Raw genomic sequence first — 144,179 nt, 5'->3', positions numbered from 1 at the left:
CTATTCTTTTTAAATATGGACTTATATCCTTCCTCACCAATTTCTCGGTGTCACAACCAAATGGTAGTATGTTGAAGGCATATTTCTTACCTCCAACAGCACCACTGCCAGGATCTCTCTTGTCCTCCACACCCCTGCTATCCCTATTACTATCCACTACTGCTATCCACTATATATTACTGCTATATTACTGCTATCCACTATCCCTATTACTTTGCTGATAGCACCTACTGTTGTATGTCCTTTCCTAAATCCAAATTGGAACTCGCTAAGGCCCCCTTTGAGCTCCAGCTCCTCCATCAGCCTCTTGACCAACAGCCGCTCAAATAGCTGTCTTAGTAGACAGCTAAGTAAACATAGCAAGCAAATACCAATAGGATCATACAAATCCTTCTCCCTTTTTCTCAGTAAGACTACTTTAGCCTTCTTCCACTCGCTCGGCAGGTATCCCTCCAATAGCATCTTATTAAACACTGCCAAGACCTGGAACGATACAACCTCACCTCTACAGTAGCCGCCACCACTTCATTTGGTACACCATCCAGGCCTGGTCTTTTCTTTACTGATAATCTCCTCACCGCCCAGAAAAGATCCTCCAAGGAGAACAGGGATATATATCCACTGCTGCAAATTCTCTTCTGCTTTGACAATGCTGTCTTGGAAAAAGAATCTTTATACATTCTCACCATTTTTCTTGACAACATGGGTAGTGCCCTCCCAAACTTAATAGTAAAAATTTTGTAGACACTACTCCAAATATCCTCTTCTAACTGATTACACACCTCCTTTCATTTTACTTTCTTACTCATCAAACTCTCGTTTCTGTATATTATTCTTTATTTCTTATATCATTTTGATTTCTGTATATCATTCTTATCTATACATCATGCTTTCTAATCTTGCCCCTGAATTTACGCAGGCATCTCTCTGAAGTTATCTTACCTTCACATGCACTCATCCTCTGTACCTGAATGGCACCAATCTTGAAGAGGACAGCTTCATGATTGCTCTCTTTCCCAAGTACTCTCCAACTCGTCTTCTGTGCCAACCCTGGTGAGATAAACATAATATCTACAAAAAAATTGCATTTGCCTACACCAAGGTCGGCACTTCACCTTGTTCAAGCAAACGAGGCCCAACTTGGCAAACATCTCCTCCAACACTCTTCTCTCAGTGGCCAGTAATGTCCCCACTCTTTGCATTGAATCCCCAGTCAATATCATGTTCTTCTTCTATAAGTGTAATACACCACCCAGATTTTCTATACAGTTCTCATAATCTCCCTACTGCAATTTGGGGAAATATACACACCCTAAATATAACAACCTCACTAAGCTCCAACCAAATGAAGGTCCTTTTCTTACCCACCAATAAAACTGCTTGATTATTTTTCACCACAAATATGGCAGCATTTCTGTACACCAACCGTCCTCCTCAATCATACTCTTGTTAGGCTTATCCACTAGGATGAACTCTACATCCAATCTCTTGGCCAATTATAAAAGGACTACACGAGAGGCAGCACTCCTATTTTTTTAGTTGCACGCAACTAACCATCCCTTAACTTACATTGGGCACTACCCATCTGATGGTCCATAACTCCACGCTTTAGACATTTAGGACTGACCTTATACACATTGGCAATGTTCCCTTTATCTCCACAATTAAAACATTTCTTTGATCTGTCGGGTCAATTATACCTCTAGCAGCGATTCTTTTCTTTGCCCAATGCAAATCTGCACAGTACCCAGCTCACAAGTATTCATCCTTTAGCTGTCACACTGGCCGCCACATTATGTAACGTGATCAGGGCACAAAACTAAGGATTTTGATATCCCACTCGATATATTCAGGAGGTGCCTCAGGGAGGGTCCTCAGGAGTGGTAGGGGGTAGGTAAAATGTACAAGTTTAAAACTGAGGTAAAACTTTCGGAGGGGGGTGATTGGGGTAAAATTTTGGGTTACCCCACAAAACTATGGGAAGCGACCCAAAACGTAAATAACCAGAAGGATAAGGCAAAACAAGGATCCAGAAAGGAGATATTAAAGAAGTTGATTCCCCTACAAATCTACTCTAGCACTTAGAAAATTCACAAACCCCATCAGCAGGATTGTTAACAACAAACTGCAAACACTTGCAGTTTGGACATGTAAAGCCTTAAGACATACCACAGTGACTCTTATAGCCAATGGCTATAAGGTTGATGAACAAACAAAGTACAATTCTATTTGATTTGATACTATATATTCTATTGGTAGATTATGTATTATATAATCCTTTTACACATTAAAAACATGCAATTAAAAACATAAGGCAATATAAGTAAAAAAATCATGAAAATCTGAAAAAGGCAAAAAGACTAACTTCTTTGGAATCTTACCACCATATTTAAATTATAAATACTAATATTTATTAAAACATAAGTTACTAACATATACAAAATCTACATAAAATTTATTGGAACAGACAATCTCATTATATTCCGCTAATCATTCAAACAATGCAAACTTAAGCAATCAGAACAATGCTAACACAGACTACACAGCACTATACTCTCACACAAAGTCTATCAAGATGCGTTGCACATGATAAAATACTTTGGTAAAGCAAATACAAGTATTACAGAATGCAGATAATGAACTCCTGTACAAATTTCATAACATAACAAAATAATTACGCTAAAATTAACAATTGTATCAAAAAAGAAGCATGATAAATTACAGAACACAGAACCATACAATGTAATGTACACATTATTAGACAAAATACCCAAATAATATTTCATTTACCCCACATATTTATAATTACTTAATGTAACATAAAAATGTACTTCACTCTCCCACTAACATTACTTTTGTAAACCACACATATATGGAAGTTTTACTCATAACCAATGAAATAGACAAACCTGACATTTTAAATAAGCTCTTCCAATTTTAATCAACACACTCAGACATCCATAAACAAAAAATTATTTTCAAACTCCACAGCTAATGTAGTTTGAATCCCATAACAATATTAGTCTCAGTGACAGTGTCTGAAAAAACTTAACATAGTGCAAAAGAAAGACTAACAAAAGTAATTCTTTCCCAACTTTCACTTGAAATTGTACTATAGTCTTTTTTAAAACCTTAGTTTTTAAAACATTACATCACGGATATCAAAATTCATAGTAATGACAAAAAGTATAAACACAGTAGTTATTAAGTATGAGCAAAATGTAACTAAATAGAAGTAGATATTTTATTCTATTGGACTATTGGTTTTTTTAATAACAATTACTATTTGCTTAATTATTTGTATATCTGCTAAATGTAATTAGTAAATTTTATTTATGGGTTGCTTGTAACAATTTATGTTTATTATAAACAGTGTAAAAAAAAATAGTTTATTAATTTTTAAAAGCATGTTTTTCTTCAAAAACTATATATATATATATATGTGTGTATATATTCCAAGATATAAGTTATAACAAATTTATTTTTTACTTTTTAGTACAAATTATTTTGTTTTATTTTAAGAAAAACATGCTAAAAACTTTAAAAAAATTTTTGATCTACTTTTTAGTTGTAATTAAATGAAATTATCAAATGTATATACTCACATATGTGTGTAGAATAAATAAATATATATGTACATGCAATTTACATGCAATTTACATTTTTATATTTTATTATTATTTTTTTTTATTAGATATATTTTTCTAATAAAACAAGCATACATTGCTTGTACTTTGGCAAAAAGCTTTAGACCCAGGTAGACAACAGTCTAGTCCACAGTATTACTTCCTTGCATTTTGTGTTTGTTGAGGCCCATTACAGTATACAGTATGGTAACATTTGGCATTCAGCAGTTCCATATCTGTACATACCAGGAAACTGAATGGCTTTTGGCTTTATTATGTGAATTCAATCTCTGCCAAAGTCTGTCTGAACTGATTGTATATCCTCCTTGTGTAGTTATGGAAATGCAGTCAGATAATTTGAATTGTATACTCCATCGCTCGCAATTCAATTCATGAAGTCGATACTGTGCTGTAAACTAATTTCATGTTCTTGTGGTGTCTCTAGTGCCCTACATTCTAAATAGCGCTGGCATTGATTTTCCAAGGGAACTTCATGTTCTTGAGGTGGTCTGTTGCAAAATTGCGATTTGCACTGCCATCAAAGTGCCGCTCAAAATTCATGCTGTTCTGGTAGCTTCCAATTGTGCTTTGTATTGGTTATGAATATCCAATCTTGCCTGCTTAAGTTGATCTTTGTTTGCTTTTTTTCTTTGTATTTTTGACGTGCTTTCACTGAGTCACTCTCTTTTTTCATCATTGTAGAATTTTGTTTCCTTTCCTATATGCTTGCTGAGATTTTTTATGTCTAAAGTAAACTGACAAGTAACTTTACTTTTAGTAGTTTTAATTCTTTAGCAAACAAAAAATATTTATATGCAATTTTTTTTCTGTATTATAACCTGGATAATTAGTTATCATTATTGTAAATGATACCAGTTATTTGTAACTAAATCAGATGATTAGTATACATAAATTTTAGAAGGTAAATTTACATATATAAGATCTATGATATAAGGTTATAATATAAGGTTATATGATCTATTCATACTGAATCAACAGTAAAAATCTTATGTGGACACTAGATGACTTCCTTCTATGCGTATTAAATTACATATACATTTTTTTAAAATTAAAAGTACATAAAATTTTATTAATAACTTTGATATTTTTTCATAATTTTTTTTATTGTTATTATTGAATTATTATTTATCATAATTTTTTTTTCAATCAGAGGTTAATAATTATTAATAAATCAGTATATTTAAATTGAAAAAAAAAGTTAAAAAAAAGGAAATGGTCTGATTCTAAGTCCCCTTGCAAATACTTCATTAATTAAAATTTTATTTGGTCATAACTGTGGAACCAATGAAAATAAATACCACTTATATATCATTGAAAAGCTTTCAACGAGGGCTTATTACTGCAGTTAAGAAAAAATTCAAAATCCAAATTTAGTTTGGATTTTGGGCTTTTTTTGGAAACTTTTGGTTTAGTTGACTGCAATCAAACTAGGAGGTGCACAACTAGACGTTACAACAGTCCTAAATCCAAAATTTCAACATCCTATGTCTAATTGTTTTTGAGTTATGCGAGATAAATACATACATACAGACATCACGCCGAAACTAGTCAAAATGGATTCAGGGGTGGTCAAAATGTATATTTCGGTTGAAATCCAAAACTTTTTGCAATCACAATACATCCTTTACTTTGTAGAAGGAAGTAAAAATCAATCTTGATTGATAGCTACATATTATCGATTCAACTCCCTTCAAGATTTTCCTGTTTTATTTCTAGAGTATATTTATTCATTAGTATAACTCAAAAACGATTAGCTGTAGGATGCTGAAATTTTGGATTTAGAGCTGTTGTAACGTCTAGTTGTGCAACCCCTCATTTTGATTGTAATTGACTGGACCAAAAGTGTCCAACCCAAAATCCAGTAAGAATTACATTTATATTTTATAAAACCACTCAATAGACAAAGAAACCCACTAAATTTTAGGTCACCACAGTCACCATAAAGTGATCTTGTAATACTTAACAGATTTCAAAATGTGTGACATACTTTTCTTATGTTTCCTTCATTCCTGTATCATTATACTGGTGTAAACTTATTTTAATTAACCAGCAATACTACCTTTAAGTTTTTTGAATTTCAATGTCCATGATAGAGATGAACTCTAGCTTTTGCAGTTATGTTTCAAGGATAATTTTTTATGGAAGAATAGTTAATAAATGGTAATATTACTTCATATTGTGCTAAGGTAAACATAGGTGTTGGAAGGTAATGTTTGTATTGTAAACATATAGATCTTTTCAGTTTTTATTGGAGTTTATTTAATAAATAATAATGTTGCCTATTAATGATTTTGTTATGAAATCTGATATCTCTGTATTATACAATTTATAATAAACTAAGCTGCACCCCTGGTCGCTCTTGATTCTCAGTGTTTTAAACCATTGCTCATTTCAGTAGATCAATTAGGTCTTGGGTTATTGCAATTTTCAAGTTTTTAGCATTTTTCTTACAATGTTACAGTATATGGAGAACCATTGTTTACTCATATCTTGACTTTAGTTGAGGAAAAATTTCGGGTGAGACCTCATTAGGTGTTCCTAGTCAATTAGGTCTTGAGATATTGTAATTTTTGTGTTTTCAGCATTTTTCTTACCATTTTATAATTTAGGGAGGATAGTTTCATTTAAAGTAAAATAATAAATCTGTAAAATAATTTATGTCTTCTTCACTTATCTACATTATTGTTTACTTTTTTACTTCAGGCATTACTTGCAGTAACCACAAAACCTATTAATTCAACCATTCCTCTCATATGTAAAGTTGCTATACAAACTAATCACAATGTCAGTGTGCAGCGAATTTTAGGTTTCATGTCACTTGATACCATTACAGCTAATCAGCTGTTTGCAAAGAGAGCAGAAATGAAATACAACAGTGTAAAAACGCAGATTATTGGAGGATCATCAGTTAATACTATTATTCCATTATTCTCACAAATCATTATACCTGAGAAAAATAAGGAAATACCAGCTGTGAGTATTTAAATAAGTTTGTATTATAGTATAATATTAATGACTGTAATGATAGTGTAGTAGTTATGTCCTGAATCTTTAATAATGTTAACTCACCCCTTAAAATATTTAGTTTTATAGCTTGTTTAAAAATTTTAATAAGACTTCTAGAAATATAAAAACACATCATTATTTTAACACATAATTTTGTAATATTTCATGTTCCCAGAACTATAAAAATGTAGAATTCAGTGAAACTTAGTGAATAACACTGATAAACATAAAATGTGGAACTGAAAAGGAAGGTATGTGTTCTATATATGCTGTATTGTATGCTGTATATATGCTGTACTGTATGTGTATTTTATATGCTGGATCTGAATATGCATTCCAAAACAACTTAAGTTACAACAACTTAAGTTCTTAAGTTACAACCCCTTAAATTTATTTGTTCTATCATTCGTGGAACAAACAATACAAATAAATTTGTATTTACAGACAAATAAGTCTGTATGTTTGCTTATTCACATCTGATTTATATTGTGATTCATGCTGTAGACCTGTATTTGATATATAATAATTGAATGATGTCATATCTCAAGCCAGACATGTCATTGAGTCAAGTAATGAGTAATTCAATGTGATGAAATTTTCTTTAGTATGAGTTCAGCTCTTTGTATGACTTGCTGTGTTCTTTAGTTGTGGTAGTGGTTTTATCATACATATATTATAAAGATTTTTCGTAAGTGACGCCATAAATTTAGTGAAAGATTTTTATGACAAAAAAAAAGATTTTTCTTTTTTTATAAAAAAGATTTTATTTCAATAAAAAATAACAATTTTGTTATTTTTTTATTGACCATCAAGATTTGTTAAGTTGTGTGTGTATGTATGAGCCCGAGCACGCGCGTGTGTTTTGCGCTGTGTTTTATTGCACTCCATGGTGAAACAATTTTAAGTAGTATTTTAAGTATTTATAAATTAAAACTTAATTATTTTTATAATTATTTGTGTAATTTTTGGTTTACTTTCATTCAATATAACAAGTTGAATTTCACAATAAATAAAAATCGGGCTTGTAAAAATTCCCCAAATATCTCTTGTTATGTTTGTGGAGAATTCACCATGAGAAGTCAATAAAAACCAGTATCAAATCTACTGAAAACTGCTTACAAATACTATTTTGACCATCCCTTGGGAGACCAAGATAAATCCTGGGCTCCATGTGGTAGCATGTATCAAGTGTATGTTAAACTAACCCAGTGGTTAAAAGGAAAAAAGAGCATTTGCCTTTTGGTGTACCTATGATTTGGCAAGAGCCTTCTAACCATTATGATGACTGCTATTTTTATTTATCGAACGTTACTGGTTTCAATTCAAACAATAAAAGCAGTATTGCATACCCAAGTGTTCATTCAAGAGACCAATACTTCATGCTGTTGATTTACATATTACGATTGGTCCAACTTCTTTGAAAGAAATTTCTGATTCCCCAGAAAGTCAGCCGATGAATCCTCAACCTCAATAGATATTAATTATATTCCAGAACAATCAATACTGAACCTTACCTCTTCACACAAGCAGAACTGAGCGACCTAATCTGTGACTTGTATATTTGTTAAAACAACATGCAGAACTCCTTGGTTCACGTGTTAAAGAATGGTATTTATTAAACAAGGATCAAAAATTTCAGTATATAGAAAGACACATATGAAAGTACATAAAAAATGTTAAAAGCTAGTACTAAATTAAAAAAAAAAGTACATAAAAAAAAGTTGGCAAATCATTGCTGACCTGAAAGTAATAGGGCTATTTCTTGGTCTCCATAGTGGCTTTACAGAATATGTGTTTCTTGTATTTGTGGGATAGTCAGGCTACAGATAAACACTATGCAAATCTGTTTACTCTAGGAAAGGAAAATGTTGTTAACATTCCCCTTGTCAAAGCAGATTGTATTATTTTACCACCAGTACACATGAAGATAGTCTTGACGAAGAAATTTTTAAAAGCATTAGATAAAGATGAAGAAGAAGGCTTTAAATATTTAGCTGAGGTTTATTCATAATTAAGTGACGACAAATTAAAACAGGGAATATTCATTGGGCCACAAATAAGAAAATTAATTCATGAAAATATATTTGATAGCAAACTGAATCCTAAAGAACTAATAGCATGAAAGTCATTCAAAGTTATTGTTACTGGTTTTCTTCTAAACAAAAAAGCTGAAAACCATGATCAGCTTATAAATGAACTCTTAATGAACTATAAAAATCTAGGCCGCAGAATGTTACTGAAAATTCATTTTTTATATTCTCATTTGGATTTTTCCCTTTAAACTTGTGTGAAATCAGCGACGAACAAAGAGAAAGGTTACACCAAAATATATTACAGATGGAACAATGTTATCAAAGCAGAATGGATGAATCTATGATGAGTGACTACTGCTGGATCATAAAAAGAGAAGACTTCACTGAACACAAAGTAAAATAAGAAATAAGAAAAACAAATTAAGATATATGGAAATGTCTGCAAAAAAGGTAGGAATTTTAATTGTAATTATTTTTTTCTATTATTTAAGAAGTTTCTCAATATTTTAAAGGGTCACAACTAAAAATCTGAGGGTGATGAAGAAAGATTGATTTCATTTTAAGATTCAGCATAAAAAATATATTCTAATTAGTCTACTTTTATCTCCGTTGGAAATTATTGTTTTTTGTTGACCTGTGTAAATCAGTCCTGAAATTGAGGATTTTTAATATCAGTTAGTAATGTAAATCTATATACAAGACAGATGAGATGAAAGACATATTACGTTATGCAGTTATTATTTATGATCTAGCTAATTGAAATCATTCTGCTGTAGGATTTTCAGTCTGATCCCTGTTTAACGAAATCCCTTCTAACATACAGATATGTAAAAAGTGTTGTAAATACATACAGAGGCCTTCTATCCAACCCATATCTTTTTCTTTTTCATTATTGTAATAAGGAAATAATTAGCACTATTAATTTTTGTGACAGTTTAGTTTTAATTACAGATTTGGAAATTCCAAATGAACATAGTAGTCTGAAGAGAATTAGAAGGTTGAGAAGCGGCATAAATGGGGTTTTCTACAAATATCTCATAAATTATTGAGTTTTGCAGAAATATTGTTCATTATTTTTTAAAACTTACAAATTCCCTCCAATTTGGTTTCTGTTTTTCTCAGCATTATAAAAAATAACTACCCTATGTTTGATATTTATCATTTTTTTAAAAAATGACTAGGGAAAGAGTGTTTCTCATGATAACCTTATACATTTAATCTTCTAACTGTAGACTGTGGAAGTAATTTTGAAATAAAACTTATAGAAGCATTAGTTTCCTACAGTATTTTCTTCTTTACTGTACCTTCAAATCTGACCAAGTAACAGACAAAATATACAAGATCAATCTTTTCTTAAAAATATAATTTTTAGAATAACATAATTATGGTGAGTTTGATAAAAAAACTGTTAAGTTTTTTTTTTTTTAAAGTAAGGAATTGTCCCATATTAAGGCAGTATATGTGTATGTTATAATACCATGTTGCTTGACAGAAAGGGAACATCAGCTGCTGCTTTATACTTTCTGTCTCAGTTTTTCTTATGGCTTTGAATCACTTAAACTACAAAAGGCACTAGTCAATAGTATTTTCTTTGAGGGTGATAACAGGACAATAAGACAATAAATAAAAATCTGATTTGAACAATATATGACTTCCTTGTACATCTATTAAATTACTTAGACATGTTTTTACAATCAGAGGTTAATAATTATTAATAAATCAATATATTTAAATTGCAATAAAAATGGGAGGTGACAACTAGTTGTTACAAAGAGACCTAAATTCAAAATTTCAATATTCTATGGCTAATAGTTTTTTAGTACTAATGTACAGATGTCATGCTGAAACTAGTCAAAATGGATTCAGGGATGGTCAAAATGGATATTTCTGTTGAAATTTAAAAACCAAAATTTTTCGCGATCTCAATACTTCCTGTACTTCATACATGGAAGTAAAAATTGTTACCATCAGAACAAAACACATGAAAAATATAACAGTAAGTGATCAATTTTATTTTTTATTAACTTTAAATTTTTAGTTTGGATGTTAATGTAGTGAAATAAGTTAAATTTATCTTACCGTGTACAACATACTAGACAAAAATAAAATTTTTTTTTTTTTTGAAATTATTGAAAAATATCTATTTATATTTTATTACTGATTGTTTATCATGGGATAAGTTAATCTAGCACATACATACATAACATGGGATTGTTTTATGGAGTTTTTTCTCAAAAAAAAAAAATCTTCAAAGAAGTTTTAATATGCAGAATTTTCAATTTGTAAAATGTAGAAAACAAAGTAAAAGAGCAAAAATAATATTTTTGCTCTTTACTTATATTAACAATTTCTAAGATCTGTTAATGATTAAGAGAGTTTAAAATGTGTTAACTAAATTTGCTAGAAAAGTTAATTTTACTCTTACCAAATTTTAGAACATTTGATAATCATCAGTTGAAAACTTTAAAAATAGTTTTCTTCTAACAGATTTACAGAAAAAAAAGAAAAATTGTAGCAATTTATAAGATGGTTTTAGTAGCTGGGGAAAAAAACTGAAATTATTACAATAAATTCATTTAAAAACATTTCAGTTAAAAGCCTACAATATAGCATAGAAGTATTTGGCTTGCACATACATGCTCAAAATAAAAATATTCAGGATCACTTAAAAATGCATGTTCTGTTAAAGCAAATTTTATCACTTTGTTTCACAAAATAATTTTAATATGCTTGTATTTAGGATTCTGCATTAACTTAAGTACAGTACATGTACATCTTTTTGCAAACTTATATATGATAACTTTATTTATTTTATTATAAAGAAACTTATAACATTAAAATACATTATATATTATTTTGTAATAATATTAAATTTTAATAAGAATCATAAGCATTCCAAACAGCTTGAAAAAGATAACCAAACAAATTTTGGTTTTAAAAATTTAGTTAAAAATTCCTTTACTTCTCATAGTCATTATCCCATAAGAATTCAATAATTATTGAAAAATTCTACTCATAAGAAAATAAGTAAATTAAAAATAAAATATTAAGATGTTTCTTTATTAGAAATAATACTTTAGATACTGGAGCTTGGTCATATCCTGTGTGCTGCAGGATTATTTTCTCCACATCACTAGTTTTTGTAAGATTGGCAAAAACTGGAGAATAAAATGTTAAAAATTGCTCAGTTCTGTAGGCATTAATTTTATGCTGGTTGTCTGAGAATGACTGAATTGTGTTGAATTCCAGTTCTGGAAGTGGTTCATCACTTTTGAACTATTTGTCTGCATGATTACTAGGTAGTAAAGTTTATTAACAAACTTTAACACACTGCACAGTCTGCAGACAGAAGGATATTACCTGCTCAAGCAGACACAGTCCTGTAGGCACAGCTGTGCTCCTTTTCATCTAATCTACATACAGTTTTTCAGTCACAGCAAGCATAGGAAATGTATATTCTGCTTAAACCACTGGGAATCTAATAATTTAAATAAGTCTGCTGTAGTTCAGTAAAATGCATGCTCAAAGAAACTGGAAATTTTGAAAGTTGTGTTGGTAGCCGTGGGCGATTGGTACCACTTGATAAGTGGCGCCAGCCTCTCTAACCTAACCTGCCATTTAGTTGTCATGGATGCTTGGAGTGGTGCGCAACGTGCATTTGCTATCAAAGCGTTTTACAAAAACAATGACAGTGTGGAGGGAGCTCGTAGAGAATTTCGCCGACCGTGTTCCATCAGCATATGCAATTAAAACATGGATATCTAATTTTGAGGAAACTGGATCGGCAATGAAAAAGAAACGTCCAGGCCGTGAGCGAACCGTCCGTACAGCACAGAATGTTCAAGCTTTACAAGATGCTGTCACACGAAGTCCACATCGGTCAATCCGTCGTCTCTCAGCATCTTTACAATTGCATAGTTAAAGTGTTCGAAGAATGTTAGTGAAGGACTTGCAATACCATCCATACAAGTTGCAGATCGTCCAGGAACTGAAACCGAACAATGCAGTTGTGCGAGCACAATTCTGTAATGTAATGCTTCAGAAGATAAATGATAACGAAGAGTTTGTTCACGAACTGTGGATGTCAGACGAAGCGCATTTCCACCTCAGTGGATTTGTGTTAACAAGCAAAATTTCTAGGCACAAGAAAATCCTACGCAGCTACACCAGCGTCCGTTGCACAGCCAGAAAGTGACCGTGTGGTGTGCTATGTCATCTTACGGGTGTTATTTTTTAAGGCCCTTATTTTTTTGAGGATGACAACGGTCTTGCGATTACAGTGACGTCGGCTCGTTAAGTAGCCATGCTTGAAACCTTTGTTGTGGAACAACAAAAGAGATTTCCACCAATTCTTTACACCCCTGGTTTCAACAAGACGGAGCAACGTCACATACTGCACGAATATCGATGGCAGCTGTACGCCGATTGTTTGGACAACGTGTCATTTCACGAAATTGTGACATTAGATGACCTCCCAGATCGCCTGATCTCTCAGCTTGCGATTACTTTTTGTGGGGGTCACCTTAAAAGCAAAGTGTTCCACAGTAGACCTGCTACAACGGAAGAACTGAAGGCAAAGATCCGAGAAGCAATTGCGGAAATTCCACGAACAATTTAACGAAGAGACTTCGTGAGTGTTTACGTAGAAGAGGAGGTCACCTGCAAGATGTCATCTTTAAAAAATAAACTAAAATGTATGTATCCTAAAATGGCAACATTTATACAATTACATGAAATAAAATTCATTTTCTAAAAAAAAAATTTCATTAACGTTATTTAATTTTTTTTAATTTCCCGTTTCTTTGAATCGCTCTGTATATCCCAACTTCACAAATATTTCTCAGGAGTCTTTTTTTTTTGACATTTAATATAAATTTTTGTTTTAGATTTGTTAACTTATTAACTAAGTGAAATTTCATAGAGGTAGAATCAGACTTTTAAGAAAGATTATGAGCTGATTATTATAACAAAGATTATGAGCTGTACTGTAGCTATAACTCTTACTTTTACCAGAACTAATTACAAAATGTTCAAACAAAAAAAAGTTATTCTGCTATTACAGACCATCAATTATAAGTGTTTGTTTTACAGGCTGATATAAAAAAGTTAACTGAAGATGTTAGAAAATCAAATGAAAGTCACTTACTAGAATTGAAGGCTCCTTTAGCAACAGCTGCTGCTGTTTCTAAATTTGTTGTATTATTAGCAAATGTTATTAAAGGAGAAGAGATAAAAGAATGTGTCTTTGTGGCAACAGAGTCTTTTCCTGGAATTACATATATATGTGGAACAGCACAGCTAGGACCAGCTGGTGTGGAACAAATGCTTCCTTTTCCAGATTTATCAGAATATGAAAAATTACTGGTTGATAGTCTTGAATTTTACCTAAAGCCTGATATAAAGAGAGGTGAAGATTATGCTGAATCTTTTTTAAGAAATGAATGCAATTAACTATTTAAATTCAATTACTTAAATTTACAAAAATTATTTGTAATTAGTAAATAGAAAATATATTCAATGTCTAACTGTAAGTTTATTGAGTTTTAGTTTTGACAATTATTAAACTATTATGTAAATCTAATAAATGAAAATATCTACAAATCAAGAACTGAATTAAATAATAATGACATATGAAAAAATGTTAAATTAATAGAAAAAGATTCCTAAAAATAAACAATAAAAAAAAAGTATGTTATTTATTTTACCTTTATAAAAGAATAATTTTCATAATTTACACTGCAATTATTTGTTCTTTCTGTTATAATTTTTTTAATTTCATTCTTTAATTGAAATTTAATAACTTTAATTTCTGGAATTTAAAGAAAATAATCAATTATCTCATTTCATTGACTACCTTGGAAAAATGGTGATATTAAAAAACTGAAAATATTAAAAACACATTACACTAATATTCACGAAAAAAAAGAATATTAATAGAAAAAAAGAATATAAAAATCGCTATTCAGTAAACCAGGATGTCTAGCCTAGACTCGGTACATATGTTGGCGTAGGGACTGAAAGCCTACATACTAGCATTTTGCATGCAATGGCTTCTGTTATAAGCAAACTAAAAACATTATTATTTAAGTCTTTTGTGGTATGAAACACTGAAAACAGGTTTCATAAACTTACTCGTACACACGCTACAGCAACTGTTGAGTTCTAGTCTAAATTATATATTGATGTTATGATCTAGGCCTACTTTCCTTCGGTTTGCTACAGGTGCTTTCCTTCGGCTTGCTATAGGTGGCGTTAGATCGAGCCCTGTCATAAGAATCCTTATTGACTGTGATGAGCCGTCACTTTGAGATAGATAGAACCAGGTTTTAGCATCTTATTTTACCAGTCTTAAGGGAAAGCCAAATCACCCAGCTTTTGATGCAGTCCTTGGATATCCTTATTTTCAAAGGTATGAGGAGGGCTGTTCACATTGTACTGGACCTGTAGGTATTCGTAACAGACGTTTACTGCAACTTCTGAATGTTGATGCACCTTCTATTTTTCCCAATATATCCTCCATGCAGAATCAAACTTATAAATTTTATGTTGGATGCGCATTTATTGTTAATGACCAAACCTATATGTTTGGTCTACCAGGTATTACGAGTGTCTTTACTACTGAATTATACGCTATAAATAAGATTTTGAATATCATTAACCCTAAGTACCGTCATATCCTTATTTATAACGACTCATGTAGTGCTCTCCCAGCCTTAGAAAATTCTTATTCGAGACATCCTATCATCACCGAAATCTACAATGCAATCGCCAAGTTGAATCATCGCAACGCACAATTGAGTTTCTGCTGGATCCCTAACCACTTGGGGATTCCGAGTAATGAACGTGCAAATTCCTCTGCTAAAGACATATGTCCTTCAAGACAACCATCCTTCACTACCCGTGTTACTGCATCGACTTTATTAGGTATGTAAAACTCACTCTTCGCGCAGTGGCAGGATGACTGGACGGCTACAGTAGATAACAAACTCTAGCACATTAACGGTTCTGTGTTGCCATGGGATTCCTCATACAGGAAAATTCGACGTGAAGAAGTGGTCCTCTGGCAATTGCGGATAGGACATACCAGAGCTACTCACGGGTATCTGATGTTAGCAGTAAACGCACCAGTATGCAATACAATGCGACTGACGCTTGACTGTGCGCCACATCCTTGTGGATTGCGTGGGTTATGCGGCCTTGCGTCGAAAATTTAAATAGCCCAGGAACATTGGTCGGATCCTGGGCAATGACAAAGAAGTTTTGAGCCGGGTGTTTTTACTTCTTCGAAGTGTTGGTATTTTAGATAGTGTTTTAGTAGTGTTGTTTTATATTTTTACTTCCTTTTTATGCTGTTATGAATTTCATTTAAAATTTTTATTTTTTCTGTTAAGGTTTTATTTCGTTTTTGTATTTCATGTTTTAATTTTGTTTCTAAATTTCTAGTGTAAGTTTTTATTTTGTTTTAATTCTTGTTGCTGCTTTATTAATTTTTATATTTTTGTTTTCTAAGCAATGATAACGTAAAAACGTTTATTTTTTTTTGGGGGGGGGGGGCGAAAAAATTTAACCGTACACGACTTAATTTGTTATTTATAAATTGTTGTAAACACAACACGCAATTCTAAGAATTTCATTTACTTATTTTTAATCTACTCTAATCATTGCGCTGTGAAGAATCATATGTCACACATCGCTTGTGATTATGTTCTAGAAGTGGTTATTACATTTATTGCGGTGTATATTTTTTACTTAATGAAGTGAATAACTGTTAAGAGATTTATTTTTACAATTTGTTGTGCTATTTTCATTTAAGGCTTTGTCATAAATTCATTCATGTATATCTTTAATATTTCAATACAGTTATTTTCTTAAAATGCCCGAGGATGATCTCCAGATACGAGTAAAGATGGAAAGCCAACTGACGGAAAAGATTCAAAAGGAGATCTCTTCAAAGTGCCAAGGGGTGGATGTGTCTTTGGGAGGAAGGCAAGGGAGGATGATCCACGTCCTTCTCAAGGAAATCGATGAGATCACTACGGTTGAGGAAATAGAACAAGGTCTCCAGTCAGTCATCCGCGACAGTAGTCTCTATCAGGCCTGCTTTTGGAGCCACCAAGGTGGCAATGATTGCAATCACTGCAGGATTTGCAGATAATTTGTTGAAGGCTAGACGAGTCAGGATTGACTGGGTATCATGTAGGGTCACGTTGTGTTCGAAGGAGGAATAATGCTTCAGATGTTGGTCCTCTAAGCATCGGGTGGCTACCTGTGAGGGTCCTGATAGGACTAAATTGTGTTTTAATTGTGGAGAGGAGGGACACCAGAAGAAGGACTGAGGGAACACCACTAGATGCCCTGTCGGCAGAACAGAAGGACAATTTTCGAAGGACGTAACTGCAGGGCTTCATCTCAAGTATGAAGGTCTTGCAGATAAACGCTACGAGGAGCCCTGTTGTCCTCGATGAGATTGCTGCTGTCGCTTTGGATCATGAGGTGGATTTTATGGTTGAGGTAGAACCAGCCGTTAGGTAATCATAACAGCGGACCGTGTCTATACAGGCAACAGGGTGCAGCAATCATGGATATGAGTGGCCGCTTTTCTTTTCGAAGGACAGGAGCAGGAACAGGAACAGGTTTTGTTTGAATGGAGTTGACGGACGTGGTTGTGGTCGGCTATGGCTTCTCACCATTCTTCATGGATGTTTTTCAAACATCCATGAACTCCAACGCTTCGTACATGATGTAGACCCGATTTGTATATGTCTGCAAGAAACGCATTTCAGCCGAAATGAAAATTTTAAATTAAAAGGATACGATATATTTCGGCGAGATCAACCGCCAAATGTAAGAGTTAGAGATGGAGTAGCCATATTAACATCGTCCAGAACTACCACCGAAGCGGTTGTTCTAAATACAAACCTACAAGCGATCGCCATTAGAATGAAGGCGTCCGCTTCAAATCACTGTCTGCAGCATATACTTACCGGATTTTGATTGGAAGGAGGATGACATAGCGCGATTAATTTCTGAGCTTCCCCCACCTGTTTTACTGGTGGGTGACTTTAATGCTCATAATTCTCTTTGGGGATCGGATCGAGTAGACCCCCGCAAAAGAGAATTGGAAAGGTTCCTGATGAATTCTGAACTTATAAGCGGATCGATAGCACCGAGGTACACCTTCCATGTTTTAGACAATTTGCATGGAAGCGATCATTTCCCGGTGCAAATTGTAACTGATGTTACAAGAAAAACATATCCCATCTCTAAAAGATGGTTGTTTGATAAGGCAGATTGGACGAGCTTCACAGCTAGAACGATACTCCCTGAAACAACTGGAGTTATCGGAGACGATGTCGACGCTATAACTAATGCGATACTTGAGTCGGCATCGAGATACATTCCCAAAACATCTGGGAAACTTACGAAGAAACCCGTTCCATGGTGGAACGATGAAATTAGTGAAGCTATTAAAAGAAAGAAAAGAGCGTATAACGCCTTTAAGAAACAACCTACCACAGACAATCTTATTGCCTTTAAAAAATACAGGACTTATGCAAAAGTCTCATGATAGATTCAAAGAAACGATCCTGGCAGCAATACGTGTTATCCATTGACAGAACTACTAAGGCGATTTGTGGGCGTAAAAACTTTGCTCCAAAGATGAAATTAAGGACACTCCAAACTAAATCGCAGAGTTATTATCCAGTCACTTCGAGAAGGCCAGCAAAATGGCTAACTATAAAGAAGATTTTCGGTGGAAAAAAGAAGAACTTGAAGATCTACTACATTTCAGAACTGAGTATAATTACTCATATAATGTACCATTTAAAATGGAAGAATTCGTGAAAGCGTTGGAGAAAGCAGGCAATACAGCTGCTGGTCCGGATGAAATCCATTATAATATGATCAGGCAGCTGAATACCACTGCAAAACGCAGATTATTAGAACTATATAATCAAATATGGGCGGGATGGAATGTACCCGCAGCAGTAGAAAAAAGCACATGTTACAGTACCGAAGAAAAAAAAATGTAACAGATCCCAATAGCTATCGTCCTATTTCCTTGACGTGCGCTATGGGGAAAATACTCGAAAAAATGATTATTAATCGGTTCATTTGGGTTTTAGAAAAGGAAAACCTGATATCACCATATCAAGCAGGTTTTCGACAATACCATTCTACCACCGATCAAATGATCAACTTAGAGAACATTATATATAACAGCTTTATTACAATGAAGCATTGCTTTTTGGAGTCTTCTTCGATCTGCAGAAGGCTTTTTATTTGACCTAGCGACATGGAGTAATGCTCCAGATACATGAATGGGGCATTCGTGGCAATCTGCCAGTATTGCTCAGCAACTATATGAATGACCACCGTACCTTCCAAGTACGTGTCAACAATGAATATTCATCTGAAAGAATCTTGGAAAATGGCATACCACAAGGTTCACCGCTGAGCGGTACCTTGTTTACCATCACCATTAATAAATTGATCTTAGCCATTCCAGTAGAAATCAGCAAAAGCGTCTATTTTGATGATTTGGCAATTGTGTATGCCAGCAACAAGACTGCTATGGTGAAATACAAATTGCAACGAGCGATGAACACTCTAATGAAGTTGAAAAGAATAATGGATTCCAATTTTCACCAGAAAAAACATGCTGTGTACACTTCTGTAGGAAGAGAATTCCTCTTCAAAGTCCTACGTTGACAATTGGCGATAATGTGAGATTTTTAGGACTAGTATTGGATAAATCCCTTACGTGGGGATTATATATACAGGACTGGAGTGATAGATGCAAAAAAGTCCTAAACATTATAAAATGTTTATCAAACATCAATTGGGGCTCAGATAAAGACATTTTATTGAGATTGTATAAGGCGTTAGTTCAATCAAAACTAAACTACGGATGTATTGTATATTCATCCGCTAGGAAGTCACATTTAAGAAAGTTAGACGTAATTCATAATAGCGGAATAAGATATGCGGCAGGCGCTTTCCGCACAAGTCCGGCGGCTAGTCTGATGTCCGAAGCCGGAATAATGCAACTATATTATAGAAGAGAGATTCTTTTGTTAAGATATGCAGCAAACGTATGGGCTTTTCCTGCTCATATAAATAACAAAATTTTTACGAATCATCCTATGGCTGCATTAAACGAACATCGTGCTACCTATTCCAGATCAGCCGGAATTAGGTACCACGAATTAAGAGAAGAAAACCCGAAATTGCTATTCCTGAGACACTAGCAATTTCCACAAGAGAAATACCGCCATGGCTCTTGTCGGCGGTAAATACAAGGTTGGATCTCTCTCAGGAAGAAATAAAAAAGAAGCCAGCAGTGATCATCCAACAGGAATTTTTAGCCACCGTCAGTAACTACGAAGAACATATCAGAATTTATACTGACGGCTCTAAAACCGAACATGGTGTTGGATGCTCCATATATGTAAATGGCTAATATGTTCCGATTCTCTAAGTGCACTTGTTGCAATTCGGAACAAAAAAATTAAGGATGTCCTAATTTCAAACATCCTATCCATTTTATACGTTTTAAATCGAGGACAGCGATGAGTATTTGTATGGACTCCAGGGCATGCTGGTATTATAGGTAATGAAAGCGCAGACGAAGTTGCCAGAAAGTCAACAGTCTGCGATGATTTGGATGCATTTCCTGTAAGAGTGGCAGATGTTAAAAACTGTCTAACGAACATAGTAAGAAACAAGTGGAATACTGATTGGAGGAGTTTAAATACAAAATTAAACTCAATAAAAACTCCTCCATATAAATGGAAAAGCGACGTGAAGTTGACTCGCCGTGAACAAGTAGCTGTATTCGAGTGGAAGTTTTTGTTGCGGTCGGACGTTGTTGTGCGCTCTGTCTTATACTGGTGTTTTTCAGATCAACGGTTTTTATATCTGATTTTTCGAATTGGGGATCGACGGTGGAAGGTTTTCGGGGGTGTTTGGTATAATTTGGTGATTTTTGGTTGCAGACTGAACTTTTTATTTGAGTTTTTTGTTTGAGTGGCCTTATTGCTATTGGCAATAAGGTTCATAGTTGACTGCTGGTCGCAGTGGTTAGTGGGAGTTAGGGGTGGTTATCTTGAGTTGTTTTCAATTCGGGTGTAGCTTATCTTTACTGGATGGCATAGACAATTGTAACTGTCGATAATATTGTTTATTATTTTTCAAATTGATAAACTTTTGATACTGGAGTTAATTTAATTAATTTCAGTTGTTGTTATCTCTTGATAAGATAGACTGCTGTAACTTAGTTTATCAAGCTATAATTTTTTTTTTGGGCCCCTACCCCGTTGTACTTAGGGTCGGTCCCTGAGTCTACGGGAATACATGATGCATAGAAGAGGGTCTCTTCCACTAGAGGGTACATCATCACAAAGTACCAGATCTCAGAAGATGGCAGGTACCAAAAAGACTGAGGCAAAAGGTAAGAAGAGGGCCCGGCAGGGGTCCTCTGAAGAAGACGTCTCACCAGACACTCTGGGGAGTCTTATTTACCAGTTTGGTATAGCTATGCTCTCCTTAAAACAACATATGGGGCCAGGTTTGGCCAAGTATATAGGAACTCATGAACAAGAGTTGAAAAAGATCTATGAGGGACTAAATGCTCTTACTGAGCTGTCATCCCCTCTTGAAAAAATCACACAGGCCACACAGACAGACATAGTGGTCGCAGAGAGTGATTTAGAGCAAATACTGGTGAAAGAGTTAGAAGAGGATGAATTATTAGACTTGTTACCAAGAAAATGGCCTAACTTCTTGAGAGAAAAACTGAAATCTGTTACAGAGTTGCCCTCAGAGGTGGGTGACACATGTAGTATTAGCGATATAAATAAAATGAATACAGGAGAAGATACTGAAACACGGAGGCCAAGATATAAAGCTGGCGAAATCCTTCGTGATGAGTTAACAATTATTGGTGACAATTTGTTCGATGTAAGGAAATGTAAATATAAAATTTTTTACGATTCATCAGACTCTGATAGTCACAATGGGTGTTGTTTTAAGAGCCATAAAAAAGGTTATTGCACAATCAAGCAATGTATCATTTATATTGCCTAATAATAATATAGGCAATTATGCTAAAAAGATAATTTCTTACTTAGCAAGGGACAGACAAGAACCGGTTAAAGTACTGACTATGCACACGGTTGACAGGGCGGCACAAACTAGGCCCGGCCAAAATCAAATTAAAAGGGCTACTCCTCCGGTGGAAGACAGCCGTACAGTTGTAGTTAGGCTGCTGGAAAGTCTTATGCAGAATTATTAAGAACTATGAAGTCTACTGTAGACAGTGATGAGGCGAAGGACGTCATATCATTAAGAAAAGGTAGAAACGAAGAACTATATGTGAGGATTCAGGGCGCACAAAAGGCAGCAGACTTCACTAATATTCTTCGTGACAAGGCGGCAGATCTGCAGGTTGATCTCAGGAGACGTGCAGGCAGACGCACTGTGGTTCACATTAGAGACATAGAACATGACACGTCTGAAGATGAGATATTGGCAGCGGTTATGGCCAGAGTTGAAGATAAAGATCAGACGAGGATCTCATCTGTTAGGCCAGGTTATGCGGAAACGCAAAATGTGACAGTTGTGACAACGCACAGGTCTGCCTGCAAACTAGTTGAACAAAGAATACGTATTGGCTGGGTCAACTGCAGAGCCTTTATTAGGGAAGAAGAAGATAAATGTTTTCGATGCTGGGGTTCAGGCCATCGTAGGCAAGACTGTAAGGGCCCTAATAGGATGGACCTCTGTTTTAACTGCGGAGGGAGGGGTCACAAAATAGTGGACTGTCGGGAACCCAAAAACTGCCTGAACTGTGGCAGTCAAGACCACAGAACGGGAGCCTGGGCATGCACTAGTAACAGTAATGCTTAAAGTACTTCTAGCAAACACAAACAGGAGCTCGTTGTCCCTTGACTTGATAAATGAACTGGCTATAGAACAAAATATAGATATAATAATAATTACGGAGCCTAATATCTATGAAGCAACCAAAACCGGTTGGATGGCTGACACTGTTGGAGATGTAGTAATAAAAAATATGAGTGGAAGATTGGCATTGAGCTTCAAAACAAGAACAGAAGGATTTGTAGTGGCAGAGACGGACTCCACAATTATAGCAGGAGCATATGTATCACCCAACATAAGTATTGGAGATTACGAGAAGTATCTGGATAGTATTCATAGAATACTATCTCGTGATTTCAACTGTAAATCGAGGTTAGCTGGTAGCTCCTATAATAACCGGAGAGGAGAGTTACTTGCAGATTTAATGGAGTCCCTTGGATACTATTGTATAAATGATAATACTCCGACGTTTGAAGCTCGAGGCTATTGCTCAGTATTGGACTTGGTCATCATTGATGGCAGGTGGAGAAGTGATCAATATGAGTGGCATGTATTAGATCAGGACATTGCAAGCAATCACTTTGCTGTTAAGTTAATAATGAAGGATGGAGTATTTGTAACCATGGATAGACAGCTTCCAATAAGACCTTCGGCACAACAGACTGAAAGAATAGTAGAAAGGGTTGCATATAGGCTCCGTAATATATTAGAGGCAACACCTGATACTCTAACGACAATCATACAGCAGGAAATGGACAACGAAATTAGAGCCACCAATTGCAGGGGACAAGTATACCGGTTGTCTGATGAAATAGCAGGCTACCGGAGAGCATTACAAAAAGCTAGAAGAAAAAAACAAAGGCTTAGAATTAGAGGTGGTCAGGAATATGACATGGCAGTCCACTCATATGTTCAAACGAGAAGATTGCTAAACAGGTCCATCAAAAAGTCGAAGAGGGATCATTGGATGAGATTGTGTGAGGACTTGGACAAGGATCCCTGGGGCCAAGCCTACAAAATAGTAATGAAGAAATTCGGCAGGCGTCTACCAACACTCAGTAAACGTCAAGCAGAGGTTCAGTTTAAAGAACTTTTTCCATGTGAAGAAGAAATTGGAGTTATTTTACCAGAGTTTGAACCTAGACGATTTACGCCTGCCGAGTTGGCTTGTACAATTGGACAGCTAGGTAATAAGAAGAGCCCTGGCATCGATGACATACCAGCAGCCATACTGAAAGGCTTAATAAAGAAGTTGCCTTGGGAAATGACGGACGTGGCCAGTTATGGGCTTGAAAGGGATTCTTTTCCCAGATGTTGGAAGGAGGCCAGAGTGGTCTTCCTCCCAAAAAGTAATGATCAACAAGGTCAAGTGAAGTATAGACCACTTAGTCTATTGAACAATCTGGTAAAGGCGGTTGAAAAAATGTTGGCCGCCAGAATTACTAGAGAAGTTGAAGAAGGTTAAGGGATTAGCCCAAATCAATTTTGTTTTTGGAGGGGACGCTCCACCGTATTAGCTGCCAACAAGGTAATAAATTGGGCCCTTGAGGTAAAAAGTGGTACATGGAGAACTAGAAGAATTCCGCTTCTTGTCTCCTTAGATGTTAGAAATGCTTTCGGCACAGTAAAGTGAAGTCAGATTCATAGGGCATTACAGGCAAAAAACATCAGCCCGTACTTGAGGAGACAGGTGGCGAAATACCTTTCAGAAAGGACTTGTACAGTGAATTCACAAAAAGGATATTCAATATATATGGTGGAGTTCCTCAAGGTTCAGTTTTTTCTACAATTGGACTATCCGCCTGGTGTGGAAACAATAGCCTATGCGGATGATTTGGCAGGTGCAGGAGTAGGCCAATATGGTGCTTGCAAAGATACATGAATGGTTGCAAGAAAAGGGACTTATGTTATCAATTAATAAATGAAAGTTCATCACGTTTACTGGTAGAAGAATTGTGATGGACATTGTTGTGAATGGACAGGAAATAATGGAGACAAGCTGCCTGAAATATCTGGGAATTCTCTTTCAGAGAAATTGTGCCTTTACTGAACATATTAATAGTATATTCAATAAAGTGGACAACATGATAAAAGGGTTAAATATGATCATGTCAACAAAGAAGGCTCCTAGAGCGTCCAAAAGAAAGGTGACAGCATCGGCAGTTGTATCATCTTTATTGTATGTAGTGCCTGTATGGTGGACTTCATTACGAATCAAGAAAAACAAAAATAGACTTGTGAGAACGCATAGGAGGCTGTTGCTGGGAGTGGTTTCCGCTTACAGAACAATCTCCTATGAGGCACTTTGCGTTTTGGCAGCAGTACCTCCAATCGACTTAATGGCCCATTACAGGGTAGAGATATCGCAAGGACTGGAAACTCAGGAGGCTAAGCATAGGCTGATAACTAGGTGGAAAGAAAGGTGGAGAGAGGTAGGACCTGCTAGCAGGACAAAACAGCTAATCCCTGACCTTGAGAGTTGGATCAATAGGAAACACGGGGAGGTGGACTTCTTTTTGTCGCAGTACTTTACGGGCCACGGTAATTTTAATTATTACCTTCACAGAGTTGGGAGAAGACAAACGCCGGCCTGTATGTACTGCGGCATTGAGGACAATGCAGACCATACCTTCAAGGAATGCATCAGATGGATACAAAATAGACGGGACACAAATTTATCAACGATGAGACCTGAGGAGATTACTAGTAACATGCTACATAGTGAGGACAATTGGAAAAGAATTGAAGGAACTATCAGGAATATCTTAACAGTAAAAAACGAAGACGAGAGGAAACTGGGCTTCTGAGTGAATAGATTAGGGTAGGGTGGAGAGCCCCAGTGGTGAGGGCTGGCATGCTTAGGTGTGTCAGTTCCAAGGATCCACTGGGGACTCCACTGAGGAGGGAGAATAGGTCTATACAAGTGTAAAAGACCCATCGATGCGTCACAACTTTTCAAGGTATGGCGTAGCGATACAGAAGGACAAATGAGACTCAAAAGACCTGACTGGTGGGCCGACCTGCCTTGCCGGACATACAGCCGGTAGGTGGGGAGGTCCACTAGAGTATAACAGGCACACTCCCCTGGGTGGCGTAATACCAACCAGTCGGACCGGCCCAGGGGAGCAGAGTCAAAAAAAAAAAAAAAGAAAAGAACAAGTAGCTGTGACCAGACTTAGAATCGGTCACACGCAATTAACAAATTCATATTTGTTTACCGGCGAAGAGAGATCAATGTGCGGTGTTTGTAATAAAACACTGACAATTAAGCATCTAATAGAAGAGTGTACCATATATGAGGAAAAAATTTCCGTCTAAGAAATGATATTACTGCTGATTTAGCTAATGGAAATTAAAGAAAAATAGTTGCATACTTGCACGCCAGTCGATTTCTTAAAAGTATATAAAAATGGAAATTTTAAAGCTGTGTTAAAGAGTCTCCAAGAGATAGTTTCATCTATATATGGGAGTCTCGAAGCGTGGCACGTGTAGTGATGGGCTCTTGTCTAGGCCATCCTGGCTCGTCTGCATTCAAGAGCAGTGAGTCGGGGTGTGTCCAGTGATGGCATGGGGGACCCTCAAGGGTAAACTGAGGGCGCAAGGCTATGGGTAAGCGCAATGGTTGCCTGTAGCCTCTCTCTTTTTCCTGTTTAGCGTCCGGTAACTACCGTTTAGATAATACTTCAGAGGATGATATGTATGAGTGTAAATGAAGTGTAGTCTTGTACATTCTCAGTTCGACTATTCCTGAGATGTGTGGTTAATTGAAACCCAACCACCAAAGAACACCGGTATCCATGATCTAGTATTCAAATCCGTGTAAATATAACTGGCTTTACTAGGACTTGAACGCTGGAACTCTCGGCTTCCAAATCAGCTGATTTGGGAAGACGCGTTCACCACTAGACCAAACCCGGTGGGTTGGATGCCTGTAACCTATTAATAAGGAGGAGTCAACTGCCACGGCGCCCTGGCGTGACTTATATACTGCTCAACAGCGGTTCTGGCCACCCCGAGGGTGCTTAAACAAACTAATAAACGAAACAGGAAGAAGGAAATGATATTGTATAGACATATATTTTTATTTTCATGTTCATTGAGAATTTCATCTCAATTTTTAATATCGGGGCCCTTTACACCCCCTAAGTGTTGTGTTTGTCTTTGTCTTTTGTGTCTTAATGTTTTTTGTAGTTTGTGCTTTTAAATAAAATGTAAGGGCCCCTTACACCCTTACATATGACGATCCTGATGGTGATACTAATTTCTTTCTAAGAACATGACGAGGGCTAATGACCTTAGTAGTCGATGCCCGTGAAAATTCAAGAAGAAAAAATAATAATATTAATAATAAAAGAATATTTTAATACTAAACCGATTAATAAAATCGTATCGTATGTATTTTTGGTTATAAATATCATTTATATTAAACTGACAATGTTTTCAGTCGGTCCAGTACGGTGCGAAATGTTTGCTGAATGCTAGTAGTTTTTGTGCCAACTTACGTGCCGATAGTTACTAGTTTTATTTTATGTTAAAATATTCTTTTCATGAATCTCTTCCTTCCTCTATTAGCGTCAATTTTATAAACCTGTAATTTTCAACAACATTCTGTTGTTTTTACAATTGTCTGATGTTCACCCAAGAATGCTCAAGAACAGCAGTAGTAATTGTGTCTATTTCAACCTTAGTTATTTAATTTTTTAATTTCAATCATTCATTTACAGCTGAATATTTTGTAACTTCTTGGCTAATTATTATTATTATCTTTTATGACTGCGTAGGATCACTTTAGTCAGTTCATTATCAAAGTCTCTTCGATGTGACTGTTTGGGTCTTTTGGTCCTCCCAGTACTTATTCATACATTTCGATCTTTGTGCCCTTTCTAGTATTGAAACTGTTTATGTTATGAATATTTTCCACATTCATCTTGTAGACTGGTCGATCCAACTTATTTGCCACACCCATGAATATTCTAAACATCGGTAATTTTGAAACAGGAGGATAGATATCTTTCAACTCTAGATTCTCCTTCCATTTGAAACCTATCTCTAGTCACCAATCTAGCTTTATATTGCACATTTCATTTCATGCATTATTTTTATTTAAAACCTTCAATTCACCTTTGTAGCTTCAGACTATTTATTTGCATCACCATGTTTCACTGCTTCCGCATAGTTTGTTGGTTCATCTTCTGTATTGACATTCACAAAGCTTGTCTCATAATCTTTCAACCAAAAACCAGCTTTGTATTTTTTCTTCCAAGATTTTGATTTCTTCTGCCCTCCTTTTTCTATTATCCTAAAAGCTAGAATCCTTCTGACTGGAACCAGGTCAATGAAAGTAATATTCAATTAGAAACAATTTTGACAGTTTATGTAGGTAATAGTTGTAGTAATAAGGATTAATTATATTCCTTCAGATAGAGAAAGTTCAACTTCATCTGACAGAAATTCCGATATCGATGTTGATCCTGATGAAATAACAGACTTTATTAGATTTTCAGCATATACCACATGCGAGACTAGAGAAGCAACTACTGTAATTTAGTCTTCTTTGCCACGGCATAGAAATATTATCCTTCCTAAACGAAGAACTTTGAGAGGTAAAACTGGGTATGTATGTCCAAAAACATGACTTTCTCGTAAGCTGGCAGAATGTTATCTATTACAGACAAAAGCTTAACAATAACGCCAACAATGTTGAAACTCCCTTAGAAGCTTTTGGCCTATTCATTAAATTCTCAATAGCAAACCAAATTGTAACTCATATAAATATGGAGGTCTCACACAAAACTATTCAGATCCAACTTCTGCAACAATAAAACTTCTGCAACTCTACTTTAAATGGTACCTTCATTTAGTGGTACAAGGTATGTATCTGTAATCAGCAGAGATTGTTTGGCTTTTTGCTGAAATCATTGAGATCTGATGACAAAGCTACATGGCCTGCTCGTAGAGTCTTAGACAAATTAACATCCATCAGAGATATTTGGGAAGAATATTGTATATTCTTCCCAAAGAAGAATATACAATATTCTGAATCATGCCACATGATGAATCATTTGTAGAATCATACTGCAGTAACTACATACCTGGCTTCTACGTCACAATTGACAAACAACTGCTTAGTTTTTGAGGACACTGCCCTTTTAGGATGTACTTACCTTCAAAGCCCAGTAAATATGGGATTAAAATATTGTTCTATTATGTGATGTAAGCATCAGGGGAAAGTCTGTATAAACTGTAATTAACATGTTTTGTAAAAGAAAAAACTCATTTTTAATTTTTTTGCACCTGGAGTATGAGAGACAAATTATTATGAATCTAGGGTTAAGGTAAAATAGTTCTTTCAGGTGTGACACATGTATTTTGTGACTAATAAATCTACTAGTTTTTCAATTTTATAGAGTCTAACAACTGGAATAGCTTCAGCTGTTTCCAAAATTAACAGTTTAAAGTAAAAATTCAAATCAATTGTGTGTCATTATTTTTGGTATATTATTTTCAAAAACAAATGCTTTACTCCAAATAGTTAACTATTAGAGAAGTTTTACTATAACAGAAGTTTTACAAGGCCCATCCAATGCAAAATTCCAAAGAAATTTTTAACTTTATTGTGATCAGTTGGTACCCATTTGCTCAATCTTTGAATGTATATTAAGTACATTTATTTTCTGTTCCACATATATATTAGTTTGTACAACTATCACTTCAATTACTTCCTCATGAAAAAAACTGTGAATAAGTCAAAAATCTTCCTTCACATAAAGTTTTATAAATATCTGAATTAATTCCAACCTCCAGATTATTTTGATTGTATGCAGTTCATTTTTTTAACATGTTACCTGGTCTCAAAGTCAAAACATCGTCATTATCATAGGAAGAATCAACAGAAGGGTTACTTACATACTCCAGAGTATTATTTAAGTTTTCTGTACCTCATGAACTACACACACATGTGTATTTCATGTCAATTAGTATCAGTACTAAAATCTGGGTTCCTATTTGAATCATCCAACTACGACAAATCACTACCCATTAAAATATTATATGATTCACTTTCATCCATTTTTATAACTTTAATAAATAACAGTTAATTTAAAATAACATATAAATTTAATAATTTAATGTAACATGACAGAAACATAACATTGGTATTTGCATTATGATGCAAATACCAATATAATGCTTTATGTCAATAATATCAACACTGAAATGCTTATTTTGGTCATACTGTGTACTGTAGCTGAAATGCAGCATTATCAGATGAGTTACTACCTGGATGAGTGTCACCATTAACAGTGCTTTCTGTGGTAAGCAGTTCTGCATCATCATCATTATCAATGTAGGACTGAAGAAGTGTTGTTGACTGATAATCAGGATCTTCATCTGTATCATATTCGAAACCATCCTCACTATCTGTAGATATTTCAAGGTTGCAATCATTTCATCATCATTATGTAAAATGTTGTCAGAAAATAATAGCAATCAAATTGTGTTTTAATAGAAAATAGCAATTAATGATTAATATAGACAAAAAAAAATTTTTACAGAGAAAAAATTATTTTCTGTTGATCGTGTATACTAAATAAAATAAAAGTAAAACAATGTGTACAGTGAAAGTGTAAATCATACATGCATGCGTAAATCAAGTGTAAAACATTGTTGTATGCTGTAAATCATAAAATACTTCTACAAAAAAATGAATATAAATATTATTGAAAACCACATTAACACACTTTAAAAATCAGAAAAATAAACAATTACAGAAATAACATCAAAAATGTGAAATTTGTTATAAAATATAAAATCTGTTATAAGAAAGTATACCTAGCACAATATAATCTCAACTCAGCATTACATGAAATAACTGCACAATGGAACACATCTGGTACAAATCATGATAAAATGATCATGAAACTGAAAATTTCAGCAATATAGATCCATAAATTTAATCTTACCTTTGCAAATATATTATTTCATACACTTAAAAAGATTTATTTACACAAAAAACAAAATCTGAAAACATTAAACTCACAAATATTAAACACCAGGTTAGACACACCATAATAACAAAGAATCTAATCTAATGCCATTTTGTGGGTAAAAATAATGCTGCAACAAAGCTACACTGTTACACATTAGGGACAGTAAGAATTCCAGCATAAAAATTATTTTTTAGTTATTTTGCATTGCAATTAAGAAGTGTCGTCCCAGATATACAGAGAAGGGTAGATATGCAGTGAAGGGTTAATTTCAATTTCTTTTGCTTACGTACATGTACATAGACTTCCGAAGCAAATATGCGCAGCTGGTTTATGTCAAAACTTTTATTACACCATAATTCAAATGTTCTTCCTTCTATTGTACTGGTACCGGTACCGGTTCTATTTAAAATATAAACAACAGTATTTACTGCCACTGCCCAAAAATATTTTTCCCCTTATTTTGCTTGTAGCATAGTTCGTTGCTCCTACTTATGATTATATTTGCCCTCTTCATTTTACCATTCTGTTCAGAAGAATGTGTTACATACTCTTTTGATGAACTATTGTTTTTTTTTAAATAATAACAGATTACTTTTTCATTTACTAATTCCTTATTGTTGTCTGATCTTAAAAACTTAATCTCATTACCTGTAGTTTCTTTGATATTATTACATATAGTTTTAATTTCTTGTACACTAACACCTTTCTCTAAGAAAACACAATCCACTATTCTCCATTTAAGTCATCAAATATCCCAGTTACAATAACTGTATTACTCATTTTCTAATCCAAAACAATATTCATTAATCAAATATCCTGGTTTTTTTTTAAAGAAATAGCAAATTCGTTGATCTTCTTTATTCATAACCTTTTTCACTATAAAATCCTTTTTAAGATGCTCATTTTTTCCACAATTAAAACATTACCTTTTACTTAACTGTATTCCTTGCCAGAAGACTATAAAATATATAAAATTATCAGATGACATCAAATTTTTTATCAGATCTGTTTCACTAAATTGTTTAACCCTAAAAAAACGCTTAAATTAAAATTAATTTCCTCAACTTTACTAAACAATAGCTCAATTAATAAAAGGTGCATAATTACTTATGTACTCATAATTCAGAAATTTCTGTTGTAATAATTGGAAACTTGTGGTCTACTTTTACTCAAAAATACTATTAAATTTTGACTACTGACTACATATCAGATAAACTTTCACAGTTCAATAAATGTATCATTAATTTTTTTGATATTTTCAAAACAATTTGAGTTTGTTTTCATTTTCCTGGTTTCGGTGTCAATCGGTCAACATCGATTCCACCCACCCTAACCTTTCAGCATTACATTTAGTCTATTTACTGACACCTTCCAATTTAATAACACTGATCATTGCTCTCATTCTTTATTCCGTTTTGCTGTGTAATTACTATTATACTCAAATTTGGTTGTATATATTAGCAGAGCCACATTAAACACTGCAATATAGCTTAATCTCAAACCGACAATTTTCTTTCTCTTATTATACGGAACTTTTGCTATGACTTTCTGGCCCCATAACCTATTGAAAATGAAATGAAACGTACACATATATTTAAATGTGGTATGAAATTTAACAAATCTTATAAAAGAGAATACAATGGTATAATAAACGTTTTATTCATTGAACGTACGCATCATACTATACACAAGCAAATCTTACATAATGTTAATAGAGCTTGTCAACCTCCACATTCTGTACGCTATGGGTGGGGGTTGCTTTATTGTTCACTAGAACAGATTGTAGCGTACACATTAGGAATAATAACAATAATAAAACTTGCAACAATCTCTTTTATAGGTCTTCCGACAGGTTCCATGACACCCCAAGTTAACACAAAAGGATTAATATTCAAGAAGTCCACTTCTTTTCTGATGATCACCAAATATTTGGGAATAAATGCACCACTCTTCTGTTCAAATTTAATTCGTGTTTCACTTGAGAAGATGAAGGCTCACCAGAATGAGGGTTTTTATGTCGACCATCTGCCACAGACTATATGAAAGTAGAAATTTCCATTCAACTGCTTGGGTTCTCCAAGTCAGCCACCTCTCACAGATTTAACTGGGGCCGGGAAGTCGGATACTTTTTGATCTACTATACTGACATCCCAGAGCTTGCACATAGCAGTAAGGGCTCTATGGGATAATTCCTGCCAAGGGCTAAAGCAACTGACTCAAGTTGAATAGCACAAGGCTTCAGCAAAGCCAAGCTCATTTCAGCTCACCCCCAACCCAGTTTTCCACTACTGGAAGGAGAGATAAGCATCCTGCTCAGCTTCAGCAAAGAGATATCATGATCATGCCTCCCACCACCACTATAACAGCAAAACTGAAGCACAACTGCAACCAGCTCAAACAGTTTGGTGCCGTCACTTCCTGTGCACTGCAAGGTGGGCTCCTGAGTAATACTATTGTTCTAAATAAGTAGTGTTCATAGTGAAAGTAGTGAAGTACATTGTCATTGCTCGCCCCAGACGTGTGTGCAGATATAACTGCATAGACATGAAGTTGGATTTTGTCCAGGGTAAATGCCAGGTAAATTATTATTAACTGTGCATAGCTTGATTAGCAGTTTTTAGTGATTCAGCCAGCCACCGTGGCAAGGCTTGAAAAAATATTGTTGTATCTTTATTGGATTGGTGTTATAAAGACATGAGATAAGTATCTGTGTGAAAAATGAACTGTTAATTATATTTAGACTTTGTCTCCTATCCATATCAGCTATTGGTGATCCACTAGGATCAGATGTTATATATATCTTCTTACTAATCTACAGATGCCCAAAAAAATGGACTTTTACTTCTGATTCAATAAACCAGCTATAAAATCAAGAGACTTTAATGCTTTATGTGACATGTGTGGAATCTCACCCATTCCACCATGGTAACTTTTTCTGGTTTCAGATCTCTGTCTGTTGATCCACAAAAATTTCTTTACTTTGTCTCCTTTTCACAATGTTTCTTCCTCAAATTGTTTGCCAGTAGAATAGTAATACCTGTAAGTCAGGTATTATTTTCTTGTTTGTCTGTCGCTATAATGTCAGGCCTATTATGTTCCACTAAACTATGTTATGTTCCTCTGATTAATCTGTAATAATCAATAATCATACAGTCATAATAAACATGTTACCTTGGATTTTCAAGCACAGATACCAAAAGAATTTTGGAGTATACCAAAAGTACAAGATGGAATCTTGTCAAGTATTTTTTGGTTCAGAGCTTTATGCTGTTGGAGTATCTTGGCCAGGTTGTCATGATGATTTGTATAGTCTATCAAAACTGAAACCTGACAACCACTAATTACATGTTCAATTAAGTCATTGGTTTTGCCAGACTGGCAAAGTCAGATTCAACCACATGATCTTTGATTATATGCTTCCTGTAACTGAGGGTGCTAATGGACCCTTTCCTATATGGCAAATACAAGGCCCTCAGTTTCAGAGATTGGTTCTGCATGCTATAGCCAGCAAAAGGAAGCATATTATAGTCCACTCTCCATCCAAAAGGTATGTAATAAATCTTCCGTGGAGCTTTTTTCCTCTATCCATCTATCTTCTCATCAACCATGGGAAACTCAGCCAAGGATTGAAAATCATGCTTATTTAGTTCACCTTCTGCTACCTTCCTGTGGAGTAAGCTCAGATATTTCTCTTTCTAAAGAAATCCTTAGATTCTGCAGCTGTTTTGCATGTAGCTCAAGCAAATCAACAATATCTCTCTCTCTCTCTCTCACCCTTTTATCTGGGTAAATGAAACTGCTCAACTGTTTGGATGGTGCGCATGGAAATTCATGAACATCACGCACATGATGCAATTTAGCCCCTTGAGATCCATTTTTGTCACTTTACGATACAGATACTGTACTTTTTAGGATCAGAGCTATGGAACTGCAAATGTTTATTGACTTTACTTTTGAAGCCAAATGTTAAAGCCTCTCTTGCATGGCCATGGTTCAATCCCACATCCTGCAAGAAACCAAGATATCTGTAGGTTTCACCACACTTTATAGCTGCCATGAAACTGGAAGCTATCATAGGCAGTTCATAACCTCAATCTGCAGCTGCTGACCCCTCTACTTGGCATTAACCCAGCATTTGTCCAGACCAGTATCCATATGTACATCCACACTGAACTGTTCAAGCACACATTGAACCAGTTCAAGCTACCTTAAACCTCCTTCAGTACCGGAATAAAGATCTATATCATACATATACTTGAGATGCTGAAATTATATTGACCCATCTGGAAACCCTTATTAATAGATTTTAATGCTGTAAATAAAGGGTTTAATGCTAAGCAAAACCAAAGAGAACTCAAGGCATCACCTTGAAAAATCCCTCGACGAATGTTTACATCGCTAATATACAGTACACAGCTGAAGACATGTTTGCCACCTTCTCGTAATCTCTTTAAAAATTCAATAATAATGGGATCCATCTTTTACAGCTCTAACACCTTCAACAGCTAAGAGTGTTAACTCTGAGCCAGAAGCCTATCTATAATCAATATATCTTGTATGCAAGCCAATTTTCCTCTTCTTTGAAACACAATGTATGGCACTCAATGACGTAACTGCTCCTTGCAACCCCTATTAGCCTAGCAATAGCCTTTTTGTTCCTCTGCTATCACCTGCTTACTTTCTAGATGTTCATTGAGCTTGGCTTGCGGGATAGATGTTAATATCTTATAAATATAGGGAAACAGGGAATAGATCTATATTTAGATGAGTAATTTGATGCAGGAACAGTCATTTGAATCAAATAGATCAGTCCTTTTGTAAACATGTCTGGCGTTAGTCTTTCATCCAAAAGTATTTAAGAGTAAAACTTAAATTTTATTACCAAAAGTTCATTAATACCTAGCTGTTCATTAATACACCTGATGTTTTCCAATTATGGGCCTTACCAACAGCAAACCTTACATAAGTAGGAGTGTTTTCATGATGGGATTTGGTTTTCCTCTCCTCCTTACAGGTTTAATCTACTCCAACATGGTGTAAGGCAGATTTTGACCATACCCTTTCCCAATAATTCAATATTTGAAGAAACCAAATTCTCTTACTATGCTGTTGAGATGAAATTTGCAACTGCTTATAAAGCTCAGCCTGATTAGTAGCAAACAGATGTTTCTGTTCTTGACTAAGATTGCTTATATTGCAGTATCACATTCTACAAGACAATACCATAAGATGTTACTTTAAGAAATCAAGGATCTCGGCACCAGTTTTATTCCTTGTGCTTCTGTACGACTGAATTACGATTTCAGACAGCCTTACATTTCAGAATCCTTATACTAGGAATATTGATTTTTATTAAGACTGTTAATTGACCAGTTTGCCTTCTCAACTTATTGACTTTCCTAGACAGATGCCTTTTTCATGCCAGAAGGGAAAGCACCTTGCATACTTTTAAGACTCAATCTGCTGGCAATTTCCAACTGTCACTGTGAGGGCACCAAAATACATTGAGTACATGTACAATGTACTTTGAAAAGGAGGAGTGATGCACCTCCTTTATAAATGTTGTATTCTGTATCTTGCTAAATATTAAATCATTTACATGGTAATTGAGTTGTTTAATTCCACTCTTACATCACAGTATCAGTATATCTTCTTGTGGAAGATGAATAAATTTAATATTGTGTACCTCAAAATATATTGGATTAGTGGGGTTAATTCCCTTCATCATTAGAAGGTTTATCCATTATAAATCTGCATTCCTGTAATACTTCTTGCCTGATCGCCACAGTGACATCTACAGGAAATCTGTTAGCAACAAACAATGACCTGCGCTGTTGTCTGAACTAGTTTTTAGTTTAGGAAAATGGTCAACTATAGTCCTATACAACTCACATGTATGGTCTATCAATTTCCATCTTTGAAATTTGTAAGAAGTAGCGGTATTATTATTATTACTACTTTATATATCACAATATTTTATATACAGAGTCATGAAAAATAATTCACTGGATTTTAAAAACGTGTATTTAAAAAAGTAGTACACATAAAATTATGAACATAACGACCAAAAAAAAAACATTGCTCTTTAATATAGGATAATTAGAGTGTATATATATATATAATATTTTTATACACACACACACACACCCTAAATCCATTACACTCCATTTTGGGCAAGGTATAAAAACAGTTTCTTTTTCTGTTTAGCATCTGGAACCACCATAAGGTATTACTTCAGAGGATGAATGAGGATTGATATGTATGAATGTAACTAAAATGTAGTTTTCTACACTCTCAGGTCAACCATTGCTGAAATGTGTGGTTAATTAAACCTAACCACCCATGAACATTGGTATCCACGATCTAGTATTCAAATCCGTATAAAAGTAACTGCCTTTACTAGGATTTGGACCTTAGAACATGTAAAAACACTAAGACAACTACTTCACACACATGAGATACGAGGTTTATGGATTGTTCAGAATGAAGCATTGAGATGTGTGTTATTCAAAAACGATGTGTCCATTTCAGAGATGTTTTAGATTTAAATATATATATATATATATACAGTCAATGATATTCCTGGTAATGTAAGGATTTCAACGCAGGGTCATACATATAAAACGGTTTACTTTATAGCCAACAATATCAAAAACTATATAAAGTAATACATACGTAAAAACATTCAGACTTAAGTAAAATAAAGTACAATCTAGAATGCTTATCAACAGAAACACAAATGGATGGATAATAATATCCTACCAATTAACTATATTCTAGTGATCCATGAAAAATGTAACAGACTTTCAGGACATGTTCTACTGGTGAAAATAATGAAGAAGGTTCATATATATATATAGGTTTGAAAACACTTCGTTAGTGAATGTTGGCTGGTAGACAATTTCGCCCTGATTTCTATGACTTGTAAAATTAAGCCAGACTGTAATTCTTGGGACCCAAATTAAGGGATAAATTTTGTAGTTTTATGTGAAATCTGGCCAGAAATTTTTTTAAAATCAAGTCCACAACTGTATTTTTAGTAGTTGTTGAGAAATCTGAAAAACGTATAATAACTTGTTAAATGGGTAAACACATAGACAATTTGAACAAGACCGTAGAGAATTTGATTCTGAGTAAAATAATATGAATAAAGCCCATAGAAATGAAACGTAACAATTTTATTTTATATATATTTCATTTTCAATGAAATATATCAATTTCATTTTGATATATATATCAAAATGCAGATTTTAACTAGGAATTAAACTAAACAAAATATTCACTATTGTAAAACAAAAGAATTAAATATTTAAAGAAAACAGTCAAAATAAAAAAAAATTAAATAGAATATTCTCCAGATAACTATATTAAAAAGATGAATTAAATGAATTCTGTACACCAATTTCATGTTTATTTTTTTTTTATTAAAAGACTACTGGATGATCCTGACAGCTAGTTAATAAAATAGTTAGCATGAATGATTCACATTTCTTTGTCTGTTTAATAACAATGAATCTACATATGTTAACAGCAGCATTTAAAAAAAATGTAATTCATATTATTTACACATTATATAAGAGTTTATATACATATAAACTCTTATATATATATAATATTAAATATATATATATATATATATATATATATATATATATATAATTCTGTCACAAAAAACATTTTTTATTTTAGTATTGATTAACAATAAATCTGTGAATTTTCAACTGAAATATCTTTATGACAACAGGTTAAGACATAACTATATAACAAATAAGAAATCTTGAGCTTAATGAAGACATTTTTCACTTAAAAAAATTATTGTACTTCAAAACTAAAAACAAAATGTGTTTTTTGTGACTATTATGAAAAATACAGGAGATCCAGTTCTGGGACCCTTTTTATTAGATTTCTCAGATTAAATCAAATAAGAATCCATCAAATTTACCCCTTATATATTACCATAACAATTTCAATATGACCACATTTCATGGGGAACTGAACATTTTCGCTAGCCATAACTCAATAACAAAGCGTTTTTGGACACATGTTTGATGAACTTTTTTTCTTATTTCACGCCCTAGAAATCAGTTACCAAATTACTTCCCTTTCCTCCCGAATCACTCTATATGTAAATGTAAATTGTACAATTACATGTAATTACATATTTTTTTAATTAAATAAATACTTTAACAAAGCAATAAAATTAGAAATTTTCTTTAACAATGTATAAAAACAGCAATGCCATTGTAATTAAAAATTTATATTTATTTGAATATCTGACAGAAGTACATCTTTCAAACTTTTCTTCAGAAATAAAAACTTAGACAAGTTCAGACATTTTGTAATTAAAGACATACTAGTTTACTATTAAGTTAGTACTAGTTTACCACAGTTAACAAAACTAATCAAAGAATAAGTTAATTAACAACCCTTAAGAGAAAGAAAACGCTTCTTACCATCCTACACAAAACTTTAAAATCAAGAGAAACAAGAAATCAGACTTTACAAGATGTAAATAAACATTTAGAGAACCATTGACTAAGAAATAACCTATAATATTTCATAAATAAAAGTAAGGCAACTGTTTAAAAAACTTAAGAAAAAACTAAAAAATTAAGGAGAAAAGTACAAAAATAAAACCAGTGTGACACAACTGTAATAAAAGGAAAAAGGTATCTATAAAATGATCTGAAAACTAACATAATATAAATAAAAGAAAAGAAAAACAAATTGTGAGGTGGGATGGTACCCCACCTGAATTTTTTTTTATTTTTGGATAATTATTTCTGAAGAAAATAGATAACTGATGAAATTAAAGACATCTATTTGTACTGGTATACAACAATATTAGTTTTAAAAGCAAAACTAACAGGGAAAAACATGCATGTTTTCTCAACATCAGGAGTAGGGAGAAATATTAGAAGTCTTAGGAATACAATCAAACAAAAATTTGATGTATATTTTTAAAAATTGGCATGGACCATTTCTTTTTAATTTAACTAAATTTATGCATTAAAAATGGTATACCATTTATTTTAATATGCTATTATTTTAACAGCATACTTTTTTCGTAAGAAAGGATAAAGGTAAAAATGAAAAATCTGTTATCGAAGAATAGTGGAAAATGGATGAGTTTTGAATAAGTTTTATAACAAGATTTTATAGCAACAGGGAGATACATACTGAAAATTAAAAAACACGACTGCCAAAAAAAAGCCTGCTGACAAATATTACTCTTTAATGTAAAATAAATTCAAAATAAATAGATTCAAAACGCATAGCGATAGAATCATTGTAATAAGGATAAAATCAAAACCTAAACCGACAACGATTGTTAACGTCTATATGCCTACAAGCCCCCATGATGATGATGAGGTAGAGTGTGTATACGAAGAGATTGATGAAGCAATTAAACACGTAAAAGGAGATGAAAATTTAATAATAGTTGGAGATTGGAATGCAAGCAGTGGAAAAGGCAAGGAAGGAAATATAGTGGGTGAATACGGGCTGGGCAAAAGGAATGAAAGAGGGGACCGACTTATAGAATTTTGCACGAAGTATAATTTAGTAATTGCCAACACCCAATTTAAAAATCATAATAGAAGAATATACACTTGGAAAAAGCCAGGCAATACTGAAAGGTATCAGATAGATTATATCATGGTTAAGCAAAGATTTAGAAATCAACTCGTTGACTGCAAAACTTACCCTGGAGCAGACATTGGTAGCGACATAGGTAAAGAAGATTTTTGAGGAGGACATCGCAAGAGGTCTGAGTAAAAAAGGTAAGGTAGAAAATGTAGAAAAAGAATGGGAGCATGTTAAAAAGGAAATTCTTAAATCAGCAGAAGCAAACTTAGGCGGAATAAAGAGAACCGGTAGAAAACCTTGGGTTTCAGACGATATATTGCAGCTGATGGATGAACGTAGAAAATATAAGAATGCTAATGATGAAGAAAGTAAAAGGAACTATCGGAAATTAAGAAATGCTATAAACAGGAAGTGCAAACTGGTGAAAGAAGAGTGGATTAAAGAAAAGTGTTCAGAAGTGGAAAGAGAAATGAACATTGGTAAAATAGACGGAGCATACAGGAAAGTTAAGGAAAATTTTGGGGTACATAAATTAAAATCTAATAATGTGTTAAACAAAGATGGTACACCAATATATAATACGAAAGGTAAAGTCGATAGATGGGTGGAATATATTGAAGAGTTATACGGAGGAAATGAATTAGAAAATGGTGTTATAGAGGAAGAAGAGGAAGTTGAGGAGGATGAAATGGGAGAAACAATACTGAGATCTGAATTTAAGAGAGCATTAAAAGATTTAAATGGCAGAAAGGCTCCTGGAATAGACGGAGTACCTGTAGAATTACTGCGCAATGCAGGTGAGGAAGCGATTGATAGATTATACAAACTGGTGTGTAATATTTATGAAAATGGGGAATTTCCATCAGACTTAAAAAAAAGTGTTATAGTTATGATACCAAAGAAAGCAGGGGCAGATAAATGTGAAGAATACAGAACAATTAGTTTAACTAGTCATGCATCAAAAATCTTAACTAGAATTTTATACAGAAGAATTGAGAAGAGAGTGGAAGAAGTGTTAGGAGAAGACCAATTTGGTTTCAGGAAAAGTATAGGGACAAGGGAAGTAATTTTAGGCCTCAGATTAATAGTAGAAGGAAGATTAAAGAAAAACAAACCAACATACTTGGCGTTTATAGACCTAGAAAAGGCTTTCGATAACGTAGACTGGAATAAAATGTTCAGCATTTTAAAAAAATTAGGGTTCAAATACAGAGATAGAAGAACAATTGCTAACATGTACAGGAACCAAACAGCAACAATAACAATTGAAGAACATAAGAAAGAAGCCCTAATAAGAAAGGGAGTCCAACAAGGATGTTCCCTATCTCCGTTACTTTTTAATCTTTACATGGAACTAGCAGTTAATGATGTTAAAGAACAATTTAGATTCGGAGTAACAGTACAAGGTGAAAAGATAAAGATGCTACGATTTGCTGATGATATAGTAATTCTAGCCGAGAGTAAAAAGGATTTAGAAGAAACAATGAACGGCATAGATGAAGTCCTACGCAAGAACTATCGCATGAAAATAAACAAGAACAAAACAAAAGTAATGAAATGTAGTAGAAATAACAAAGATGGACCGCTGAATGTGAAAATAGGAGGAGAAAAGATTATGGAGGTAGAAGAATTTTGTTATTTGGGAAGTAAAATTACTAAAGATGGACGAAGCAGGAGCGATATAAAATGCCGAATAGCACAAGCTAAACGAGCCTTCAGTAAGAAATGTAATTTGTTTACATCAAAAATTAATTTAAATGTCAGGAAAAGATTTTTGAAAGTATATGTTTGGAGTGTCGCTTTATATGGAAGTGAAACTTGGACAATCGGAGTATCTGAGAAGAAAAGATTAGAAGCTTTTGAAATGTGGTGCTATAGGAGAATGTTAAAAATCAAATGGGTGGATAAAGTGACAAATGAAGAGGTATTGCGGCAAATAGATGAAGAAAGAAGCATTTGGAAAAATATAGTTAAAAGAAGAGACAGACTTATAGGCCACATACTAAGGCATCCTGGAATAGTCGCTTTAATATTGGAAGGACAGGTAGAAGGGAAAAATTGTGTAGGCAGGTCACGTTTGGAGTATGTAAAACAAATTGTTGCGGATGTAGGATGTAGAGGGTATACTGAAATGAAACGACTAGCACTAGATAGGGAATCTTGGAGAGCTGCATCAAACCAGTCAAATGACTGAAGACAAAAAAAAAATGTAAAATAATTGGAGAGCATGCCTGTGACAATTTAGCATTTAAAAAAAATTTTAAATCTACACACACACATGTATGCATATATAAAGTAAGGATTCTAACTCATGGCCATACACCTGAAATTAGTTCAGCCATTGAGCTGAACTGATATATCAAATGTATAGATATGAAAAAAATGTATGAGCTGAATGAGGCGTTTTTGAAAAACTCTCAACGCTTCATTCTGAAGCCTCAGTAATTAAAAAACGACTCGTTCATTTGATAGATTTTTTGTGTATACACATTTATATAGCCTATGGTACTCCCCGTAACGTAAAGATTACAACGCAGGGTCATGTATCGAAGTCTGTTCAGCTGTTGAGCTGCTATATACATAAATACATGCATCCTAAAACCATTATGTTTCAGGTTAGGTTTAAGTAACCCACCGGGTTGGTCTAGTGGTGAACGCGTCTTTACCACTTAAGTCGGGAGTTCTAACGCTCAAGTCCTGTTATTTTTACACGGATTTGAATACTAGATCGTGGATACCGGTGTTCTTTGGTGGTTGGGTTTCAATTAACCACATGGTCGAACTGAGTCTATACAAGACTACACTTCATTTATAGTCATACATATCATCCTCTGAATTATTATCTAAAAGGTAATTACCGAGGATAAAAAGGAAAAAAGAAAGAAAAGTTAAAGTGGTCTCAGACAGGTAGCAGCACAAGCTCAAAAAAATTGCGTATTCTACAATTGCGTCTAAACAACAACAAAAAAATTTCTAAAATTGCGTCTATGCAACAGAAAGCGTTTTTTGTCTAAAGAGTACGAGAGATGTTTATCCGTTGTTACCGTGCAGCGTTTATTCGCATAAACGTGGTGTTTGAACCAGAACCACCAGCCCACCAAAGCATTCTAAGATTGTATCGACAATATAAAGACACTGGTTGTTTATGCAAAGGTAAAAGCACCGAACGCTAGGCGTTTTGGATGAAACAGTGATGAGAGTCAGGGCGAGATTTGCTCGTAGTCCAAAGAAATCAACTCGACGCAATAGTAGTGAACTTACTATTCGGTAGCTAACTGTCTTGAAGATTACGACTGAACCCGTATAAAGTTACTACAAGGTTACAACCAAATGAGCTTATAAATACAAATTTTGTAATGGCAGAAAGTTATGGGGGAAGACGATTTTGCTTACCGTCTGTTGTTTAGTGACGAGGCAACATTTCACTTGAATGAAAAGGTAAATCGCACTAACGTCAGGATGTGGGTTACTGAACAAAGTAATTCTATAGAACGTGAACAAGAATACCATGACTATTATTTCATACCTCGATATGATGCTCAATTGAAAGACGACTCCAAAAACTTTGCCAACAAGATGGGACTCCGCCTCACTGGTATGCTGAAGTACGAGGCTTCTTGAATGAAGAACTCCTACGCCGCTGGATCGGCAATGTGCAGATGATGACTTAGCGCTCTTAAAGTGGCCTCCAAGATCTCCTGAGCATTCATAATTTATGCGTACTATATTTTTAAATACAGATTTTTAAAATCCGATGAATCGTTTGTAATTACATATTATATTACAGTATGATTGTAGTCAGATGGTACCGCTACAGCCCGTTGATAAGGCATGTTACTCTTCTAGTCAAAATTTAATTCTGCACACTTCTTTTTTGCTAGAAAAAACATATATATACACGCTTATTTATGGTTACACCCTTTTTTACACGAATGCCCAAAACTGTGTGTAATGTATTTGGTGTGTATGAATGTATGTTCGTTCCACCGTAGCAACTCAGCGGCTTAACCAATTTTGATTATGACCCCCGTTGGAATCCTTACGCTACCGGGAGTGTTATAGCCTATTTAAATATGTAATATATATATAAACATTAAATATACAAAAAATATTATACCGTACATATACAAAATTGTCACCCGCACGCTCTTTAATTATAATATATTAAAGAGCAATCTTTGTCAGCAGTGTTTTTTTTTTACAGTCGTACTTTTTAATATTTATATCTTGTTGAAAATACTGAATTACGACTGTTTTGTAGCTACGTTAGTAACAGCTGGTACGACAGATAAGAATGCCGAAATAAACATTAAATTCCAGATTGCTTCTTGCTAATTAATTATTAATTTGTAATTACTTTGCCTCAATTTACCGTTTAAAATAAGAAAACACCAACAGAATGCAAATTAAAAAAAAAAAATTGACGATTTCTGTCAAGTTAAATATTGACGAACAACCTTGTTTTTTGTTGTACGGTTGAACTTATCGAGTCATCGACGAGCTACTTAACATTTTAGTGTGGTTAACGAAGTTTTGTTAAAGGCTGTTGCGTGTTGTTAGGTAAGGAAACCACGATTTTTTAAATTCGAATAAATGCAATAGTTTGTTTAGTGAGTGAATCTGTATTTTGTTTATTTTTAATGCTATTATGAACTTAAACCATCGGGATTTATGTTATACGGTACGTGTTCAATGTTCATTGGTTTGTCATAGCTGTTGGTTTGTGTCAGTGTAGTTAATAACACGGTGAAATTAAAAAAAAAAAACTATTTACTCCAGTATCCGCCGGCCCAAAGAATGTACGTCAATAGTTAATAAAAAAATATTATTTTGTTGGTATTTTACTTAACTACCCTGCACAATACATTTTTTCCGTTGTCATAGTAAATCCCAAGAGATTGAAAGAAGTAAAAATAGTTAAAAAATAAAACTAATGTTCTATGATGCAAAAATTAACATTTTTATACAAATAATTTTGCAAAAGTGATTCATAACCAGAGTAAAATGAATTTGTAGTTAAACATTTATTTAGTTCTCTTTTAAGTTATTTGTGTTAAGTTAGCTTCCACTGCAAAGGTTGTGTTAAAATAACTAAATTGTCATGTTTAATGTGAATGTTGCACTTAATCCTTGTATTATAAATATATACATCCTCATTTTTACATCTTCATATTATGAATGTGTACATCCTCAATTCAGCTTGCCCCTGACAAGCTGAATTGAGTTCTGTAGTCATGTTCACTGTTTGATTAATAAAATGAATTAATTTGACTTGCATTTTATAAAAAAATCATATTTCTTTTTACCAAATAATTTCTGATTGCTATATTCACAAGTAACTAACACAAAATGGGAGTGTAATTGAATGAAGAAAATACAATCAGATAATTAAACCATGTTAACTACAACATTAAAATACTCTTTTGTGTATTAAAACAGTAAACATTTAATAAACAATAAAAATTTTAAATATAAAGACTAAATATTCAGTGGATATTGATGAAATTCCTGACAATATTTTAAAAGAATCTGCAGATGTTATTTCCTCTTATACAAAAATTTAATTAATCTTTCAGCTACAGAGTATTTTCCACTGCCTATGCATTGTGAACATCCATTGTTACTTATTTCCTTAAGAAAGGTTCAGTGCTTAATTTACAAAATTGTAAGCCAATTTTTCCCTTGTCTGTATATTTTAAAGTATTAGAAAAAACTACAAAAAATATACCAAAAACATTTTTTGGAAAGTATATCAAAACTTTAAGCATGGTGTTAAGAGAAGTTTTTCTGTTGAAATAGCTATTTACCAGTTTAAATACTTTTAAGTTGTGTAGATAACAAAAAGAGTATTTTTAATTTTTTGTAATCATTCATGGTAGAGCATTCAGTCTAGTTACACATTTTTGCTTTGAAGTGCCTTAATTAATTATTAAGCTTGTTATTGTTATTATTTTTTGTGCTTGTGCCTATTCTTTTTTTTTCTTTTTCGTGTTAAGCCTCTGGAACTACCTGTTCAGATAATACTTAAGGGGATGAATGTAGTCTTGTACAGTCTCAAAAAAATTTCTTTTACTGTAACGATATTTGTATGTTGAAGAATTTTTAAATAATAGTTATTAAAAATTTAGAAAAAACAATAAATTTTCAGCATCCTATTCAATATATACATAAATATGTTTAAATTATCTTTTAAAATGCCCTCTGAATTTTGAAATATTTTGTAGTTATTTTTTATGTCTGATATATTTTTTACCTTTATGTTAACATTGTTTCATGAGTTAATTTTTTAATCATATATTTTTTATCTTAAAATTAGTTGAACACTTTCCTGATGTAATTTATGTAATATAAAAAAGATTTTTTTTCTAACTTAAAAAATTCAGTTGTATACACAAGAGTTAGCTTTTTGTTTATAAACCGTTTAATTTGTGGTATTTTAATATCGATAGTGCAGATTATAGCAATGTATTCAGTGTATAAAAGTACATTCAAGGTAATACATTCAGTTTCTAGCTAAAACGTATACATCAGAACATGCTAACTGAAGTATAAATAAATTTTTATTATCTCCAAATATATAAATAAATGACTATAAAATATAAGTATTACATTCATTATATACTTATACAAAAATGTAAATAGAATATAAAAAATAAATGAACTTAATGAATAAATAGGCTTACATGAATTAAAAATATACTGTAAGTAGCAAGCGTTGATTTGTCTTAACTTTTTATTAATATCTTTTATGATTTTCAATATTATATAGGAGTCGTATAAGTAAAAAAACATAATACAAGACTTATCATCATGTGGTGTTCTGTCAATTGGCTGGTCCCTGGCACCATTGTTGTCTACATCTGTTTCTGTCCCATGGCTTTCTTTTCATCTTATTTACCTTCACCTTATCTTATCTTTCATCTTATTACCTTCATCTTATTTCACCTTCACTACCCTGTATGCAATTTATTAACTTGAACAGTGTTTGTGATAAATAGCAGCTTTGCCTACCCCTCTCCCTAATTCTAACCAATTTGTGAGATTCTCATTTATTTTCACAGCTGCTTTTTGCTTCATATATAATTCTCTCTCTGAACACAGTCTTTTATCCTTCCAATCAACTCTCTTTTCTTTCAGAATTTTGAATAACTTTTCTCAATGTACTCTGCCGAATGCCTCTTCTATATCCATAACACTCAAGCTCAATTCTCTTTCAAAACATCTCTCTCCAATCATTCTGATCAGTCCTGCAGCTTCTCTTGTTCATTTTAGTTTTCTGATTCTAAACTGTTCTTTCCTAACATTCTCCTCCATATTAATAATACAAGACTTAAACGGTGCAAATACCTTAACTAGGAATATATATTGTAAACTTTTCAAATTTTACATTCATTCAATTTTTAAAAATACCTGGATCTGGGCAAAATTGAGTTTTTAAACAATTCCTTTTTGTAGGAAGGGATACATTGAGTTAATTTTTTTTTTAATTTCTCAATATGTCTTTTATTTAATTGCAGAGTTTTGTTTTGTGTATGTAAATTTCTTTGCAAGTTACAAAAGTTGGTAAAAAAGAAAAATTTTGTAACAGAAAGAAAAGTTAAATTTTATACTTGTACTTTATAAAACAGTAAATAAAAAGTTAATTTCCTCATTTTACACCTCAAACTGCATACATGTAATTTAGTAGCTTATTATCTTAATTTATTGGAATTGGTTATTTTTTATTATTTTTTTTTGTATTGTGGGCTCTTGAAAAAAATAAATGCATTTCTGAATAAAGGTATTTGATAAAAATGGGAAATATTCCTAAACTCAATATGATAGTAGTGACCTACTGCCAGTAAGAAACAGACTTGCTGCAGGTTGTATTTCATGAATTGTTTTTAGTAGCATCCTATTTTAGTATCTTCTTACATTGCCCCAAGTTAGTTGAATTCAGTGGTTTGTCTAATCATTTTCAAAGTTACATTTTGTAGTGATAATGAGGTTAATAGTAAATAAAATATTTAGAAGAGTTTAATGGTTTTATTACTTTGTATGTATTAATGTAATTTACTGACATTTTTTTATTGGAATCACTTAATAACATTTTCTATGAAGATCTCCTCCTTACTTGTGGCATGGTTTGGTAGCTAACTTAAAAGTAATAAAATCATAATTCTTTCAGTAACTTGATCTGTTTTGATTAATGTTAATATGTCCAATAACATTCTTTCTGCAGAGTTAAGGAAAATTAAAATAAGAATAGTATTAAATTAATTTGCTATTGGAAATTTCTTACATAAGAAACTGCTAGTACTGTTAGGAAAGGAGTTCATTATTTATTAAAAACTGTTGATTTTGATTAACAAGTTTTCATTTTTTAACTGTTAATTATCTGGATTTTCTTTTGTAGGCCTATTAATTAGCACCTTATATAATGAAGTATTTTGAATATTCACCTCTTTCCTTCATGATGACAGATTTATTATCTTTCAATCCTCGAAAGTTTTCAGTCAAACATAGAATTTTCAAAAAACATAGTGATAAAAGAATTTTCTTATATGACTCCTTTGAGTAAATATAACTATTTTATGTTCGTTGTTTTACTCCATTCTTCCACATAGACAATACACTGCCTATGTCAGTCATTAAGAGGAAGTTGTCCTACGTCATCTGCATGCTGTTGACAGAAGATACCTCATATCTTATGTTGATGCTCTTATAAGTAACTGTGTATTGCATTTTAAATTGTTCTATTATGTCTGGGATTGTTTGTTTAAAGTAACACAAAGAATTGAGTGATAATGAGGTCAACATTTTTAACTGAGTGGCAGTCCCTTAACAACATCCATATCTAAATTTTGTTTGTTTCCAGGTTGGTCATTATACTATTGTACCAATAATAATTATTGGTACTATAAAGTAAGTAAAGTAAAGTAATAATTATTGGTAGAATAAATGTGTTTGTTCTGCATGTTTTCTTTATTTTTATAATTTGTTATTTTATAACATTTAAAAAATTTCTTTTGTCTTATGTAAAATTCTTCAACAGTTACCAAACTATTATATAAGTATCCCTAATTACAATTTTATACCTAATACACTGTTAACAATTCTATCCTTTGTATCTCTCTGGTGATAGCTGCACTGGTTGTTTACTTTTTAAAAAAAAAATTATGTTCAGTACTAACACAGAAATGTTTGTTTCATGTCATGTTTTGATGAAATTTACTTTACTGACATTAAAATTACATTGTTATATTAACCACCGGTCATTGATATTTAGTGAATCTTTGTAATTTAAGTTATTTTTAATTAAATTTCATAAAAATGTATTCTGATGGAAGCAGAGATCCACTTAAGAGATTAAATTTGTATGAGAAAACAAAAGCTATAGGTGTAATAGATTTATTTTATAAATAATTGTATTCTGCTGCTAAGATGCAATTTTTTTTGTTATTTGAGTAGTTTACTACCATAAATTTAATGGAATTTTATGAATTTGAAAAATTATCTGTAAATTAAATTGAAGCCCCACAATAATTATATTTGTAAAAAAGCAATCCCACATAAGTCTACATCCCAGTTCACTGAAAATATAAATGAAGAATGAAGGATCAATGGTGGATTACTTAAAACTTTAATACTTAAAAAAGATTACTTAAAAAAGTTTTGATGTGCCTTTTTTTGAGGGGGAGGAACCCCATTTACGGGCGCAGAACGAGTGTCGGATTCGCTAACATGTTCCGCAAACTGTTACAGAAAATGCGTATGTATTCCTGCGCACTACCGACTAAACCTCCACCCCTGGCGACCCCACCTCCTGGGAAACCGCTAATAAAGCATTACTTCAGGAAGGGCCTTAAGTGCCCCCCCCCCCCCCACACACACATTCGGTCTTCATAAGTAAACATCATCCATACCAGACCACTACATGTACACACTGCACACCACAAATACCTAAAGACAAAAACATTCAGTAAAAATAGAACACCTAACAGATACTAAGATACATAACAGATACACACATTTATACATTCATACAATCGAGAAGACATGGCCACAAGACATAACTTATCCACCAAGTACGTTCGAAAAAAATTAATTAAATTTCCACAATCGCACCCAGAGTACATAAAACACACACAACTCAACTACTTACCAACTGATCACTTACCCACGACTGTCAGCCATAATCATTCAAAACGTGAGCCACGCCCTCAGGCACCGGGAGCGGAGTGTCCACGGCCTCACTATAACCCGAAAGGACTCCCAAGGCACTCAGCCGCAGACCTGTCCAACCCGGCACCCTCCGGCGTCTCATTCCCTTGCAGGCCACGCCAATGCTCGCCGTCTCCTACGAGTTTTTTCTGTTTTACTAAGTTCTAAAACTTTTCTATTATAATTTGCAGTAATAGTCCACTGCTTCACACCCTGAAGCATTATCTGCTGAAAATCCTCAGGTCTGAACATGTCCACCGGACCCAGGGTATCCAGCATGCACCTTCGTGCATCCTGGAACCTCGTACAACAGAAATAGACGTGGTACGGAGTTTCCTCCACATCGCAGGCCGGACAGCGGTCTGAATGGTCAAGAGCAAAGCGAACATAAATAGATACGATCTGTAATCACCATGCCCAGCCAGGAATTGCGTAGGACTATAATCAATTGATCCGTGAGTCCTACTGCACCAACTCCTTACATTCCCAATCAGACAATAAGTCCACCGAATTTTCTCTCCCGTATCCCACCGTTCTTGGCAAGTATTCATCAACTCTTGTAAATTGATCACAATCAATCTCTTCTTCTCCTAAGAAGGAAGCATCCTTAATTTTCTACGCTTCCTTCTGTGAGCAATTAATAGTTCAATTGGCATAATACCAGCCAGCACCTCTCTTGATATCGTACGATAAACTGCCGAAATCCGGAGGCAGCATCTGCTATGTAGCGCAGCAAGTATTCCCATATACCTTTTATACCTCAGAACATCTGCCCAGACTCTGCCCCATACACCACACTTGTTGGAGGGAAGAATACACCACACTTGTTAATAACCTCCTGATGTTCGGAAGTAAGATGGCAACCGCATGCATTGTCCTCTCCGCTCCCTCACAAATTTCCATAACATGGACTCCGTACTTCAATCGGCCATCAATCCAAATGCCAAGGTATTTAATAGCCATTCTGGAATCAACCCTCCTTCCCCACAACGACAGTGTTTGACAACGACAGTGTCTTTTCTTAGAGGTGATAAGTACAATCTCCGTCTTTTCAGGGGCCATCTCAAGGCCAATCCTAGCCATTCAAGTTCTGATCCTAGTACACAAAGCCTGAATTTTATCCACAATTTCTCTTTGTAGTAGCTCCGACTGCGAGTACTATGTCATCCGCATAGCCGACCACAGCAACGTCCTCCGGAAGTGAAATTCGAAGGACTCCCAATCATATACCTTATTCCATAAGGTCGGTCCAAGGACCGACCCCTGCGGCACACGCCGATCAATGGTCCTAACAATCGTGCCATTCTCCGCCGCATTAGTCAATCTCCTGTCACTTAACTAAGACAATAATAATTTTAACAGATATGCAGGAAGCAGCAGATTCCGGAGAGCATTCGCAATGGCGACGTAAGAAACGCAATTGAATGCGTTTCTTTCGTCCAACTCCACCAACGCACACATTTTACGCTCTGCAAAATACATCCGAGCCGTGCCTATCACCTCCTCCACCGCATCAAGTGCAGACCTACGAGCTTGAAAACCATATTGTATTTCCGAGAAGCCGCCTGCCTCCACTGCACGAACCAGCCTTTGCTGGAGCATACCTCCATGATTTTCCCCAGTGTATTAATCATCGCCAGTGGACGATAAGACGATGGAAGAGCCAGATCACGTCCAGGTTTTGGCACCAATACAAGATGCTGTGCCTTCCACGCTTCGGGGAATACCCCCTCTCTAGGTATTATAAACGTCGAGAAATACATCTATATTAGCTCGGACTGCCAATTTAATCACAAGGTTCGGTAACGCATCAGGATCAAGGTCTTATCACGATGGACGCGTTTCATGGCCATGAGCAATTCTTCCTTCGTGAACATTGGTGGATCCGCTATTTCAACTGAGGTAGTCGCCGGAACCCCATCTCCATGCGGAAATAATCCATCAGTGATGTGCTGGGCTGCCCCCACATCCATAGCAGTGGGTACTCTAGGTCTCACAGTATATTTAAAAATAATCTTGTATGGCTCCTCCATGGATCCTTTTCAATCTCTTCAATAAGTTTGCACCAGCAAGCCTTCTTGGATTCCCTTATGAGCTTCTGTAGCTCCCTCCTTCTCTGTTTGTATAGTACCTTACAGTGTTCCCTAGCTGAGTGGAAATAAGCCCGCTGAATTTCTCCTATGGCCCGTAGGCGTTGATTACGTTTCCGTGAGATCTCCTCATTCCACCAATAAACAGGTGGACGACCAGCCCTGTAACACTTTCGGGGAAGGAGACCATCACAAGCCCTCATAAATTCGTTCACTAATAATAGAATCTTTCCTTCTGCTACTGTAATCTCGGTAACTTTCCTCAAATCAAGGGCTTCCACGAATAACTGGGGATCCATTCCCTTCACGCTCCGTCCTTGAATCAGGGGTCGTCCTATCACATGATATCTACCATCGTCAATCGTCATAACGACAGCCTGGTGGTCGCTCCCTGTATAACCTTCCTACACACGCCGGTCTCGAATTTTAGCTGCAAGGGCGGCTTAATGTTGTGCCTGAAAATTATGATTAATATTGTTAACATTTTATTGTAACTGAGATTATAATTTATTATAAAAGTTCTATCTAAACAAAATGTTAACTTCGTGTTTCTTTTGGAACTGTGGGTTATAAAGTTGAAAAATTATAGAGCTTGGAAATGTAAACAAAGTGTGGTACAGCTACAATTGATTATAAATAAAAGTTCATTTAAATAAGCTCTTAATAAATTAATAAAAACAGGCCTTAATTTAGTATTTAATCATATTAAATATTTCCCCGACGGGGAGTCTTATTCTTTACGACTTTGGGGGTTGGGCCCACGGGCCTAGCCTCTGCAGCTTTTCTTCCCACTATACAATGACCTGCAGAACACTTTACATTATATACATAAACTACACCAAGAACACCACATAAATTACAACATACACAATTACAAAACAACAACCTTTCTTTCTTTTTTTTTTCCTGTGTAGCCTCCGGTAACTACCGTTTAGATAATTCTTCAGAGGATGAATGAGGATGATATGTATGACTGTAAATGAAGTGTTAGTCTTGTACATTCTCAAGTTCGACCATTCCTGAGATGTGTGGTTAATTGAAAACCCAACCACCAAAGAACACCGGTATCCACGATCTAGTATTCAAATCCATGTAAAAATATCTGACTTTACTAGGACTTGAACGCTGTAACTCTCGACTTCCAAATCAGCTGATTTGGGAAGACGCGTTAACCACTAGACCAACCTGGTGGGTACACAACAACCACCTACACCGATATTTCTTACATCTACACTCGGTGGTGTTGCGACATCTTACGAAACGCAACTGTAACCCAAGGTGGGAACAAATCGTGCCGATGGGTGAACGGCTCTACGTAATGAGTTCCGAACGATGTCCTCTGAGCACCAGGGCGAACCCAGTTGTATTTAGCTCTAGCTCCAGTACGCGTACGCTCTGCTGGAGTGGTCCATTTTTCGCCGGTACTCGTGGGACCAAAATTTCAGTTCCAATAACAAACACAATGATGGTTGGTGGTCCACCTGAAAAAACACCAAATCTAGTCTTGTGAAGAGACCTCGGTCAGCTTTGTCTGACGAGGATAAAAGTCCTACCGAAGAGAACCGCAAATTATTAGAATTGAATTCTAAAAATATTAGATTCGTTGTTCCCAGAAATAGTCAGGAAGGTGGCTCTCTTCAAAAGGTTTCACCTTTCTTAATAAATAAAACCATAACAGGTGCAAGTGGCTCCCCGAAGAATATCAGGAAATTACGTGACGGATCGATTCTGATCGAAACATTAAACGATGAACAGAGTCGATCTATCTTACGTCTCCGCAATATGGGTGGTATAAATATAAGTGCAGAAAGCCACAAAACGTTAATACGAGCCGGGGTGTAATTTTTTGTCTAGACCTCTTAGATATAGATATCTCTGAAATAGTTGATGAGCTTTGCCACCAAGATGTTGTTGAAGTGAAACGTATAATGAAACGGCAGAACGGAACAGAAGAACCGACACCGTCTCTTATACTAACATTCAATCATCCTGTTCCACCAGAGAAGATTAAAGTGGGTTACCTCTCGGTTCGGGTACAACCATTCATACCCAACCCACGGCGATGTTTCAGATGCCAAGGTTTTGGTCACACTACAACATCTTGTTCAAAAACAGATCTGTGCTCGATGTGCTAAAGAAGGTCACAATGACACTAACTGCGAAGAAAATGAAAAATGTGCAAACTGCATGGTCCACATACAGCCCGCTCCCGAGATTTCCAACTCTCGAAGAAGAGGAAAAGGCAATTCTCAAAATCTGTATGGAGCAAAAACTATCTTTCCCGGCTGCACGGAGATAATATAAAAAGATAAACAATTCACGGAACCTGGTTAAACCAGATGTATCTTTTGCCACTACTACATCTAAACAAATTCCTACAAATGTTAATAATCAGCAGTGCGGATCCTGCAATGAGCTAAAAAACTTGTTCAGATGCTTTCTGATCAAGTAGCTTCACTTACAGCCACTATCTCAGAGCTGATAAAAATTAATAAAAATTCCTCCGTCGCAGTTATTGAATCCAACAGTGTGATACATACGAAAGTCCCTGTTCCCAAAGTCGTACCGGCACGAGTAGCGACTGTCACAGCTGGGAGTAAGCCACCTAATAAGCTCCCCGTAAAGGGAACCCACATAACCAACCCCTCTGAGATGTCAACTGCAGCAACCCATTCAAATAAATCTCTTCCACCATCACCTCATATACTTGAGGATATGGTTGAAGAGCCACCCGACCCTAGGGCATCAGAGGTCTTTAAAATAAAAAATACAAAAAAGGAAAACCGAATCGCGTACTGCTAATTTTTATATAATTTCCGAAATTTAATTATTTAATTTTTTTTTTATTGTTTATTTATTTATTAGAAGAACAATTGCTAACATGTACAGGAACCAAACAGCAACAGTAATAATTGAAGAACATGAGAAAGGGAGTCCGACAAGGATGTTCCCTATCCCCGTTACTTTTTAATCTTTACATGGAACTAGCAGTTATTGATGTTAAAGAACAATTTAGATTCATAGTAACAGTACAAGGTGAAAAGATAAAGATGCTATGATTTGCTGATGATATAGGAATTCTAGCCGAGAGTTAAAAGGATTTAGAAGAAACAATGAATGGCATAGATGAAGTCCTACGCAAGAACTATCGCATTAAAATAGACAAGTACAAAACAAAAGTAATGAAATGTATTAGAAATAACAAAGATGGACCAATGAATGTGAAAATAGGAAGAGAAACTATTATGGAGGTAGAAGAATTTTGTTATTTGGGAAGTAGAATTACTAAAGATGGACGAAGCAGGAGCGATATAAAATGCCGAATACCACAAGCGAAACGAGCCTTCAGTCAGAAATATAATTTGTTTACATCAAAAATTAATTTAAATGTCAGGAAAAGATTTTTGAAAGTATATGTTTGGAGTGTCGCTTTATATGGAAGTGAAGCTTGGACAGTCGGAGTATCTGAGAAGAAAAGATTAGAAGCTTTTGAAATGCGGTGCTATAGGAGAATGTTAAAAATCAGATGGGTGGATAAGTGACAAATGAAGAGGTATTGCGGCAAATAGATGAAGAAAGAAGCATTTGGAAAAATATAGTTAAAAGAAGAGACAGACTTATAAGCCACATACTAAGGCATCCTGGAATAGTCGCTATAATATTGGAAGGACAGGTAGAAGGAAAAAATTAATTAAATTAAACGTCGCAGGCCACGTTTGGAATATGTAAAAAAAATTGTTAGGGATGTAGGGGGTATACTGAAATGAAACGACTAGCACTAGATAGGGAATCTGGGAGAGCTGCAACAAACCAGTCAAATGACTGAAGACAAAAAAAAAAAAGATTTATTTATTATATGTTTTTACACTTATAAACATTATTCAGCGGAATCTTAGAGATATTCGGTCTCGCATAGATATTAGAGTATTGGCGCACGCACATGATCCACTAATCATGTGCTTCCAAGAAACTCACCTTCTACAACATGACCCAATTACACTCGGAGGATACTTCTGTGAGAGATACGACTGCCTAGTAGACAGTTGGGAGAGTGGTGGAGTGGCTATTTTCACGAAGAATGGGGTGTCCGCTACAAGAATTCAACTAACCACTGTCATTCCTGCTATTGCAGTAAAGGTCTCTATCCCCTTCAAATTGCATATCTGCAATCTGTATCTATCACCGAACACTGAGTTCAGTGCTTTAGATGTCTCAAATCTCCTCACGCAAATACTATCTCCATCGTTAATAGTAGGAGACTTCAATGCCCATCATATTTCCTGGGGCTCAACCTTCTGCTCCACTCGAGGAAATATGATAAACAGAGTGAGACAAGACTTGGACCTTTGTCTACTGAATAATGGATAACACACATTCATGCCCTTATCATCTGGTACTGTATCTAACATCGATCTCTCCATATGCTCAGCGAATTCACTCCCTCATTTTAATTGGTCTGTTTGTGATGACTTTCACGGTAGTGACCACAAACCAATTATTATTGGTTTCGGTGTAGACTGCGAGATTAAAAGAAGGCCACGGAGATGGATTGTTGAAAAGGCGGATTGGAATGGATACCATAAAGCATTCCAATCGCATTATGACGATGGTGCGAACATCCTCGGCCAATATTCCTCTTTTACGTCCATGATACTTGAAATTGCCAACAGATACATCCCACAAACATCGGGCAATCCTAGACGTCATTTCGTTCCATGGTGGAAGGATGATTGCAAATATGCTATTAGGAATCGACGGCAGGCACTACGCAAATTTAATCGTAGGCCTCCAGCTGAAAATCTAAATTTATACCGCAGGGCTAGAGCAGTATGCCGTCGGGTATTCTTGAACGCTAAGAGAAGTTCATGGACGAAATACGTAAACACTATCTCACGCACTACTCCCACGTCTACTGTGTGGAAAATCCGTGCAATTTTCGGATCACCGAAACAATCTATTCTCGGTCTTATTGATGAAGGAGAATTCCTTTCATCACCTTCGGCTGTGGCAAATACTCTAGCAAAATCTTTCCGCTCGGTGTCTCTCACCTCATCGTATAATAACGATTTTCAAAAGTACAAGATACAGTTAGAAGTATTATCGCTAAACATAGGTGATTCAGTAGGTGAATTAAACACCCAATTGGTATTTATGGAATTGTTACACGCACTTAATAACTCACGTGACACTTCCCCTGGACCGGACAACATTCGCCTTGCCAAGCTTTCATACCTTCCTAATTCGGCACAACAACAACTTTTAAATATTTTCAACAGTTTATTCTCCGAACAAGTCTTCCCACCCGGCTGGTCGGAAGCATTTATTATACCAGTACCAAAACCTGGTAAAGACCAAACCAACCCCTCAAGCTACCGCCCTATCGGTACTTGGAGAAACATGGCTTTCTATCTCCAGAACAGTGTGGTTTCCGACAAGGACGATCTTCCATTGACCATCTAGTGTCAATAGAAACAGCCATACAAAACGCTTTCCTCAATCGCCAACACCTCGTCGCTATCTTCTTTGATATAAAAAAAGGCGTATGACACAGCCTGGTGACGTGGTATTCTTAACACCCTCAAAGAATGGGGAATCAAGGACAATATGCTTGCTTTTATCCGGGGATTCTTAAATCACCGAACAGCTCGTGTTTGGGTGGACGATTTGCCTCAGATAGTGTCATCTTGGAGAATGGAGTGCCTCAAGTAGTGTATTAAGTGCCACCTTATTTTCTGTAGCCATAAACAGTATTACCAAATGTGTGCAGGCTGCTGTCTCATGTTCTCTATTTGCTGATGATTTTGCTATTTACATTGCGTGCAAGCCGTTCAACACCCACAGCAGAGAGACTACTACAGAATACTATATCACCTTGAAGCTTGGTCCAGGATTACTGGTTCACATTTTCATCCGAAAAAACAAAATGTGTACTCTTTTCTCGGCTACGAAACCCTTCTATTCCGCAAGTTTTTCTGAACGGAGAGATTATTACTATCTCTACCTATGTCAAGTTTTTAGGTTTATTTATTGATAGCCGTCTTACTTGGGTCAAACATATTAAAGAATTAAAAACAAAATGTTCTAAACTTCTAGATATGATGCGAGTCCTTACTAACACCAACTGAGGAGCCGATAGGTCATGTATGATACGTTTTTACTATTCCTTTGTTCGTTCCCGTTTAGATTACGGTTGTGTCGCCTACTCTTCAGCTCGTCAAACCGTGCTTAAAATGCTGGGTAGTGTACATTATGCTTTTCTTCGGCTTGCCACAGGCGCGTTTAGATCAAGTCCTGTCGCAAACTTACTTGTAGACTGTGGTGAACCTTCACTTCGGGGTAGACGAGACCAGCTTTTATTATCTTATTTTGCTCGTCTCCGAGGACAGTCAAATCACCCGGCTCTTGATTCAGTCTTTAGAAATCCTAATCTAGAAAAGTATGAGGACCATCCACGTTGTACTGCACCTGTAGGTGTCCGTACCCGACGTCTGCTGCAGCATATAAATGTTGACACACCGTCATTCTTTCCTACGTATCCTTGTTCATATCCTCCGTGGAGAATAATCCTTATAAATTTTACTTTTGACCTTACGACATACAATAAGCAATCAACACTACCTATTGTCTTCCAGCAAATGTTTCAGTGTGTTCTCTCCAAGATGAAATCAGACGCGGTGGTATACGCTGATGGATCGAAACAAAACGATACCGTTGGTTGTGCATTTGTTTGTTGTCAATGAAAGAACTTATATGTTTGGTCTACCCAGTATTACGAGTGTGTTTACCGCTGAACTATACGCTATAAATAAGGCTCTAAACATCATTAACCCTAAATATAGAAAAATTCTTATTTGCCGTGACTCGTATAGTGCTCTCCAAGGCTTAAAATCTTTTATTCCAATCATCCTATCGTCATTGAAATTTACAACGCAATCGCTGAGTTAAATAATCGCAACACAGAAGTAAGTTTTTGCTGGGTCCCTAGCCACGTAGGGATTCCAGGTAATGAACATGCAGATTCTGCTGCCAAAGAAGCATGTAATCAGCCTCCTTTCACCACCCGAATTGCTACCTCTGATTTTATTAATTATGTCAAACTATCACTAAGAGCAGAGTCATAAGGTGACTGGACGGCTACCGTTGATAATAAACTCCGACAGATTAAAGATTCTGTATTGCCATGGAACTCCTCATACAGAAAAACTCGGCGACGAGGATCACACACGAGTACCTGATGACAAGAGGACAAGCACCTATATGCACACGATGCAACTGCTCCATGACTGTGCATCACATACTCGTCGTGGATTGCATGTTATGTGGCGTTGCGTCGTAAATTTAATCTACCCAGAAACATCCGTGGTGTTTTGTGCAACGATAATGAAATTTTAACCCGGATGTTTCTATTTTTGCGTAGTGCTGGGTTAATACAAAAAATTTAATATTGTTGCGTATATTTTTTAATGCTGGAAGAGTTTTTAATAAGTTTGCTTTTTTATATTTAATTTTTTTTGTTCAGTGTTTTTTATTATTTTATCCGATTAAGGAGCCCCACTCCCTATCGGATTTGTTAAATTTTATGTAGTTACTTTTTTATGTTTTAAAGACTGTCTGTGATATTAGTTGTACGATTTTAGTAATGTTAGTTTTAACTTTTATTTCACCTTTTTAATTTATATTTTTAACCTAGTTTTAATTATATAATTTGGGTTAGTTTTAATTTTTATTTAATTTTGTTATTCTACTTTTTAACCTAGTTTTAAGTTTTTTGTTAGATCCTGTATGGATCTAACAAAAGTTTTATTCATCTTTTAGATTAGTTTTAAATCCTTTAATTTTTTATATAAAAAAAAGATTCCGGGCGATGATAACGCGCAAGCGTTTTTCGCTCTCAAAAAAAAAAAAAAATTAAATATTTGTAACAGTTTTTATACAGGCGTTTTATAATATTCTTAGGAGTTACAAAAATTCAGTCCAAAAAAGTATTTCACTTACCTAAATTAATGTTGTACGAGGTGATGCAGGGACTCAAACAGTTTTTGTTAAAATCTATAAATGTTCAATATGTGCTCCTCTGGTGACAGGGCACACATCAACACGAAAGTCTAGCTCATGCCAAACTCGTTCTAACATGTCGTTTTCGATAGAGTTGATTGCATTGGTTATGCGATCCTGTAGCTCAGCGATATCGTGTGGCATTGGTGGGATAAACCTTATCTTTCACGTAACCCCAGAGAAAGAAATCACATGGCGTGAGGTCTGATGATCTTGGTGGCCACAGCATAATGTGTTGGTCTTCTTCAGACGCACGTCCTATCCAGCGCCGAGGTAATGTTGTGTTAAGGTACTGTCGAACCTCGTTATGAAAATGGTTAGGACCATCTTGCTGGAAAATGAAGTCGTTGAGTAGCTGAAGCATAAGCCATAATTATAACATATCCAGGTATATCATGCCGGTTACTGTTGTTTCCATAAAAAGAACGGCCCATACACTGCCTCACGAAAGATCGTACAAAAAAAACGTTTACTTTCGGAGAATCCCAAATGTGTTCCACATAAGTGTGTGGGTTTTCAGTTCTCCAAACTCGCATGTTATGACGGTTTACTTTGCCGCTAATATGGAAAGTAGCTTCATCGCTGAAAATTATCTTGTTTAGAAAACCTATATCGAACAACATCTTTTCTTGTAATTGTAAACAAAAATCGAGCCTACGTGTTTTATCTCCATCAGAAAGACGCTGGATTAATTGAAGATGGTACGGTTTGCATAATAAACGTTTACGGAGAACTCTCCACACTGTTGTTTTCAGAATTCCTAATTCTCTGCCTGCAGCCGCAGTCGATTTTGACGGGCTGCGAATGAAACTTGCACGCACACGTTCGACATTGACTTCTGAGGTTGATGGACGACCATTTGATTTTCGCTTGCACAAGCAACCGGTTTCACTGAATTGTTTATACCATGCACGAATTGAGTTCTCACTTGGTGGTTCCTTATGAAGTTTCAACCGAAACGCACGTTGCACAGAAATTACTGGCTTTGACAAGTGAAATTCTAACACACAAAACGACTTCTCGCTTCCCGTGGCAGCAATTTTCTCTACTGTGGACGCCTAGCGAGCTAATGGTTTACTAACTGCCTAGTATATTGGAATAAAAACTATTTGAAGTACTCTTTCGTACAGTATTTGTTTTATTCTTATGAGTGAAATAGTTTTTTGTTAATGAATTTTCGAAACTCCGAAGAACATTATGAAACGCCCTGTATTATTTCATAATCCGATCAGGCCCAGCCTTTTCTTTCATAAACTAAATTGTACATGTATTCAGTGCTTTATGTGTAGCAACAGATGAACGGTTAATCTTTGCGATTTGGAATTGGCTACTCGTTTATGTGTAGGATTCATAAATAATTTGTTACAAATTTATGCAAAATAGAGATTTCACAGTAAATGTATACAAAATAAATCAAAGGCCCTCGAGGATTTTTTTTTTTACAAATGAAAAGCGTTATGGGATGTTGTTTCGTACGCTTGGAGTACTTAGGACATGACGAATTTAATTGTATTATATTGAAAATAAAAAATTATGTAGATTAGTGTTGAGGTAGATTTAAAATTTTTTGTAGATGCTTGAATTCGTCACGTCATTTACGCTCAGATATGGATATAATACCGTAATATGTATAACACTGATAAACATAATTTTTGTTTCCTAACATGCGATACATAATTTTAATCTGTTTATTTTTTGATGCTGAAAACGAATATAAACTCAGAATCTATTCACCCACCATTTTTGAAAAAAAAAAATTAATTAAAGGTTTTTTTTTCATTTTTCAGCGTATTTTAGCTCCTATATTGTATTTTGTTAGCTCATTTTTTATTGTTTAATTTTGTTAATGTAATTTGTAAGCTATAAATAAACAATACTAGAGAAAGAATTAAATCATGTCATAGTCATATATCATGACATCAGATCTTACTGAAGAGTGAGCCTTCATAGACAAGATTATTCATGTCTGTGCTGGTCAAAACATGTAGCTGAAAACACAGCTGTGTTGTTTGCATTAAGCACTGGAGTTAGGAATGAATTCATTTTGTTCAGTCTTTTGCTGTCTTAATGTTAACAGTGCAGTGTCATAATGCCTCGAAATTGTGTAATGTGGATGCCTTTTGTTACGTATGTTTTACCGTAAAATCAAATAGAAAAAACATTACACCTTAATTAGAAAAGCACATCATTTGTAATTTCAGTGTAAAATTGGCGATCAGTATAAGACGTTGGGCTCCTCCTATAGTATGCACTAATTGTTCTGTATATTTAAGAGGATGGCTGAAAGGTACACTGAAGGCTTTGCCTTCATGAACCAAAGGATCATGTAACAGATTGTTACCTTTACTTAACAAGTGTTTCTGGAATTTCTAAAAAATCTAAACATACTGTAAAATATCCTTCATTGCAATCTGCAATCAGGCCTGTACCTCACAGTGAATTATTTCAGTTCTTGAGCCACCTGTGAATTATGTTTCGAAAGCAGCGAAGAAGAATCAGGTAGTACTGAAGAAGACAAAATGATTTTGATTTTGAATTATCTTCCGATAAGCCACATCTTATATCATAAGGTGAATTAAATGACTGTTAGGGATTTCAATTTATCAAAAAGTCATGCTGAACTGTAGGTTGAAGACTGCAAGGTTGGAATTTACTTCAAAAAAATACAAAAATTTCGGGCTTTCGAAGCTGACAAAAAGAACTTTCTCAGTACTTTATTGATGAGAATAATTTAGTTTATTGCACAAATATTGATGAGCTTATGTTGCACTGAGAACAAGTTCATAAAACTGAGGACGGCGCCTTTTCATAGATTCATCCAATTATAGTGTACAAACAAATATCCTTTGATACCAATCGCTTATGGTATTAATTTGAAAGAGACTTACGATGAGATGAACGACGTTCTTGAAAAAATAAATCATAAAAAACATAGCTGGAACATAATGTGGTGATTTGAAAGTTATAGCTATTTTGTTAGGCATGCAGTTAGGCTATACTGAAAGTACATGTGTTTTCTTTGGGAATGGGACAGCCGAGCTAGAGATAAGCATTATGTTATCAAAGAGTGGAAGAAACAATACAACTTAACTCCAAATGGGAAAAATATTATTCGTGAGCCCTTAGTTGAACCCAAAAAATATTTTTACCCCCTCTCAATATCAAGTTAGTTAATGAAAAATTTTGTAAAAGCAATGAAGGATAGTCCCGGATATTTGTACATGAGGAAAAATTTCCGAATGTAAATGAAGGAATATTTGTTGGTTCTCAAATAAGAGAGTTTGTCAAAGATGATGTATTTAACTCAATGTTAAATAATGCAGAAAGTGCAGCTTGGGCTTCATTTAAAGAGGTTTGCAAAACTTTTCTCGGCAAACAAAAATCCCACTATTACCACGATATTTTTAATCAACTTCTTACTTCGTACAATATGGGCTGTAATATGTCTTTGAAAATACATTTCCTCCACTCACATATGGATTTTTTCCCGGACAACCTCGGAGACTTAAGTGACGAACACGGTGAACCTTTCACCAATACATTTCGGTGATGGAAAGCGCTGTAAAGAGAAATGGAAATGCTAGCCGATTACTGTTGGACATTAAATTGGGATGTGCCTCAGACTATTTATAAAAGAAAAGCATCAGCGAAATCATTCAAACACAGGTACGGCCATGCAGAATTATAAATTTTATAGATTTTAACTATATCTTCCCGTAATTTTTTTTGAAGCGTAATTTATTTAAAACTAAGAGTGATAGGAAAATTATATTTGCAGATCTGTAATATACGCAGAAAAGGTATCACGCTTGCAGAAACATTAAAAAAAATTGTTTTTTGTCTGTTAGTGTAATTATAATTAATGTAATTGGTACTTTAACCTGTTAAATGCCGTTAACCCAATAACGGGGATTTGAAAGACTATTCTTTTGCCGCCTGTAAAATATGAACCGATCGTTCTATTCATAAGCTGTTATTATCGTTGGAAAGAACAGATTTCAATCTTTAACGTTATGTAGTTTGTATCTGTACATTGTAGAGGGAAATTTTGTTATAGAAATTTGAAGTTGCATCACTGCGGCCTGCGGAGGAAGCCGGTAGTGTGAATATGCTATGAAAAGCATCTCCCACTGCAACCTCGTACGTTAGCTTTGTATTCAGTTCGAATCGTTCGTTTTCGTAGAGCGTAGCGACATCGGGATCATTCGGTTAGTATTATTTCTAACAGAGTTGGTGGAGTTGAGGGGGGATTTTTTGTCAACAGTTACGCAAACTCTTGTGTAGGCTTAGCCTTTTGTCCAAGAAGCTTGTACCGTCACTCAATGTGTAGAACAAAGATAGGAGAATGAGAATAAATTGTCACTTTATATCACTCCAGCAGGGTGGGGTTGAATTCCATCATTTTCGCATTGTTGCCAAGCGACCCCACGCGTCCCGGTCTCGTCATTCACGTTAATTTTCATTTTATCTTACCCAAATTTGGCCGGATTTGGACCAAATTTATTTTTTTTGAATCTGCGAAATGTGCTTTATAAAACTGTGTATAAAAATTTTTTTCCGATAAAAAAATCTTTACTCTGGAAAGGGTTAAACGAAGAAAGTCACGTATTGTTTCCAAATTTTTTTATGCTTGTCGGATTTTCAGCTGTAACATACGTAAAAAAAATTGCACAGACATACGGTTCAGTTTTTTCGAATCCATGAATCTTTTTCTATAACCTGTATTTTTTCTATTTTTTCCGACTATAAATGAATAAGTAGTGACAAATTACAATTTTTCGCGCACGTAATTAGTAACTCGCGACCCATGCGGATTTAGAAAGAACGAGCGAGAAATTACTATTATAAGCTAGACTTACATCATTATTTAATTTATCCTATGTTATAAGGATTAAGCAAATTCGTAAAAATAATAAACGGAATTTATAATCTGAATGTTATAATTATTTTCATTAGTATCTGCCCAGCCTAATCGCATTTTTTAATTGTGTACTTAAATCATCCAGTCATAAAATGGGCTTATTGGTATAGATTAAATTACTAGCAAGGGATTTTTAATGCTATGTGCCATTTTAATATAAAATTACGACCTCATTCGGCCAATACTAAGTAAAAATTACATTGCAGAAAAAAAGAAGACTAATGTACAGAATAATTTAATTTCTACGTACAGATATTCATTAGAAGTATTTTTAATTCGTAGCATATTATATAAATATTAGCCCACATGAATTAAAAGGAAAGAAGTACTTATCGTGTACAAGTAAAATCATGATTAATAAAATAAAAACCATACAATCTTATTAACATTATAAAATTACTGAAAATCGCTAACCGACCCACGTTACAAAAATTTGATGATAATTTTAGTGGTGCTTTATACCTGTGACCTGTATTCCCGCCTAACTGCAGTCGGCCACGCAATGTTTTAATTTATATTTTAATTTTATCTTTATCACTTATCTTCATAATTCTGTTTTGATTACAAAATTGTACAGTTAATGTCCAAATATTAACATAACATTTTGGAAATACCAAATTTCACATCCCGTATTGTGATTTTTTTGCTAAAACATTCGAAGGCTTTCTAATCGAAATGGAACGCAGCAGAATCAATAAAACCCACCGAGTTGGTCTAGTGGTGAACGCGTCTTCCCAAATCAGGTGATTTGGAAGTCGAGCGTTCCACCGTTCAAGTCCTAGTAAAGCCAGTTATTTTTACACGGATTTGAATACTAGATCGTGGATACCTGTGTTCTTTGGTGGTTGGGTTTCAATTAACCACACATCTCAGGAATGGTCGAACTGATAATGTACAAGACTACACTTCATTTACACTCATACATATCATCCTCATTCATCCTCTGAAGTATTATCTGAACGGTAATTACCGGAGGCTAAACAGGACAAAGAAAGAAAAAACAGAATCAATAAAAATGAAATTTTTATCTCCATAAATCTGTTTTTTTCTTTGCATCAGTAAAACTGAAACTGTGTAAAATGGTTCATGTTATTTACACAGTTAACATAGAATAGTTTTGTGGTGTTTATGCAGCATAATTAATTTCATTTTTACACATATAGCAAGAATCATGATTCTCAAAACTTGGGGAAAATTAACTTCACACTTAAAATACGTTATTGTAAATTCTAACATGTAGTAACTTGTAGTATAATGTACTGCTGTAAGTTTTTTACTGGTTTGAACGTAAGACACAATAGTTAATATTCCTTTCACCCTCAATTTAAATCCCTTTATAGCATTAAGATTAGTGTTATTTTATGTATTCATGATAAAAGATTCACAATCTGAAAGGAATAATACTCTCATATCATTAAGGACTATGTGTCAAAAATGAGCAACTGGAATTAAAACATGTTTTAAACATTAAAAGAAAACTTTAAAAAAATAACAAGCCTTCTTTCTTCTAGATAGCTGTAGTTAATAAAATGGACAGTTGGATTCCTATCACATTATAATTGTCAGGAAATATGCTTCTTTTTGAAGATGAATTCACCACACAAGCTGGAAGCTTATGTGTGGGAATATGTAATGAAAATTGATGATAACATATGGAAAATGCCATCCTGACTAGGGTTTGAACCTGGAATCTTCTGGATAAAAGGTTGAGATGTTACCTTTCTGCCAATTTCAGAAACATATCTGTACAGATCTCACAATTTTAACTTTTACCAAGTTTCCACCAGATTTTTATGATTGAGTGTGTATAATTTTGCTTTAGTACCTAATAATTATACACCTCATCAATTACTAATGGCTAAAATATATATTACCAATTTTAGTAATATATCTTTGAAAAACAATATGGTCTAAATATATATTTACAATCTGAAAAATTATGAAGATCTTGTAAACATTCAGTTTTATTGTGCAATTAATCTACTCAATAACAGCAGGGACATCTGATGGTTGAGATGTATGTGTTCATGTACTCTACTTAGGATCTACGTAACAGTTTCGAATGTAACACCATCAAGTTTAGTGGTGTTGTATCTAATTTCTTTGTTACTCTTTTTCTTTTTCTTTCTGTTCTTTGTTATTGTTTGTTCTTGTTGTGGACTATATGGTACTGAAATTAATGTTTTGTGATTTAAGGCTGAGCTTGAAATTTCATATTAGACTTTACGTTTACTTGCAACTATTTATTGTGTATTTCTTATTTTGGGGGTTCCTTAAGGACCCTGTTATCACGTGCTTTTGTCAGAAAAATTACTTATGGCTCTGCAGGAAAGCCAATTGTAATTATTATTGTTATTGAGCAAAAAAAAAAAAATTCACTGAATTGCCAATTTTCAATGTCATTCAAATATTCTATTCAAATTTTCACGAGTATATAAATTTATGTTAAGAAAAGATGTCAAAGTATAATAAAAAATGTGAGTATGAAACAGGCTTTGGCTGATTAATGATAAGAGGTTTATGAATAGAGTCTTGCATTCAACATACTACTACTAGTGAACAGTTCAAGATGGTGATTCAACCAATGATTCGATGGCATGCTACAAAGCTACTGTTGTACCTGTTGATTAAACATTCTAATATAACCAAAATAATATTTGCAGTTTAACTTTTTGAAAAAATAAATTTTAAATATGAAATAATTCAATTTTTAATAAGTATTTTAAATTACTTTTAACTCTGTATTGACTGACCTAGTACTGAAGACTTGAGAAAATGAACTAACCTACAGGATGACCAGTAGTGTTGATATTGAATGTGAGGCAAAGACAATTGCTTGTCTAATAGTGAATTGTTAACATTTGACCTCTATAGTTAGTGATACTGAATAAGAATTTGAGGATAACAGATTAAACGTTTTTTATTTGTTTTCCATTGCTGACAGACAGTCCTACATTGTAGTTATAGTCAAAAGGAATTCTCCCAGAATGGTAGCACATTAATGTTTGCTTTTCTCAAAAATACACACTTTGGGTCAGGATGAAGCTAAATTTAACTTATAATTTGGTTAAACAGATTATGCTCTCTTATGTTTTATTAGTGATAATCATGGTTTACTAATTGAAGGCGTTGTGTTAATTAGAGTTACCAAATGAAGCACAACAACTGTTGTCATACCATCTACAAAATACATTTATTCCAAGTACAAAAATATCTACTGTTTTTAAGTTTTGTTTTCAGGACTAATAATAGTTCTATATTATAATAGTATTCAGTATTAAGAATTTGGCTGATTGAGGTTAATTATTTGCAGAGCTAGAAAAAAAGTTTGTGTCTATCAGAAAAAAAATAGAGTAATTTCTTGACTGATTAAATTTTATTTTTTCCATCATTTGTGATTAGTTTTGATTAATTGTTGCAGATTTATGGAGTTACCTCAACTCGGTGAGCATTGTAGTCATCCTGACTGTAAACAGCTAGATTTTTTACCTACACCATGTGCATTATGTAATTTGATGTACTGTAAAGACCATTTCTCACCAATCAGTCACAGCTGTCCAAAACAGATTAATAATATTGTTACTTCAAAGGTGAGCAGTTTTTGATATAAATTTTGGTTGAAAGTTTATTAAAATTAACAAACATAAAATTTTGTTTTAGTAGTGGATGAGGCCATAATCCTCGGCTTTCTCAAGGTTTGATTTATTGCCTCTGGGGTATTTTAATGATTTTTCAAAACAGTTAAATAAGGCTAAAATTATTCCAGCAGTTAAGGTTATTATTCAAAGTATTATTCAAGGCATTAAAAGGATTTGGCTTTGTAATCAAGGATATTCTTTTAAATAAGCTTTTTGGTGTTACATCATTAGGAGGCAAGCTTGCAAGCTTCTAAAATCTGATCTTCAAACAAAAAATTAGTATGCAATAGATCCATGCTAGATGAATATATAAATTCATCAGAAGTTACATTTACTCTGATACAGCAGAAATTCATTAGTATTATCTGTGGTTCCATTCTGTTGTAACCAGTCCTTCTCATTTCATCTGCAATGAAAATAATCTCACCTCTCTGTTTATACTGATTTTCATTTACAGTTGCTGTATTCCATTTTCATAGAAAATAATACAGTCCAGTAATTCTTTTATAGAAAGAGCATACCTCCTGTCTAACTTTTTCTCGATTCAAACAATACTTGTGTATAATTTGTGGCTTGCCAATACCCAGAAATATAAATTTTCTTTGTTGTTGAAGCCATTAAGGTGCAAAAATGGGTTTTTCATCATGCATTCATAATTTCTGTAGAAAAAAAACACACAATCATTTGTGTTGTAAAATAGATGCCTGTATTTTAGGTGTAATTGATAATCATTTGGGTTGGTTTGCTTGGCATTTCTCCTGCCACCACCCCATTCAGTCCTAAAGCATAAGACCGAATGTCTGTGCCACAAATGGCTACTGAGCATCGAAACAGTTTAGCGACCAGTGTCCTAAATAGCTCCTAGAGCTTACCTAACAGCATGAGCGGACTAATCATGGTACCATGCACCATTGGCTTACGTGTCCCCAATCGTTCATGTGTCATTTATTTACTAAAATGGGTAGGCGCAGCCTGTTGGCTACTAAAAGTATATATGACATCCGTATATTAAAATTTACTTTGTCTAGGCAGCAATTTGTTACCACGCCTAGGTCGCTGAATGCCAGCAAGTACCTGCCCACCATATTAAAGCACTTCAAGCCTTAATTGGCTGGTGGTCAACCATATATTTCTAGGTTAGCTTCCCACAGCAGTGTGGAGGAGTCTTTTCCATAATAAACTACTGATGTCGGTTGAACATAACACTGCATCAAGGAACTCCCACACGGTCCGACAATGTGGCTCTCGCCACATTGACTCACTGCTTGTGAGTGGCCAATTTTCCCCTTAACCTCTAAGTTCCACAGTGGCCCGGTCTCTGCCCCCCCCCTTCCAGAGCAGGGCAGTCAAACTTCAGGTCTTCATTTGACTGGACCTCCCTGCAGAGGCACAGCTCAACAGCTGCCAGGCAAAACCGAAACAGATATTGGTTCAAATTAAATGGTTGGTGAGCACCCTTTGCCCTTAAAAACGAACTCGAGGCATAACACCCCCCCCCCCCCAGATCACGTATAAACTTTTACAGGGATCTTCTCTTAGTCCAGCGGCCATGCTTCCATCGCTAGGCTCTGCAGCCTCTTCCGCAGGTGGGAGATGGACAACTGAATGAAATTTACATCTGGTGTATTGAGATCACGGTACTGGCCCGGTCCGAAACCGCGTTCTAAATACCTCGGCCTCCCGGCCTATTTAAACAGAGCCGTACGATTAGACAAATAGTTACGTACTACGGCCTACAGGCTACGGGAACATGGGGGCGTTCCAACTCAAAGAGGACAGAACTCTTAACACAAGGAAGGAAATACTGCCTCTGTCTATAAAACTTGCCAAAACATATTTACAGTCGGCGCTTTCCACCTCGGCAAGAGCATTTAAGATGCAATCCTCGGTGCCAACTCCTTTCGTGAAGCCATACTGACCACGATTTAGAACAGTTCAGTTCACCTCAATGCTTTCCCAAAGCCATTACACAAACAGCCTTTCAAGCAACTTGCCGATTACCGGCAAGAGGCTGATGGGTCGATAACTGCCGACCTCACTAGGATCCTTTCCTGGTTTTAAAAGCACCCTCACCAAAGCCTCTTTCCAACAAGTCGGGACGCAGCCCCAGCTAAAGCACCCCGTGAACAGGGATTGACGTACATCGACGTCACTGGTGACGTCGATGTAATTTTTTCCCAGTTCGGAAGAGAAAGTTGGCGGTTGTTCTGCATCATTAATCAATTAGAGGTTCCTGGCTTCTACAAACTGTTCGAGACCGTCGCTTCTGGGGTCAGTGAGTGGTGAACCCCAGGCGGGAGACTTGACATTAACGTCCAGAACAACCAGCACTCTGGTGCCCGGGAGAACGTCCATAATCCTGCCCAACTTCGCCAGCAAGTCATCGATACTCCATCCAAGCTGGAAGTATCCCGACACTAGTACGACATCGATCGCACCCGTCGTGACTCGCACGACAGTGAATGGCTCATCCGACCACTAGGGCATCCAAAAGACACTCAATGAATCAGAGCCAAACACGACCGCGGAAAGCGGCCGTCTCCCACTAGAATGAATAACATCCACCCTGTGCAAGCCGACCACTCTGTCCCCGACCGCGTACGGCTCCTGGACCAAGAGGCCCTTGAGGTTCTACTCTTCAAGGAGCCTCATCTCTTCACTGGTGGCCGCCCAGGCATGATGCAGATTCAACTGCCCCAGGTGCAAGCATTCAACATGGTGGAGTCTGTCCTCAGAGGCTTCCTCAAATTTCGGTATTGTCATAAGCTATGTTTTTTACAGCTCTTGCCCATGCAATATCATACACCCCGTACTGTCTAACCCCGATCCGGTGTCCAGCATCGCTGCCTTTCACCAAGGTACAGGTGACGCACTTGGCAGGGCAATTGGCTGCCCTGTGCCCAGAAGAGCACAGTGACTACACATCTCCAACTGTGCTCTGCAGGTGTGACCAAAGCCCTGACACTTGTAGCATTGAGCGACCTCTATGTGGTCGACGACCCTACATGAGGTCCACCAAAAAAGACGTCCACCGGCCACCAAGACCTGCCAGATCTTTTTGCCTATGCACAGCTCTGAGGATTTCGGGCTCCTCCACCCTTGTCGCTTTTGGCATATCATATACCAAAATCTGCGATCTCCACTCGGCCAGCAACTGAGCCTTCAGCCCGTTCCTTGTCAGAATATCGGTCTCCAGCAGCTGCTTCACCTGCCGCTCACTTATGACTTCCAAGATGACACTGTGGTCCCCTTTTTTAGTGACCTAGAGACTTGGATCTTTTCCCTCTGCGGGTCCAGGACCTTCTTCAGGGTTAGCTCCATCACTAACAACGAAGCCCCCCCGACCAGGTTTTAGCAGAACCACCTTAACAGTAGCCCACTTAATTTTAGCATTTGGTTTTAATTGAACCAATTGAATCTTGGAAGTACAGTTTTTAATTCTTGGTTAAAATTTTCTACAATAAATGACTGATGCCCAGCATCAGCAGTCATGAAAGTTGGTACTTTTCAACTGAAGTTTTTGAGTCCTTTGCTACAGATTCAATATTGTCAGTACTCATTGAAGATCTTGATTTGACCTTTTGTCATCTGCACTGTCTGAGAGTTTTCAAATGTTTACACCATTGCATGGATGGTTACACCATGGGAGAATTCCTAATATTGTAATATTGGTCAAATTTCTTTTGTTTGGGAAACACTTCACTGACTTTAGAAATAAATGTCACTATTTTTGTTCTTTTTTGCCACAAATATTTAATTATAAATAATTTTGTTTTTTGTGTATTATAATCTATAAAAAGCAATTTCTTAAGTTAATAAGAAATAAATTATGAATTACTTTACTATAAAGTGACTTTTTTCTCCACCCAATATTAAAGGTTATGCTTTTTTCTACCTTTTGTATAATTTCGGAATCAAGTAATCGGGTAATTCTTCATTGCAAAATGTCCAATAGATTCTTATCCTTAAAAAACTACTGCTAGATACATATGCAACTTAGAATTTGGTACTAATTCAAGATATGCACTTAAGGAACTAAATATTTTGACTGTGTATGATGTATTTATTTTTTAAGCCAGTATTGTTAAGATATTTATGTTTATTTATATTTATATTTATATTATATTGTAAATCAAAACCTAAACCGACAACAATTGTTAACGTCTATATGCCTACAAGCGCCCATGATGATGATGAGGTAGAGTGTGTATACGAAGAGATTGACGAAGCAATTAAACACATAAAAGGAGATGGAAATTTAATAATAGTTGGAGATTGGAATGCAAGCATTGGAAAAGGCAAGGAAGGAAATATAGTGGGTGAATACGGGCTGGGCAAAAGGAATGAAAGAGGGGACCGACTTATAGAGTTTTGCACGAAGTATAATTTAGTAATTGCCAACACCCAATTTAAAAATCATAATAGAAGAATATACACTCGGAAAAAGCCAGGCGATACTGCAAAGTATCGGATAGATTATATCATGGTTAAGCAAAGATTTAGAAATCAACTCGTTGACTGCAAAACTTACCCTGGAGCAGACATTGGTAGCGACCATAATTTGGTGATAATGAAATCTAGATTGGGGTTTAAAAACCTGAATAAAAGGTGTCAGATGAATCGGTGGAATTAAGAGAAGCTTGAGGAAGAGGAGGTAAAGAAGAGTTTTGAGGAGAACATCGCAAGAGGTCTGAGTAAAAAAGATAAGGTAGAAAATGTAGAAGAAGAATGGCAGAATGTTAAAAAGGAAATTCTTAAATCAGCAGAAGCAAACTTAGGCGGAATAAAAAGAACTAGTAGAAAACCTTGGGTTTCAGACGATATATTGCAGCTGATGGATGAACATAGAAAATATAAGAATGCTAGTGATGAAGAAAGTAAAAGGAACTATCGGCAATTAAGAAATGCGTGCAAACTGGCGAAAGAAGAGTGGATTAAAGAAAAGTGTTCAGAAGTGGAAAGAGAAATGAACATTGGTAAAATAGACGGAGCATACAGGAAAGTTAAGGAAAATTTTGAGGTACATAAATTAAAATCTAATAATGTGTTAAATAAAGATGGTACATCAATATGTAATACGAAAGGTAAAGTCGATAGATGGGTGGAATATAATGAAGAGTTATACGGAGGAAATGAATTAGAAAATGGTGTTATAGAGGAAGAAGAGGAAGTTGAGGAGGATGAAATGGGAGAAACAATACTGAGATCTGAATTTAAGAGAGCATTAAAAGATTTAAATGGCAGAAAGGCTCTTGGAATAGACAGAATACCTGTAGAATTACTGCGCAGTGCAGGTGAGGAAGTGATTGATAGATTATACAAGCTGGTGTCTAATATTTATGAAAAAGGGGAAGTTCCGTCAGACTTCAAAAAAAGTGTTGTAGTCATGATAACAAAGAAAGCAGGGGCAGATAAATGTGAAGAATACAGAACAATTAGTTTAACTAGTCATGCATCAAAAATCTTAACTAGAATTCTATACAGAAGAATTGAGAGGAGAGGAGAGTGGAAGAAGTGTTAGGAGATGACCAATTTGGTTTCAGGAAAAGTATAGGGACAAGGGAAGCAATTTTAGGCCTTAGATTAATAGTAGAAGAAAGATTAAAGAAAAACTAACCAACATACTTGGTGTTTATAGACCTAGAAAAGGCATTCGATAACGTAGACTGAAATAACATGTTCAGCATTTTAAAAAATTAGGGTTCAAATACAGAGATAGAAGAACAATTGCTAACATGTACAGGAACCAAACAGCAACAGTAATAATTGAAGAACATAAGAAAGAAGCCGTAATAAGAAAGGGAGTCCGACAAGGATGTTCCCTATCCCCGTTATTTTTTAATCTTTATATGGAACTAGCAATTAATGATGTTAAAGAACCATTTAGATTCGGAGTAACAGTACAAGGTGAAAAGATAAAGATGCTATGATTTGCTGATGATATAGTAATTCTAGCCGAGAGTAAAAAGGATTTAGAAGAAACAATGAATGGCATAGATGAAGTCCTACGCAAGAACTATCGCATGAAAATAAACAAATACAAAACAAAAGTAATGAAATGTATTAGAAATAACAAAGATGGACCAATGAATGTGAAAATAGGAGGAGAAAAGATTATGGAGGTAGAAGAATTTTGTTATTTGGGAAGTAGAATTATTAAAGATGGACAAAGCGGGAGCGATATAAAATGCCGAATAGCATAGGCGAAACGAGCCTTCAGTCAGAAAACTATTTGTTTACATCAAAAATTAATTTAAATGTCAGGAAAAGATTTTTAAAAGTATATGTTTGGAATGTCGCTTTATATGGAAGTGAAACTTGGACAATCGGAGTATCTGAGAAGAAAAGATTAGAAGCTTTTGAAATGCGGTGCTATAGGAGAATGTTAAAAATCAGGTGGGTGGATAAAGTGACAAATGAAGAGGTATTGCGACAAATAGATGAAGAAAGAAGCATTTGGAAAAATATAGTTAAAAGAAGAGACAGACTTATAGGCCACATACTAAGGCATCCTGGAATAGTCGCTTTAATATTGGAAGGACAGGTAGAAGGAAAAAATTGTGTAGCCAGGCCACGTTTGGAATATGTAAAACAAATTGTTAGGGATGTAGGGGGTATACTGAAATGAAACGACTAGCACTAGATAGGGAATCTTGGAGAGCTGCATCAAACCAGTCAAATGACTCAAGACAAAAAAAAAATATTATATTGTTAATATAAATTATGCTTAACCAAAAACTAATAAGTTAAAAAAATCTCATTATGTCAATATGTCTCTCAATCTCCCTGTTGAGGTACAACTCAGTACCTCAACAGGGAGATTGCTTAACACTACTCATAAAAATGTAGTTATCTATTTTAGGTATTGGTAGCAAAGAATATGTGTTTTCTTGATCTTGGAAAGCAGTAGTATGGCTGTATAAACAAAGATATCCTTCTAAGTAAGCTTTGGCATTAGGGGAAAAGATTGTAAGCTTCTAATAGCTGCTTGTTAAATAGAAAACAATATGGATCCATTCATTCATTAGAAGGAACAGTTACTCTGATATAGTAGAAATTAAAATTTGTTTATTGTAAACAAATTAAAAAGAAATTATTTAACTGATTATAACAATCCATCCATTTTACATTCAAGATATTAATATTTTTAGGAATTAGATAAGTTAAAAGGTGGTTTAAACTTTAAACTGTTACAAATCATATGTATTAATTAGATTTATTTAGAGTAATTAAATTAATTTTAATATTTTCAGTTATGCAGTATATTCATTACCAATTTTATTTGTATGTAATGTTAAAAAGAACTACTAATTTAAACTGATACTTCTAGAAGATATGTTAATAAAGATATTCTTGATGATGTTAGAATAAATCCTCTATTCTATTATTTTACACTTAGTAATGACTGTCAAGCAAGTCAGAAGTTGAACTGAAATTTTTATGAAAGTCTTTGCTGGTGAAAGAATTTTTCATTTTTATAAAATAAATTTTTCAGTTAAAAACACTTAGACTGTTTCTAGAAATGTTTGATATACTAATATTAATATTATGCATTATTTTCTCCCTTCTGTGAGATAGTTTAATCCAATTAATAGACTTCTGTGTATCGTCATAAATTTACATGTTAAATTTCTTATATTGTAATTAAGAGTGTCTAAATTTCTTTAAAATATGTCTATTTACATTTGATTTTTACTTTATAAATAAATAAGGAACAAACCATTGTATAATGTGACTGTTTTTCTTTTTTCTAGTTTTTAAATAAATGAACATTTTACAATCTCAAAGTTTTTTTGATTAAGTACAGGTAGATTTAAATGTTTATTTGACAAAAGTGCTTTTGTAAGTGTTGGGCTTTGGTGTGTATAATTTAGTTTTCTGTTGCTTATTTTTATTTTTTGATTTATAATTTATGTTTTTATTTTTTGAATATTTGACATAAGCTGTAGGAGGTATTTGACAAATGTATTTTTTTGAAAATGATGTTCGATTGAATATAAAAATATCATGGTTTCCTTCTATCTGTTTTAGCCATTACTTAATTAAGGAAAGGATCTTAACTCACCACAGGTGAAATTTAAAATCTAGCATAAAAGCATGCTGTTCAGTATTCAGTTGAAATTATCTAGTGCTATCCTATCTGTTTTATTATGCTCTTATAATATCTTATGATATCATAATGCTGTTATGATATATCATATTCCATGAGAAAAAGAGCTTGTGATTAAGGAAATTTCAGAATTTTAGACATTGATCTCTGAATGTATCTTATTCAAAGAAAATTCAAAATGATAAGGAATACTACATAAAATTTTTTTTTATTTTTTCACTTAATTAGGCAGCATATACAGAGCTCACTGGCATAAAAGGTAAACTATAGTACTAAAATATTTCTAATTTCACAATGTTCTCATTATTCTGATTGAAAACATTTGAAATTTTGAATGCCGTTATGAAAATTAAAAATGTATTATTGTCCCAAACTTTAAATTAAATTTAAATTTTTTGAATTGTACTTACATAATTTTTATTTTATTATTATTGTTAATAATAATTACTTTGCCAATTTCTGTAGTGGAGAGTTAGCATCTCTGCCTTCTTTCATTCAGAAGATTCTAGGTTCTAATCCTGTGCGGGCATGGCATTTTTAATAACTATAAAACCATCTATCATTAATTTCTATAATTTGGCATAAACATGCAGGTTATAGGATAAATAAATTCATAAAATTATCATTATTTTTATTATTACTAAATAAATATTATTGTGGTTCATAACACTCAAGAGAAAATCCTGGCTGTCAATGCTGGTTCTTTGTATTTAATACAGTTGTTTTTAATAGTAATGTGATTAATTTTTTATTATTAATATGAATAATTTTAAACAATCAAACGATAATTTGAAGTAAATAGATCTCTTCAGTTGTAAAAAAAAAGAAGATTTTTCCATATTATTTTCATTTTTCTTAACTCAACTTTAAAATTGACCTTATTGTATATGGAATCCCCAGCCTGTTTGTTTGATCAGATTTAGTTTTCCTGGCTCTGCTTGCCTTAAAGAAGAAAATTCACTGGAAAAAATTAAACTAAAATATTCTCTTCTCTTCATTCTCATCAGATCTTCAATAACTAAGCTCTGGAAGTATACCTCCTCTTTCCTTATTTTTCTTCTTTTTGTACATTTTCTTCTGATAATAAATCTTGCAATCATTATCAACAATCTCTGGTGTTTATTAAGCTTTATACTTCTAAAAGCATGTGCGTCAATAAAATATTGCAGATTCAAAGGATGTAAAGTAGATTAATCAGTCATACTTTTAAAGGGTAAGGCAATAAATACAGCTATATTATTTATAAGATCAACTTCTATACAAAAAGTCAACTCATTAAAAGTCTCTCTATCTCATGGTTTCATGGTTTTTTCATACAGCCACGTTTTACAAATCATTTCTAAAAATAAAATTTCTGCTTCAATGAATAAGTTTTATGTTTAAGATTCAACTTAATCATCTGTTCAAGACATAAATGTGTACAAAGTTTATCTTCTTGATTCACTCCTGGTATCCTAGAAATTAATTTTGAATAGAATGATCTCTTAGGAGTACACCTAATCTCTTTGTAGATTTCTTATCTATAAATTATTACAAAACTACATGAACATTTTCCTGTAACACTTCCTCTAATCCTTTCTTTTTCTTCTTATTCAGTTCTAATTAATTTGAAATCCCCAACAGTTTTTTTTTGTTTGGGATCCATTTCCTCCTACCCTGAAGTATTTTCTGTTCGTTTAGCATTTGTACAAAATTGTTCTTTGTTAAATTATAATGCAGTGTTATTTGTTAGCAATCAAGGAACAATTCTTATCTCACACTCTTTATATACTCTTTTTTACTTTTTAATATATACTTGCTGAAAAAAGGTAATTAGATATAATAATTTGTGAGGACCAGTTTGAAATAAGATCAAAATCAAAGTTCCCAACTTACTTGCTCAATAATTCAGTTTCTCTCAGGTAATGATTACCTGGCTGGTTTAATTAACTTATCAGAATTCTTATTTTATTAAAACAAAATAAGGATTCAATTCCCAGTCCCCAATCCAACAAATTCAATTCTTTAAATTATTAGTTTATATTTTATCATTGTGATAAAAAATGACATTTACAGGTTGCATCAGAATCCTTCAAGTGCAATTACAAAGATTGTTCTACTTCTACAGCTGTTGAAATGCTGTGCACAAAATGTCATCAAAATTTTTGTGTTACACATAGACATCATGCATGTCAAGAGATATCAAAGAAAGATGTGGATAAGTGGAGAGCACCCAAAGAACAGTTTAAGAAAGTGAAGGCAGAGACTGATAAGTTGGTAAGTCTACTGATAGTGAATTTTTATTTTTTTCTAGCAGTCAGTATTTGAACTGTTAAGTATCTTTTGTATGCCTGTCATTGCAAGGATTAAAAATGTTTTACAGTATGTGCTACAAGTTTTCAGTATACTGTTTTTAATTCAGTTATCATAAGATGATAATATTATATGATATTATCAGATGTTGATATGTGTGCTAACCACACTGTTATTTTAATATAATAAATAATAAGTTGAAGAATAAGCATATCTCATTTTTATTAGAGCTAATAAAAGTAGTGGTTATTTAAAAAATTTCATTTTACTTTTTTGACCTACCTATTTACCATATTGTCGTGTGTTTTCATGGCTCGATCAGGATATTGAGAGGTTGACAATTTAGAATGTTTATATAATTACAGTTTATTGGTTTAAAATGTTCATTATACAACCAGACAAATTAATAATAATTTTATTTATTAGGAGTGAGGTGGAAATGCATTTACGCATGGAGTGTCGGACTCCCGCTGATGGTATTATCCAATCACTATCAGCAGACTACCAACTAAAACCACCCTCCCTTTCTACCAGGACTCAACCCGGAACCGTTTAACAGATTACTTTCGGTCGAGTCCTGCTATACTAGCCTGATTAGGTGCTACCTAATTTTCAGTACTATCCAGGTCAACCTTTTTGGTCCTGAGAATGATGTAAAAACAGAGCATAATAAATAACGTAATCAAACAAGGAATAAATATTACACATCAAACTTCACCTGTGACTTTCCTCACTGGACCGTCATTGTAACATCTCACTGGACTGATCTACAGAACTCCGCCGAACCCACACAACTCGCAGTCTCTCCTCGCTGGACTGACATATTAATGTCTTGCAGAACAGAACTGCAGGACTGACATCGTAACGCCTCACAGACTGATTCTAATAGAACTCTCTCTGTATCTGGTTTACCCTGACTATTTACACTGCTAGCCTCTTTACCTACCGGACCAGACCCAAATCGAAGCGTTAGAACGGTTGACCGAGGCTTTTGTTCTCATGAATTCCAAACCTGGTCTTCTCACCATACAACAGGTGTTCATTGTGTGTTAGCAGACAGTATAACAAAAGACGATAGTAAAACAGACCTATTCTTTACAAAAAGGGTTCTACTTTTTGTCCCTTTCTGGATTTCTTCAATTATAGTAATTATTACTTTCTTAATAATTGGTAGGAATCCAATACTCAGGCCCACTATACTGGTCTTGTTACAACATATATATATATATATATATATATATACATATTTGCACACTACACACTCTCACACATGAATTGCTGTCAATTTATTGTATTTGAGTCATTGGAATTTACAATAATTTCATGTCCAGGCATAATTCAGAATCAGGCATATATTTAATCATTATTTTTAGATTTTATACCTATCTTATTTTAAATTTTAAACATTACCCTAATCCTGATTTATACTACATAATAGCTGAATCTTCAAACAATGACAAAATATGATTTTATAAAAATAGTTAGAGGGTGATATTTTAAACTTTGGAAATACTAAAAGGATTGCATCATGAAAAATATTTTCTTGGAGAAGTTCAAGTGAGTTCCTCCTGTTGACATAAATTTTTTTCATATATATATATGTCTTTTTGAAGAATCAATATAGTAATGTCCATCCGTTAGTAACACTATGACCATAAAGTTTTTCTTTTCACACCAATATCTAATACTAATAAGCAGGTTTCATAAAAAGAAATTCATCATAGCATGCACAATCTGCTGCTTGAAAGTCTGTCTGTTCTTTGTCAAATGTTGAGAAAACCACTTTTTAAGATACTAAATACCTCATATGTTTATCAGCTTAAAAATAATATGGACATGTGTATGTTCTACACTGTTAGAAGGAATTATTTTATTAAAAAAAATATATATATATATATTTATATTCAAAAAACAACTTAAACCACCAAAACTAATACCAATAGTCAACTTTCGTAGGATCCCACATCATCAGTCTGTACATAATTCTATAATTACATCAACAAATAACAAAAAAGAAATAGAAACTTAAAAATTTAGAAAACAAATACTCTAACAATCACAAAATCTGTAATAATACAATTGCACTGCCATTACTGGAATTTTTAAGTTTTTATTTCTCTTTTGTTATTTGTTTTTGTTGATGTAATTATAGAATTATGTACCGACTGATGATGTGGAATCCTGTAAAATTTGATTATTGATGTTAGTTTTTTTTTTAGGTTTTTCTGTTACTGTGTTTAGTGGTTAAGTTGTTTTTTTGAATTTAATTAGCACACTCGTCAATATTTTGACGAACTATTTATATATATACGTATATTATTCATAATTATTTTAGTAGAAATATTTTTGGAGCATGAATTTAAGATGGTGAATTTTATTATAAAGATCATTCAAACTGAAATTGGCCATTATCAAAATTCTATTCTATTCAAGAATACTTATAGCATGCAGCAGATGTTTCTTTAAAAACTGACATGATTTTAAAGAAAATTAAACGGCCTTATGATTATTGTTTATATATATGGTTTTGGTGATCCATTATGAAACTTAAATACTTCAAACATTGTAACACTGGCGGAGGCTAATACTTGAGAATAGTACCAAAAAACAGTGCTTGTTCTATTGTTGCTACTTGCCAGTATTAAGACAGCCTATAAAAATACAATAATCTTGGAATCTTTAGAAAAATTAATTTTTGCTAAAGGAAACCATTTTTTTAATTCTTAATTTGATGTATGAGATTACTCCATTAAAACAACTTTCAAAAATATTATGGTAGGAGTTTGGTTTCATAGAGACAAATTGTATCTTAATATCCCATTTGTAGTTGTTATAACAGTTTCAAAAGAAATATGTTATAGTCAAAAACTTATATAGCTTTAAACATATTTTTAGACATGAGTTGTAAAAAAACTAAATGCGCACATGATTGCATACCACATAATTAATTTCAATTATTACTCACTCACTCACTCACTACTATTTATAATTATTAATTATTATATTTTCTTAATTTTCCATTGATAGAAAGCATACAATTCAATATTAAAAATCCTAATCTTTTTTAATTCTTCTTCTTTTTTTTAAGGTTGAAGAACGGCTAAGAATGGCACAGCAAAGTTCACCTTCAAAACAGAGATTGGTAAATAAAATAAAATTAATGAAAATTAAAGGAAAAGCTTTTGGTGATAATAGGATTCCTGAGACTGATAGAGTTTTCTTCCTAGTGTATTATCCATATACAGAAGGTACATCAAAAGAAAGTAGACCTTTATTTGTATCAAAAACATGGAGTGTTGGTAGAGCAATAGATTTTTTTGCAAAAAGAATGAAGGTTGAAAATAATAATAATGTTGAAGATGCTCCAAAATTACGATTATTTTTAAAAGACAGTGGAAATTTAATTACACATCAGATGGATACAGTTTTAGAAACTATTTTAAATGATCAAGTGATAATTAATGGTGATTCGTTAGTCATTGAATATGTTGAACCTGACATAGTAAATCAGTGTGCTTTTATTCAGATTTCATCTGAAAAGTATAGTTGAAATTAAATTAAATCTGTAAAAGTGTATCTTAAGGCGTTTTTTTCCTGTATGATAAATCTCTCTGATATAAATTTGATTATTAATGCAATTGTTTTAACCTTCTAACATATAAAATAAATACACTTTTAATTTTTAGAATTCCAGTACTTAGAAAAAAAGGTTTGCAATTTTCAACACTCAGTAAAAATTGTTAATTTAATAATAATACAGAAGGAATTTACATAAGATGAATTGAATATTTTAGTTAAGCATTTTCTAATAATACATAAAAAAAGAATGTCTTTTAATGTGTTAAATTATCATACAATGAATAAAATAAATACTATTTACTAATAACAAAAAATTTAAAACCTAATATTCAGTTTTCATGTTTGCTTTGATATAAATAATGTTACTTCATTATATGCCTTTATTACTTTGTTTTTTATGGCAGTGACTGCTGCTATGTTTATAATCACAAAGAATGCTAACACGTGCAGTGAACTACATCCAATATTGTTGATTTTATATGCTCATTAAGTTTATCTCTTGAGGTTTCCTCAAAAAGTCAGAATGAGGTTTCAAGATACAAAAGTGTGCTGTCAAATCATTATTTGGGATCCAGATGTATGAATTATGTAAACAAATATTTACTAAATTAAAAATGTTAACTTAAGTGTTTTATTTATAAATTCACAGCCTGCTAAAAAGACTATTCATTTGTTTTTAAAGAAAATAGTAATACCTCATCCATCAAAGCAGTTAACAGAACAGTTTTTGGGTAAGTCAAACAATACTTCAGCTTATATGGGTTTTATTTTACTTCCAGTGCTATTTTTAATAAATGATCAAAAAATGTTTCACCAACTTATTTTAAAGAAAAGTAAAAGGTTTTGTTTTAACAGAAAAACTATTATTCTGTACATGAATTTTTAAATAGTGCTAAATAAAAATCTGAATTTCTGCTTCTCTGTTTAAAGTAGACTTAAGTGTGTTCAAATAATTTTTATTAATGCCGTTTGATTTGTGATTTACTTTGTTATATTTTTTCAAATAATTATTGTAATATTATTTTTTGTGTTTATACCATATGCACAGAAAAAAAAAATTGGTGTTTCAATTTGTGATAATATCTCTTGGATGAGTTGTACACTGTTGATTTAAAGCTAGAAACAAAGAGTAAAAAGCTCTTAGATTTAGTTGTGCATGTAGACTGAGTCCCAGTTTTTCCACTTGACACTGCCATTAGCAAATATGTTGACTCCTAAATATAAAGCCGCCTTTTGTGTTGTGCAATTTGCTAAATGTGAATCTGTAGCTACAGTTCAGCATGCATTCCATAGAGTTTAATAGTGATCCTTCAGTAACATTCAATATCAGTGGACAATAACATTTGTTGCTGGGTAATCACTTTGAAATGACTGGGTATCTGTGTAAGAGAAGAGTATGGAGTAACCAAAGATGTCTGAAAAAATTATGAATGTGTCAGGGAATCTTTCCTGTGTAATCCTAAAAAATCTGCTAGAAAGACCAACTGCGAACAGCTGTTACAGGCTTTGAAACCTACCAACTACACTCTGAGAGTCAACTTTGCAATCACAACATTACAGCATGATGATGATGAGTTCTTGATCATATTGTGTTTAGTGGTGAGTCAATGTTTCAGTATAAAGGAAAAGATTACATGCTTAATATCCATATCCAGGGATCAGAAAATCCCCATGAACTCTTATAATGTTAAAGGGACTTCCCAAAATTAAATTTTTTATGTATAATATTCTGACAACAAGTCTATGGGCTCTTTTTTTTGTTGAAGCTTGTATATCAAGACTTAATTTGGATATGCTGCTTACATGGATATACTCTCGTACAATACAAGATGACCAGAGAATTTTATTTGGCAACAAAATGTGCTTCCTCACTGCGTAACTTTGTATGGGATAGGTTGAAAGATATTTTTACCAGCCAGTGGATTGATAGGTATGGATTCAAATAATAGAGCTTATTTGAGTTTCAACAAGGTCCCAATCTGACCACATGTGAATTTTTCCTTTTTAGTTTTATAAAAGATCTTGTGTATGTGCCTCTGCTGCTTACTATCTAATTTGATGCACAGGATTGAAGCAACTGTCACTGCCATTATTCCAGACATGCTGGTTAAAGTATGAAACTCTCCTATCCTTCATTACATTGAACACTTATAAGAAAAAAATTGTAAGTGTTATGCTTTCATTTTATTTGTGATTCATTACTGAAAGTCAAAGTTAAGAGATATTAATTAAGTAGCTTTAAAACTCTGATATTCTTATTTACTTTTTTTATATTCCCTGGCATTCTAAGTGTTGATGCACAGATGTGAATTAGAAACATTATAAAGTATGCATACTTTTTAACAAAGGAAATTGTTAATATATTATTAGATGAGTACACAACTCTCCTACCATCCACAGAACATGCGCGCGCACACACACACACACACACACACACACACACACACACACACACACACACACACACACACACACACACACACACACAAAATATGTGTTCCACTTCAAAGATAGTAATTTGTCTTCTTTGATGATTATCATTTCATCCACTGACAAATTGTTAGAGGTTGTACCTTTAACAATTGTTGGGCAAGATACTACATTGACCACCTGGTACTGAAATGCTAAATTTTCATTACCCTATCTGCATTTGGAAGAACCAGTTTATTAGTATCTGCTACAAGTCTGATTCTACCTAGAAGTAATTTCATAATCTTCAAGGAAGTGGCTTAAGATCTGGAGAGATAATGCATTTGGATAATTCAATAAGACTCTACAGAAGTTATGGCAGGTATCTGTAAAAGTAGGGATGTTATACATTTCCTCAAATTTAAGTGAAGTTTTAAGTTACACTACAAATGTTGAGACTACTGCCTATTTAGGTGGTATTTTATTGGTTTTATAGCTGCTTCTCATAGCCCACCAACGCAGTGTGATTTGACAATTAAGTACCTACTGAGTTTCTCTTGCTTTAGCCAATTTTCTACATGTTTGTGGTCTACTCATTACTAAACTGTTTTAAGATAATTAAGCTAATGGTATGCTCATTAAAATTAAATGCATTGACTGAAAATAATTTGCCACTTTTCCATGTCAGGAATGAAAAGCTTCACGACCCTGGAAGTTATCAGTTGCCTAGTCACTGACTAATTCTGCACTACCTTGGTAGTTAAATGAACAAATACTTAGGTTTTGGTTTTGAAGATATCCAAAAACTTGTAAATAAAGAACCCAAAAATTTCAACTATTTATTGTTAGCAGATCCAGATTTTTACAGGCCATGAACTTCTTTAATTTATTACAGAATGATGTCTAGTCATAACAGTAACATCTTGTTACATCAACACCTCTAAATGTTGTCAAAGAATAATTTGTTAGTAGTGTGTAGAAATATATTCTTCAGACAAAATTAATTTACTTAGTCAACACAAAAAACTATTAGGAAATATTGTATTAATGTATATTTTAACTTTTTTGCTATTATTGGTGTAATATAAAATTAAATTACTTATATTTATAAAGAAATTTTTAATTAAATATTTAAAAAAAAATTGATTAATTATTGACAAGTATAGATCATTGAATGGCAACTATTAATTTTTTTTTAAATGTGAGTAACTATTAGTTATTAGTTATATTAAGTTATTTCTATATAAAAAAAAGGTGAAAATGAAAAACAAAAATCTAATAATGAAAGCCAAATCAAGAAATGAAAAATAAAAAATGTGTGTCATGATAAAAAAGTTTTTTTTTGAAGGAATGCAGAAAAATGAGATAAACTCATTATCATTAATATCGACAGATTGCGCATGCAGCATACAGTCCCCACCAAAGGATTTCAGTTCATACACTCATATGTTCCCTCACACAGGCTGTTTAAAACAGTAAGCAATGTTTTGCTCACCGAGTAATTTTTGTACAGTTCATAGCATACACATACACTGCACGGTGAAAGCATGGCACTGTTTTTGTGGTAACATGTACACAGTCACCCAGAGTAGGAGATCTGGGTTATACTGGGGGTGACAAGGAAGTTAGTAGTCAGGCAGTGTAACAGTAACAGGCAGTGGGGAAAATCACCTTAGTGGTTTAAATTTCCTCAAAATTTTCCAAACATTGAGACTTTCCACCAGCTACTTATCTTCCACTCAGCTTTCTGCCATTATGCATGGAATGTAATTACAATATTCTCTGTTTATATTTAAATTTCCAACTTTATCTGGAGTAATTTACCAGCCTTGAAACTTTTTCAACTTTCATCTGCTACAAAAATTTTCCACACTGCTTTTCGCCATGAATTATTTACAATCAATACAAGCGTTCAAATTCATTTACTTTCTTTGTCCTCTTGCTTAAATGTAAACATCTTTCTTTTTATTTGTTAATGAACCAGCTGGTCTTAATCATTGTTAGAATTATTAATAGTATAATTTTCACTTTCCTTTAAAATTTTGATGAAGTAACACAGTAACACATATTAATATATATTTAAGAATGTGAACTATTGTAACATAATGTAATAATTAACTCAATGTAAATTTAAAGTAAATAAAGGAAGTGATTAACAATACTTTGGTATCTGGCAATTACCTAATGTATAGTTTACACAACCAACAAATTACTCCGCGACTGGAATTGTTGTACATTAATTTTGGTTCTCCAGGCTGGATCATTAAAAAATATGAATAAGACCAGATAATTAAATAATTATGTGAAATTCTAATATTGTATATATATATATATATATATATATATATATATATATAATATAAATTACATTGCAGCTTGGCAGATTCAATTTTCATTGGTGATATCTTCAATAATAATTAAATTATGAATGAACGAAAATATTTGTTCACTACATTGAATCTGGGTTCGCAATTTATGTTAACACCGTTATCTGTATAATATTATTTGTGTAATTTAGTTTTAATTTGTTTTTTGGCCATATTAGTTATTGTTATCATTATGGAAAAATAACAAATTTATTATTACAAAGAAAATCAATTAAGGCCTCCATTACAAGAATTTGATTATTATAAGAACATTCTGCAGATACAACTATTAAACAATTACAATTGCAACCTTTCAATTTACCATTGTTTAAAGGTGACATTCTTGGATGATCTTACTTTTTTAATATATTTAATGATTTAATCCATACTTGAAAAGATTTAACAAATATTTAAAAATTACATTATTTACATACATCGCTAAGAGATGCCTTAGCAATTATTAAAATCTTCCAATAAAGAATGAAAATTATAAAATCGCATTAGATTTTATTGATAAAACAATTTGATAAATTTATGATTGCATATTTTAATGCAGATCACATTTTAAAAATACATTTTTTAAAAAGAGAATCATTAGATATTTTATCTAAATTCTTTAAAAATTTCTTCATATGTCAACTCACTTCAAGCAATGCAACTTCCAGTTAACATATTCGCATCCATTGTAATTCAATTTCTAACAAAGCTAGATTATAATACTACCACATTACGAAAGGAAAGGAAAGATGATCAAATAAGGGTTGTCTAATCTTTCAAGAGTTCCTAGAATTTTTTTAAGTACTACAAACTCACAATTCAGTATTGGAAATATTAAAGACAACATTACAACAATGCATTTAAATCTCATCGCAAACATCTTACTTCAAATGTTAACAAGATTCATAAACAACATAAAATTAGTTATTATTTTAGATCTAACATTAAAGATTGTTTTGTAATTTCAATCAATTACAAAAATGCAAAGAATTTTTTAATTCATCCAATGATGAACAAAGAGACTCTTCAGAACATAATAATTGTCTCATATGTTTTCACAAAGGTCATAGTAACAATCAATGTTACTCAAATAAGTTATATGATTTATGTCAACAAAGACGTAACACACTCATCCATACTGATAAAATTGATTCTAAATTAAGTAATGATAAATTTAGTAATAATGACTATTGTTCACAATTAAACAAAAATGTAATTTTTTCTACTGCTCTGTATAATGTAGATAACGTTTTTGGTCATTCTCATTTGTGTAGAATCTTGTTAGACTCAGGCAGTCAATTAAATTTTTGCACATATAAGTTTGCTTGCAAATTGGAACTTCAACTTAATAATACTTCAGGCATAAATAATGCATTAGCCAAATCTGATTATAATGTAGTACTTACATTGCAATACAAAAACTTTTCATTCAAGGTGCATTGTGCTGTTTTGTCAGACATAACAAATAACCTTCCATTACAAACATTTGAAACTTCTCATCTTAATCTACCTCAAAATTTATTCTTTGCAGCTCCTAAATTTAACATATTAAACAACATTGATATTTTAATGGAGCCCAATTTTATCTTATTTTACCTCATAAATTTATTTGAGATCCAAGATATCCTATTATTCAAGAGATTAAGCTAGAATATATTCTTAGCAGTTGTCTCCCTACTAAATTTAAACAAAACAATACTGTTACATCCCTTTTTACCAGCAACAATAACTTACACATTCAACTATACTTAAAAATTTTTGTAAAATTCATGAAATTGATTCTGATGTTTCAGTTAATGAAACTTCTACATGTGAAACACAATTCCAACTTCATATCACTAGGAGGAACAAACAAAGCAGATTTATCATCTCATTACCACGTAAATCCGATAAACTCTGGCTAGGTGATTCTTTCATTAATGCTAAAAATAGGTTCTTATACCTGGAACAAAGATTATGCAACAGTTATAATCCTAAAAGGGAATATTCCACTTTTATGCAAGAATACTTAATGTTAAGTAATATGTCATTACTTACTTCTGATGATTTATTAATTAATGAATCAAATATATCATCACCCAATACTTAAGCCCACAAGTCTAACTACTACAATGTGAGTATGCATGCTTGAGCGGCTTGGAATTCAACCTCCTTCCACGAGCTTCCCTCGCCCAGCAGGAGACCATCGTCAGCATAAGCCACGATGCGACACTCGCTGAGCGGCCTCAGCCGCAGAGGTGAATCAAATTCCACCACTCACAATAACTGACCAACATACTGTCCTGCGGACAACCCTTTTATAGTATCTTTCCCAACTCATGGCTGCCCATGAATTCGTTCCAACAAAACAATACGACGCCCGTCACTATACCTTCTTAGGTATAGTGACTTATAGTAAACTTGTGTTTTTACAACTGGTGCTAATTAAATTGATTCTGCAAGTTCAGCGTTCTACGTTCTCGTCGTCGAGGTTGACAACCATCAGCAACGGTTAGTCAACCTGCATTGCTGTGGAGTGTTGACGAAGCGGCGACGTAGTGTGTTGCAGTAGTGCTGCTGTTGGCTAAATAAGGACGTTTCCTTTGAATATTGGTGAGGCCTAAAACTTTTTTAGATCCTCTGGCAGGTTCGAGAAGCGGTTTTCGCTCCGACCTAGCCGGTGGAAGGAGCTTTTAGCTTTTGACTCCTCGAGTAGGGTGCTGAACAGACGGTCCGGTCGAGGATAAAGATTTGAACGCTCACCTGAGTCTTATGGTAGGTGATAGGTTCGTACAAGCTGTGGTTGTAGTGTCTGGCAGCGCAGCTGGTGTATCATTAATTGTACAGCGATGGAGCAACCAGGGGGAGGTTGTATGGAAAACTTGGTCGGATTGGCCTAGGACCTGGTCTCCGGTGACCCCTTCTTGCCGAGGAGGTCAATTAGCAGGTCGCCGCCGCGGCCCCGGTCTTCCGATAAGGTCACGGAAGTCCCCCGGGTAGTGGAGCGCCCGAGCGAAGCGGTATCGCACAAAATCCTGCGAGATACCGCGGTTTCAAGCGGTGCGGTGAAGGCGAAAGCCGGACCCGTGTAGCAAGGACCAGGCAATGAGGGGGGCGCCAAGTCAGAAGTACGGCACCCTACGAAGTCGGGGAAGACGGAAAGCGAAGGCGTATAAGTCTGCTCCTGGGCCTAAGGTTCCGGAGGGGAAGCCTGTCGAAAAACAGATGACCTCTGGGGCTGGAAGCATAGGGCGGATTGAGGAGATGCGGGCCGAATGGTCCAAGATCTCCTCAAAAAAGGAGTCTAGAGATGCTCTCGAGTTACGCCAGTTGGTGGACTCATATTTGAACGAATGTACTTTGATGGTTTCCGGGCTGGCTTTAAAGTGTGAAGGCCTCCAGGGTGCAAACCTTGCGCTGGATTCAGTCGTTAGTCGACTGTCCGGCAAGGAAGACCAGGTTGTGGAGGGAGTTCGGGGCTTCACCCTTCACCGGATAGTGACGAGTGAAGCTTTCGGCGAGCTCCACAAATCCATTAAGAGGGTAGAGGAGAAGGTTAAAGAGCCGATCTCCTTTGCCGCGCCTGCGCCTAAGCCTAAGCGGGTAGGTCCGCCGCTGCCAGCACAGGCGCCGGCCAAAAGTAAGCGGACCACTGTTAACTGGTGGTCCCAGTTAAATCTGGTCAGGCGGCTTCGTCTGCTATGACGGAGCTAACCCTTAAAAAGATCCTGGACCCGCGGAAAGAAAGGTTCCAAGTTTCCTGGGTCACTAAAACCAGGGATCATGGTGTAGTACTGGAGGTCATAAATGAGCAGCAGGCTAAGCAACTGCTGGAGGCCGACGTTCTAGCCAAGAACGGGCTGAAGGCTCAGCTGTTAGCCGAGCGTAAGCCACAGATATTGATTTATGACATGCCGAAGGCAACACGGGTAGAGGAGCCCGAAATCCTTATGGCGATTCACAGCCAAAATCCTGTGTTGGATATGGCTGTCGAGGACTTCCTTCGGGAATCCAAGGTGATTCGGCAGTTGGGGAGGAAGGAATTCGTGAAGAGTCACTGGGTACTCGAGACCTCGCCAAAGATCCGACAGGTCTTAGTGGCCGGTGGAAGATTGTTCTTTGGGTGGACTGCCTGTAGGGTTGTCGACCATATTCAAGTAGCCCGGTGCTTTAAATGTCAGGGCTTTGGGCACACCGCTCTCCGATGCCGTGTGCAGAAGGAGATGTGTGACCACTGTGCCGCTTCGGGGCACAGGGCAGCCAAGTCGTCACCTCCGAAGTGCGCCACCTGCGCCCAGGTGAAAGGCAGCAATGCTGGACACCGGGTAGGAGGTCGGCAGTGTAAGGCGTACGAGATAGCCCGGGTGAGAGCTGTAAACAACACAGCCTATGGCGACGCTTGAACGGCAGGAAGCCCTTGGGGACATAGTTCACCAGTTCGAACGCCTGCGCCTGGGGCAGATTAATCTGTACCACTCCCGGGCGGCCACGAGCCAAGCCATGAGGATCCTTGAGGAGTACAACCTCGAGATCCTTTTGGTCCAGGAGCCGTACACGGTCGCGGATAGGGTGGTCGGCTCCACCCTATCGATCGGCACGGGGAAAGTTATTTATTCTCCTGGGGGAAGGCCACTCTCTGCGGTCGTGGTAAGCTGTGACGCTTTGGGTGTTTTCTGGATGCCCCAGTGGTCTGACGAGCGACTCACCGTCGTGCGGATCAAGAGAGGTACGCTCGATGTCGTACTTGTGTCGGGATACTTCCAGCTTGAATGGAGTATCGATGACTTGCTGGCGAAGTTGGGTGGGATTCTGGACGGTCTCCCGGGCACCAGAGTGTTGGTTGCTCTGGACGCAAACGCCAAGTCTACCGCCTGGGGTTCACCAGTCACAGACCCCAGAGGCGCTGGTCTCGAACAGCAGAAGCCACCTCTACCTGATTAATGATGCGGAAGAGCCGCCAACTTTCTCCAGCGAACTGGGAGAGAGTTACATAGACGTCACGTTGGTGACAGGCGACTTGCTTCGGAAGACAGTTCGACTGTCTGGCCTGAGGCCAGTGTGACCGATCATAGGCTTATAACCTATGATATTGCTTGGGCGGTCTAAGGACACCAAATCCAGGTCGCTACAACCTAAGGGGCCTGGATCGACACAGGCTGAGGCGTGTATGCGATGCTGCCCTGCAGGGATTGCAGTGACGCATGGGGTGTAGGGAGAAGGTGGAATTGATGGCGGAGCTAATCGGCCGGGCTATCAAGACTGGCTGTTATGAGATCCTACGGCGGCCTAGTCCAATGGACGGACCCATCATAAACAGCCAGTCCGCTGATCTAAGCGTGCCTGGAGCCGTCATGACCCCATTTTCCCGGGGGGTTGTCTGTGGAACGCAGACGGATGCCCGACAAGAAATGGTGGTCCTCTGACCTAAGTGTGCTGCGCGCAAGAGTGAGATCCGCGCGGATAAGGTACCAGCGCTGCCCCCTAACGGGGACCATCGTCAACCACGTGTGCGCTGAGTTTTGGAAGGACTCCATGCGCAAGATGCAACGCGATCCCTGGCAGCTCGCAAAGACTTGTTACAAGCCGAAGCCGTTGCACGTGTTGTCCAGTGTTCGGTGCGGGTGGTTTGGTGGTCGTGACCACACATTAACACCTGTGGCGACTTACCAGGCGTTCCTGGATACTCTGTTTCCAGATGCTTTGGAGGGTGAAGCGGAAATCGGCGTCAGGGCGGGTGAAACACCATTCCCTGGCGTTCGGACCGTGGAACCCGAAGATATAGACCGAGCGGTTTCTCGAATGGCATTGAAGAAAGCACCGGGGATTGACCAACTTGACCCGGATATTTTTCACCATCTGCTGCCTGACATAAGAGAACTGCTTGGCAGACTGTTCTCGGGGTGCCTAAGCTGCGGCTGCTTTCCGGCTTGCTGGAAGGTGGCTTTGGTGAGGGTGCTCTTAAAACCTGGAAAGGATCCTGGTGAGGTCAGTAGTTATTGGCCCATCAGCCTCTTGCCGGTCCTCGGTAAGTTGCTGGAGAAGCTGGTTGTGGAACGGCTCTGGGAAAACATCGATATGAACTGTTTTCTGAATCGAGGCCAATATGGCTTCATGAAAGGGGTTGGCACCGAGGATTGCATCTTAAATGCTGTTGCCGAGGTGGAAAGCGCCGACTGCAAATACTTTTTGGCTATTTTTATTGACAGAGAGGCAGCATTTCCTTCCTTGTGTTGGAGTTCTGTCCTCTATGAATAGGAACGCCGCAATGTTCCCGAAGCCCTGCAGGCCGTGGTAAGAGACTACTTGTCTAACCGTACGGCTCTGTTTAAGGATGGGCACCTAGTTGTGGAAAAGTCCGTCACCAGGGGAAGCCCGCAGGTTTACGTTCTCGGCCCCCTGCTGTGTAACCTGGTGTTCGACGGATTTCTGGGGTTGACATTCCCAGAAGGGGTCACAGCCCATGCTTTCGCCGATGACTGTCTCCTTTTAGTTCGTGGTAATTCACGACCGTAGCTAGAGAATAAGGCGCAGGCGGCTTTGTCAACCGCCGAGGGCTGGATGGACATACAAAATTTAAAGATTTCTGTGCCTAAGACGATAAACTTCGTCTTGGGCTTCTGCAGGGCGCAGACAATTATCAAGTTGTCGTAACCCCCACATTAAGCATAAAGGCTATATAATCAACCGAGTAAGGGTTCATAAGTACCTAGGTGTTTTGTTTGATGATAAGTTGCTTTTTAGTAACCACATTAAGCAAGTTGCGGCGGACGCTGTCTGTGTGATGCACAAACTTAGAAGGATTACGGGCTGTCGGGCCGTCAAATGTACTTGGTGTACCGAGGTGTCTTCGAGAGCATGATCGCATACGCGGCGCCAATTTGGGCGCATAGGTTGGATAGAAATAGAGCACTGCTTCAAAATTTAAGGAGTGCCCAGCGCAGAGCCTTAATAATATGCACTGGAGTTTTTAAAACAACCTCCTATCAGGCTACCACCGTATTGGGAAAGGCTCTCCTAATCGATTTAGTGGTGAAAGTTCGGGCAACCATGTGGAAGTTGCGAAGAGGTCGGGAAGCTGAGGCATTTGGGATTTCGAGCCGGGCCAGAACCGAAGCGGAACGGCTATCACAATGCACCCGGTCTAAATTTCGTTCAGTTGCTCATTTCCCGCCTGAGGAAGAGGCTATGGAGCCTCGCGATGGAAGCATGGCAGCTTGATTGGCACACCACGAATAAGGGAAGATCCATGTATAGGTTTATACAGGATCTGGGGGATGGTATGCCTCGAATTCATTTTTAAGGGCGGCGGGTGCCCAAGTGCTCACCAACCGTGTGGATTTGAAGCAATATCTGTTTAGGTTTCGCCTAGCGGCTGATGAGTTGTGTGTCTGCGGGGAGGTCCAGTCGAACGAGCATATGATGTTCGACTCCCTGCTCTTGGGGGGGGGGGGGCAGAGACCGGGCCACCTTTGAACTTAGAGGTCAGGGGGAAAACTGGCCGCTCGTAAACGGCGAGTCAGTGTGGTGAGAGCCGCATTGTCGTACCGTGTGGAAGTTCCTCGATGAGGTTGCATTGTTCAACCGTCATCGCTAGAGGTTTTTAATTAATCTGGGTTATTACTGATTCCTATAGCGCCGCTGTGGGAAGTTTTTCCTGAGATAATGGCTGGCCACCAGGCAGATACAAGCGCTTTAAATGGTGGACAGGCACTAGCTGGCATACAGCGACCGAGGCGTGACAGCCTAAATTGCTGTCCTTTATTTATTAACTTTTATTTTTTTTAATTTTTGACTTAGTAATTAGTAACAAGGAGTGTGCCTCCCCGCTCTAGATTAGTTTGACAAGTGAGCGGTTGGGACACATAAACGGGTGGTGAATAGCACCCTGCTTAATCCGCTCACGCTGATAGGTAGCTCACTAGGAGCTTTTAGGTAACGACATTTGGTCTAGGCACTGACATTTGGTCTATGCTCTAGGGCGACCGAATGGGTTGGTGGCGGAAGAAATGCCAGTTATTCAATACCTTCTTAGGTGGGTCACTCACCTGGTACATTATATAGTTGCAATTATGTTGTGCGAAAAAGCACTTAATTAATTAACCGCCATCATCGGTGAAGGCGCTATGCCACAAAAGTGACTTAGCTTTCACATCCGCACAAACGACTGGCACCTGAGAATCGTAGGATTTTATACCAGACCTCAAGATGACGGTCAGCAGGATCTCTATATGGAAAATATGAACTTCCAACATACAGATGCAAGTTCTGATAATCCCCACGGACAACAACGTGATTTTTTTTTTTTTTTTTTTTTTTTTTTTTTGGGCGAAAAACGGTTGAACGTTATCATCGCCCTGAAAATAAATAAATAGATAAATAAATAAAATTAAAAATAAAAATAAAAATAAAAATAAAAATAATTTAAGTTTTTTAGATAAAATTAAAACTTAAAACTACTATCACAGAAACAAAATCCGGAATGGGTGTAAAAGGCCCATTCTCGGGTAACAAAAACACTAATATGTAACTTAAAACTATGTTAAAAACTATCACATTAAAAATAAATAAAACTTAAAACTATGTTAAAATCTATCACATTAAAAATAAATAAAACTTAAAACTAAAAAAGGAGATAAAACTTAAAACTAATATCACAAAAATCTTACAACTAATATCACAGACGAATTTAAAAAAAAAAAAAAAAAAAAAAAAAAAAAAAAAAAAAAAAAAAAAAAAAAAAAAAAAAAAAAAAAAAAAAAAAAAAAAAAAAAAAAAAAAAAAAATCCGATAGGGAGTGTAAAAGGCTCCCTACTCGGATAACAAAAACAATACATAGGACAATACATACAATTACGAAAGAACACATACTTATTAAATTTTTTGCATTAACCCTATACTATGTAAAAATATAAACATCCGGTTTAAAACCTCCTTATCGTCACGCAAGATACCACGGATGTTACCAGGTAATTTAAATTTACGACGCAATGCCGCATAACATATGCAGTCCACGAGTATGTGGCGCACAGTCATGCGGCAGTTGCATCTTGCGCATAGAGGTGGTTGTCCTCTTGTAAACAGGTACTCGTGTGTGACTCTCGTGTGTCCTATCCGCAATCGACAGAGAACTACTTCCTCACGCCGGGGTTTTCTGTATGAGGAGTTCCATGGTAACACAGAATCTTTAATCTGACGGAGTTTATTATCGACAGTAGCTGTCCAATCACCTTGCCACCTTGTTCTTAATAATTGTTTTACATAGTTTATGAAATCAGAAGTAGCAACTCGGGTGGTGAAAGGAGGCTGGTTACATGCTTCTTTGGCAGCGGCATCTGCATGTTCATTACCTGGAATCCCTACGTGGCTAGGGACCCAGCAAAAACTTAATTCTGTGTTGCGATTATTCAACTCAGCGATTGCGTTGTAAATTTCAATGACGATAGGATGTTTGGAATAAAAGTTCTTTAAGGCTTGGAGAGCACTACACGAGTCACTGCAAATAAGAATTTTTCTATATTTAGGGTTAATGATGTTTAGAGCCTTATTTATAGCATATAGTTCAGCGGTAAACACACTCGTAATACTGGGGAGACCAAACATATAAGTTCTCTCATTGACAACAAAAGCACACCCAACCGTATCGTTTTGTTTCGATCCATCAGTGTATACAACCGCGTCTGGTTTCGCCTTGGAGAGAACACACTGAAACATCTGCTGAAAGACGATAGATGGTGTTGATTGTTTATTACATGTAGTCAGGTCAAAATTAAAATTTATGAGGTTTATTCCCCATGGAGGATATGAGCAAGGGTACATAGGAAAGAATGACGGTGTGTCAACATTTATATGTTGCAGCAGACGCCAGGTACGGATACCTACAGGTGCAGTACGTCGTGGATGATCCTCATACTTTCCTAGATTAGGATTTTTAAGGACTGACTCAAGAACCGGGTGATTTGGCTGTCCTCTGAGACGAGCAAAATAAGATAATAAGAGCTGGTCTCGTCTATCCCAAAGTGATGGTTCACCACAGTCTACAAGTAAGCTTGCGACAGGACTTGATCTAAACGCGCCTGTAGCAAGCCGAAGGAAAGCATGATGTACACTATCCAGCATTTTAAGCACGGTTTGACGAGCTGATGAGTAGGCCACACAACCGTAATCTAAACGGGAGCGAACAAAGGAATAGTAAAAATGTATCATACATGATCTATCGGCTCCCCACTTGGTGTTAGTAAGGACTCGCATCATATCTAAAATTTTGGAACATTTTGTTTTCAATTCTTTTAAATGTTTGACCCAAGTAAGACGACTATCAAAAATTAAACCTAAAAACTTAACGTAATTAGAGATAGTAATAGTCTCACCGTTCAGAAAAATTTGCGGAATAGAAGGGTTTCGCAGCCGAGAAAAAACTACACATTTTGTTTTTTCGGATGAAAATGTGAAACCAGTAATCCTGGACCAAGCTTCAAGGTGATATATAGTGTTCTGCAGTAGTCTCTCTGCTGTAGGTGCCGAACGGCTTGCAATGTAGATAGCAAAGTCGTCAGCGAATAGAGAGCATGAGACAGGAGCCTGAACACATTTGGTAATATCATTTATGGCTACAGAAAATAAGGTGGCACTTAATACACTACCTTGGGGCACTCCATTCTCCAAGATGACACTATCTGAGAGCGAATCATCTACACGAACACGAGCCGTTCGGTGATTTATGAATCCCCGGATAAAAGCAAGCATATTGCCCTTGATTCCCCATTTTTGGAGAGTGTTAAGAATACCACGTCGCCAGGCTGTATCATACGCCTTTTTTATATCAAAGAAGATAGAGACGAGGTGTTGCCGATTGAGGAAAGCGTTTTGTATGGCTGTTTCTAGTGACACTAAATGGTCAATGGAAGATCGTCCTTGTCGAAAACCACACTGTTCTGGAGATAGAAAGCCATGTTTCTCCAAGTACCATGTAAGTCTGCGGTTTACCATTCTCTCCATTATTTTACACAACACGCTTGTTAATGAAATAGGGCGATAGCTTGAGGGGTTCGTTTGGTCTTTACCAGGTTTTAGTACTGGTATAATAAATGCTTCTGACCAGCCAGGTGGGAAGACTTGTTCGGAGAATATACCGTTGAAAATATTCAAAAGTTGTTGTAGTGCCGAATTAGGAAGGTGTGAAAGCATGGAAAGGCGAATGTTGTCCGGTCCAGGGGAAGTGTCCCGTGAATTTTTAAGTGCATGTAACAATTCTTTAAATACGAATGGAGTGTTTAATTCACCAACCGAATCACCAATGTTTAACGACAACACCTCCATTTGTATCTTGTACCGTTGAAAATCGTTATTATATGATGAGGTGAGAGACACCGAGCGGAAAGATTTTGCTAGACTATTTGCCACTTCCGAGGATGATGAAAGGAGTTCTCCTTCATCAATAAGACCAAGAATAGATTGTTTCGGTGATCCGAAGATTGCACGAATTTTCTTCCATACAGTAGACGTGGAAGTAGTGCGTGAAATAGTGCTCACGTATTTCGTCCATGAATTCCTCTTAGCGTCCAAGAATACTCGACGGCACACCGCTCTGGCCCTGCGGTATAAATTTAGATGTTCTGTTGTGGGCCTACGATTAAATTTACGTAGTGCCTGCCGTCGATTCCTAATAGCAATTTTGCATTCATCGTTCCACCATGGAACGAAAGGACGTCTAGGATTACCCGATGTTTGTGGGATATATCTGTTGGCATTCTTAAGTATCATGGACGTAAAAGAAGAATATTGGTCGAGGATGTTCGCTCCATCGTCATACTGAGATTGGAATGCTTTACAGTATCCGTTCCAATCTGCCTTTTCAACAATCCATCTCCGTGGCATTCTTTTAATCTCGCAGTCTACACCGAAACTAATAATAATTGGTCTATGATCACTGCCGTGATAGTCATCACAAATCGACCAATTAAAATGAGGGAGTACATTCGGTGAGCATATGGAAAGATCAAGGTTAGATACAGCACCAGTTGATAAGGACATAAATGTGTGTGATCCATTATTCAGTAGGCAAAGGTCAAAATCTTGTCTCAATCTGTTTATCATATTTCCTCGAGTGGAGCAGAAGGTTGAGCCCCAGGAAATATGATGGGCATTGAAGTCTCCTACTATTAACGATGGAGATGGTATTTGTGTAAGGAGATTTGAGACATCTAAAGCACTGAACACAGTGTTCGGTGAGAGATACAGATTGCAGATATGCAATTTGAAGGGAATAGTGACCTTTACTGCAATAGCAGGAATGACAGTGGTTAGTTGAATTCTTGTAGCTGACACCCCATTCTTCATGAAAATCGCTACTCCACCACTCTCCCTACTGTCTACTAGGCAGTCGTATCTCTCGCAGAAGTATCCTCTAAATGTAATTCGGTCATGTTGTAGGAGGTGAGTTTCCTGGAAACACATGATTAGTGGATCATGTGTGTGCGCCAGTACTCTAATATCTTCAATGCGGGACCGAATACCTCTAACATTCCACTGAATAATGTTCATAAGTGTAAAAAGCAAATAAAAAAATAAATTTCGGAAACTATATAAAAATTAGTTGTACGTGATTCGGTTTTTCTTTTTTGAATTTTTTATTTTAAAGAACTCCGATGCCCTAGGGTCGGGTGGTTCTTCAACCATATCCTCCAGTATATAAGGTGATGGTGGAGGAGATTTATTTGAATGGGATGCTGTAGTTGACATCCCAGAAGAGATAGTTACGTGGGTTCCCTTTATGGGGAGCTTATTAGGTGGCTTACTGCCAGCTGTGATAGTCGCTATTCGTGGCGGTACGATTTTGGGAATAGGAACTTTCGTATGTATCATACTGTTTGATTCACTAGCTGCGATGGAGGACTTTTTATTCATTTTTGTCAGCTCTGAGATAGTGGCTGTAAGTGAAGCTACTTGATCAGATAGCATCTGAACAAGTTTTTTAAGCTCATTGCAGGATCCGCACTGCTGATTATTAGCATTTGTAGGAATTTGTTTAGTTGTAGCGGTGGCAAAAGATACGTCTGGTTTAACCAGGTTCCGTGAGTTGTTTATCTTTTTATATTCTCTACGTGCAGCCGGAAAAGATAGTTTTTGCTCCGTACAGATTTTGAGAATTGCCTTTTCTTCTTTAAAAGTTGGGCAATCTCGGGAGCGGGCTGTATGTGGACCACTGCAGTTTGCACATTTTTCACTTTCTTCGCAGTTAGTGTCGTTGTGACCTTCTTTACCACATCGAGAACAGATCTCAGTTTTCGTGCAAGATGTTGTAGTATGACCAAAACCTTGGCATCTGAAACATCGCCGTGGGTTGGGTATGAATGGTCGTACCCGAACTGAGAGGTAACCCACTTTGATCTTTTCTGGTGGAACAGGGAGACTGAATGTTAATATAAGAGACGGTGTCGGTTCTTCTGTTCCGTTCTGCCGTTTCATTATACGTTTCACCTCAACAACATCTTGGTGGCACAGCTCGTCAACTATTTCAGAGATATCTATATCCAGAAGGTCTCTACAAAAAATTACACCCCGGCTCGTATTTAGCGTTTTGTGGCATTCTGCGCTTATATTTATGCCACCCATATTACGGAGACGTAAGATAGATCGACTCTGCTCATCGTTGAATGTTTCAACCAGAATCGATCCGTCGCGTAATTTCCTGATATTCTTCGGGGAGCCACTTGCACCTGTTATGGTTTTGTTTATTAAAAACGGTGAGACCTTTTGAAGGGAGCCACCTTCCTGACTATTTTTGAGAACAACGAATCTAATATTTTTATATTTTGAATCTTTCTCTTTTGTAGGACTTTTATCCTCGTCAGACGAAGCTGATCGAGGTCTCTTCGCAAGACTTGAATTGGTGGTTTTTTCAGATGGGCCACCAACCATCATTGTGTTAATTGTTGGAACTGAAATTTTGGTCCCACGAGTACCGGCGAAAAATGGACCACTCCAGCAGAGCGCACGCGTACTGGAGTTAGAGCTAAATACAACTGGGTTCGCCCTGGTGCCCAGAGGACATCGTTCGGGACTCACTACGTAGAGCCATTCACCCATCGGCACGATTTGTTCCCACCTTGGGTTACGGTTGCGTTTCGTAAGATGTCGCAACACCACCGAGTGTAAATGTAAGAAATATCAGTGTAGGTTGTTGTTGTGTAATTGTGTATGTGTGTATGTTGTAATTTATGTAGTGTTCTTGGTGTAGTATATGTGTAAAATGTAAAGTGTTCCGCAGCTCATTGTATAGTGGGAAGAAAAGCTGCGGAGGCTAGGCCCGTGGGGATGCCAACCCCCAAAGTCTTAAAGAATAAGACTCCCCGTCGGGGAACAACGTGATGATCGTTTGCGAACTATCGAATGAAGTTACTTTGTGCACAGTGCAGAAGACATGCTAACAGAACCAAAATAAATTATTTCCAACGAGAAAAACTTGGCAGTTCACCGGACACAATATAGGATGCTGCAACAAGACAACATCCAACCCCCTACGCATGGCGATCTTGCCAAGTTCAATCTGTGCAATGTAACCCCCCTACGCAATTAATTGCCGAATTTTAACCATCTAACGATACTAAATTGTAATACATTATGAGAGTCCACTTATAACGCGCACAATACTTACTATTTACAGAGTGCTTATGGTCCTTCCGAAGACGTCTGCAGTTAACACAAGTCAGGCTCTCCGACTTCTTAGGTTACTCCTCTCGTTTATGACTCTCATCCCCAAAGTGGATGCACACTACCAACAGATGATTACACAGTTCAGCTGTGTGTTCAAACTGGCGGAATTTGTAACAACGTTGAAATTCCAAGCCACTGAAGCTTGCAGGATACTCGAGCTAAAGGGACATGCGGCGAGTTCGATACGCCAGTTCTCAATTATTCGACAGTTCACAAACGATCATCACGTTGTTTTCCGTGCGGATGATCAGAACTTGCATCTGTATGTTGCAAGTTCATATTTTCAATATAGAGATCCTGCTGACCGTCATCTTGAGGTCTGGTATAAAATCCTACGATTCTCAGGTGCCAGTCGATTCCCTGTTTGTGCGGATGTGAACGCTAAGTCACTTTGTGGCATAGCGGCTTCACCGATGATAGCGGGGGATTAATTAAGGGCTTTTTCGCACAACATAATTTGCAGCTATATAATGTACAAGGTGAGTTGCCCACCTAAGCAGGTATGGTGACGGGCGTCGGATTTTTGTTTTGGTGGAACGAATTCATCGGCAGCCATGAGTTGGGGAAGATACTGTAAAAAGTAAAAGGGGTGTCCACAGGGGAGTGTGTTGGTCAGTTATTGTGAGTGTTGGAGTTTGATTCTATTCTGCGGTTGAGGCTGCTCAGCGGGTATCGCATCGTGGGTTATGCTGGCTGCTAGACGAGGGAGTCTCGTGGAAGGAGGTTGAATTCAAAGCCGCTCAAGCATGCGGGATACACGAGCTACAGGGTCAGTAACATAAAACGTCGTTTAGCTCGGAGAAGACCACAATGATGTTCCTCAAAGACCGTTTTGCTGTGAGGCGGCTAGTCGGCGTATCGATGTCTCGAACACGAAATGTATTCTAAGTCCTCACAGAAACAAATACAAGGGGATCACTTTTTTTGATATTTCTGACATCCTGTTCGTCCCAGACCTAAACCCCCCTGGATCTTCACCGGTCCGAGCCTCCGCTATCTCCTGACCTCAAATCCAAAACCCCCAAAAATGTATCCCCCCCACCGAAAAACAATCTTCGCCAGGTCTAATCCTTCCGTTTCTAGGCGTTTCACGCCATTTCTGACAATTCCGACCCCTGCCCCTAAATACCCCACCCAAAAAAAAAAACGTTAAAAAAGTGAATTTTAATTTTTATATTTTTATTTTATTTTAATATTTATATTTTTTTAATATTTTAATTTTAATTTCATTTTAAATTTTAATTTATATCCAATTTTTTCGTAAATTAAATTTGCTGTAATATTTTAAATCCTTATTTTTAAATATTGAAAAGAGATTTTTTGTTAAGATTACAATACTTAGTTTTAATATGGTTACGTAGTTAATTTCATATTTTAAATGGATTCTTCTTTCCCCATTAATAAACATTATACCCGCCGTGCAAATCCTAACTTTAACTTTAAATATGCATAATACACGTTTGTGCGATCCACTTCTGAGTAAGAAATAAACAATGAATGTGATGTTAAACTCGATTAATGTTATTTACAGTCCATAGTCTATGTTTTGTTATTTATTTTCGTTAGTAGTTGTTTCGTTGGTATTTTAGTTTTCTTGCGTTTTTTGTTTTTTTCGTTCTGGTTCGTTTGTTTAGGTTAGTTCCGTTTGTGTTAGTTTGCTTTGCGGGCTAATTTTAGTTACCCGTGATTTTATATACTGTTAGTTTTTCGTATAATTTCATTTAATTTAACGTTTTGTTTGCGTTTATTAACGTTTTGTTGTTTAAGCTAATTACGGTGTTTATTTCGGATTTTATTTTATAAATCAGCCTACGGTTGTTAAGGGATATTTACCTTAGCAACACAGCTGTTGTACTGTTAATTTTTTTCTTTACATTCGTGGTATAGAAGTTCTAAATTCGAACTATCTTGATTAAATTATTTTATATAGTTTAAGTTAATTTCTCAAACACGGTGAGTTCATATCAACATGCCTGGTAAGTGGATTTCATTAATTGTTAATTTATTTATAGTTTATATTGTCATTTGGCAGTGGGGCTAGAACTGACCGCGAAGTTAATCGACGTATGGTTGTTAAACAACTGGAGGCTGCTAGAGGGAAGATGGTGCAGGTAGATTGGTCTCGGCGTCGCCAGTAACAAGCTGCGGCCCAATACATGGAACTTAGAGATAATTGTGATCTGAATGAGTGTAAGATTGACTTTCGCCTCCTCTCACGACTGTTTCTACTGTCGAGAAGATAAAGGGTCTACCAGTGAGAAAACATCAGAAAGACGGCGGCGATTTACCCCTGCGAGTGCGGAGAAGCAAAAGAAACCTAGGACGGCAACTGTGGGCTCTACCGTGGTTGGTAGGTTTGGCCGGGATTCTAGTGAACCGGTCCGGATGGAGGAAGCAACAAATACGGTCTCCAGTGCAGAAGAGGATTAACTGGCCAGGAGGGCGAAGAGGAGGAAATGCCTCGCATTCAGTGTCCTGTCTTCTCAGACTAAAGAACTAAGTGAATTAGTTTGTAAAAATAGAACACAAAGACGGAGATCAAGGACAGCTGAAGCTATATGGATGGATTAGCCGGTATGGTTGAAATGTTCCCAGATGTCTTAGAGGAATAGCCCGATGTGACTAAGCGAGTGCCCGTACGGCTGTGAACGTGGTAGAAGAGGCAACACAGACTTATTTTATTGTTTTTGAAGTGGCCTCACAGACGGAGGGCACTGATGTCACCTTGGCGCGTAGGATGTGCGGCAGGCACTTTGTGGTGGTGTGGATGATTGTGACCTGCCCCGTCTGGTCATCCAACGGTAGTCAGCAACAGTTCAACTGAACTACGATTGTAATCGTTCATTATATAGTATAATAATAATTATCTGTAAGCATAATAATAATAATAATAATAATAATAATAATGCTTAGAATTTTTAAAGGGAAAAAATCGTTTAAATAATAAAAATTTAAGCATATAAAATTTTATATAGAAAATACGAGTGAGTATATCGTTAAATAACATAAAATTTAATAAAAAATTACAGTACTCCTTTGATCGGGCAAAGAAATATAGTTTTTTGTAATTTCTTTATTTCGCGTCGTTTATTATTGTACGAATGAGATTTATTAATGATTTATTAATGAATGAGATTAAATTATAATCATAATCTATTATATGTTTAATACAGATTATTCCTGAAAACAAAAAGGGTGGCACGAGACCCGATTTAAGATTTGAAAAAACTTCATTTGAAATTTCATAATAATTTTTTATATCTCTTTTTCAACTTCATTTGAAATTTCATAATAATTTTTTATATCTCTTTTTCAACTTGCAACTGTTTTCAAAAATGTAACTTTAGGTAGTTTTCAAGCAAGGGAATCAAATATTTTTACTAAAAATTTTGCGTTTTTTCAGCAATTATTCTTTTAATAATGCATAATTTTAAGTTAAAAACGTCATATGATTGGAAAGTTATGCAACCCTTACTGAGTTTTTTTAATCATTTTGTTTCTAATTTAAATATCAAGCATTAAAAAGTCCAAGTATGTCTATCTTTATGTTAGCATATAATTAACTCCATCTTAAACTTATATTTTTGTTACATCCCGGTTGGCAAACCTTGAGATTAGAGTTGGCTATATTGGTCCTTATCTTTATTTTTGTGATTGATTAAAATCAACAGAAACATGTCAGATGGGATTGAATTTAGATGCTAGATTATGAGAGTAATTTTTAAAGAGGTTAAACTTTAAAAAACATACATAAACATTTACTATTTTTGCAGTTTGATTTAAAAAAAACCTGGCAACACAGTTGTAGGACTTTTCAGTCACGCAGCTACTTATAAATAAAATATAATTAATATAAATTATTAAAATGACATATTGGAAAAATCCCACTTATAATTACAAGATAATATAAAATTGAGGTTAAAACCGTAAATTTCAAATCTGGTACTAAAAAAAAATTCAACTTAAATATTAAAATCGTTTTCAACGTTCTTGAAAATGACATTGAAAATGAATAAATTGATACATCATACGACCATGTTTGTTACTTTTTGCGTGAATCTCAAAGCGGGAGTCAAAGTTCAATTTTATAAAACTTTTTTTAAAGCAGTCTTGATTACAATAAAAAAAGTAAGAAGAAAAACATTAAAAAATAGGCCTAAATGACTTTTGGTCGGGTCAGGCAATTCTGTAAGATTTGGAACTCCCGATTTAGTAAAGATTAATTTATATGCGTCATTAGACGACGATAGAAGAAACCTCGATGAAAAATAACCATCATAGCGATCACAACAAAGGTTCAAAGTTTAGAACATTTTTTGGGGTGGGGGTGCTGCGACTTTGCAAAAACATTTTTTGCAAATATTGTTTTTTAATCGTTAATAAATGCACCTAAGAAAAATAAGACCCTAATTAGACGAAATCTCGAGATACTGAGGGCAACCTTGTTCTAGAGACTCACCCTATTGACCTTTTAAGCTGAAAATATAATGGCATCAATGACCCATATATATGTTATCTGACAGGGTCAAAATCGGTCCAGTAGTTCTGGAGATATAAAGTGATTTAAAGGCCAACCCCGCCGAACACACACACGTACATAGAACCTTAACATCCCGAAAATCTCCTTCCGGGTTCCTTAGCTATCAAAACGTCAAGATCCGGAGAATAACGCATATGCCTAAATTGTATCGATTACAATACTTTCCCTTCTACAGCTGGTAGCCCTAATTACACGGATGAGAAAGTAAAAACGGAAATATATACGATTTGTTCGATTTCTTTCTTTGAAAAAACAATATCATGCTGATTTTCCTGACGGTGTGCTAGCATCTCTGCCTTTTACCCAGAGTTTCCGGGTTTTAATTGTAGATCGTAAGTTTTTTAATACAGTGTTCTTCTGTCAGATCTTGTGATAACGGCCGTAGAAGCGGTGTAAACGATTCCTGTTAAAATATCAAGTTTTTATATGAGAATAATTACTCTCATTTTACATGAGAACAAAGTTACCGCGTCAAATTAAAACAGATAAACACGAACTTAAAATTGTAAATAATATTTTCTAGAATCAAGAAATCGAAATATATTTTCTTGGGTTGTGTTTTTGCGCTCTAGTTACTACCTTTGATTTTATCAATCGTATAAAACAATCATGAGAGCAAGATGGCAAAGTGACTGGGCGACTACCGTCGATAATAAACTCCGACGGATTAAAAATTCAATGTTGCCATGGGGCGTGCATGTGAGTGTGAATTCTTGCATTGCTGATGAAGACATGTTGTACACATATAGGTTTTATCTAAATTGAACTTTAGATGAGATCAAATAATAGAAAGTTTCATCACCCCCTTGTGTACCGTCGGTATATTAGTTTAATCTAGTTTTGAAGTTTTATTAAATTTATAGTAATTAAAAATATTACGATAAAGTTTATACGTTTTGTAAACTAATATAAAAAAAATTCTAATATTAAATAATAGCAGATCAAATTTTTCTCGTTTTATTTACAATACGACCTCGTAATATCCTACGTTATTTTAACGAGCGAGGAATATGAGGTAGATGAAATTTGTAATATTTAAAAAAAAGCAGGGACCAGCAGATTTAGAAGCTAACAACTATATCGACTGATCGGCCAGTTTTTAATATGATGGAATGTTAAACTAATTAAAGGATTATAAACTATTTATGTTATAAACTAAGCATTAAAGGATAAAAAAAAAAATCAGTAAAACTTGTAATTAGCTCGATTATATTTAAGGTTCTAATAAAGTAACTGACGGCCAGATAATACAAATATGTTGCCTTAGACGCTATAAACAAAATCTACATTCCTATATTTATGCAATTCTATGTTTTTAAGAACAGAAAATATAATGTTATTTAATACATCAGTTAAACCGTTTGCCGACCGACCTAGGTCGGATCTTCGTCCGGAAGGTCCCGGGTTCGAATCTCAGACACGGTTGGAATTTTTAATTTAGTTTAATATAATGTATATTATAGACTCATTTAATTATTTATCAAATGTGGATTTATAATGCATCGTGTAATGCATGTGTTTAGTGAAAGCTGTGGTTAACGCTCAACGGGTCTGTCTCTGAGAAGGGCGTTGTTGTCTCCATAACGCGGCTACCTACGGTTGATAGTCGTTTCATATTATCCTTGTTAATGCTACTCCTAACACAATTCCTATTTTTTTTTTCTTTATTAATTTGCATCGACAATAAGTCAGGGCTATGAACTGAATGTTGAGTTCACTAAGGGAACTAGGACTAAATTTCATTGTTGCGAATAACATTTTTGGTGGTATGTTATTCTATTGCTTCGAATATTGTGACACATTTACGAAATTGGCACTGTAAAATGTAGAACTAGGCGTTGGGTTCGTTCTGTTAGCCAGTTCAGAGGGAAACAATGTAGGACATTCAAGATGTCCGGGTGAGGCCTCCAGCGAAGGCAAAAGCTGAGTTTAAAAATAACCGATGCAAATGTCTAGAGGCATTTACATAGGTGGCGTCCAAACGAGGCCTGGCTTATCAGTAAAAAGTAAGAGCGAAAGACGACTCCCGTTAAAGCCCATCATGGCTAGGCACGTAAGGGGGGGGGGTGGAGATTGGGAGCGTCATAAGGCTGGTGTCTTCCCCCACAGGGTTGGGATGTATCAACAATAGACCGACATCCAATTCGTCATTTACTTTTTCTTTTTTAAAATTTTAATAAAGCGTATAAAAAAGCCAATTCTGACCGGAATTCGAATCCAGTAGTACTTGGTACTACTTTTTTACTACAGTAAAAAAAATTTTTTTACCGTTTTCTCTCGTCAATAGAATATTAACATTATAATTTATCACTCTGGTAACGTTTATATTTAAATGTTACCATTTATTTTAATATTTTAAAATACGAAATTTAATATTTCACAAGCGAATAAAATGAAATACAAAATACTGTAAAAAGTTAGTAATGAAAACGAATTCGCTAAGGAGAAAGAAGCCGGTTCCCGTTAGATTCTTTACTTAGCTAATATACGTTGTCGCGTTACAATGTACTAAACTTTTGAAAACGGAACTTTTTAGTCGTACAAATGATACCTTCACTTCTTTCACCGCAGGGAAGGCTGTACATACCGAGCATAATTACTATCAAAGAAAGTAATTCTTAGTGCCACCTAAAACGCTGACTGTTCATATTTATCACAATCGTAGGAAAGAATACGACAAATTAATGGGCTTCAGAAAACAACGTGTTACACATTCTCCAGTCTGTGTGGAATGTACATTAAATTAAGCCTACATAAGAGTCTTTTAGTTACTTCAAAATATATTCGAATAACTAACCGCTTCGGTGTAATACCTCAGTTAGATGTAATTAATCTTTTAAACATTACATTTTCAACAGAAAGGTTACATGATAAATAAATGGTGTTTCTGCAAATAGATTGCATGAATTTTTGAGGTAATTGTAATAGGCCTAAACGATTTGGAAATTAGGTTCAGGAAAAGACGTGAATGTAATCCAATGAAACAGTTTCGGTGATACATGATCGATAATTAAATTATGAAATAATTTAATTTAATGAGTCACGGGTTTGATTCTCGATTTGATCACCGGATCATAACTTGTTTAGTCAGGTTTTACATATAAAAATATGTCTCGGATTCAGTTCTCGGTTTAGAATTAGTATTTTCTCAATAATTACATCTACGTATAATGCTTATGAGAAAACAATAAAATAACTAATTAAATAAATAAAATGAGACTGTGAAACCAAACATAGTTAAATTTTTTTTTAATATTTTTAATTATTTTGTTAATCGTCACTAAAAATCACATCCTATAAAATTTCACACTTTTCATCTTCTATTGCGTGTTCTTTTTATTACAATTCTTTTAAATTTATAAGTTAATGACACTTTAGCACGCATTAACTAAATCATCGACGTACGTCGATGATTGCAGTATGATTTATAAAGTTATCTCACTTTAAATTAAACGAGTATTTATTTTTTTATTAATTTATTTTATTCGTATTGACAACATACGAAGTATCTACATTTTTTCTTTTCCTTAGGACCAACCGTTACGTATTGCTTCACAGGATGAGATGAAATGGCAATTTTGTCGCGTGTGAAAATATCATGCCTGACCGAGACCTCCGGATAAAAGGCTGAGACGTTACAAAAAATTCGCGCCACAGATGCCGGCAAACGTCACTTACTATTCACACGTTTTTTTACATTAAGTTTTTTTTGTATTTTCATGTTATGAATATGATAATGCCAAGCGTAACCGGAAATCGAACCCAGAATTATTTACTCTACAAAAAGAACGGAATTCAGACGAACTTCAGATGCAATGTCACCCTCACTGTTTTAACAATATATATGAATAAGAATTAAATAAAAATATTGTGTGTGTGTGTGTTTATTTGTGTGTGCGCGCGCGCTCTCCATTATTCTTTAATTACGCAACAGACTCAAAACTTAACAAAATATTTTTTGTACACCACGGATCCATTCTTTTGATTTTACTGACCCAAAAAATGTACGGGAAAAGTTTCTTTTACAGAAAATTTACTGTATTAGAAATTGTCAGGTCAATTGAGGCACCCAACTGTCAACACATAATACGTGTTAAGAGTGGCAACAGGACACAATTTTATGGTTATTTTTTTACTACTACCGTTCTGGTTGACAAAAGATGTATATTTCATTTTACTTTATCAGATTAAATGTATCACATAACTGACATCCGAAAGTTTCTGGATCCGAATCCGTTAATTTTTTACGTACAAAAATATTTATCTACCTCACTGTTATATTAAAAAAAAGCAATAATTTTAAGTTTGGGCATGAGCCTGTAGGCGTAAAACGAAGAAATAAATATCGAACTTATAATATAAAAAAAATTAAATGTGTTAAACAGCGCCTATGTACGTAATCCAGTCAGTTTTCTCTTTGTTATTGGAAGTAAATACATTCGCATAAAAAATTTTATTAAGTTGCATTCTTTCTTTACTGATTTTCTTTTTTTCAAAAATGTTACTTCGCAGCTTACGGGAACGCATCTATTAAAAAAAAAATCAAACTGTTACATATAGGTAAAATAAAACAAAATTATTAAATGACGATCGAAGTTGCTTGAATTTCCATTCGGTTGCTCCATTCATATTTAAAAAGGAAATATTAAATATTAAAACTATTTACATTTAACACAACCTGCTTCCAAGAGATCGAGTATGATAACAAATGTCGAGGCTTACACAGCCACATTTCTCTTCAATAAAAAAGGTCTGAAGTACTCCTAATCTGCGCATGTGTTCCCACGCTCGGTATGAGGTAAAAGAGACAATTACTGTCTCTTTTAAAAATAATATTACATTATTTTTCACTTAAGATGCATATAGTACAATTAGTAGACTGAAGATTTAAGGGCTTTTCTCAGCTTGGAGAAAGTTCGCAGCGTAATATGCTTATCCGGGTATCATTAAAAAAAAATAACAAAACATTATTCATAACGTTAAGACCCTGTAGTTGACTCTCGGTTGCCGCACAGAATTACTTGCATAATGCTTGTGTCTCAGATCACTTATATTCATATAAATACTAATACAGAATCGATTTATTCTTCACACAGTTCAATTTTTATTGTAAGAATCATCTGCAAATAAGTCCATATTAAGAATTGAAAAAAAAAAACAGATTGGAAATGTTGGAGATCTCGGGTTCGTTTCTCAATTTAGCTTACAAATTTACAGGTTAACCAGATTAAAAAAACTGAACGTTCTGGATTCCGCTAATTTTAGCAGATTTTTTAAATATTTCATTCTTAATTTGCACTCATTCATCCTCTGAAGTAATACCTTATGGAGGTTCAGGAGGCTAAACAGAAAAAGAAAGCAATGAGAAAATATATTAAAATATCTTAGAAAAAAATTTTTCCCGGAAATTTAGATATATTTCATAACGTTTACAAATATTATCGGTAAATAAACGTATACTGTTACAAATTGTTGAGTATTATCCACGTGTCGATTGGTTTTTTGTATTTCTATTTTCTTTAACGGTTATATAGTTTTGGCATAGAGTGAGGTTGTAGATTTACTAATAATAGGACAAAATAATCTTTCTACTTCAAGTCGATCCAAAAGAATTTTGTTAAAGGTATTTTAAATAAAATCAAAAGGCGATGAACGGTTGACTCAGTTGCAGAAAATTTGTTGAATGTAGGCTTAGCTGCCTCATTTATTATTAAACTTCTATTTAAATTTTAAATCAATAAATAAAGTTACAGACATCATGAATCCCGTAGGGGAAGATACCCGTCTTGTGACGACCCCGGTCATTACACCACTTCCTCTTTTCCTCTCTGACGGGCCATACTAGACGGGTCCTACACGTCTTTTAGACCCTCTATACTTGATAACAAGACACAGTCATCGGTTTAGCCTCCGTCAGGATGCCACCGATGTAAACGCTTCGATAGGCATTCCATTAGTGTATTCATACAACCTACATACAACCTAATACCCAGGTTTCATTTTATGGTCATTTAAATTTTATTATTACATTTTAAAAGATTTTTACATTTTAAAAGTCCTTCGGACGGCTCACACAGCTCCGGGTGGCTGCACTCGGCTTCCTCCAAGCTAAAAGCAAAGCTCTACTTTACGCCGGATCTCCTAACTAGAATAGTCGGTCTTCTACCTGCTGTCAGTGACTCAACGTGTGTTAATACAATATTGGTATTTAGAAGTTCAAATATTACAATAAAATACATTTACAATATAAAATAATAAAGACTATTATTTATTTAATTGAACCGGTAAAACAAAAGATTTAGAATACTCAAACCTAACCAAAGTACTTCAGGCAAAGCGGCAGTTATTCATCATTTTTGGTCTTCTGGCCTCTTCCAACCACGACCGCCTACCGTAACTTACAACCTTCAACTAAAGAATTAACCGATTCGCGGCGCGGAAGCGCGATCTCCGCACCTTTTTCTAACACCGAAGACTTCACACAACCACTCTTCTTACAGCTTACTTCAAAATTTCATATTTTCTAGCTAATATATTACCGTACTCTCATGGTGTTCTATTATCTCCACTGATTGCAGTATGTATAAAAAAAATAGGGTTTTGTAATATTAAAAATTATCAAATTTATACTGTAGAAATTTTAATCAGTGTTATTTTAGGACTTCAGTTAATATTGAAATTGTTGAACAGAGTACCTGATGGTATTAATTCGATGCCTAGAGACCTCAAAGAGCAAATTGGTAATGATGGCTTTGCTGATACGGTCACTTCTGCTGATATTCTCAGGTTTTATCTAACAAATTTTATATATTTATTTCTTTATTCTGTATCTATATATATTTTTCTTTATTTATTACATGTAATTTAGTCATTAGAATACTTTCTCAGAAATCGCAGCAGTTTGATTAATCGATTGATTTCGAACAGAAATAGGAGGCTTTGCTTTCTAAGAAAGCAATTTATCCAGTCATCTTGTATAACACTTTGTAAGTAAGCAAAAGTCCGTGGACAGATCCACAGACACACAGGGTGATTACCTCGCTAAGGCCTGGGTTAAAAACAGCTTTCGCACCGGCTAGCTGAAGATTCAGCATGATGCCATACACGGAACCGGGATGGCCGACCCTACTCTAATGGTACTTTTCTGAGGAATATAAGGAATAAAGGATAAGGAAGGGATCAGGAAGAGGAAGGGCGGAATATACAAAAGCTGACAACACAGTTGTTGTTGACGTCACGCGGCTTTTTTCTGATGCATAGGCTTACACAACAATTAAAAATATTATTTTATTTAAATACAATATTTTTTGTTTATTTAATTCAATGATTCTAACTAAAGCGTGCGCGCATATCGTATTTAATTCGGCGGGTGTACATTGAAAAAGAAACATACATTGCAAATTCAATACTCACCCTCCTGAAATTCAAATTGACCTACCCACTGAGGTCTAGTAGTGAACTCGCATTGCAAATCAGCTGATTTCAAAGTCAAGAGTTCCAAGGTTCAAATTCAAATTCAAATCCTAGTAAAGGCAGTTGAATACTAGATCGTGTATACCGGTGTTCTTTGGTGGTTATATTTGAGTAAAGATGTTTGCTGAAAAAGTATTTTTAAAAATAGTTGTACATTATATTTTCTTTGATTTAGTCATTTATTTTGTCACTAAATTTTTGTTTTGTTTTTATTGCTGGATTTCCTATAATACTTACATTTGCATTACTTTTGAGTTGTGCAGGTTATGTTATGTATGTTCTAATGAGTTTGTGAAAGTTTGTTAATTTTTGTGGTAATTAATGAATTTTACTGTAGTTTTAGTGGGATACTGTGAGTTATTTTGATTTTCTTGTACCGTATCATTTCTTAGCCTAATTTATTAGTAAACAAGCATAGTTTATTTTTTAAATCAATGCCTAGAATTAATAAATTCCACAACCGTAAAAGACGTTGGAAAGAAAGCCAAGGAAAATTCTGTCTGTAGGATGACTGGTTCCAAAAGAAAAAACTGAGGAAAACGTAGAAGTTCTTTTTTGTGTCGATTTGCTTACAAAGGTTATGTATAATTATTATCTTATACTTCTAAATTCATATCATAAATTAATAGATAAATGATGCAAATTTACTGTAACAATTAAAACGCAAACAACAGTTTGATTTCAGTAGGGGTCCCGTATAACCGATATGTACCAAAATTAAATTAAAAAATTCCTATGCAGTTGTCCTTTACGGCTTCTGTAAAAGTGTACCAAAACACAGACAAAATTAACATTGTATATAAAGGACTGTCAAGTGCTGTTAATGTTTTTGGAGACTGGATTATGCTAAATTATTACAACATGAGCATTTCCTTTTTTATCAGCTTCTCGTTAATTTGGGTCCTTGCTTAAAAACTTAATAAGCCTAATAAGTAAGCCTAATAAGTAAAAATGACTTTTGATAGCAAAAAATATCAAATTCCTTTTTTAAAGTTGGTTGGCAATGAAGGGGTGAAATATAAAGTTGATTTTTTTATTTATTATGCAGAATAACATAAGCTACCATACTCACTATAGCTGATAAGCTTTTCCTCCTTTTTTTATTATTTTTTGAAAATTTAAACTTTGAGGTTTTAAAAGTTGATATCTCTGGTGGGGCTTGGGATAAAAATGTAATTTTGCCACGTAATACATCTATATAAGAACATACTATAAATTTTCAAAATATGCACAAATCATGTGCATCTACGCCATTAGTAACCACTCTGAAATGTATATTTTACCAACTTAAATAATAGAACACTTTATTCTTGTGAATATATTGTTTTTAGTATCTAGTAAGGTTTAGATTTAGTCTACTATATATCTAATCTAACTAATAAAAATCTAAAGTTTTTAGATATAACCTACACATCAGATTTGATGAACATTATCCATCTAATATACAAATAAAATCATGTGTTTTAGTGTGTTGGGACAGTTCATAATTATTATTTTCCATGTAATGACAACTATTTATCTGTTTGTAGAATGTCAAGGTTGTCGTTCAACATTTGGATACATGAAACTATGCTGATTATGTGTTCATTTTATTTTTGTTTAAAGCAGCGTTTTTTATAGTGTATGTGAGCATGTGCCACGTCTGTTAAAGTACAAACAGTTATCGACAAACATTACAATTAAATTATAAGCTGGACTCAGAGTCTCAAAGATATCATTTCTTCGATCAAAAACAATAGTTTCTGTAATATATAATTAAATCTGTTTTTCAAGACAAGTTTCTTACATCAAAAACAGCAAGACACTAGATAAAAATTTCATATAATTAAAAAAAAAAAATACTTGTTAAATATATGTAATACAAGAAGCAAAAAATAAAAAGATCTGTTACAAAACTATTTTCCGGACTGATTTCATAAATAATATAATTCATTAATATATATCATTGTTTTTTCAATTATTTTAATGATATAATATAATTTGTTAAATGTTAAATAATTAAAACCTATAATTGTGTCTAATATTTAAACTGTCAGGAAATCAGTTGAAAAAAAATTTTTTTAAATTTATAATTTTTAAAATTCAGGAAATCTGAATTTGAGAAAATGTATTACTAATTTCATAACATTTATAAAAATTGGCATGACAAAAATCACATCTAACCTTATTTATAACACATTAAATGTAACTAAACAAATATTAATATATAGTATCCATAGAAATAAATTATTAATTCTAATGTAAATTTGTATTTTTATCTAAAATTTTAAATAAATTTAACCAATTATTATTTAACATTCTAGAATATCCACCTGGTTGGTCTAGTGCTGAAGGCGACTTCCCAAATCAGCTGATTTGGAAGTCGACAGTTTTAATGTTCGAGCTCTAATAAAAGCAGTTATTTTATATGGACTTGAATACTAGATTGTGGATACAGGTGTTTTTGGTGGTTAGGATTCAATTAACCGCACTGCACAGAAGTTGTCAAAATAAGGCTGTACAAGAATACACTTCATTTACACTCATACTTATCATCCTTATTCATACCCTGAAGCAATACTTGAATGGATTCTCGGAAACAAAACAGGTAAAAGTGAGAAAAAATCCATAAACAAAACAGGTAAAAGTGAGAAAAAAATCCATTCTAGACTACAGTTTATTGAAAATTTTGATGTCTAATTAAAATAATTTTTTTCAAAATTATTTTAAACATAATAATAATTATTAAATGTTATTTAATTAAAACCAAATATTAAATGTAATATGTTGCTATAGTTATTTTCAAAAATATGTTTATTTTTAAAAATTTATCTGAATTTGGATAAAGTATTATTAGATTCATAAAATTTATAAAAATTTGCATGACAGAAAATAACATCTGACCATATTTAAAACATTTTGAATGTAAGTAAACAAATATAAATGTATAGTATCCATGGAAATAAAATTTTAATTCTATTATAAATTTGTATTGTTGTTTAAAATTTTAAATAAATTTAACCTATTAGCATTCTTTAATAGAATATCCACCAGTTTGTCTAGTGGTGAACACATCTTCCCAAATCAGCTGATTTGGATGTCGAGAGTTCCAGCGTTTTAAATCCTACTCCTATCGAAATGCAAACTAATAACTGCTGTTGTTTTGCTAGTAGGATACATGGTTAGGATATGTTCAGATATATCCATATATATTGATGAACATTATCCATATAATATACAAATAAAATCTTGTGTTTTATTGCGTTGGGACAGTTCATAATTAATATTTTGCGTGGAAGGACTACCATTTACCTGTTTGTAGAATATCAAGATTGTCGTTTAATATTTGGATACTTGAAACTATGCTGACTTTGTAATTAAGTGTTCATTTTATTTTTGTTTAAAGCAGCATTTTTTATAGTGTATGTGAGCATATGCCACGTCTGTTAAAATAGAAGTATCGAAAAATATTACAATGAAATTATAACCTGTACTGTAAGATTCTCATGGATATCATTTCTTCAGATCAACAATTCAAACTTTCTGCAACATATAATTAAATATGTTTTTTACATAAAAACAGCAATATGTATCTCCCCGAAGGGGACTCTTATTCTTTAAATCTTTGTGGGTTGGCGTCCCCACGGGCCTAGCCTCCTGCACCTTTTCTTCCCACTACACACTTAGCTGCAGAATACTTTTCACTATACACGTGTACTACACCAGGTACACTACATGAATTACAACATATACATTTACTCGACTACACAACAACATCCAATACAGTTTTCTCTTTCACTTACACTTGGTGGTGTTGCGATATCGTACGAAATGCAACTGTAACCCAAGGTGGGAGCTATGGTACCGATGGGTGAATGGCTCTATGTAGTGAGTCTCGAACGATGTCCTCTGGGCACCGGAGCAAACCCAGTTGTATTTAGCTCTAGCTCCATAACACGTGCATTGTATCGTCGGTTGTTGTGGGACCAAAATTTCAGTTCCTACAGCAAATTCTATGATGGTTGGTGTCCATCTGAAAAAAACCACCAATTTAAGTCTGGTGAAAAGGCCTCTGTCAGCTTCGTCTGACGAGGTTAATTTTGCTACAGCCGATGAGGATGGTGTTAGGTGCAAGAATGTTCTCTTTGTTGTTGCTAGGAATAATCAGGAGGGTGGCTCCCTTCAAAAGGTCTCACCTTTCGTAACAAAGACCGACTCAGCTCATCGTTATATGTCTCCACCAGAATTGTCCCATCACCTAATTTTTAAATGTTCCTCATAGAACCAATACATCCTGTGATGCATTTATTAATCAAGAAAGGTGAGACCTTTTGAAGGGAGCCACCCTCCTGATTATTCCTATAAATGCATCACAGGATGTATTGGTTCTATGAGGAACATTAAAAAATTAGGTGATGGGACAATTCTGGTGGAGACATATAACGACGAGCTGAGTCGGTCTTTGTTACGTCTGACCAATATGGGCGGCATAATCGTAAGTACGACATGCCACAGGACCCTAAATACCAGCCGAGGGGTGATTTTTTGTCGTGAACTTCTGGAAATGAATTTGAGGGAAATTGCTGATGAACTTAGTACTCAAGGTGTTGTAGAGGTGAAACATATGATGAAACGGCAGAACGGGACAGAAGAACCGACATGGCCCTTGTACTGACGTTCAGTCTTCCTGTTCCTCCAGAGAGGATTTAAGTGGGTTACCTCTCCGTTCGGATACGCCAGTTCATTCCCAACCCTTGGCGGTGTTTCAGCTGCCAAGGGTACGGTCATACTACAACATCTTGTTTGAGGTTGGAGATCTGTGCTCGATGTGCTACTGAAGCGACAGTGACACTAACTGCGAGGAAAGTGAAAGATGTGCGGACTGCAATGGTTCATATATGGCCCGCTCACGAGATTGCCCAACCTTTAAGGAAGAGAAGGCGATTCTCAAGATCTGTAATGAGCAGAAGCTATCTTTCCCGGCTGCTCGCAGGGAGTATAGGAAGATAGTTAACTCACGGAACCTCGTACAACCTGATGTGTCCTTCGCCACTGCTGCGTCAAAACAGACTACTTCACCTGTTCATACTGCACAGTGCGGATCCTGCACCGAACATAAGAAACTCGTTCAGATGCTTTCTGATAAGGTTACTTCGCTTACAGCCACTATTTCCGGGCTGACAAGGGTGAGTGAAAAGTAATGCGTCGCAATAACTGATTCCAACAGTGTGGTCCATACAAAAGTTCCTGCTCCCAAAGTGCTGCCGGTACGGGCAGAGGCTACCACAGCTGGCACTAAGCCAACTAACAAGGTCCCCACGAAAGTAACCCACATGACCAACCCCCTCTGGGATGTCAGTAGCGGCATCCCGTTCTCATAAATCTTCTCCGCCGTCACCCCATATACTGGAGGATATGGTTGAGGAACCTCCTGACCCAGAGGCGTCGGAGTTATCTAAGTTGAAGAACACGAAAAAGAAGAATAGAATCACGTACAACAATTCTATATGGTTTCGTGAATGTATTTATTTTAATTTTATGAACATTATTCAGTGGAATGTTAGGGGTGTACGGTCCCGCATTGAAGATATTGGAGTACTGGCGCAGATGCATGATCCGATTGTCATGTTTTTCCAGGAAACTCATCTTCTGCGACATGACACAATCGCACTCAGGGGATACTTTTGTGAGAGATTCGACTGTGTAGTAGATAGTAGAAAGAGTGGTGGAGTGGCTATTTTCATGAGGGATGAGGTATTGGCTACAAGGATTCGACTAACCACTCCCATTCCTGCTGTTGCAGTGAAGATCTCTTTTCCCTTCAAGTTGCATATCTGCAATCTGCATCTCTCGCCGAACACTGAGTTCAGTGCTCTGGATATCTCAAACCTCCTTACACAAATACCTTCTCCATCGTTAATAGTAGGAGACTTCAATGCCCACCATGTTTCTTGGGGCTCGACTTTCTGCTTCACTCGGGGAAATATAGTACACAATGTGAGACAGGACTTGGACCTTTGTTTGCTGAATGATGGATCTGGTACTGTGTCTTAACATTGATCTCTCCTTGTATTCGTCGGCTTTACTCCCTCATTTTGATTGGTCTGTTTGTGATTATTTTCATGGCAGCGACTATAAACCAATTGTTAGTGGTTTCGGTGTGGACCACGAGATTCGGAGAAGGCCACGGAGGTGGATTGTTGAAAAGGCGAATTGGGGTGGATATCGTAAGGCCTTCCAATCACAATATGACGTCGGTCGAACGTCCTTGAGCAACTTTCCTCTCTTACCTCCTTAATACTTGAAACTGCCAGCAGATATGTCCCACAAACATCGGGTAATCCTAAACGTCCTTCCGTTCCGTGGTGGAATGATGATTGCAAATGTGCTATTCGGAATCGCCAGCGGGCACTACGCAAATTCAATAATAGACCTACAACTGAACATCTAGATTTGTACCGCAGGGCTAGGGCGGTATACCGTCGGGTCTTCTTGACCGCTAAGAGGAATTCATGGACGAAATATGTGAACACAATCTCACGTACTACTCCCACGTCTACTGTGTGGAAAAAAAATCCATGCAATTTTCAGGTCGCCAGGGAAATCTATTCTCGGTCTCGTCGATGAGGGGGAACTCCTTACATCATCTTCGGCTGTAGCAAATGCTTTGGCGAAATCTTTCCGCTCGGTGTCTCTCACTTCATCATATAGTATCGACTTTCAGAGGTACAAAGCACAGATGGAAATATTGGCTTACTTAAAGAATTGTTGCACGCACTTAAGAACTCACGTGACACTTCCCCTGGACCAGACAACGTTCGTCTTTGTATGCTTTCGAACCTTCCTGACTCAGCACTGCAACATCTTTTGAGTATGTACAATGGTTTATTCTCCGGACAAGTCTTTCCGCCCCGCTGGTCAGAAGCATTTATTATACCAGTACTAGAGCCTGGTAAAGAGAAAACCGATCCCTTAAGCTACCGCCCTATTTCTTTAACAAGAGATATTTTGTAGAGTTTTTAATTATATAAAATTAATTATTAAATGTTATAACATTAAAACCAATTATTAAGTGTAATAATTACTATTTTTCATTATGGCGTAGGTATTTTAAAAATTATTTTTAAATTATACGACTGTGAAAATGTATTACTAATTTCATAAAATCTATAAAAATTAGCATTACAAAAATCAAATCTAACCTTTTAGAACCTATTAAATGTAACTTAAACTATATAAATATATAGTATCCGTGGAAATAAATTTTTAATTTAATATAAATTCGTATTTTTGTTTAAAATTTTAAATAAATTTAACCTATTATCATTCTTTAACATTCTAGAACATCCACCTGGTTGGTCTAGTGGTGAAAGTGTCTTCCAGCGTCAGTTCCAGCGTTTGAGCTCTATTAAAAGCTTTGTTTTTATATGGACTTTGATACTAGATTGTGGATACAGGTGTTTTTTGGTAGTAGGGTTCAATTAACTGCACGTTACACAAGTTGTCAAACTAAGGCTATACAAGACTTTACTTCATTTACACACTTGTACTTATCATCCTCATTCATACCCTGAAGCAATACTAACGGGTTATCGGATGCAAAACAGGTAAAAGTGAGAAAAGAAATCCATATAGGCTGTAGTTTATTGAAAATTTTCATGTCTAATTAAAATATACTGTTTAAATTTTTCAATATATTAATATAAACTATGATTTAAACTTTCATTTATTTATTGCACAATTCATTTATTTCATATGCACAAAGTTTTTAATCAGTTTAGTAAAGGTTTTCTGACTTATGGTAATGATATACTACTGCCATTTACTATGCTAAATATATTCCATATTTATTCGAATATAGATCCTCTGGATTGTTGTTCATGATTAATCTTGTGATTAACATAGAAGCACAGTCACAGCAATCTCCCTGTCAGAGCATGTCTGTCATGAGAGTTCATGATCTGCTGTTGGAATCAACTTTCTATTGTGTTTTAATATTAAGAAACAGATCGGTATTTTCTTATTGTTGTTGTTGTAGTTGGTTCTCCATTTAATCTTTCCTATTAGTACAATAGAATTATGTCTTTACAGGTATGAAAAACGCTGTAAAATTCATGATTTAAAAATTAAATTAATCAATTTTAAAAAATAAAACTAATAACCAAATTATTTCAAATATATCACTGTTTTAATGATATAATATAAATTATTAAATGTTATATCATTAAAACAATTATTGTGTGTAATAAATATCTTTTATATTTTATTAAATATTTTATATATTTATTTTAAAAATTAGTGGTATTAACTCTTTTGTCGCATAAATTTTTGTTTAATTTTACAAGGTGTTATTGTAATATAAATATTTTTCCAAATTATTTTAAGCGTTTAATAATAATTATTACATGTTATATCATTAAAATAAATTATTAAATATAATAACTTGTATTTTTTATTGTGCTATAGTTATTTTCAAAAATGTTTAATTTATCTGAATTTGGGATAAAGTATTATTAGAATTTGGATGACGGAAAATCACATCTGACCATATTTAAAACATTTTGAATGTAAGTAAACAAATATAAATATATAGTATCCATGGAAATAAATTTTTAATTCTATTATAAATTTATATTGTTGTTTAAAATTTTAAATAAATTTAATATCTAAATCTCCCTAAATCTCATGATCACACATCTCCCTAAATCAGGTGATTTGGATGTCCAGAGTTCCAGCATTTAAATCCTACTCCTATTGAAATGCAAACTAAATACTGCTGTTGTTTTGCTAGTAGGATTCGTGGTTAGGATATGTTCAGATATATCCTATACATTGGATTTGATGAACACTATTCATATAATATACAAATATAATCAATTCAGGAAAATTATTTGCAATTCATAAAATTTATAATTTGTATTTGTTTAAAATTGTAAATAAATTTTAGCAATTATCATTCTTTAACATTTTAGAATATCCACCGGGTTGGTCTAGTGGTACCCAAATGACCTGATTTGGAATTCAAGGGTTCCAGCACTCAAGCCCTAGTCCTATTAAAATACAAACTGAATATTGCTGTTGGTTTTCTTAGGACAACACATAGTTCGGATATCCTATTGATATGATTAGATGACCATTATCCATCTAACATACAAGTAACATCACATGGTTTAGCGAATATAAAGGTGTTCGTTTAATATTATTAATACACTTGAAAGTATGGTGACTGAAATTGTGTTCATTTTATATTGGTAAGCATGTGCGGACAAGTGTTAAAAGTACAAACAGTTATGGAAAAATATTACAATGAAATTATAAACTGTAGTTTACGATTCTCATAAATGTGTCATTTCTTCGGCTCAAAAACAAAAGCTACTGTTATATAGCTGTTTTTCAAAAAAAGATTATTACATTAAAGACAGTAAGACACTAGATATTTAACAGATAGTACACAATGTTTCAGGGTTCCATACAAGAAGTAAATAATAAAAACATTACAAAAATCTTACCAGACTGATTTCATTAATAATATAATTAACATTCATTGTTTTTTTACATAATTTTAATGTAAAAATCAACTAATTTATCTGATAATTATTTTTTATTAAATTAGAGGTATAAATTATTTTAATTAAACTGTCAGGAAATCAGTTGTTAATATTTTTGTTTATTTCAAGAGATTTCAGAAACATTAATCTCTCATCAAATTTTAGAGAGTTTAATGAGAATAATCGAGTGTAATAAATACTATATTTTTTTGATTTAAAGATATTTAAAAATTATGTTTAAATTACTTGGATTTTGGAAAGTGAAGTACTATTTATAAGATTTATAAAAATTAGCATTAGAAAGGTTACATCTAATCTTATTCAACACATATTAAATGAAACTAAAGGAATAGAAATATATAGTTTCCATAGAAATAACTTTTTATTTCTAATGTAAATTTGTATTGTTGTTTGTAATTTTAAATAAATTTTTTAACATTCTAGAATATCCACCTGGTTGGTATAATGGTGAAAGTGTCTTCCCAAATCAGCTGATTTACAAGTCGACAGTTACAGGATTCATGCACTAATAAAAGGAGTTTTTTTTTTTAATGGATGTGGATTTAAGTGTTTTTTGTTGTTGGGTTTGAATTAAGAACACTTAATATAAGTTGTTAAACTAAGGGTTTACAAAACTACACTTCAATTACACTCTCACATATTGTCCTCTTTCATCGACTGAAGCAATACTTCAATGGATTCCCAAAGGCAGAACAGGTAAAAGTGAGAAAAAAACATTCTAGAATATATATATTGAAATTAAAAGTGTCTATAAAATAAACTGTTCAAGTTTTTCAAGATCAATTAAATCTATGATTTATAATTTCCAGGCATTTAAAAAAGAATTAATATAATTTTATAGAAAAGGTTTCCTTTGAAATTTGTGATTTGTTTTTCCTAATCAGTTTAGTAAATGATTTCTGCCTTATCGTAGTAATCTACTACTGCTGCTCACTCTGAAAATACATACTGTATTTATTAACAATTAAGCCACTCGAGGGTTAACTATGAATAATCTTGTGATTACCCTACAAGAACAGTTGTAGCAATCTTCCTGGTCAAAGCATTGTTAGTCAATAGAGTTCATGATCTGATGGTGGAATCAAATTTTTTTGTTGTAATATTAAGAAACAGATAGGTATCGGTCTATTAATTTAATTTTTGCTTCTAGTATGGTAGGATTATCTCTTTTTGGGTATGAAAATCGTTGTAAAATGCATGTTTTTTAGATTGTTTTAATGATATAATAATATTAATTATTAAACGTTATATCATTAAAACAATTATTAGTGGTAATATTATCTTTTGTAATATTTTATAACTCAGTGGTATAATTATTTATATTTACACTGTTAAAAATTAATATTTTTAATATTTATGTATTATTCTCCCATTTAATTTTGGGGGCAGTATTGTATGAATATATAAATGAAAAATGAAAAACAAGTTGATAATTCGGGAAAAAGTATTTGCAGTGTCATAAAATTTATACAAATAAGCATGACAAAAATTCTCATCTGACATTATGAAAATCATTTTATTTGTAACTAGTTAAATATAAATATATAGTATCCATGGAAATAAATTTTTAATTTATATTGTTTAAATTTTAAATAAATTTTAGCATTTAGCATTCTTTAACATTTTAGAATATCCAACCGGGTTAGTCTAGTGGTACCCAAATGACCTGATTTAAAATTCAAGGGTTCCAGCATTCAAGTTGTACTTCTTCTATTAAAATACAAACTGAATATTGCTGTTGGTTTTGTTAGGACAACATTGAACATTATTCATCTAACTTACAAATAACATCAAAAGATTTAGGGTTTTCTGCTATTTATTTCTTTGTGGAATATCACGGTTGTCATTTAAAAATAAAACACTTGAAAGTATGGTTACTGAAATTGTGTTCAATTTATGATTTGTGAGCATGTGCGGGTATGTGCTAAACGTACAAAGAGTTATCGAAACAATTCCAGTGAAATAATAACTGTAGTTTACGATTCTCACAAATGTGTCGTTACTTCGGCTCAAAAACAAAAGGTACTGTAATATAAATATACATGTTTTTCAAAAAAATATTGTTACATTAAAGACAGTAAGACACTAGATATTTAACAGATAGTACACAATGTTTCAGGGTTACATACAAGAAGCAAATAATAAAAACATTACAAAAATCTTACCAGACTGATTTCATTAATAATATAATTAACATTCATTGTTTTTTTACGTAGTTTTAATGTAATAACTACTAGTTTTGAGTGTAATAACTACCATTTTTTATTGATTTAAAGATATTTCAAAATTTATGTTTAAATTACCTGGATTTTGGAAAGTGAATTACTATTTAATAAGATTTATAAAAATTAGCGTACAAATGATAACATCTAATCTTATTTAACATACATAAATGAAACTAAAGGAATAGAAATAGTTTCCACAGAAATAACTTTTTATTTCTAATATAAATTTGTATTGTTTGTAATATTTAATAAATTTAACCAATTAATATTTTTTTCATTCTAGAATATCCACCTGGTTGGAATAATGGTGAAAGTGTCCTCCCAAATCAGCTGACAAAGTTTTTTTTTAATTGATGTGGATTTAAGTGTTTTTTGGTGGTTGGGTTTGAATTAAGCACACTTAATATAAGTTGTTTAACTAAGGCTTTAAAAAACTACACTTCAATTACACTCTCACATATCGTCCTCTTTCATCGACTGAAGCAATACTTCAATGGATTCCCAAAGGCAGAACAGGTAAAAGTTAGAAAAAAACATTAGGATATATATATATTAAAATTTAAAGTGTCTATAAAATAAACTGTCAAGATATTAATTAAAAAAATGATTTATAATTTCCAGGCATTTAAAAAAGAATTCATATATTTTTTTATGGAAAAGGTTTCCTTTGAATTTTGTGATTTGTTTTTCCTAATCAGTTTAGTAAATGGTTTCTGCCATATCGTAGTAATCTACTATTGCTGCTGAAAATACATACTGTATTTATTAACAATTAACCCACTCGAGGGTTAACTATAAATAATCTTGTGATTACCGTAGAAGAACAGTTGTAGCAATCTTTCTGGTAAAAGCAATGTTTGTCAATAGAGTTCATGATCTGATGAATATGTAAATGAAAGAGGAAAACCAAGTAGATTAATTCGGGAAAAAGTATTTGCAGTGTCATAAAATTTATACAAATAAGCATGACAAAAATTCTCATCTGACATTATGAAAATCATTTTATTTGTAACTAGTTAAATATAAATATATAGTATCTATAAAAATAAATTTTTAATTTGTATAGTATCTATAGAAATAAATTTTTAAGTTATATTGTTTAAAATTTTAAATAAATTTTAGCATTTAGCATTCGTTAACATTTTAGAATATCCAACCGGGTTAGTCTAGTGGTACCCAAATGACCTGATTTAAAATTCAAGGGTTCCAGCATTCAAGCCGTACTCCATCTATTAAAATACAAACTAAATATTGCTGTTGGTTTTGTTAGGACAACACATAGTTCGGATATAATTAGTTGAACATTATCCATCTAACATACAAATAACATCACGTGGTTTAGCGTTTTCTGCTATTTATAATTATTTCTTTAATTGTAGAATATCACGGTTGTCATTTAATAATAATACATAGTTTTTTTTACATAGTTTTAATGTAAAAATTAACTAATTTATGTAATAAATACTAAAAAAATTAGAGGAATAAATTATTGTTAATACTTTTGTTTATTTAAAGAGATTTCAGAAACATCTAACCTGTCATCAAATTTTAGAGAGTTTAACGAGAATAATTGAGTGTTATATTTACTATTTTTTATTGATTAAAGATATTTCAAAATTTATGTTAAAATTACCTGGATTTTGTAAAGTGAATTACTATTTAATAAGATTTATAAAAATTAGCGTTACAAATGATAACATCTAATCTCTTTTAACATATATAAATGAAACTAAAGGAATAGAAATATATAGTTTCCATAGAAATAACTTTTTATTTCTAATATAAATTTGCTGTTTGTAATTTTAAATACATTTAACCAATTATCATTATTTAACATTCTAGAATATCCACCTGGTTGGTATAATGGTGAAAGTGTATTCCTAAATCAGCTGATTTACAAGTCGTCAGTTACAGGATTCATGCACTAATAAAAAGAGTTTTTTTTTTAATGGATGTGGATTTAAGTGTTTTTTGGTGGTCGGGTTTGATTTAAGCACACTTAATATAAGTTGTTGAACTAAAGATTTACAAAACTACACTTCAATTACACTCTCACATATCGTCCTCTTTCATCGCCTGAAGCAATACTTCAATGGATTCCCAAAGGCAGAACAGGTAAAAGTGAGAAAAAAACATTCTAGAATATATATATTCAAATTTATATATTTATATTTATATATATTCAAGTGTCTATAAAATAAACTGTTCAAGTTTTTCAAGATATCAATTAAAACTATGATTTATAATTTCCAGGCATTTAAAAAAGAATTCATATATTTTTTTATAGGAAAGGTTTCCTTTGAATTTTGTGATTTGTTTTTCCTAATCAGTATAGTAAATGTTACTGCCTTATCGTAGTAATTTACTACTGCTACTCACTCTGAAACTACATACTGTATTTATTAACAATTAAGCCACTCGAGGGTTAACTCTTGTGATTACCCTAGAAGAACAATTGTTGCAATCTTCCTGGTCAAAGCAATTTTTTTTTTGTAATATTAAGAAAGAGATAGGTATCGGTTTATTAGTTTTAATGATAGCTTCTAGTATGATAGCATTATCTCTTTTTAGGTATGAAAATCGTTGTAAAATGCATGTTATATATAAAGAAATGATAATCAATTTTAACAAGAATAATTAAAAAACCTAATTTTTTCAAATGTATAATATTTTTAGATTGTTTAGAATGTTATATCATTAAAACAATTATTGTTGGTAATAATTATCTTTTGAAATATTTTATAACTCAGTGGTATAATTATTTATATTTACACTGTTAAAAATTAATAGTATAATATTTTTAGATTGTTTAGAATGTTATACCATTAAAACAATTATTGTTGGTAATAATTATCTTTTGAAATATTTTATAACTCAGTGGTATAATTATTTATATTTACACTGTAAAAATTATTATTTTTAATATTTATGTATTACGATTTACTTTTAGGGGGAGGGGGGAGTATTGTATGAATATGTAAATGAAAAATGAATGATAATTCGGGGAAAAGTATTTGCAGCGTCATAAAATTTATACAAATAAGCATGACAAAAATTGCATAAATTTATTTAAATATAAATATATAGTATCCATAGAAATAAATTTTTAATTTGTATTGTTTAAAATTTTAAATAAATTTTAGCATTTAGCATTCTTTAACATTTTAGAATAGAATATCCAACCGGGTTGTGGTACCCAAATGACCTGATTTAAAATCAAGGGTTCCAGCATTCAAGTTGTACTCCTTCTATTAAAATACAAACTGAATATTCTCGCAATTCGATTCTACGATTCTCACAAATGTGTCGTTACTTCGGCTCAAAAACAAAAGGTACTGTAATATAAATATACATGTTTTTCAAAAAAATATTGTTACATTAAAGACAGTAAGACACTAGATATTTAACAGATAGTACACAACGTTTCAGGGTTCCATACAAGAAGCAAATAATAAAAACATTACAAAAACTCACAAACGTGTCGTTACTTCGGCTCAAAAACAAAAGGTACTGTAATATAAATATTCAAAAAAATATTGTTACATTAAAGACAGTAAGACACTAGATATTTAACAGATAGTACACAACGTTTCAGGGTTCCATACAAGAAGCAAATAATAAAAACATTACAAAAATCTTACCAGACTGATTCAAAAATCTTACCAGACTGATTTCATTAATAATATAATTAACATTCATTGTTCTTTTACATAGTTTTATAATATAATTAACATTCATTGTTTTTTTACATAGTTTTAATGTAAAAATTAACTAATATATGTAAAAATTATTAAAAAAATTACAGGTATAAATTCTTTTAATTAAACTGTCAGGAAATCAGTTGTTAATATTTTGTTTATTTCAAGAGATCACCATCTGGATGGACAAGGACAATCACAAACACTTACGGGGTGTAGAGGCAGGGAAAGCCCATACATTTGCTGCATATCTTAACAAAAGGATCTCTCTTCTATAATGTAGTGGCATTATTCTGGCTTCAGACATCAAACTAGCCGCCGGACTTGTGCGGAAAGCGCCTGTTGCACATCTTATTCCGCTATTATGAACTACGTCTAACTTTCTTAAGTGCGACTTTCTAGCGGATGAATATACGATACATCCGTAGTCTAGTTTAGATTGAACCAATGCTTTATACAATCTCAAAAATGTCTCTTTGTCTGAGCCCCAATTTAAATTCGATAAACATTTTATAATGTTTAGGGCTCTTTTGCATCTATCACTCAAGTCCTGTATATGTAATCCCCATGTAAGGGATTTATCCAATACTAGTCCTAAATATCTTACGCTATCATTATATTGTATTGGATTATCGTCAATTGTCAATGTAGGACTTTGATGAGGAATTCTCTTCCTACAAAAGTGTACACAGCAGGTTTTCTCTGGTGAGAATTGGAATCCGTTATTCCTTGCAACTTCATTTAGAGCATTGATCGCTCGTTGCAATTTGTACCTCACCATAGCAGTCTTGTTGCTGGCATACACAATTGCCAGATCATCAATATAGACGCTTTTTCTGATTTCTACTGGAATGGCTATATTAATGGCAATGGTAAACAAGGTACCGCTCAATGGCGAACCCTGCGGTATGCCATTTTCGAAGATTCTTTCACATGAATATTCATTGTAGGTATAAATATTCAGCAGTATAGGCAGATTGCGACGAATGCCCCATTCATGTATCTGGAGCATTATACCATGACGCCAGGTCATATCAAAAGCCTTCTGAAGATCAAAGAAGACTCCGATACAATGTTTCCTTTTAATAAAGCTGTTATATATAATGTCCTCTAAGCTGATTATTTGATCAGTGGTAGAATGGTATTGCCGAAAACCTGCTTGATACGGTGATATCAGGTTTTCTTTTTCCAAAACCCAGACAAAGCACACGTCAAAGAAATAGGACGATAGCTATTGGGGTCTGTTAAATTTTTATTTTTCTTTGGTACTGGAACAACATGAGCTTTTTTCCACTGCTGCGGGTACGTTCCATCCCGCCATATTTTATTATAAAGTTCTAGATAAATTTTTATTTTTCTTTGGTACTGGAACAACATGAGCTTTTTTCTACTGCTGCGGGTACGTTCCATCCCGCCATATTTTATTATAAAGTTCTAATAATATGCGTTTTGCAGTGGTATTCAGCTGCCTGATCATATTATAATGGATTTCATCCGGACCAGCAGCTGTGTTACCTGCTTTTTCCAACGCTTTCGCGAATTCTTCCATTTTAAATGGTACATTATATGAGTAATTATACTTGGTTCTAAAATTTAGTAGACCTTTGAGTTCTTCTTTTTTGGTTCGAAAACCTTCCTCGTAGTTGGCCGTTCTGCTGGACTTTTCGAAGTGATTGGATAACAGCTCTGCAATTTCATATGGAGTGTCTTTTATTTCATCTTCATCTTGAAGGCTAGTTATGGGAGCAAAATCATTACGCCCACAAATCGCCTTCACTTTCCTGTAAACATCTGATGCAGTAGTAGTTTTGTCGATGGATGACACGTATTGCTGCCAGGATCGTTTGGAGTGTCTTTTATTTCATCTTCATCTTGAAGGCTAGTTATGGGAGCAAAATCATTACGCCCACAAATCGCCTTCACTTTCCTGTAAACATCTGATGCAGTAGTAGTTTTGTCGATGGATGACACGTATTGCTGCCAGGATCGTTTTTTCGAGTCTATCATAAGACGTTTTGCATACGCCCTGTATTTCTTAAAGGCAACAAGATTTTCTATGCTAGGACGCTTCTTAAAGGCGTTATACTCCCTTTTCTTACTTTTTATAGCTTCACTTATTTCATCGTTCCACCATGGATCGGGTTTTTTCGTAAGTTTCCCAGATGTTTTGGGAATATATCTCGATGACGACTCAATTATTGCATTTGTTATGGCGTCGACATCGTCTTCGATAACTCCAGTTGTTTCCGTGAGTATCGTTCTAGCTGTGAAGCTCGTCCAGTCTGCCTTTTCAAATAACCATCTTTTAGGGATGGGATATATTGTTTGTTCTTGTAACATCAGTTACAATTTGCACCGGGAAATGATCGCTTCCATGCAGATCGTCTATGACATGGAAGCTGTACCCTCGGTGCTATCGATCCGCTTACAAGTGCAAGATCTATAAAGGACGTCGATCCATCTCTGGCATTGAAAAAGGTTCCTGATCCGTCGTTTAAAATAATAAGTTCTGAATTCATCAGGAACCCTTCAAGTTCTCTTCCACGGGGACGATCTGATCCCCAAAGAGAATTATGAGCATTAAAATCACCCACCAGTAAAACAGGTGGGGGAAGCTCGGAAATTCGTCTTCCTATGTCATCCTTATTCCAATCAAAATACGGCAAGTATATGCTGCAGACAGTGACCTGGAGCGGACGCTTCATTCTAACGGCGACCGCTTGTAGGTTTGTGTTTAGAACAACCGCTTCGGTGGTAGCTCTAGTCGATGTTATAGCTACTCCACCTCTAACTCATACATTTGGCGGTTGATCTCGCCGAAATATATCGAATCCTTTTAATTTAAAATTTTCATTTCGGCGGAAATGCGTTTCTTGCAGACATACAAATCGGGTCTACGTCATGTACCAAGCGTTGGAGCTCATGGATGTTTGAAAAACATCCATTGATGTTCCATTGTACAATCGCTAATTTTTAATTATTGTCTGGGTTTTCCTTTTGGCCATCCTTTTTTCCTTTTCTTCTCCATCCTACGAACAGCATCGTGTTCGCGGAGAAGGTCGTCGCCTGTAAGGCTTCCGGTTTCCGTATCGGAGACCACCGAAGCCGCCGACGACGACGGCATGGATCGGCGCCGGTTCCAGGCGCCGATTGAGAGGCGGCAACCTGGCCGCTCCCCAACACGGGGGTCGCACCGGTCACCGCCTGTGGGAGGGGGGACACTCGCCCCCTCTGTGTGATTTTTTGTGGCCTCTGAGGCTTAGAGGCCACTTCAGTTACAGGAGGCTTGGGAGCCCCCATAATAGTTTCTGTAGGTATCACTTTTTCCTTGTCATCAAGAATCTCACTGAGTCGGACTTGGCATTCTGCTTTGGCGTCTGTTCAGAACAGGAGCAGCTTTCGGTGTTTTATCTTCGGGAGGTGTACTAATATCTTTGGCTTTATAGGATCTTTACTATTGAAAGGTCATTTTATTGTCAATAATTCTTTCGATCATATTAGCCAAGGTCGGAGCAAGTTTACTGATGAGTTGACCCTCATCGACAGCAACTGGAGCAGGGATAGGAGCGGCAGCCGCAGCCTGAGCGTAAGTTGTTGTTGCTCTAGGCTTACGGGCGTTAACTACCTTCTTTGCATCGACGTAGCTGACCTTTTGCAGGGTTTTTACTTCCTGCACAGCTACTTCATCTTTGTAGACAGGACAATTCCTTGATCTACAAGAATGCGCTATGCGCTCCTTTGCAATTGATACATGTAGGAGGCTCTTTACACGCCTCTCCCTCATGCACCTCTTCACCGCACACGCATATTTGCGGTCTTTCGCATCTAAGAGCGGTGTGGCCAAAGCGTTGGCACTTAAAGCACCTCATTATCTGTGGGACAAATGCCTGCACATCCAAACGGTGAATCCCTGCTCTTATCTTTTTCGGCAAAGTAGGCCGGTTGAAAGTGAGGACATGAGAAGCTGAGGGTAAGACTTCACCGTTCCATCTCATGTTCAATCAACGGCACCTCTATTACTCCTTGTGCTGCCAGTTCCTCTACAATCTCTTGCTCCGAACAATTTAAAAGATCCCGACAGACCACAACACCCCCTTGAGGTGTTTAGCGTGCCTGACTGTATATCATTAACAGTCTCTACATGAAGTCCCGTGAAAGTTTTTCTCATTTCTTTAACTGGGCCTCCAGCACATTTGTTTATTTCTCGAGCGATGAGGAAAGGACTCACCTTCGAGAAATTACCTTCTTCCTTAGTGATAACCAAATACTATCTCAATCCTTCTGCACTCTTTCGGCGTTTCGCCTCAGGCGAAACGGCCGGTTCTAACGAGGGTGTTTACATGCACCCTTTGCCACGTTAGTTTGTTCAGGAATATTCATGAACATTGATCCCTTCTGTAGTAAGGCTAGCCGCCGGGGTACACTCCTACTCCAGAGCTACTAACCTTGGAGGTCCGATCCGGTACTCCGGTGGAACCGGCATATGTCCTGGCAGAGAGCGGATGCGCAGTCTCTGCACTGACTCCAGGCTCCTACTCACCGAAGCTTTCAGAGCTCATGTGCACCATTGCTACATGCTTGCCATCGCAGGGGGCATGTGGACAACAGAAGGGTCTCCGTTACACCTGCAATAACATTGACCCTGGTCGCCACATCGCCAGCTCTAAAAGTGGTATGAATCCATTTCCAAAATCCAGGTAGCAAATTTCCTGCAGGTAGCCAAAAATCCAGTCCGTTTAGTGACCTGAAGTTGGAACCAGGTCAAATTTAACAAAGCATAACCGAGGAATTTACTCGGAACCCCGTTTGCCGGCTATATGTAATGTACGAAGGTACAGCTGTTGCCGCCCTGGACGTGGAACGTAGATGTTGTGTTCCAGACGTGGGGATTATACCTTAGGGCAATAATTACTATTTTTTATTGATTTAAAGATATTTCAAAATTTATGTTTAAATTACCTGGATTTTGGAAAGTAAATTACTATTTAATAAGATTTATAAAAATTAGCGTTACAAATGATAACATCTAATCTTATTTAACATATATAAATGAAACTAAAGGAATAAAAATATATAGTTTTCATAGAAATAACTTTTTATTTCTAATATAAATTTGTATTGTTGTTTGTAATTTTAAATAAATTTAACCAATTATCATTTTTTAAAATTCTAGAGTATCCACCTGGTTGGTATAATGGTAAAAGTGTCTTCCCAAATCAGCTGATTTACAAGTCTTGGTGGTTGGATTTGAATTAAGCACACTTTATATAAGTTGTTGAACTAAGGCTTTACAAAACTACACTTCAATTACACTCTCACATATCGTCCTCTTTTATCGACTGAAGCATTACTTCAATGGATTCCCAAAGGCAGACTCCATTCAGCGTTCCACTTACAAACATAGTAAACAAACATAGTAAAAAAAAAACATGTTTGTTAGTCGGTTTTTAACATCTGCCACTCTTACAGGAAATGTATCCAAATCATCGCAGACTGTTACCTTTCTGGCAGCTTCATCTGCGATTTCATTCCTGTAATACCAGCATGCCCTGGAGTCCATACAAATACGCATCGCTGTCCTCGTTGTTTTAGTACGTATAAAATGGACAGGATTTTTGCAATTAGGACATCCTTAATGTTCTTGTTCTGAATTGCGACGAGTGCACTTAATGAATCTTCAGTGTAGCGAAGAGCTTGCTGAATTGCAGTGAGTTCTGCCGTGTAGACACTGGCCACATCTGGCAGTCTCCAAAAGTGGGCTTCTTCATTTACATATGTCGAGCATCCAACACCATGTTCGGTTTTAGAACCGTCAGTATAAATTCTAATATGTTCTTCGTAACTACTGACGGTTGCTAAAAATTCCTGCTTGATGATCACTGCTGGTTTCTTTTTTATTTCTCCTTGAGAGAGATCCAAACTTGTACCGCTGGCAAGAGCCATGGCGGTATTTCTCTAGTAGAAACTTGTATCGCTCGCTGGCAAGAGCCATGGCGGTATTTCTCTAGTAGAAATTGCTAGTGTCTCTGGTATAGCAATTTCATATTTAGGTAGCACGATGTTCATATACTGCAGCCATAGGATGATTCGTAAACAATTTATTATTTATATGAGCAGGGAAAGCCCATACATTTGCTGCATATCTTAACAAAAGGATCTCTCTTCTATAATGTAGTGGCATTATTCCGGCTTCAGACATCAAACTAGCCGCCGGACTTGTGCGGAAAGCGCCTGTTGCATCCGCTATTATGAACTACGTCTAACTTTCTTAAGTGCGACTTTCTAGCGGATGAATATACGATACATCCTGAGCCCCAATTTAAATTCGATATCCCCGACGGGGAGTCTTATTCTTTAAGACTTTGGGGGTTGGCGTCCCCACGGGCCTAGCCTCTGCAGCTATTCTTCCCACTATACAGTGAGCTGCAGAACACTTTACATTATACACATATACTACACCAAGAACTCTACATAAATTACAACATACACACTCACACAATTACACAACATCCTACACTGATTCTTACATTAACACTCGGTGGTGTTGCGACATCTTACGAAATGCAACCGTAACCCAAGGTGGGAACAAATCGTGCCGATGGGTGAATGGCTCTACGTAGTGAGTCTTGAACGATGTCCTCTGGGCACCAGGGCGAACCTCCAGTACGCGTGTGCTCTGCTCCCTCCAAAAGGTTTCACCTTTCCTAATAAATAAAACGGTAACAGGTGCAAGTGGCTCCCCGAAGAACATCAGGAAACACGACGGATCGATTCTGGTTGAAACATGTAACGACGAACAGGTCGATCAATCTTACGTCTCCGTAATATGGGTGGTATAAATACAAGTGCTGAAAGCCACAAAACTTTAAATACGAGCAGGGGTGTAATTTTTTGTCGAGGCCTTTTAGATATACATATCAATGAAATAGTTGACGAGCTTTGCCACCAAGATGTTGTTGAAGTGAAACGTATAATGAGACGGCAGAACGGAACAGAAGAACCGACACCGTCTCTTATATTAACATTCAATCTCCCTGTTCCACCAGAGAAGATTAAAGTGGGTTACCTCTCGGTTCGGGTACGACCATTCATACCCAACCCACGGCGATGTTTCATTTTTTTTTTTTTTTTTTTTTTTTTTTTAGGGCGAAAAACGCTTGCGCGTAATCATCGCCCGGAATCGTTTATTTTTATAAAAGATAAAAGGATTTAAAACTATTCTAAAAGATGAGTAAAACTTACGACTAATATCACAGGTAAAAGCTGATATAAAATCAAGATTAAATAGAATTTTACAAAGTCCAAGATGGGTGTAAAGGGCCCATTCTTGGATAACTAAAAACTATAAAAAGGTCTAATATAAAACTTAAAAAACTAAAATAACAAAATTAAGTAAAACTTAAAACTAGGTTAAAAATAGAAATTAAAACGGAGAAATAAAGCATAAAACTAACATTAATAAAATCTTACAACTAATATCACAGAGTCTTTAAAATATAAAAAAAAAAATAAAAAAAAATATCTATATAAAATTTAACAAATTCCGATAAGGAGTGTAAAAAAGGCTCCTAATCGGATAAAAAAAAAAAAAAAAATCAAAAACTCAGAAAAAACTTATTTAAAAACTAAAAGCATTGAAAAATATAAGCAACGAAATTAAATTTTTTGCATTAACCCAGCACTACGCAGAAATAGAAACATCCGGGTTAAAATTTCATTATCATTGCACAAGACACCACGGATGTTTCTGGGTAGATTAAATTTACGACGCAACACCGCATAACATATGCAATCCACGAGTATATGGTGCACAGTCATGGGGCAGTTGCATCGTGCGCATAGGGGTGCTTGTCCTCTTATCATCAGGTAATCGTGTGTGATCCTCGTGTGTCCTATCCGCAATCGACAAAGGACTACTTCCTCACGCCGAGTTTTTCTGTATGAGGTGTCCCATGGTAACACAGAATCTTTAATCCGTCGGAGTTTATTATCAACGGTAACAATAAAATCAGAGGTAGCAATTCGGTTGGTGAAAGGAGGCTGGTTACATGCTTCTTTGGCAGCGGAATCTGCATGTTCATTACCTGGAATCCCTACGTGGCTAGGGACCCAGCAAAAACTTAATTCTGTGTTGCGATTATTCAACTCAGCGATTGCGTTATAAATTTCAATGACGATAGGAAAATAAGAATTTTTCTATATTTAGGGCCTTATTTATAGCATATAGTTCAGCGGTAAACACACTCGTAATACTGGGGAGACCAAACATATAAGTTCTCTCATTGACAACAAAAGCACACCCAACTCTATCGTTTTGTTTCGATCCATCAGTGTATACAACCGCGTCTGGTTTCGTCTTGGAGAGAACACACTGAAACATCTGCTGAAAGACGATAGATGGTGTTGATTGTTTATTATATGTAGTCAGGTCAAAATTAAAATTTATGAGGTTTATTCTCCATGGAGGATATGAGCAAGGACGTCTAGGATTACCCGATGTTTGTGGGATATATCTGTTGGCATTCTTAAGTATCATGGACGTAAAAGAAGAATATTGGTCGTGGATGTTCGCTCCATCGTCATACTGAGATTGGAATGCTTTACGGTATCCGTTCCAATCTGCCTTTTCAACAATCCAGCCTTCTTTTAACCTCGCAGTCTACACCGAAACTAATAATAATTGGTCTATGATCACTGCCGTGAAAGTCATCACAAACAAACCAATTAAAATGAGGGAGCACATTCGGTGAGCATATGGAAAGATCAAGGTTGGAAAGATCAAGGTTAGATACAGTACCAGTTGATAAGGACATGAATGTATGTGATCCATTATTCAGTAGGCAAAGGTCAAAGTAAGGACATGAATGTATGTGATCCATTATTCAGTAGGCAAAGGTCAAAGTCTTGTCTCAATCTGTTTATCATATTTCCTCGAGTGGAGCAGAAGGTTGAGCCCCAGGAAATATGATGGGCATTGAAGTCTCCTACTATTAACGATGGTGATGGTTTTGTGTGAGGAGATTTGAGACATCTAAAGCACTGCAATAGCAGGAATGACAGTGGTTAGTTGAATTCTTGTAGCTGATACCCCATAATGTTCATAAGTGTAAAAAAACAAATAAAAAAAATAAATTTCGGAAGCTATATAAAAATTAGTTGTACGTGATTCGGTTTTTCTTTTTTGTATTTTTTATTTTAAAGAACTCCGATGCCCTAGGGTCGGGTGGTTCTTCAACCATATCCTCCAGTATATGAGGTGATGGTGGAGGAGATTTATTTGAATGGGATGTTGTAGTTGACATCCCAGAGTGTAGTTGACATCCCAGAGGAGATAGTTATATTGGTTCCCTTTATGGGGAGCTTATTAGGTGGCTTACTGCCAGCTGTGATAGTCGCGATTCGTGGCGGTACGACTTTGGGAATAGGAACTTTCGTATGTATCATACTGTTTGATTGACTAGCTACGACGGAGGACTTTTTATTCATTTTTGTCAGCTCTGATAGTGGCTGTAAGTGAAGCTACTTGATCAGATAGCATCTGAACAAGTTTTTTAAGTTCATTGCAGGATCCGCACTGCTGATTATTAGCGAGGAATTTGTTTAGATGTAGCGGTGGCAAAAGATATGTCTGGTTTAACCAGGTTCCGTGAATTGTTTATCTTTTTATATTCTCTACGTGCAGCCGGAAAAGATAGTTTTTGCTCCGTACAGATTTTGAGAATTGCCTTTTCTTCTTTAAAAGTTGGGCAATCTCGGGGGCGAGCTGTATGTGGACCACTGCAGTTTGCGCATTTTTCACTCTCTTCGCAGTTAGTGTCATTGTGACCTTCTTTAGCACATCGAGCACAGATCTCGGTTTTTGTACAAGATGTTGTAGTGTGACCAAAACCTTGGCATCTCAAACATCGCCGTGGGTTGGGTATGAATGGTCGTACCCGAACCGAGAGGTAACCCACTTTAATCTTCTCTGGTGGAACAGGGAGATTGAATGTTAATATAAGAGACGGTGTCGGTTCTTCTGTTCCGTTCTGCCGTCTCATTATACGTTTCACTTCTACAACATCTTGGTGGCAAAGCTCGTCAACTATTTCATCGATATGTATATCTAAGAGGTCTCGACAAAAAAATTACACCCCTGCTCGTATTTTAAGTTTTGTGGCTTTCAGCACTTATATTTATACCACCCATATTACGGAGACGTAAGATTGATCGACTCTGTTCGTCGTTGAATGTTTCAACCAGAATCGATCCATCGCGTAATTTCCTGATGTTCTTTGGGGAGCCACTTGCACCTGTTAGAGTTTTATTTATAAGGAAAGGTGAAACCTTTTGGAGGGGAGCCACCTTCCTGACTATCGGAGAACAATGAATCGGATATTTTTAGTGTTCAAGTTTAACGATTTGGAGTTCTCTTCCATAGGACTTTTATCCTCGTCAGACGAAGCTGATCGAGGTCTCTTCGCAAGACTTAAATTGGTGGTTTTTTCAGATGGACCACCAACCATCATTGTGTTTGTTATTGGAACTGAAATTTTGGTCCCACGAGTACCGGCGAAAAATGGACCACTCCAGCAGAGCGCACGCGTACTGGAGCTAGAGCTAAATACAACTGGGTTCGCCCTAGTGCCCAGAGGACATCGTTCGAGACTCACTACGTAGATTGTTCCCACCTTGGGTTACAGTTGCGTTTCGTAAGATGTCGCAACACCACCGAGTGTAAATGTAAGAAATATCAGTGTAGGTGGTTGTTGTGTAATTGTGTATGTGTGTATGTTGTAATTTATGTAGTGTATTGTGTATGTGTGTATGTTGTAATTTATGTAGTGTTCTTGGTGTAGTAAAGTGTAAAATGTAAAGTGTTCCGCAGCTCATTGTATAGTGGGAAGAAAAGCTGCGGAGGCTAGGCCCGTGGGGACGCCAACCCCAGTCTTAAAGAAGTCTTAAAGAATAAGACTCCCCACCTTGGGTTACGGTTGCGTTTCGTAAGATGTCGCAACACCACCGAGTGTAAATGTAAGAAATCAGTGTAGGTGGTGTGTAATTGTCAGTGTAGGTGGTGTGTAATTGTGTATGTGTGTATGTTGTAATTTATGTAGTGTTCTTGGTGTAGTAAAGTGTAAAATGTAAAGTGTTCCGCAGCTCATTGTATAGTGGGAAGAAAAGCTGCGGAGGCTAGGCCCGTGGGGACGCCAACCCCAGTCTTAAAGAAGTCTTAAAGAATAAGACTCCCCGACGGCGATGTTTCAGATGCCAAGGTTTTGGTCACACTACAACATCTTGTTCAAAAACTGAGATCAGTGCTCGATGTGCTAAAGAAGGTCACAATGACACTAATTGCCAAGAAAGTGAAAAATGCGCAAACTGCAGTGGTCCACATACAGCCCGCTCCCGAGATTGCCCAATCTTTAAAGAAGAAAAGGCAATTCTCAAAATCTGTACGGAGCAAAAGCTATCTTTCCCGGCCGCACGAAGAGAATACAAAATAAATAATTCAGTTAAATAATTCATATTTTTCTCTTAAAGCTGTGTTATATAATTGAGTTTAAAATAAAAAATCAATAAATTTCCTTAATATCAAGCTGGGTTTTTTTAAACCGAATTTCTATTTTCATAACACGACGTATTCTTACTACGTCAATTATTCGGAGACAAGATTATTCGGACAAGAAGGTAGTTTTTTTTTAAATCTTCGACAAACTAAATATTTTTCTCTTAAAGCTGTGTAATATAATTGAATTTAAAATAAAAAATCAATATTTCATTAATATCAAGCTGGGTTTTTTTAAAAAGCATTTCTATTTTCAAAACACGACATATCCTTACTACGTCAATTATTCGGACAAGAAGGTAGTTTTTTTTTTTAAATCTTCGACAAACTAAATATTTTTCTCTTAAAGCTGTGTAATATAATTGAATTTAAAATAAAAAATCAATAAATTTCATTAATATCAAGCTGGGTTTTTTTAAACAGCATTTCTATTTTCAAAACACGACATATTCTTACTACGTCAATTATTCGGAAAAGAAGGTAGTTTTTTTTAAATCTTCGACAAACTAAATATTTTTCTCTTAAAGCTGTGAAATATAATTGAAAATATAATTGAATTTAAAATAAAAAATCAATAAATTTCATTAATATCAAGCTGGGTTTTTTTAAACAGCATTTCTATTTTCAAAACACGAAATATTCTTTCTTACTACGTCAATTATTCGGACAAGAAAATCCCAACCACCAAAACGCACTCAAATCCACAATCTTGGATTAAAATCCATTAAAAAGACTGTAACTGTCGACTTGTATATCAACTGATTTGTAAAGACACTTTCACCACTATACCAACCAGGTGGATATTCTAGAATATAAAACCAACCAGGTGGATATTCTAGAATATAAAAAAATGATAAACGTAGTCATATAATATAATACTCCGAAAAAATTAATGGAAAAATATCCACAATTATTAAAAACCTTAATTTTTAACAGTGTAAATATAAATAATTATACCACTAAGTTTTAAAACATTACAAAAGATAATTATTGCAAAAAATAATTGTTTTAATGATATAACATTTAATAATTATTATTTTTATATCATTAAAACAATCCGAAAAAAAATATACATTTGAAAAAACTAGGTATTTTAATTATTCTTGTTAAAATTGATTAATATAATAGTTTAAATAAATATCAAATAATTTAACTTTTATCATTTCTTTATATATAACATGAATTTTACAGCGATTTATATACCAAAAAGGAAATAATGCTATCAAACTAGAATCAAACATAAAACAAATCTGTCTAACCAATCTGTTTCTTAATATTACCACACAATAAAAATTTGATTCCACAATCAGATCATGAACTCTATTGACAATTGCTTTCAACAGGAGGATTGCGACAACTGTTCTTCTAGGGTAATCACAAGAATTATCTTTTTTTAACTGCATGGAAATTATAAATCATAGTTTTAACTGATATCTTGATAGACAATTAAAATTTCAATAACTATGTTCTAGAATGTTTTGTTCTCACTTTTACCTGTTCTGCCATCAGCAGTCCATTGAAGTATTGCTTATGTCGATGAAAGAGGATGATATTAAGTGCGCTTAATTGAATCCCAACCACTAAAACGCACTCAAATGCACAATCTTGGGTTGATTAAAATCCATTAAAAAGAAACTCCTTTATCTGTAACTGTCGACTTGTATATCAGCTGATTTGTGAAGACACTTTCACCACTACCAACCAGGCGGATATTCTAGAATATCCACCTGAAAATGATAATTGGTTGAATTTATTTAAAATTACAAACAATATAAATTTATATTAGAAATAAAAATTTATTTCAATGGAAACTATATATTTATATTCCTTTAGTTTCATTTAATATGTGTTAAATAAGATTAGATGTTATCTTTTGTAATGCTAACTTTTAAAAATCTTATTAAATAGTAAATTCACTTTCCAAAATCCAGGTAATTTAGACATAATTTTTAAAATATCTTTAAATCAATAAAAATAGTAATTATTACACTCAATTATAAATTTATATTAGAAATAAAAATTTATTTCAATGGAAACTATATATTTATATTCCTTTAGTTTCATTTAATATGTGTTAAATAAGATTAGATGTTATCTTTTGTAATGCTAACTTTTAAAAATCTTATTAAATAGTAAATTCACTTTCCAAAATCCAGGTAATTTAGACATAATTTTTAAAATATCTTTAAATCAATAAAAATAGTAATTATTACACTCAATTATTTTCGTAAAACCCTCTAAGCTTTGATGACAGATTAGATGTTTCTGAAATCTTTTGAAACAAACAAAGATATTAACAACCGATTTCCTGACAATTTATTAAAAAATATTAATAAATAATTATTACATAAATTAGTTGACATTTACATTAAAATTATCTAAAAAAAAATCATATGTTAATTATATTATTAATGAAATCAGTAGGTTATTATTTTTGTAATGTTTTCATTTTTTGCTTCTTGTATGGAACCCTATCTGTCAAATATATTGTGTACTGTCTGTCAAATATATTTAACACGTATTTTTTTTTAAAGGAAATTCTAAATGAATAAGAGTTTTTGATCTATTGTCTTACTGATTTTTATGTAACATACTTTTTTGGAAAACAGTTATATTTATATTACAGGACCTTTTGTTTTAGAGCCGAAGT

At 34.9% G+C, this 144,179-nt stretch overlaps 2 protein-coding genes across 6 annotated transcripts in view; both read left to right on the top strand.

Annotated features, from left to right (window-relative positions):
- LOC142317758 (malate dehydrogenase, mitochondrial-like) overlaps positions 1–14,994 on the top strand; it is a 39,601-nt gene extending 24,607 nt beyond the window's left edge. Inside the window, exons 4-6 of the mRNA XM_075354308.1 lie at positions 6,351–6,620; positions 13,778–14,093; positions 14,909–14,994. Coding sequence (XP_075210423.1) covers positions 6,351–6,620; positions 13,778–14,093; positions 14,909–14,994 — 672 coding nt within the window. The remainder of the gene's footprint in view (positions 1–6,350; positions 6,621–13,777; positions 14,094–14,908) is intronic.
- A 29,430-nt stretch (positions 14,995–44,424) lies between these two features.
- On the top strand, positions 44,425–83,660 carry LOC142328724 (AN1-type zinc finger protein 1-like). Of its 5 annotated transcripts, none has more exons than XM_075372713.1 (5): positions 44,425–44,706; positions 49,004–49,050; positions 68,837–69,005; positions 79,219–79,419; positions 82,544–83,660. In XM_075372713.1, the coding sequence occupies exons 3-5, from the start codon at positions 68,841–68,843 to the stop codon at positions 83,003–83,005; spliced, it is 828 nt and encodes a 275-aa protein (XP_075228828.1). In that variant the 5' UTR covers positions 44,425–44,706; positions 49,004–49,050; positions 68,837–68,840; the 3' UTR covers positions 83,006–83,660. The 5 variants fall into 5 exon arrangements, with proteins under 5 accessions (XP_075228828.1, XP_075228819.1, XP_075228810.1 ...); XM_075372685.1 differs by lacking the exon at positions 44,425–44,706 and adding an exon at positions 44,724–44,827; XM_075372704.1 differs by lacking the exon at positions 49,004–49,050 and having other exon boundaries at positions 44,425–44,827.
- Positions 83,661–144,179: the final 60,519 nt, after the last annotated feature.

Source organism: Lycorma delicatula, chromosome 1, assembly GCF_047948215.1.
Source record: "Lycorma delicatula isolate Av1 chromosome 1, ASM4794821v1, whole genome shotgun sequence".
Classification (NCBI taxonomy): domain Eukaryota; kingdom Metazoa; phylum Arthropoda; class Insecta; order Hemiptera; family Fulgoridae; genus Lycorma; species Lycorma delicatula.
This window is presented reverse-complemented; position numbering and strand designations above follow the sequence as displayed.

Bases quoted from the DNA above. Each gene is read 5' to 3' on its own strand.
- LOC142328724 (XM_075372685.1), top strand. From the start codon at position 44,795: ATGAACTTAAACCATCGGGATTTATGTTATACG. The intron at 69,006-79,218 runs GTGAGCAGTTTT...TGACATTTACAG, and splicing joins ATAATATTGTTACTTCAAAG to GTTGCATCAGAATCCTTCAA. The intron at 79,420-82,543 runs GTAAGTCTACTG...CTTTTTTTTAAG, and splicing joins AGGCAGAGACTGATAAGTTG to GTTGAAGAACGGCTAAGAAT.